We start from the raw sequence: 144,179 nt of genomic DNA on the forward strand, positions 1-144,179 counted from the left end.
GATTATACCATGCAATTTTCAAATAATCGACCTCTCCCGACTTTAGGATCATTTTGTTGTAGCGGGTCACATATTTGATTTTCTGTCACATCGTGTGGCAAGTAAGGACAATCCTGTTTTGATGAGTTATATGCCATTGTGAAGTGTAGAATCCCATTGTTCAAATTTGACTTATTGAAATCTCATGTGACAAATTTTTGTTGGATTTGTGATGCAAAGTCACATTGAGCTATTTGTATTAAAGTTTCTCTCAACTACTGCATGTAATGTATATTCAAACACAGTTAGTATACCATGTACATGTTCAGTGCATTCATGATTAGTGTTTCCAATTACATTGCTATGCAGAACTTCGTAGAAGACTGGCAAATTTAATGACTTTATTAGTATGAAAGTCAATTTTCTTTACATTACCTTACCCCCACCAAGGAACATTTGCCAACAATGCTTTGTTCATTTCTCCTGTACCAACCTATGGAATAATCTTTGTTTTTAACAGTGAGTTTGCACTATCCAGCAGTCGAACACCAACACCTCCCTCATCTAGACCATCCTCAAATAGCAGCAGCCGGAGAACAAGTGCTGATGTCATCAATGGCCGCAAGCTGCCAAAGTTTTGCCACGAGTGTGGCACCAAGTATCCAGTGAGCAATGCCAAATTCTGCTGTGAGTGTGGGACCAGACGGGCCTACCTGGACTGAAACCAGATTTGAGTACTATGTCTCTTTCTCTCTATCAACAGTACGAGCACAGCGAGTCTGTGCCTTGCAATAAATGATGCATTTTGCTGTATCAGTGTGATTGTAACTCTTCTGTCTTAAACACAATATACTATCAAAACAAACTCATACACATACAACACAGAATGATATGCTGACACAAGCTTACACATTCATGCTTTTGTTCTCTTTATACAAATGCATAAATACTGTACTCATGAATTTTGATAGACAGGCTGGCATTGTTGATACCGATTGTTGTTGATAAAAATTTCTCTGTGCAGAATCAAAACATGCAGAAAATTAGGAACATAATTTGCTTTTGATAAGGCAGTAATTTGTATTTAAACTGGCTGTGTGTTGAATTATTGGCACCATTTTATTCACAATTTCAAATTATTGTTTTGATTACTGAAATTATTGTTTTAATTACTGATTGGCAAATTGGTCATCCAAGAACTACACTAAAGGCTATTGTGAACAATATTAATATTGTCTTTATAAGGAGAACAGTTTTTATAAGTACTTGTCAAATGACACAAGTCATTTGTATTTGAATTTTTTTATTTTTTATTTTTTATTTTTTACTCTGTAACAGATTTTTTCCCCTATCACTTCCTGAATGCCATACATTTAGGAAAAGCATAAAAGAAAAGAAAAGAAAAGAACAGAAAAGAAAATGACAACAATCATGCAATCTCCATTGTGAGGTAAGAAACTTACGCTTTTAATAACAAAGACATCATCTATGAATCTGAGTTTGTAGTCAGATGTAGTGCAATATTACTATGTAGAAAGCCGTGATAGAAAAGTACATGCATGTGTGCAAGAGGTGTAGACAATGGTGTGATATCAGTAATCAATACAATATTCTGGGATTCTGGTTGAAAGTATGCTATTGACAAAGTGTCTTTATTCTTACACTTCACATCCAGCAATATCATGGAGTAATTTCATCTTCTTTCCAGCCAGTGACATGAATGAATAACTGAATAGATATAAACTGAATATACATTTTAGTTTAACTGACACCTGTTATTCAATGCACATGATTTCAGTACACTTCTTTTTACATAATTTGCATATCAACTTTCAACGATCACATTCTGGTCACGGTGTTTGCACTCTGTCTGATGCTTGGTCCTATTGACAGTTTCACTCACAATGTATCATCCTTCACAACAACTAAAGTAACATATCTTATTACTGATTGCATTTTTCCTCTCACTTCTATTCTGCCAGACTAGCAATGAAAATACCTGTCATAAAGGTACAATCCTGGCTGCATAAAGCTTCTTGTAAATTTATTCAGTATGTCAAGTTGCATCAGTAGCTCTCTACTGGTGACATGAAAAAAAAAAAAAAATCGTAAAACACATGCTTTGCGATAACCATTAGGTATTTGCATAGAATCTTAAGAATCAGAAAGAATATTAGTTTGATGTGATGGGAAATGAATGTGCTAAATACAATAATTCCTAGAAAACTATGGTAGACCCTGGTTTGTTGAAAACTTGTATTACGTTGTATTGTAATTCACAGAAGCGCTAGGACCGCAAGTTAGAATGTTCATTGATTGTTACTTGGCTTTGCCATGTGCATAGTAACTGCAATTGTTACAGCAATGATACACAATTTATTTGTCACAATGTTTCATATATACCATGCTGTTCTCAAACCTCTGCGTAAATGCCCAAAATAGGGCTAAGAAACGTATGCCAATAAGCCTTAGGATAATCTCAATAAAAATTGGCTTTCTCAATCGGGTATGGGAACTGAGAGCACCAAGTATTATCACTGTGAGGAATTACAACAGCTTGAATGCGATGGGTTAAATGATCTATGGGTCATTGAGACAATATGCATGAAACTTGTCTTAAGAACAAAAACAAGTACTTTACATACATACATTACATACCTAAGTATGTGATCTGTGCATGCATTGTTTTGTCAAGGCAGACTCCATATTGTCATATTATCTGTATATTTATTAGTGAAATACTGTATATTTCATTGTGGCACTTTTTAAAAATACCAACTAAATCAGCAGCAGTGTATGTTGATTTACTGGTCGTGAACATTGTGTAAAGAGCATCTCACTCTGTTATATATGTAAGAGGTCACATATACGTACATGTATGTCATTAGGCATGTATGCAGAGATTGTGATTATGCACCTCCATAAGGCACAGAACCATGACATCGTGAGCATCAAATCAGTAAAGGGGCTACCAGTGATTAACTTGGAACAGGTGCTTGAGTATATCAGCTCTCTTCTGCCATTGCTGGACATACCAGAATTTTTCATTATGACTTGTTACAAGCATGTTTAATTGTCCCCTTGTATAATGCATCATTAAAATGGAACTATTGTTGCAACTTCACTATACAAAGTGTCCAGGTATATTGCACTCTTGCAATGAGATCCCCTGCATGCAAACTATTCTCTTACAATTTTTAGCATCATTTGCTCAAGCAAAATTGGGCAAATAGCTGGGAACTGTGCTTGACAATATGCATCTTTGTTCAGCAGTTACTTTGTATCAGATTATACATTGATTTCCAAAATAATAATAATAATAATAATAATAATAATAATAATAATAATAATAATAATAATAATAATAATAATAATAATAATAATAATAATAATAATAATAATAATAATTAATAATAATAATAATAATAATCTTTAGGGATAGGCGGTGTCTCATCAATGCTCAAACACTTTCTGTTGTTAAACTGAATGTAAACTCTTCGCTGTTTGTTATGATCAGTAGCATTATTTCTATCATTAATGATTCTATCATTATTTTAGTGATTATGGCTTCATCTTGTCTGACGAAATACCAGTTCATTAGATTGGAAATGAAGTGAAAGAGCAAGATATAGACCAATTCGTGTTTTTGGTACTGTTTTTATGGTTATTTGTAACTGGGGGCTTCAAGTACATATGCCTAACAAAAGGTAATTTATGCACTGACATACATGTAGCGATGCACTTGGCTCTTCGCATAACCCATTGAAAGTGTTTTTAGTCTTCTTTGGAACAACCCTGTAATGGCCGCCATAAGTTACAGTCACGATTCATCTATATATCCTGAATGACAATTTTTTTGAATTTGAACACCTTGATACATAAAGTTCCAGTACATGTCATTACACTGAGTACAATAGTAATACATTCGCTCCATTTATTTCCTCTCTTCAAATATAATTGGGACAATTCACTAGTACTGGGTATTCATAATGAATATGTGTGTGCTTATAAACACCTTGAAATGCATGCATAATGAGCATTTTCAGTGATGCATTAGTCACTTAATCAATATAGTTGTTAGCAATGTTTTTGAAAATAACTCTGAAAATGTATTTGTGAGCATGAAGTTTTCGTCTTTGAGTTCACTGTTTGAGAATTCCTTCATGAAACTGTCCATTGCAATTCAAACTGCTCATAATCTGTTCCATTTTGAAAGATACTGATGCATTATACAGAATGTATCTCTTGTATCTGGTGTACCTTTATTTGCAAAATATGAGTATGTTTACATAGTTGAATCTGATAAAATGTGTACATATATATTAATTGTAAATAATGGAATTACATGATATTAAAGCTATGCTGCTAATTGAGATGACACATGTCTTTGTGCAAATTCTTCATCAATTTTGTCCTGGCACTAAAAACAAACAACCATACAGTAATCCTTACATAAGTTGACAGCTCATTAATCGGCACATGTAAAAATTCCTGATTTTTCTTTGTGAAATCGACATTGAAATTTTGACACATCGCCTAAAGTAGACATGGTTTCTTGGTCCCAACATGGAATACCCTGTTTTTGCTGCCTCATATCAGTTTGGATGAAATACTGAATGCTGATGAGAGAGTTTGCCAAGTGAAGCTTTTAACTCTTTACATTTGTATGTGCCACATTCGCACACCTGACTCAGTCCATGGCGTGCCAGGTTTACCTGCCCAAACCAATTGATAATTTGCAAAATGCCACAGTACAGTGAAAGCTTCACTTGTGATTCCACTTCCCACAGATACTTGCATTGTGTGATGATTGAATGGTGGTGTTCCACTGAGGTTGTTGCGAGAAAATTTAAATTGTGTCGCGGTTATGCACGTGTGTCCAAAAGTCATGCCTCTCAGACCTGGCCAATAATGAAGCTACTAGCCATTTGCAAGAAAAATGTAATCACAGCCATATCATAAGATTTACATAACAGCAAAGCTTAGAATTTTCTCTACAACTGTGCTCACCTCATGAGCATAAACGTTTCTATGAAAAGTCACAAGGCTTTGAAAGACAGAATGTTTTCCTACAGTGATTCCAGATGACAAATATCAAGCTGAGAGGATTTTGTATGCAACAGAAAAGAAACTGGCAAGAAATTCAAAACATGCAAAGGCCGAGGAGAAGCAATAAAGGAAGTAACTTTGCCCAGAAGCTATCTGAGAATGAAATGAAGCTACTGCAAAACATGATATATTCATGGCATGAAATTTTCACAAATTGGAGCCGACGACCTTTTTCGTGGCATAAAATTTTCGCGAATTGCCACTGATGTTCAATGCATATAGTGTAGACAAGAACTTTTGCGTGCATTTTAATTTCGCGAATCTTGGCGCTGGCGAAATTTGGGAAATTAAAATGCATGCGAACATTCCTCATTTTACAGTATACACAGGTCCTATATATTACATATCTTGTCATGCCATCGTTAGACCAGAGAAGAAATGTGCACCAATCAGAATTTTATTCAAATCCTAAGCAACCTGTTAAGGACAGTCATTGAATGACTAACGGATGAAGGGACCACACCTGCTCAACAACCTGTTTGGGGTTCTGACATCTAAACAAAAATGTACCACAGAGAAATGATACCCAGGTGGATCAACAGGTTCATAGTTTCCTGTAGAGAAAAAAGCAAGATCAGAAACCACATGTGTCTGTAAGGGGGTGGTAGCCTTTGGGATTCTCATACAAAGTAAAACTATAGGATGATGCAGCCCACATTAACAAATTAACAATGGGAAGTACATGTATCCTGAATCAAGTTTCTTGCATATTTGACCCAACTGGACTTGCAGCTGCCTTCATCATACAAGCCAATATTGGACTGCAAAAACTTTGGGAAGAAAGTGTAGACTGGGAAGCTGAAATATCAGATGAAAGCCATGGGTCTGATTTCCTTCACAAACCAAAATCAGTGGCCAGAAGTAGCCAAAGTAAATGAAACTTTCTGATGTGGAAAAGGAAAGATGGTAAGAGCAGTTAGCCTTAACTGTGACAGACTCGGGAGATGTCATTGACTGTCAAAGGTTTTCCAGATGCAGAAAATTAGTACAGTAAGAGTGACATCTTCTATGCCAAAGTTTGTGAGGAAGTGGATTTCATAACGTCTGTTGAGAATGAGAAGGGCGTTAAGTGGTCTTGAACACTATGGGTTTTGTGGCAACTTTATGCCCTTATCATTCTCAACCGACGATAAGTGTAAAGGAGAAAATCATGAAAGTGACACAGACAATACAAATTGCACTTTGACACCAGATCGCTTTGTGTGGATTACAGCCAGCTCAACGATCGGACTGTGTTGATATGAGATACATATGTAGAGTCTGAAACAAGACTAGAGACTGCCAAAATGGCTAACTGTTAAATAAAGCCATCAAAGTGAGCTGCAAGATTATTTCCTCAGCATACCTTCACGAGTCCAGCATGAACATTAATATACTATAACACGGACCTGTTGCACAGATATTTTCACATGAAGATGGATGCTGGCTCCATGGAGAAGATAGCATTCAGGGTACCCTCAGGACTGTTTGAGTTTACATGGATGCCTCAGAGTTTGATCAACAGCCCAAGTATATTCCAGTGAATCAAGGAGTTTATCCTGGGGGATCTCAATCTCTCTCAGATCATCCTCTACTTTGACAATATTTTGGTGTTTTAATCCACCTTCGAGGAGGACCTTGAAAGGCTTGACCGCAGCCTTCAAAGCCTGGGAGAGCATGGCTTGAAGGTTAAGGAAAAGAAGTGCCAGTTCTTCAAGGACAGGGTTCCCTATCTCGGACATGTTTCTGCAGAGGGTGTGGCAGTGGATGAGGAGAAAGTGGAGATAATCAAAGTGTGGCCAACACCACAGACATTGAGGGAGGTGTCCTCTTTTCTTGGCCTTGCATCATATTACCGACGCTTCATGCCGCAGTTCTCACATATTGCAGCACTGCTGCATAAGGTCACTGGAGGTAAAACGAGTGCAGCTGGGAAGAAATTTCAGTGGGGTCCAGAGCAACTAGAGGCTTTTGCTGCATTGAAAACTACTCTCGCTCAGATGCTTGTTCTGGCCTACCCTCAGTTTGATCGCCCCTTTGTTATAGAGGTGGATGCCTCCTGTGGTGATCTAGCGGCATGCCTTTTCCAAGCTGATGATGATAGGAAGTGCACCATATTTCATATCTGATCAGCAGTTCAGATAACTCAAAATAGGAGAGTCCTGTACTTGGAAGTCAAAGATACCATCTCCAGGAAAGAGGGCCATCTGTTGGTCCCATTGCAGTTGCAGAAGATAATGCTCGAGGAGGCACATGACGAATGGGGTCATCAAGGTGTAGGAAGGACAACCAGCATTATTCAAAAATGATGTTTCTGGCCAGGTATGCACCATCAGGTAAAGGAGCATGTGATGGGGTGTTTTGCACTGTGTGACATCAAAAACACATATGCCAACTGTTTGGCCCCCTTTGAGACACCTCCTCACATTTCCGCCGTTGGAGGTCCTTGCAATCGATTTCCTGAAATCGATCCCAGAAAGGGGGGCTATGAGAGTCTCCTCATCCTTACTGATGTGTACAGTAAGTTCTCAATTGCAGTGCCATGCAGGGACCAGACAGCGTAGGTGGTGGCTGCTGCCTTTCAAGAGCATTGGTTTGCTAGCTACAGACTCCCACCCAGGATCCACTAGGATCAAGGGAGGAATTCTGAGAGTGCGTTGGTCAAAGAGATCTGTCGGCTGCATGGAGCCAAGAAATCCAGAACGACATCCCACATCCCATCATCTTTCCAGGAATGGTCAGGTGGAATGCTTCAATCAGAAGCTCCCTATGCTCCCTATTAAGATCTCTAGACCCAAGGGAGAGAAGGCGGTGGTCCAAAATGGTAACACATTTTGCCTTCATGTACAACAAAACACCTCCTCAAGTAACATCGAGTCACTCCGTAGCTGCTGATATTTGGAAGGGAGCCAGTCCTTCCCATGGACCGACTGATCTCGAACACTGACAGAGATTGGAGTAAGTAAGAAATGTGATTGATAGTACAAAAGTAATGTTTCAAGCCGAGTTGCTAAGGAGGGCACACGCAGTAGTGTTGAACCAACTAAGGAAGGTAGTTCTACCATTTGCCGTTTGTAGTCATGGGCAAGAACGAGGAGGAGGATGTGTATGAAATACGGCCTGCGCGCGGGGCAGACGCCAACTGGGTGAGCCGGTGATTATTGACAGTAGATCCCTGTGAAAACACCGAAGCATGACAAAGAATGCGATGAGGCCCAGGACCAGGTGGAGTCTGGGGGTAAACTAAGTGACTCCGAGGTCAACAAACTTTGCATTTTCCAGCATCTGCCAGATATGGGTGATGCACCACCTGCAACGACAAAGTACTAAAGAGGTCTGCAAGGAGCATCACAGGGGTGCATTCAAATCCAGCTAGATTGTCATGATCAGTGATAACAGACCTCCCAAGTTAACTAATACGCAGGTGTTCATGCTTAAGAATCACTTATCAGGAGTTGTTTCCGTGGTGTAAACCACAATGTCAGGAAATGGAAAACTGACAAGATGAAAGATTTTTGTAAGTTATTATGGCTGATTAAGATTTCCCGAATTTAACATTTTCCTAAGGTGCATGTACAAAATTCAAAAGGGATTTTTGTAGTGTTGATTCATAGACATTTGTCTTTTTGTCTACAAAAACCAGAGAAAAGCTTTAATCAGGGATTATTTCATAGAAAAAATGCTTGACTTGTGATGACATCACATGGTCATTTGCGGGCAAGCAAATAACTCTTCTGGAGAAAATTACAGAACAAAAATATCTGGTATAATATTTTCAGATTAAGTAGTTTCTTGTATTGTGATTTAGGAGAAGTAGAATTATTTTAATTTCACCTTGAGGAAGAGTAAGTGACTTTAGAGTAGGAATAATATTGAGAAAAATAAGAGTGACTGGGTTGAAAAGCAAGACTTGCAGCTGAACAAAGTGAAACAGAGAATCTTGCAAAATGACTGGGTAGATATCTGGAAAGATATGGGCATCACACCATTCTATTCCATAAGACAGAAGAAGTATATCATTGAGGACATTTGAAACAAACTGAAATGCATTGTGATGACACCAAGCACTTTGCAATGAAAAGTCATCCATACTGCCCACAAAATGGGACACCTCGGCATTATTACGACATAACAGGTCCTGAGAGAGAAATAATGGTTCCCTGAAAAGAACAAGCTGACAGAGATACTGGTTGACCAATGCTACAAGTGTCAAGCCACAATGAAACAGCACACAGAGCAGGCAATCAAAATGACACCAACACCACATAAACCCTGGGATGCTGTCTCCATAGACTTAAGCGGACCATACCCAGATGGGCACTACAACCTTGTTGTCATAGATACAATAAAAGGACAGGTTGCCCTTAAGTCAAGATAAAAATATTCATTGCTCCTAAGACCATGAAAAGCAAATTGAAGAAGACATTTGCTCCTCATGAAATACAAATCATAGTGGAGAGTATCTATGGACCACCTGTCTATTCCAATGAGTTTGAAAACTTTGCCAGAGAGGAAGGATTTATTTATCAGTAGATCACATCAGACAATCCAAAAGACAATGCTAAAGCAGAAAGTTTGCAAAAGGACTAACAAGACTGAACACTTGCAAATCGCACTTTTACAAAAACCAAGAGAAAGAGATGGCCATGCAGGAGTTGCTCATAGTATATACAGATCAACATCCCATCCAGCTACAAAAACACTACTATGAAGCACCAGTGGGATGAATAGCACTATGGATGATACAGTCATTCTACTCACGTAGAATTGAATTGTGATACCGGCATGCCTCCGAGAACGTGTTGTCAAAATTGCTCACGAAGGTCATCAGGGCATCGTTCACACAAAGAAGCTAATTCGCGAAAAAGTCTGGTTCCCTGGCATACACAAGTACGTTGAACAGCGAGTAAAGCGATGTACCGCATGTCAGTCCATCACAGCACATACTCATCGTGAGCCATTGATCATGTCATAGCTTCCTGCCAAACCGTGGCATGAAGTTAGCATCACTTTTTGCGACATTCCATCTGGTGGCTATCTCTTAGTGGTCATCGACAACTACAGGTTTCCAGTAGTCGAAATAGTCACTTCCACCTCTAGCCAAGCAGTGATTCCAGTGCTCGATCGGATCTTTTCCCTCTTCCATGTGCCTGAAAAAGTTAGCGCCGACAGTGGTCCACCCTTCAATAGCGAAAGTCGTTAGACACTGATTGTGTACTCAAAGCTACCATACATGTACATACTACCACTTGATTGTATACAGTGTGATTGAAGGACACCATACAACATGATACTCAAACGATGCCACCAAACCCATAAACAGTTCCCGAGTCTGATCATGTATTTCTAGCGTATTTGTACCACACAAATATCAGTCTTCACTAAACTTGTTAAAGCATCCCTTTGCCTATGGGTAGCTCATGGCAATACTGAAGTACAGTGTTCCCTGTCTGAAAATGAGAACTGTCACTAAAGGCATGACTCTGCTTTCAGGCGAGTCAATCAATGCACTGGGGACATCTAAAGACATCAGAGTCATTGGACATGGCCAAGCCCATGTTATGATAATCAGTGCAGACATGATGCAGGCCCTAATATCAGCTTACAGTGCAGACAACATCTGAACAGAAGAAGAAGAAGAAGAAAGAAGGAGAAAATTAAAGATAAATTCTGAAAGGAAAAGATGCTAAAGAACAGGAGGAAGCAATCCAGTCTCTGGAAAGGAAAAAAAACAAGACCTGGAGAACTGAGAAAGAGCTGTCAGCAGACACCAAGAGGAGCTGGAAGTGGCTAAAAGGTTGGACAGTGTAGTGAACAGAAGGCTACAGAAAGTTACGACTGATATAGACATAACCCTTCCACAGACAAATTCTTATCGTTCTCTGGTTTCTTTCTCTCATCAAGATCTTCTGATATGCCGACAGCCACTTTCTATTCCCACTTCCTTTCCGCTCCCCCTGTCATTTGTCTTCACCTCATCTCACGATATCAGCGATGTAAACGTAAACAACACCGGAAAGTCACCGGGACATGTTTTGTACACATGATGTACAGTGATGTATCAAATGTAAATGTGTTGGAATAATATACTGGAGAACAGTGAATAAAGAACACTTGCATTCTGACTCCAGAGCCAAGCAGTCATGCCTCCATTATTCTCCTGATTCCATAAGCATCCAACTAACCCCACAAAACACAAAAGAAATGCCAACCAGATGGAATTGCAGGATATGCTGATAGATTACAGATAACATCTTTATCCAGCTACAAAACACTATTTTATGAAGCACTGATGTGAAGACCGGTGAAGATGAAACTAGACCACATGACACCACAACAAAATGCCAGACAAACATGAAAACTTCAAACAGAGAGACGAGGATTTCAAGAGGCAAAAGACTAAAAAAACAAGCACAAAAAAGCACAATTTTGTAGTTGGAGATTTTGCCTCCCTCAAACAAGGCGAACAAAAAAGAAAGAAAAGGACAACAGCATATGAACCAGCTTTCTATGTGATCCGCAGGATGGATGGATCCTCCATAGCTGCCTAACTGATAGTAGACCAATCTACTGAAATGCAAGCCATTTCAAGCTCACAAATGCAGTAATCCAGAACATTGACAACCATGGTGGCAACCAAACAAACACCCTTGGGTTGTATGACTGGAGAGAGATGCTATTCCATGAAACTGCCCAGGATGGATAGCACAATACAAATATAGCATAACATCGAGGACAACAGCAATGGTTCAACTTGTGAAAATACAGCTGTATTCAACCAGTTATTGACCAAATTTGGCTCTTGACAGACAAGTGGAAGCTCTATCAAGCCCAAGATATCCCAGAGAGCTGGTACCCTAAGACTGATTCAGAAGAATATGTACACATTGACCACTATGGGGAAGAGGTTCTTGAGCAGAAGAACTGTGTAGGATCATCTCAGTACACAGTCTTGACCAGACTCGCGAAAGCATCCCTAGGCCTAGCTCATGGCAAAATGCTGAAAACAAGAGCTGTCACTAAAGACAGGACTTTGCTTTCAGGTGAGTCAATCAATGCACCGAGGACAACTAAAGACGTCACAGTCACTGGACATGGCCAAGCCCATGTTATGATAATCAGTGCAGGCTTCATGCAGGCCCCAATATCAGCTTACAGTGCAGACAACATCTGAACAGAAGGAGAAAAAAAGAAGAGAAAATTAAAGATAAATTTTGAAAGGAAAAGAAGCTAAAGAACAGGAGGAAGCCACCCAGTCTCTGGAAAGGAAAAAACAACAGCTGTAGAACTGAGAAAGAGCTGTCAGTAGATACCAAGAGGAGCTGAAAGTTGCTGAAAAGTTGAACAGTGTAGTGAACAGAAGGCTACAGAAAGATACACGTATAACCGATATAGACATGACAAAGGTTAGTGTTTCTCAAGGCTTGTTTGAAATGCCAACCAAGAAAAATGAAGTATGCTTGAAGCAACATGGAAATACAATGTAGTTCACAAAGCAAAGCTAGAATTTTATGGAAAACACAGGAAGATGATGGATGCATGTTCAACAAAATTAAGATTTTTTTTTTCTTATTTGTTTCAACTGCATTGCAATAAAGTTTTTCATTTTGATGTTGGTTCATTTATCAATTTTTGAAATAAATGTGTTTCTCATGCTTTCCAACCCCATTTCAGTGCCATGCTGGTTTGATGAGGAGAAATAAAGTGGAAACACAGCAAAAACTGCTGAAAGTGTGACATATTTTCAGGTCTCAACTTTCTCAGGTCTTTGTTGTGATGATCCCTTTCCCCTTAACATTAGAAATGCAGTGTGGCTATGTCAATGCCAATGCATATCATGCATCCTTAATCGATGATTGCTTGTTTCTCTGGTTTTCACAAAGGACAAATTTGCATTGGTTCAACACATCTATCAAAACCATGTTATTCAGAAAGGATGTTTACGTAGCTGATTATATGTTTCAGCCTGTCAGAATATCAATTAGCATACAAAATGAGACTTGGCTTGACTTGACTTTTAACTAATTTAAAACTTCTTTGTCATTATAGAGAACAGGGAAGGAAGTAAAAAGATCATAAAACTAAAAGAGTTACAATTTCAGCAAAGTCAATGTCATATATTCATAGAGCTGATTCTGTGTTAATGAACAAAAAGAGGTGACTTGTAAGGTAAATCTTGTCAGTTAGAATTTTCATAGTATTTTGCCTCACATATTCTGCCTTCACATCTTCAAAGACACCCCCCCCCCCCCCCCCCCCCCCGACCTGCTCCCTAAAGATATCTCCTCGGACATTTATTGGCTCATACTGCAACCAGTCATTTGGTTATGGTCAAAAGAACCAATCAACTTTCTTTCTCCAGTAGAAGTCTCTTTAACTACTCTTTGATCATTCACACATAACTCTTCACAATGAATTGCTCTCAATAGTACCATGAATACCTAGATCATTGATTGTATAGTTATTTCTCTTGTATAAAAAGTGCATATGTTAGTACACAGGGCAGAGCCACATATATGCTTTAAGTACATTAAATAAATAACAGATATTAATTTTCCATGACAAACAATAAATAGCAACTGATTGTAACAAGTAATATGCTGCTGAGGTATAACAATTGTCCATTAAAATACAACAAACAAAAAAAGTCTTTCAGATCCATAACAGACATATTCTGCATCCTGGCAAGCAAATCTCTTAACACTTGTGTCCTTTTTCCTTTCTCTCTACATGACAAAATTTCACATCAACATTGCCTTTTATCATCACTTTTCAACTTCATGTCAAATCATTGCACATCTTCTTACTACACTAGATAATGCAAACTTATAATGATTTTTTTTTATTTTTTTACACTGATAAAAGCATATCGTCGCTGGGGTGACAAAACCTCGTATCTCAAAATTGTCAAATGTTCAGGAGAGCGAAAAAACATGGCGGCCAAAGCACTGTAGTGAATGGGAAAGCCTTCTCTTTGACATGTCATAGTGGCTTCATTTTTGGAGTAAGACAGTTAGGATTTGGCCAAGACATCACTTGACCCATTATTTGACCATTAAGCTAAAAATTTTTTTTTTGACATTTTTGAGATACGAGGTCTTGTCACCCCAGCGACGATATTTATGTCCATATAATTACATCTCTCTGGCAATATAAAACATCTTGTAAAAAAAGAAATCACTTCATTACATTTGTGATCTCGCAAAACCATGTATCTTGTTTCTGCTGATTTTGAAATATTTTATCTTTAAAGTTAAAATGCTTGCAGTTTATTATATATTTATTTTCACAATTTGAAGTGTTACTTTTCATATGATCAAAACAAATTCATCATCATCATCTATTGAAAGATATTTTGCAGTTTATGCAAGGATATATAGTGCTGCCAGAAAAATTATGGATACTCAACAAGATAATGACCTGTCAAAACTTTTAAACTTTGAAATATGCAGTTTCGCCAGATTACTGTTATTAAAAGTCTTTATCCATCACCATGATTGCATTAAACATAATCTTTTGAATAACATTACCCCCCCCCCCCCAAAAAAAAAAAAAAAAAAAAAGAATAAAAAAAAAATCAGAATTTGATATATGCAGTTCAACCAGAGTATGGCCAATTACTACTTAGACTTCCACTGCTCACAAAGGCATCATTCTACCTAGGACAAGAAGTAAGTGTGTTCTGTAGAGGTACATGTAATTCAAAACAGTTACTGTGCAAACTTGTCACTGAAGGCAGATATACATTCCAGCACTTTTTTTAAACTTCATCTCAGTAATGCATGTTGATATCTATCAATTCATATAAACACAAATGACAATATGAGGAGATTGCCAATCAAACATCCTTACCATCTGTGACCAACTCCACCTACAACTCCCATTCTTCCTGTATTAGGGACAGCAATATCACCTGAGAGCTATAAAATCACACCAATCACAAACATCTACCACCTGTAGATATCAAGCATAAATTGGGAGAATGTGAATATCTATGTGTTGCCAGTAAGCCTTCTATTCACGCTGACAGCTATCATCAATGGGCAAGAAGTTCTTGTCCCTCCTTGAAGATGGCAGTGACGTACTGTGAGAAGAGTTTACTCATGTATGTCTTGCCTCCATGGGGTAGGAAGCCTTCCATGAATCCAACATGGCCACCCCGTGCTGTCACAACGATGGCAACATTTTTGGACTGCTTGGCCTCCTCGAGGGGGATTGCTGTAGAGTGATAATCAGTGTAAATTTAATGCACAGGAACATTCCTTCAGAGCAAACCTCAAAGGTATCCACACATTTTAGAATAAAGGATGTGGGATGTGTTATGTAGAGGAATTAGTATACAGTTTCCTCTAGTATGTGTCAAATTTTGACTTTTCCAGATTAAGCAAACTCTATATCATGGATGAATCAAATCTTCTGGTTAAATGTAAAGTCTTCTCTTTCTAGTCATGCCTTTATGAAGATTGTCCTATTCTTCAGATTGAGCTGCGATTTCAGCTAGTTGCTCTTGGATATGTAAGTACATTTAATCATGATCTTCATGACATTTAGAAATATCAGGATAGAAAATATAATGGGCTCAAATGTATATCTGCATACCTATGGCAGGATTGAAGAGATATAGAGGATACCCACACATCCCAATCCTGATAACATGAGTTCTGTCCATCTCTGGACTGATGTCTGATGCCATGTCTGATGCATTCTGAGATTAGGTCAAGGTAATCAGTGCAGTAAGCCATGTCCCGACTCTTCATGACTCATGCCCAGATTGATGCTGTGGTGTGTTCTGCAGTGACCTTTCTGTTTTGTTCTATTTCTACTCATCTTCTTTATCCATCCATTCATCTATCTATCTGCAATGTATCTACAGTGTATCTATCTATCTATCTATCTATCTATCTATCTATCTATCTATCTATCTATCAATCTTATTAATCCATATTTGTATAATATATAATACTTGTATAATATAATCTATATTTGTACCTTTAAGCCTTCTTATCTAACTTTTGATCACTATGTCCTTCTATCTACCTGTCTACTTTCTGTCTGTTGTACATCCTCCTGCATATACACATATTGGCTTAACCCTAAAAAGACTGGGCTATTTTGATGCCTCGTAGGACTGGGGGGGGCTCATTGGGCCCCCCAAGATCTTGGCCGTTGACCGCGTGATCGCAAGGAAAATTGGCACGCGCGTCACCCACAAGGTAATCTACAAACTGAATAGGTAATTATTTCACAAATATTCAAAATTATTTTTAATAAATTAATCATGCTAATTCATGCATGATTAAAAAAACAAGGAAAAGTAGAAATTACGCCATGCGTAATATATGTCCCCGCCGGAAGTAGCATTTAGTAGCAAAATGTACAATATAGGTAAAAAGATGAAGGTCAAAGGTCAAAGAAGTCAAAGGTCAAAATTCTATGTAGAAGTTTTGAAGCCCTCACCTAGTGCCATCACATAAAGCAAACGGAATCGAAATCGTTTTAGAAATGGCGAAGGAGTAGCATTTTGTAGCCAATGTACAATATAGGTAAAAAAAATCAAGGTCAAAGGTCAAAGAAGTCAAAGGTCAAAATTCTGTGTAGAAGTTTTGAAGCCCTCACCTAGTGCCATCACATAAAGCAAACGGAATCGAAATCGGGTTAGAAATGGTGAAGGAGTAGCATTTGGTAGGAAAATGTACAATACAGGTCAAAAATCAAGGTCAAACGTCAAAGAAGTCAAAGGTCAAAATTCTGTGTAGAAGTTTTGAAGCCCTCACCTAGTGCCATCACTTAAAGCAAGCGGAATTGTAATCGGGTTACAAATGGCGAAGGAGTAGCATTTTGTAGGCAATGTACAATATAGGTCAAAAATCAAGGTCAAAGGTCAAAGAAGTCAAAGGTCAAAATTCTGTGTAGAAATTTTGAAGCCCTCACCTAGTGCCATCATATAAAGCAAACGGAATCAAAATCGGGTTAGAAATGGCGAAGGAGTAGCATTTTGAAGCAAAATGTACAATATAGGTCAAAGGTCAAGGTCAAAGGTCACAACTGAAATTCTGTATAGAAGTTTCAAAGCTCCCATGTAGTGCTATCATTTAAAGCAAACAGAATCAAAATCGGGTTAGAAATGGCGAAGGAGTAGCATTTTGAACATTTTGATCACACACGGACACACGGACGGACGGACGGACGGACGGACGGACGGACACACGGACACACACACGTACGGAGCCCGTTTCATAGTCCCCTGCTCGAACTCGTTCGGCAGGGACAAAAATGACTGTAAATCTTTAATTTAAGGTCCAAAAGTGCTAATTTTTGGTTTAGGTGGTACTCTGTGTAGGATTCTTATTGAATGTACATTAAAAAACGGCAGTATCAAAATGTTTTTTCTTATGTATTTCATTGTTTTTTAGAATTGCTTATGAATGCATTTCATTGTTTTTGACTTTTTGTTTTTTATTGTTTTTTTCGATGGAAATCATCGGCGACACTATTTCGATCATAAAGAACATGAAATTAATTCCTTTTATCAGTTAAAGTAAAAATAATGATACATTTATGAATTTTGGTCAGAAACAGAATTTGCATTGGATTTGTATATGAAATCACGTTTTTGAGCAATTTCGGGTCTGACATGCACTTACAAAATATTGCCTAACTTCAGAACCGCAAACCCGGGCGTTGCGAATTTGGTCTCAAAAGTTGCGCAAGACTTAAAAGAAAAGAGTCATAAAACGTCGCGGCGCAAGATCTTTACGTTCCAGATTTATCGCGAAAAATGTAGAGGGGGGGCCCAAAAAGCCACCCACCCCCCAGTCTTTTTAGGGTTAAATATAACAGCTCACTGCCTATGCAATGATCACAACACCAGCTAAAATCAGTATAAAGATGCAGTTGCAATATGTTTGGATATCAGCTTAATGCTTAATTCTACACTGTGGCTTACTGTAGAGTGGTGAGAAAGCATCATCAGCTGCATTGAGGCACAGTGTAGGCACCAGAATCTTGCCCAGTTTGCCCTTTGGACTGGAGCTGGTGTAATAGTGTTGGACATCTCGATAACCAAACAGTTTCACGGTCAGCTGGGAGTCAAATTCTCGCAAGGTTCGAGACTGGAAACAACAAAGCAAAGGATCACGGGGAGGCATTCATGTACACCCTTGGAATATACATTTGTGACTTTTTGTATCAATATTCCGGCAATGAATTATACATTCTCCCCAAAAGGAGAAAGGGAAAGAACTTTGTTTTCTGTAAATTTTCTTTCCTTTACATGCTCTCTTTCCTAAATATAACATGTGTAAATTCTTATTGGATTATGCTTGAAGGACAAGTTTACCTTAATATAAATGTGGATTGAGAGAAGCAGCAATATTAGCAGAACACATCAATGAGAGTTTGAGGAAAATTGGACAAGCCATTCAACTGTTAAAATACTACAGTTTGTGATGTTACATGCATAGAATGATATCAAGGAAATAAATAGAATATGCAGCACATTTTAACTTTTCTCTCATAACAAAAGAGCACTTGACTTGCCTCTCTCAGAAGGCAGGGAGAATATAATTACCCTTAACATACGTCAGTAGCAAGACAAGGGAATGTGTGCATTGAGAGAGAAAAAAAAAGAATATTTGTGGAATTCTCTAATATTACCCTTTTGTCAATCAACACATGTAACATCATTAACTGTAGTAGTCTACTCATCCACCAGTGACTGCGCAGGAACTTTAAAAATTCATTACTTCTGAATGGATTGTCATTCACAATCCACATGTACATTTAAAGGTGAACTTGTCCTTCAACAGGAAGAAACAATGTGCATGTCAAAGATTAATGTTAGATTGCATGTAGAGGGTTGGGTCCATTTCTGGGCAAACATATGCGCTGAAAATACATCATCTGCCATTGTGCAACAGTGATTTTGAAAGTATGATTACAAGCCTGGCAGTAGCTTGAAGAGAGCTTATAATGCAGAATCTGTACATGCCATTTTACACTGCTTCCACAGTAACCCAGATCACTAAGTCTTGCCAACATCACAGATAAGAAGTGTGTATGGCAAATATGAATCTCTTGTCTTTGAGTCTTACCTTGGACACAGAGTTGATGTCATAGTGTTCTCTGAAGGCAACTCCTTTCCTAAAATAAATCAAATGAACACTTAACATTATTAAAACAATGATTTGCTTTGGCATACAAGGTAATCATTCTCATTGATATCTGTGGCAGACTCCTGGTCTTAAGATGAGAGACGTGAGATTGTGTAAGACAGGTTGATGTCAATGACATCCTACAGTGCACTCCCATTATACGTTATAACGGAATTCTGGCTACAACGAAGCAAAAATTCAGGCTGCAACATTATCCGATCTGTTTTTCATATTGTCTATTTGTTGAGTTATAACAAAATTTCAATATAACGAAAGAATACTGCCGGTCATGAGGACTTCGTTATATCCGGAGTCCACTGTACACTTTAAAGATGAGCGTGAAGAGTAACATGCAATGTGGACATAATGAACAAAAATGAGGAATATCTACGAAACAATTCACTTTAACACTGCCAATCACCTATAATGGTACAGTCCCACAAAGCAACAGGTTAATTTGATATATCAACCCATTCCCTACGGAAGAATCTGAGAATAATCAAGGCCTCCAAATAAGATTCTTTTTACCCGTCAACACAGAATGGACAGGTTGGCAATACATCTGTTCGAAAGCAGTCAAGCATTTATCCCCTTTTCGCAATCAACTGCATGTGCCATCGAACAATGGGAAATATTGATCTGACTGGAGATTATGAATAAACCGTGCATGGATGGGCTTGCAGACACTATTGTTATACACTTTAAGAGCACCTGATTTCCACGTACATCTTCATACAAATTTTAGAGCAAATCAGCTGCACTTCTATGTTAGAAAAAGTAACTTGGCCAAAAATAAATACAGTTTTGATATAGAACAAATGTGACCGGTGACAACGGTTTCAGGCAAAAGTCAGGAATTTTGAAAATTAGTTTTTTTCATTGAATCAGATTGCCCATTTCCTAAGCTTTGCATTGATATAAAACACTGGTATTCTCCATCACCATAAGTGGGCATATAAGGCGAAATACAATGCACTTTTTAATTTGTTAGCCTGACAAAATTGCGAGAAAAATGGGCTTTGAAGATTCACCTCTTTCTCAAAGACATTAATACCTGAACGGCGATGCGAGGTGAGAATCACCCATCCGTACAATGGTGCCAATCAAGATTAAGCTCACTGAGAGAGTCAAATTTCCCGGGCATTGTTCGGAATTCAGCACATGGGGCCGAAATACACAATGCCTTTCGCTCAGGTTTGTTTACCAGTACATCTTTCAAGATGGCGGATATGATAACTGCACTACACTGGTGTACGTGTGTATGGTGCACGCATTTACCTTATACCCTATAGCATCCACACGCCATGCTCGTGTGTACACCTACGTAACAGGAACGGGTGGCGCATTCATATCCACATCTTTACACATTGCGTTTTTCTTGTGTTTGATTTGTTAGTTTGTTTTTTCATAACTGAGGACCCTTTTGTAGGCAAAAAAAAAAAAAAAATTTAAAGCATTTGTTGCATTGTGCTGTGGCGTTTTAAAATTATCATATAAAAAAAAGATAAAAACAAACACGGCTATTGTTTATTGGTGCAGTCCTGACGTTTGGTATTTGAATATCGGTCATCAAATGACCGTTCCTTGCCTGTCCTTTGAGTCAACTTAGTCATATATTTACTAAGTTTTCTTTGACACGATTATGTCATTTTGCCGCATTTGACATCAGGTTAGTTTCCTATCGCATGTTGCACGATTTGTCATTGTGTGGCGATTTGCGACTCTGATGCGTTCAAACCATGTTCCCCATGTGTATGTTTTCACGTTGGAAGTTACCGCTGCTGTTCACTTTTTGTTTTATCACTTCCTGTTGTTGAACATTGTGCTCTATAAGCTCGCGTGGATAGAAAGCCAAACGAAGAGCACATAATACACAGCGAGCGTATTGCAGCAACAACAATGGAGCATGCACGCGTGGACGAAACATTCCCAAAACGCTGTGAGATGTCTTTCCGAATGCCGAACTATATAAATGTGTGAGACGCACTAGCCAATCGCATGCGAGACGCCGTGCCGTAGCAACACTGGGCACATTGGCGCAGCGTTCAAAAGAAGATTGAAACTAATGAGTGCAATGCAACATAGGGTGTTTAAAATTCCATTTTTGATAGGAAAACCTTAGTCTTATGCCATGAAAATTAGTGTAGATGTAGAAAAGATAATAAAGATTCTATTTCTGCAAAAAACTAAAATCGACAAAAATATCGGTCAAAATCTTTGTATCTGGCCTAGGAGGAAATTTGCTCGTGCGACTTTTGCCTGAAACCGCTGTCGCGGGTCACAAATGTTGATAAAAGAAACTCAAATACATGTATTTTGATTTATGCCATTTTTCTGGTCAGCATAACACAAATAAACATGAATTTCGGCCACAAAAACGTAGACACTTGTGTCCACATTACTTTCTGTAAAGAAAATGGGTTAGGAGCTTCCTGATCTCCAACAGACCTGGATATTGATTGTACAAGCTGGAGTAGCAGCTGCAGTAGAATTCTAAATTTGTGTTGTAATGAGTACATGATGAATCTTTGTGTGTCAATATGCTTCTTCTAGCATAACATAATCTTTTTTTATGTGGGTAATCACTTTTTCTCTGACCTACATGTGCCCTCTGGAGAGTTGATATACTGTAGATGCCATATATTTAGCAAGTCTAATTGTTTGCGAATCAGGACTTCCTGACAATTTCAAGGGTGTTTAAATTTGTGATCATGGAGTACAGTACCGAACAGAGATATGTGCATGTGTGCTCATCCATTTACATGTATGTCGGAATTGGAGTGAATATTGTTGTGTCATTTTAGATTTGCAAATAACACTTGACTTGCAAAATTCACGAGGATAAAAGCCTTGCAAAATGTTTGGCGAACACAGTACACGTTTTTCATCACTTACGTCTTAACGAGACGGATAAGCATGCTGGTGAGTGTTCTGTTGTAGAGGAAGCTATTGACTGGCTGCTCAAGGGACTTGCAGGACTCCACAAGGTCCCAGGCCACTGAGACCATCATGGCTCCAGACAAGGGCACACAGTCACTACCATATTCAGCCAGGTAGTTCAGCAACATGATCCTGTGTAGGAATGGTGATGGTAGTGTTACTGTAGAACTTATCCCTCTTCTTCCTACTACTAAAATGTATTATCACTAATACTACTATTACTACCACAACTACTACTACTACTACTACTACTACTACTACTACCACCACCACCACTACCACTACTTCTACTACTATTTCTACTATTAGTACCATCACTACTACTACTACTACTACTACTACCACCACCATTACCACTACTTCTACTACTATTTCTACTATTAGTACCATCACTACTACTACTATTACTACTACTACTACTACTACTACTACTACTACTACTACTACTACTACTTTTACTACTACTTCTACTATTAGTACCATCACTACTACTACTATTACTACTACTACTACTACTACTACTACTACTACTACTACTACTACTACTACTACTACTACTACTACTTTTACTACTTGTACTAATTGTGATCAGTCTAAATGAAAATTACAATAAAACAAAATTACTAATAGCATTTTTGATTTTCATTCCAGCATCAGTATGATCACTATCATTGAAACCATACTCACTTCACCACACTCAATACTTGGTTGATGAACCAAGATAATTATATACAGGAGCTAATTTGATCTGTTAGTTGCTTTGCAAATCCTCCCAGTTTTCATTATTTGAAGTTTGCTTGCAGGTGGCATTCTGGCTTTGGGTAACATGCACATCACACAAGGGGCTACATGCATTTCATCTTGATAATCCTAATATTTGAAATGACCTCATTAATCTACTGTCATTGTATTTCCAAGCACTCTGGCTGGTCTCTGCAACAGCAAATCACTGCTGCCCTACAATTGTACAAGCTGAAAATAATATGGTTAACATACAAGTATAAGCATATCACCAACATGTCAATGTGATTATGCAACACATTGCAAATTCTTTTCTTGTAACCAGAATAGCATCCTCTGAGAAGGAGCTTGTTAACAAGACAAGGCAGGTACCAGAACTCACCCTCCAATGGAAGCACCAGCAGCCAGCAGTTTAGCTTCCGGGTAGGACTGGTGTATATGACTCAGGACAAAATGGATATCATCCGTTCTCCCTGCACAGAATGTCCTTGGTGTCTTGACAAGCAAATTGAGAAGACACTATTTTACTACATAGAGAAGCTGGAAACTTTGCATATGTACCTTTGAACCCTAAGGTTCTTGACAGAGATATGAAGACTATGATGAGATGTTGACAGATACACAGACACTCCCTGACACAGAAATGTATCACACTCTCAGTGATGCCTGTATTAGCATGACCGATGAAGGTGGCATTAAAAATGGCTTTATACCACACACTTTTAGTTCAGGGTTTGACAGACTCTGTTGCTTACAAGGTCCATATGTCCATCAGCCAGATCTCAATACTCTTACAGTATACATTTTGACTTCCTTTAAACCATGCTTGATGCTGTGTATCTAAGAGCAACTTAAAAGCATAAAAGGATCCCTTCTATCAGGTTGAATAGACTCCTGTCTTTTCCAAGGTGGGGGTGGTCGATGTACTTTACCTATCCACAATTACCTAGCCTAGCAGACAGACCGAAAATACAGGAGAGCAACTAAAGAGGGCAAACGGACTGGAAACTATACAGGAACCTAAACACCTCACTCCAGTAAAGGACCAGAACTGGTAACAGAATGGCGCATCCAGCAAGGTTGGTAAAACAAACTGCTCTATCACCAATCCTAGTTAGTCACAGAGGCACACATGCACTTGTCAATATTGTGTTCTTGTTTCTGTTTTTTGTTTTCTTTTTGGAGTGATCAACATGGCTCACTTATTCACAGCAATGTCTTTTTTTTCTCTGTTTTGTTATAAATTCTGACCTTGAGCTCTGCACCACCGAAGCCCCTCTGGTTGAAAACAACAGGTCGAAATCCCACTTTCATGATGTCATCCACCATGTGCTTCACATAGATGCTGTGGCTGTCACCTGTAATCAGGAAAAATATAGTCTTTTATGATACTGTTTGGCATTACTCAATGAAGCATGTCACAAAGATGAAAAGTTCTAAGAATTACAACGTAGAACCAGCACTGGCTGTTGGGGGGGGGGGGGGGGGGGGAGCTCAGTGGTCTAGTGATAAGACGGCTGTTCAGTGATCAGGAGGTTGTAAATTTGAATCCTGCGCAAGTATGCATGTCCATGATTTTTTCATCATGGCTACTACTAAACACTAATTAATTTGATGCCTATTTACATCCATGTAGGGTAGTTTGTCAATCAGTTGCAATGTTCCAAAGACATTGACCAATCTACTAGATGATGCATTTCTGTATGTCATAGAGGAAAAGCAGGAATTGAATAAAATTAGGCTGTCAGCTGCATAGTTAATATTGTGGTAGACGTGAATCTAATTCCTTGTAACAACACATATGATACATTACACTGTCATTATAATGAAGTACAACAGATAAAAGTTGATTAAGTGCCAGAGGAGTCTATAGGCGTTTTCACATCAGCCTGATAAAAATCCAAGCTCGAGACATTTTTCACGATTGCGAATTAGCGCACTATTTAATTTCCTATTCACATCAGCCTGAACATTATCAAATAGCGCGCTAGTTCACATTAATTATCCTACTATTTCGGAAATTTCCCGAGTTGGAATCGAGAAATTTTCTCGATCAATTAGCGCGCTAATTTGTATTCACATTATCAAATAGCGCCCTATTTTGTGATCGGGTTAATTTCCCAAGTCAGAAAATAGCACGCTATTTCGAAACATCAGGCTGATGTGAAAATGCCTTATTAGTAAAACCATCACAGTCCCTGATCTTCATGATAATCACACACACAAAGATACCACTGACTCGATGAAAAACAAGGCAAGTGCCAAGATGTGTCTCGCCCATTTGCGTGGAAGAAATTAATGTTTTTCTAACTCCTGGAAGTTCATTGACCCCGCCTACGACCTTTGACCTTGTGGTGACCTTCAACTCCCCAAGGTACATTTACCAGCCAAGTTTGGACACAAACAGACATATGGATCTAAAGTTAGGAGCCATAATCGAAACGCGCCGTAAAAACTTAACATTGGGCCCTAAAAGTTCATTGACCCCTGTCTGTGACCTTTGACCTTGTGGTGTACTTCAACTCCCCAGGGGACACCTACCATCCAAGTTTGGTCACAAACAGAGATACCAATCAAAAGTTATGAGGCATAATCGAAACGCGCCGTAAAAACTTAAAGGGACATTCCAGGCGATTTTCATAATTTCACATCATGTAGTACATAAATCAACAGCTTCATGCATAGATTTGTGGAATTTATTTTGGTTCTTGAGCAGAAAAACAATACTTTGAAAAACCTTAAACAAATTACACTGAACAAGGATGATGACATAGGAGGTTCACATATTCCAGAAATGTAGCAGTGTAATTCCATAACAATACGGCTTGCTTGCGAGTTCACCTGTGTATAATCTATGCATGCCTTCTTCTTTTGTTCTGCTTCCTTGAGCCCCAATTCGTGCATTCTAATGTCATCATCCTTGTTCACTGCAATTTGTTATAAATTTCGAAAATATTCTTATTTTTCATCCAAATTATCCTAAATTCTGAAACTCTGTCCTCAGTATAACTAATTTATAGTGGTTCAAATGTAAAAATCTGAAAATCATCCGGTCTCCTTTAACATTGGGCCCTAAAGCTCATTGACCCCTGCCTGTGACCTTTGACCTTGAGGTGACCTCCATGTTTGGTAAAATGTGTAACTTTGTATAACCACTCTTCCCTCCAAGTCTGATTGAAATTGAAGTCCTCAGTAGAGAGATATTATACGTTGTAGCATCACGGACGGACGACGGACGGACGGACGCCGCAGGCGATTCCTTAGTCTCCCCCCATCTCCGGTGGGCTCAACAATAATAAGAATGAATCACTTCCTAAAATTTGCACATGTACAGGCTGAAGTGTCAATTTTAACACAAAAATAACCATCTGATTGTTTATATTACCTGACTGACAAAACACTAAATAGATATCATTATTATACAACCGCACAGAGTGCCCTCTGGAAAATGTATTACCGGGTCTTTCATCAAGATGATAAACAGTAACAAATTACATAATACCATTGCATGTTTAATCAACAGTAGCCATTGCTACTGATGTCTTGCTTATTTCATTGGAAACCCTCAGTATAGGCAAACACAGCAAGCTGGCAACATACCTAGAGTCTGTTATGAGGGAATGTGTACCAAGTAAAAATGGGCACTAACCAGTGAGTCCAGGGAGGATGATGACGATGGGTGTGGTTCTACGATCTCTGGCCCCACTGTCCTCCCAGTGGAGCATGATTTCACCCCCGTCAGGTGTGCTCAGCTTTTCACTGCATTAAATGAATGACAGGTACATCAGCATAGAGATACATACTTGACACACAGTTCAAAGTCGCATACATTTCAAATCCTGCTGGTTATGGAAAATTATTCTCTATGTACACGTATCAAAACATCTCACAGGTATATGATGCATCGATAGTAGCATCCAGGATTGGCAATCAGAGGCCTGAATGACTGACCTACACAAAGTTTGATGCAGAGGTATGAAAGTTGCAATGTCAGAATGTCGGAGTAAAGGTTGACTCGACTTCTAATCTTCTCGTATTTTTCTTTTTTTTTTTACTTTTCTTTTATTAAATACAAATGCAGGAGAACGTAAAGCAGGCAAGTGCCGAAAACCAGGAAGTGGCAGTAGATCAACTGTTAAAAAATATGTTTCCTAACTTCCAAACATATTGGAAAACAGGGATAAAAAGCAGTAAGATTTATTTCCACATGTAAAATTTGCTAAAAAATTAATGTATTCATGTGGTGCAAGCTACTATTTAAAGCATATACTTCAGATATGTAATATAATACACTGTCAAAGAATTGTATTCAGTACATTACAAAGGCTGACAAAACTCATTGCTTCTTCCCAAATCATACAAACCTTCGATAATTGTGCTTCGGTGTAAAATACTGAAATAAGCTGTGGACGACTGTCTGCAAGTGGGTGTCAAAAGCCCAGAAAGTTGGCCAGTAGCTATGTGAGAGAAGTGGAATGTGTGTCGTCAAGAAGCTTTTCAATTTGGGGTTTCCACACGCAAGCACTGGTTTCTGCAGAAAAACATCAAAAGACAATGAGGATGAAAATGTACACTATCTATGTAGATGTACATCGTATATGTACATCGTACATCGTACATGTATATGTTAGCCATCTGTCCTTTAAAATATCAAAAGTCAAGTCAAGTCTGTTAAATCATTACTGCCCACTACTGTCATTGCAGAGTCAAAAGAATAAAACATTCACTCATCTCTGGTAAAACCATTGGCATGGGGTGGTGGCAGGCTAACAAATAGCAAAGCAAGCACATTTGTATTGAAATTCATTCAACAACCATTTTAAAGTTAGTTGCCTTTGAAGAGGATAAGAATTTTCTTTTTGATCCAGGTAATAGCTTATCACCACTATTACATTTAATATATGATCGATAAAACCCTATCTGTCACACTTTTTCAGTTGAAATCTTATCATTCATAAATATCCTTACAGGTAATCACAGAACTGGGTAATCACACACACACACACAAAGTTAGCACTAGAAGCTGGGTAAATGCATCTGTTAAATAACCAAAACCGTACATTGTCTCATTTCTGCTGTCTTTTGATTGTAGATCAATGTCCACTGCAGTTTTTCACTGCCTTCATCAGAATGTGTGCAGAGTTGTCATGGAGAATTAATAATAACATGTAACACAATATCTAGACCAATTACTTTGCATATTCTTATCTTCATAGATATTTTGAGTCATTACATTATGTTCAATGTACATAACAATATTGGCATCATTGTTAAACCTGGCAAGACATGGTTATGTCAGTTTATTACCCTCATGATACAGGATAATATTCAGGTATGATACTACGTACAGTGTATGCGTAACAAATAATCTGAATCCCCTGTTCACACACACACACACACACACACGCATGCACGCACACACACAGATGCACACACAAAAACACATACGCATACTAACACACACAAAAGGCACTTTGCTTTCATGTGATCAATATATACAATATGTGTCAATATAATCATACATGTAGATCAGCAGGCTTTCTAGTCAAGAAGAAACTACATACGAATATATTCCCTCACTGCTGTACACTGAACCAATGTATTGCACCATTGAAATTCAATTAGAGTAAACCTTGAATAGGTTGACGTACGCTGGACTGGAGAAACTCTGTTGACTTATGTGAATGTTGATTGACATGTCACATGCGCTTACATAGAGTAAATTGTGATATCTTTAGTTCAGTCACCTTTAGTTGCTAATGAACACAGTAGAGTTATATGAAAATATACTACGGACTGCTGATGTTAAATCTTGGTATTTAATGATCATTCAAATTCTTTCCCTTTGCTCTGTAACATATATTTGTAACACACAGAATGACAAGTTCAGCCTCAATTCAAGTCTTGTAAGCAGATTAATGTATTGACCAGCTGAGACATATAATTAGCCATATTGACATCCTTTCCTAATAAAATATTTTGGTCACATCAATGTTCTGAACAGATGCATTTCCATTTCAATGTGAAAATCTTCGAAAACAGGCCAACAACTATGATGACTGTTTATAGTAAAATAAAGTGTAAAGTAGCAGAGCTGATGATTAATAAAAGAATCCATGAAAAAAAAATCCATGCTATTAAATGCACTCATAAACACATTATCATATTACTTGTACGTCACAAAACTCACACGAGTATGTATGTATACGTATACACTACATTATATGTATAACGTATGTACAATGTATTCCCTTTCATCTCTCAAACAATAAGATCATCCATCACCAACATATTACACATATCCTCCCATTCATGCCTTTTCACAAAAAGAAGCCATATATACATGTAATATTACCTGCACAACATATCTGAGGTAATATGCAGTGTAAATTGCTCCCAGTCCCACACAGACAGTGGATGCCAGCCAATTAGATCCAGCCTCTGTATCCCTGGAATCCATGTTCCTTTCCATTTCAGTCAAAAGAAACAATGTCTATAAAAAGAGAGAAGAACAAAGGAAGAACAAAAGCAATCAAATGATGCAAAAGAGAATATGCAATTGCTTTGAAAACATCCTGCACACAAAGATTAATCTCTGGACTTGCACTTGTACCACAATACCTGTTATGAATGTCACAACAAAGTCATGGACATGTTTGCTTTGAGCTGTTATCAAAGGACAGAAAGAACTACAAAAAGAGCTGTCAGCCATATGATCCCAGCCACTGTTGCAATATTTGCTTTGAACTTTATACACACTGATTCCCTCTGTGCAAACACACTTATCTTTCCATGAGTTCTTTCCCACACACATTCAGAACTTAAAATGGTTCACATAAAAAAAAAAAAAAATGTGAAGAAAAAGAGTTATGGTAGGTGTTGCTTATACTCCACCCATATATTGTTTCACATCTCTGACTTTCTTTCTTTTAAATCACTCTCAAACTTTTCAACAGTCATGCAATGATGAGGTGTACTTGAAAAACAAAATAAAAAAACAAAACAAAAACAGATGCTTGTTGAAAGAGATCACTATCAAATTCAGATTCTTTCCCAAGTAGCTTATAATATAATTGTTGAGTAAACATATAAGGTCAACACACACAATGATACAGAGGAATTTGGCCTATCTTTTTAAATGCTAATTCATCATTATTCACCTGAAGGAACTGCAGGTCAACTCATGAAATTTATTGGCTCAAGAAGATCCTATGTTAAATCTACAACTTATGAAGATAGAGAATTTGAAAAAGAGGCATCAGATATGTTGAATTGTCTTATGTCTTCATAAATGCTTTCACTGTTTTGAAAGTGTTGTTTTGTTTTAAGATTCACTGAACATTCATATTGTTATCTAAAGGATAGTTTTGCTTCCAATAATACCTTTTTCAATCTTTCAAATGGATGCTATGGAAGATTAGCGATGTCCTAAAAGTGAGCTTTCTTGCCACAGTGTTTATATATATATATGGAAATTAATATATTGATAAATGAATATCCATTAAAAAAATGCACATTTCTACCTAGCAACTGAGCAACCAGTTTTTCTCAGGCTCTGGACATCAACTGCATTTACTAAAGTGAAAGGGCAGCACATGCTAAAGTTGACAAATCATATTTTGTGAAATCTAGTTAATAGACAAGATGGAATGGAAGTTTCCATAGAATTATTTTAAACATGAACTAAGAAAGCAATGGAATTTGACGTCTAACATAATTTCAAGAAAAAAGTTATATCAGCTGCACAGCAGATAAATGCAAAATTAGTATGGTGATGTCACCTTGCAACTCTCCTCAACTCATTGTGTCATGACAAATTATAAAAATCATGTTTTGGTCAATATGATTTAAATAGCAACTGAAAGTCTACCCATTCATAATCATCTTTGCAAAGTTATTTATGCTTAAGAGGTGTGATGCAAAAGAATATTCTTCTCTATTTACTTTAAAAAATAAATTTGATTAATGTTTTGTGTACACATTGTAGGTCATATGTAGGGTGATAACATCTGCCTTTATTCTAGAAACATCATTAAAAAAAAAAAAACATGTGAAGCTCTGTAATTTGTAATGTGAAGCTCTATAGCTTTCTCATCTCATGTAAATTTACTGAAACCTCTATTATTCTTTCTTTGTTCACTATTTGTCAACATGAAGTGGTTTCCATTGTAAAAGCACCTTACTGGAAAAAAACAAAAAGAGCAGGTTCATCCCTGTTCCCATTCACGATCATGCTACCAGGGGGGCATTTCATGAAGGAACTTGTCGGATAAAATGTCCGACAAGTCAATTGTATCCGACAAGTTCAGAGAAATCAGCCAATCAGACTAAAGAATTTCTCAAAACTTGTCGGATATAATTGACTTGTCAGATATTTTATCCGACAAGTTCCTTCATGAAATGCCCTCCAGGACTCTAAATTCCTTATTCACTCTCTCATGGCCATCAACCGGTGATGAAAGCAACCTCTTCATATGGCATAAGGTCAAACAAAGCAATGCTTTTGCACTCTGTAAAAACCCTTGGATCCCTGGATTACTTTGATAACTTGGCAGAGACTACTCCTCTGAAGTATCCATTTGAATAATGAAGGGTAAAAACAAACAAATAACCTTTCTCATGTATAGGTTACCAAATGATCTAGAGACAAAGAAAAACTGGAGAAATAGATTCCTAGTTATGAAATCTCCCCCCCCCCCCCCCCGCCCCGAAATTAATTTGCTGCAAATACATTGCAGTAGTAGCAAATAAACAAAGAGATAAATCTAACTGAATTTCAATGATTTCACAAGACATCAGAATAACAATGACGTGTTGTTGACAAGTAGATACTGTGAATGTGATAGGTACAGGTCTCTCCAAAAAAAAATTAAACACACCATTATAATAAGAATGGTCTCTATAAGTTAAGTTTGGCTAGTAACCCTAGTTAGACTAGAAGTACAAGGTAGTATGACTTTATTGTGCAACTCAGATATAACAGAATTAATTCATCTACAACCACAAGTACAAGTCATGAAGTGTTGATTTCTAGTGCTGTGTTGAGATCGGTTTCTTTATAGAGGCGCGGGGCACACTCAATGAATGATTTGCCACACACATTTGAGTTAATTCTTATTTTTGGAGAGCAGTTCATTCGAGAGGTGTTTGGGAGTGATCTCCTCTCTCTTCAAGCTTCAGATTGCAAGTCTTTTCCAAATCGTACAATTCTCTTAATACATTGAATTTTTCACAATGGTTGTCATACTTTGAATGGGTGAATGGGGGTGAAGTCTTCTCAGTGAAAGGTTTTTCAGTTCAGTTGGCCAAAACTTTGGTTGTCAAAGAAATACAGGCGTGACTAGTTTTAGAAAGGAGGTAATAGTATTCTTGGATTTGGATTCAACAATAATTCTAAGTAATCAATGGGGTAAGGGCAGGATGTTTGGGTTGGACTCAAACTTGGTCGTACAGTATAAACTTGAATGGAGCTACAACAACCTTCAACATCCTGTTGCAGTGTTGCTGTTGGTATACTCGAGGGATGATGAAGGTCGATGACTAACTGGAGGCGGAGAGTATTGCTTATTGGTAGGGGTCATTGACTGGCTGGAGGTGAAGTGACATAATATCATCTGGTCATCATAGTGGAATGGGAGGGAGTAGTGACATCATGTATCATACAGAATAATGTCGTACAATCAACAATGCAGTTCACCGGACAAGATCCGGGTGGTGTGGCATGCGCCTGTAAGTCAGCGACTTTGGAGGCAAGAGCGGGGATATGGCTCAGTCTGTAGCACGTCTAACTTCACATCCAAGAGTAAAATTACTGGGTTCGAGTTCCGAGTCTCACTGAGCAATGTTGTGTGTAAGCATTCCATCCCCTCTAGTAAGAGGCAAAATCACTCTGCCCCTCAGATAGGACATTAAATGGAGGTCCTGTGTCTATGTGTTTAATAGCCACATCACATGCACGCTCAAAAACCCACTTCATTCATTCATTGCAAAAAGAGCAGGGTGCTAACAACCCTGCAAAGTGGTCCCTATTCCAACCCTCACAAGAAAACGGGCGAATGATGCCGACCTCTCATGGTTTGCCCCCGGTGACTAGCAATAGTCAGCAATAGTCAGCAAACGGTATCAAACGTATGATACTGTATCATACGTTTGAATGAATGAATGACAGGACAAGATCACACTTAAAATTTAAACCACAACATGACTATGGCTGAGGTCAGTGAGGATAGGATCGATAGACCGGGGTTGAACTTTTATAAGTTTTAAATCAACAGTCAGGCCGAGAAAACAACCTGCATGTATTGCTGCTGTGTTTACTTAAAATAACCAGTACAGCAATTAACACAGAACAGATGTGTCCTAGGGGGAGCCTCCTTTGACTAGACTAGATTCTAAGTGTTAACAGAGTCATTACTGACATTAGTCTATCCGGCCCGCGTGTTTTTTTTTAGACGGCACAGATTGGGGAAACTAAAAATCTATCGGGGACCCTATCCCTAAACCTAACCCTAATCCTAATCCTAAGCCTAACCATCATTGGCATCAAACCCTAACCCCAACCCTAACCATAACCATAACCATAACCAAAAACCCTAACCCAACGTTTTTCCCATAGGTTTAACACGCGCCATGCCCCAATCTGTGCCGTCTTAAAAAAAAAAACGCCGCACGGACCATTTATGGCGAGTGAGAAAGCGATGCGACGGTAGCCAACACAATTTCTTACGTGTGGGACCGGAAAATCCATACCATTCACGATAAATTTGCAATTCCTCTCAGCAGTAGCAGCAGAAAGCATCCGTAAGGAATCACGGAGGGTAATTGTATCACCATGGTTTAATACTAAGTAAACAATCGAACTTGGCGTGGAACTTACCTAATTTCGATATGCGTACAGGGGCTACATACAGCTAGCTGCACAGCAAGTAGATTCTAATACATGTCAGATGTGCACCAAAGAGTATTTTACTACCCGGTCGGTACCCAGGGCCGAAAAGCGTACGATTAAAGAGGGTCTACTCGCGCGATTCTGCACGCAAACAGGTGTAGTACGCCAAGGAGCCCAACGGCGGCCATTTTAGGAAGCAAACCGCTGGATTATCGCGAGCGTCAGTACGTGACCTACAGGAGTGAATTCTGCCTCCCTCCCCTTCAAACAGCGGTATAGCTTTGTTTAAGACCTCAAATTCCCATTTAGAAGCAGCATCATTTGTACCTAAAGATAAAAAAAATGAAGAAATGTCCATTATTTTCGAATCTGTAGTCCCTCAAAGTTCGAGCTACTGAAACGCCTCCCTCTCCATCTCTCCCTTTCTCTTTCCCTCTCTTTCGCCCCTGCCCTTTTGGCCTTATAAAACATCTGGGGGGGGGGGGGGGAGAGACGTGTCCCCTGGATTTTTTTTTTTTTCTGAGGATCATCCCCCTTGTATTTTCAAACTGAGTATTCTTATTATTTTTTTTTAGCACTCTTGATAGACCTTGTCACGATGATCTGCAATGCGAACATGTTGAAGATTGCAAAAAATGATTGAAAATTCTCAAATATTCCACCAAAGGTGTGCATCACATGGTTGAATTTTAATCTTGAAAATGCATACATGTGTAGGCTCATAGTCCACCTCTTACACAACGAAGACGCGCATATTATATCGATCTTGGATGAAGAGGTTGTATAGCGAATAATAACGAATTTAGCCACCCGCAATCCGTACATTTCCTCTCTTTTTTTTTATTTAAAAATTGCAAATATTCCGTCAAAATGTGCAACAAATCATCTGAGAATACAAAAGCTCCTTCGTTTATCCGAAAATGAAATAGGGTTTGTTATTCCGAAGGTTCGTTGATCCGAAAATGAAATAGGGTCCGTAACGAACCTTCGGAATAACGAGCTTTGTTTCATTTTCGGATTAACGAACCTTCGGAATAACGAACCTTATAGTTCATTTTCGGATTAATGAACATTCGGATTAACAACCCTATCACATTTTCGGATTAACGAACCTTCGGATTAACGAACCTTCGGAATAACGAACCTTCGGAATAACGAACTGTAACCCCCCCCTCACACACACACACACACACACACACACACACACACACACACACACACACACACACACACACACACACATACATCACTATAAACACATGGCCACTTTACCCAGGAATATTTTTCTATTAGGGCATGAATAATCGACATTTTTCTTACAATAACAAGACACGTTGTTTTTAGGGCTCAGTAATGTGAAAATGTATAAGGTGATGGCGACAAAGATCACAATTCTGATAAATAAGATAATTTATACTAAAAAGAAGAGTGCCATGGTTGATAAGAATAAATTTTTATTAATTTTTCATAATTTTATTTATACTCCAGGGCAGGACAGCACATGATTCTTCCAAAAGGGCTTTTCCTCATGTCCGTGCATCATAACAATAAAATGATGATAATAATAATAATACCATGCACCGAATTCCAATTCAAATTTAGATTCAGATTTTATTTTCACTTTTCAACAAAATGTACGAAGAAATAATATGTGAAATTCGACATGCGTGTCGTTGAAAACACAGCGACCCGGTCATACGCAGGGATACATTCAGTGGCGTATCTAGGGGGGGGGGGGGGGGCAAGGGGGGGACGTGCCCCGGGCGCCACTCCTTGGGGGCGCAAAAAAACGGAAAAAAAACGAAGAAGAAGAAGAAAAAAAAAACGAAGAAGAAGAAAAAAAAAAAGAAAAGAAGAAGAAGAACGAAAAAAAAAAGAAAAAAGAAAAAAAGAACTCGCCCGGAAGGGGGAGGGAGATTGGTGGGGGCGGGGGGGGGGGGGAGGCAGAAAACCAAATCAAACAAGATAAAAACAAAACATGAAGATGACGCGGACAAAATGACAATGTTTATTGTGTTCACACAAAAATTCCATGTTCTGTTGGCTGAAATACAAATATTTTCGGCTCGCTCGCTGCGCTCGCTCGCCAAAATGTACATATTTAAACAGGAAGGTAAGAACAAAACGTGATAATGACAAAATGACAGTGTCTATTGTGTTCGCACATGTCATTTTATATTTGGCAGGCAAACTGTTTCACGGAGCAGCGGCTGCAATTTCATTCGTTCTGAAGCGATCGCCAATTGGATCAAAAGAAGGCGCCAACAGTTTCGAACATACGGGGGTGGGGGGGGGGGGGGGGGTGTGCGCAAAACCCCCGAATCAAACAAGATAATAACAAAACGCAATGATGACGCGGAAATATACAAATTTCGGCTCACTCGCTCGTACTAATTTAGAGTATTTTTTCAAGTCCTCAGTTTGTTGGTATAAATCGTTATCTATAAGGCCGTCACTATATCTTGATTAGAATTGTAAGATTTAATAAGTAAAAAATGACAAGAGTTTCATGATTTGTAAGCTGAAATACTAAAATTTTCGGCTCGCTCGCTGCGCTCGCTCGCCAAAATTTGTATAAGAAAAAGAGAAGAAGATAAGAACAAAACGTGACGATGACGCGGACAAAATGATAATGTCTATTGTGCTCACTCATGTCATTTTATATTTAGCGGGAAAAATGTTACACGGAGCAGCGACTGCAATTTCATTCGTTCTGAAGCGATCGCCGATTGGATCAAAAGAGGACGCCAACAGTTTCGAACATACGGGGGAGGGGGCGCAAAAAAAAATAAAAAGATAAGAAAAAAACGTAATGATGACGCAGAAATATACAAATTTCGGCTCACTTGCTCGTACTAATTTAGAGTATTTTTAAGTCCTCAGTTTGTTGGTATAAATCGATATCTATAAGGTCGTCACTATAATTGTGAGATTTAATAAGCAAAAAATGACAAGAATTCCATGTTTTGTAAGCTGAAATACAAAAATTTTCGGCTCGCTCGCTGCGCTAGCTCGCTCGCCAAAATTTATATAACAAAAGATAAGAACAGTACGTGATGATGACAAGGACATATACAAATTTCAGCTCACTCGCGCGCACTAATCTAGAGTATTTTTTAAGTCCTCAATTTTTTGGTATAAATCGTTATCTATAAGGCCGTCACTATAATGTATCTTGATTAGAATTGTAAGATTTGGTAAGCAAAAAATGACAAGAATTCCATGTTTTGTAAGCTGAAATACAAAAATTTTCGGCTCGCTCGCTGCGCTCGCTCACCAAAATCTATCAAAATTCATTACATTTAAATCACCCTCAAAAGATCCCTTTTAAGTGCTTGAAAAAGCATCATGTGGACTTTGTTTAAAGTCCCTACCGGGATGGGGTTGGGGTTGAACACTTTTTCAGAAATTTTTATAGGAGCACAATTTTCGTGCTTGCCCCGGGCGCCGTTTTCCCTAGATACGCCACTGGATCCGGCAATATTTGAAATCAGCGCCTCAAAATACCCCTATATGCAAAATTTCATTCTTTCCGCCGGATGTGAGCATCTTTTTCACAGTATCTGCCCCACTCTTTGCATTAGTTTGCGTCAATTAGTAGGACCGATCATCAAGGTGTATACAGTAGGCTGTCGAGCTAACTGAGCAGTCGCGCTAGTCATGCTGTGCACTTGCTAGAGCAAATTTGTAAGAATAGGGCCTACTTGCACAATGATATCTCATTGTTGTAAAATCATGTGGCTGTTATGTAGGAATTCATCTATTTATTATTTTGTTTATGAGATTACCAAATAGGGCCTATGTGGTAAAAATTACTACAAGGTATATCCGTCAATGATGTGAAAATCACCTTGATGGTGGACTCAAGTTGGTGGTGGTAAGTGTGTGCCATCGGTCTCTTCGTTTGTTTGTGTGTGTGTGTGTGTAGTATAGCGACACTTTTTTTCTCTGATGGCCCGTTGGGGCCACTAAAATCTTTGAATACGAAATTTTGGTGGCCCGAAATAAAAGGAAATATACAGATTCATTTTGGATTTTAGTTGCAAGATTGGGCCACCAAAAGAAAAATTTTGTGGTCCGACATCAATTTCTAGTGACGACTATCCGGGCCGGGCCACTTTGGATTCCCAAACCTGTACCATTCTGTTTCTCACATGGCGTGGACTATCATACGGCACTGCTTTGCTGTCGGAACTAGCGCCCTCTGTTAGTCGCATGTTGTTGCAGACGAACAAAAAGAACCCACTTCTGGAACTATTAACATGTGGCACAACTTAGCAAAGCTCTCACTAAATTTGTTCCACCCTCTCCCTCTCTCTCTCTCTCTTTCTCTTCTTTCCTCTCATTGCATTCTAACATTCACTTTAAATTTGTTTTGAAAAAATCACACATTGCGGTGCATGACAGACAGACATACAAACGAACAAAAACATATATGATAATAAAAGTAATTCCAAAGCGGAATGTTACTTATGTCATCATGGAAAGTCCTTACAAAGCATGAATTTTAATCTTAGACTCTAACGTACATTTAAAAAATACATGATACAACAAAGAAACAAACACTATACACAATGGTAGGACTGACTGCATAGATATACTATTGAGCTAGCTCCCTAAATGGATATACTGCAAAAACGAACAAGATTTAAAAGAACAGAAACACTATTATACATTACCACCAAGTGCATTATGAAAAAAAAAAAATGGCGAAAAAAAAACCAGTGCGTTTTTAATTCACACACAGCTTATAACCAGAAGTCGCCAACTAGACATACGAAATACTCTGATTTTTTTTTTGTTACTTGCTCTCTAAAGTAAAAAAAAAGTAGCCGTTAATACTCAATAGTTCAAGCAACCTTTCTACACACGTGGAACTAGAATTTCGTTTTTACTTTCTCTTAAAAGGCAAAAAAACAACTACAATAACCACTGATTATTAAAATTTCACGCAACCGTTCTACATACACAAAACCAGACTTAAATAACATCAATCTCTTTCCCGCAGACATGAATTCACCAAATCTATCCAGGCTGATTTTTGTCTTCGGACCGCTCTACCGATGACAGTGGGAAAGGGTTCATTTAGCCCTAAATCGCATGCTTTCATTAGCTTTATTAGGAGTTCTCTTATCTCAGTATATCAAAAATTAATGATGTGATTATTATTGAGTGAAATCTGAAAGGCTGTGATTTCTTTTGTTGTGTCATAGAAATTGATAGACAGTGAATTTCAATGGTTCGTAAACCAATTCGACAATCTAGTCTTGCTAAGGTTGTGTAGAAAGCATGGAAAGTGTTGAATCATTTCACTTGTTTCTTGCGGAAACAGGATATGATAATGAGGGTATCACTGTTTCTTAGAAGAAACGAGCAAACTCGTTTCATATGGAAAAAAGAAATCATGTGAGAGGTAAATGAGCTCGATTATGCTGATCACCACATGAGAAAGCTTTTTTTTTTTTTTTTTTTTTTTAAGTGTTGAAACTTTTGTCACTTCCTTTCAGATGAAAACCCAGAGACGATGCTACCCCGCACTGGATGCCACCTATAGGCCCAGGTCACTGGTCAGCTGGTAATCCAACGTTGATCACTCTGTCATTTTTTGTTGCATGAGTTGGCGAAGGAGCTCTACTGCTCGACTGATCAACTCTTTCTTCGCGGCAGCTTCCCCGTCCCAATTCTGGGGTTTATAGCCACCATGTTTGCCTGTTACGGAAGAATGGGGAAGAATAATCATATTATTCATAGTTGAATACTTCACTATGCAAAAACAATAAATAAAATGAAATGAAAATGACATTAGGCTATAAATCGGTTGTTTTAACTAAAATTACACTGTGTGTGTGTTTTTTCCTTTCTGCATGACTTGCCACCGTCCTTTATAATCATAATTTATGATGTCCCGTATCTGTAAGTGTATGCGATGAAATTTTCTTCAAACTGTCGAAGATTTTCACCTCTTAAGTACTACTGAAATTTGATGGATAGGAAACATTGATTAAAATTCTTGTCGATCAGGAGGGAAATGCACTCCTATCATCCGAGAGGATCGCTTCGGCGTCCACAGAAAACTAAACGTTACGTTATAAATGATTTTTTTTTTTTTTGGGGGGGGGGTGGGGAGCGATAATTCAGGCCTTTGACAAACTTTCCAGATGAAACAGTTAGAAGCTGATTTGCTCAGGAGTCCAGAGTAAAAAAAAAAAAATAGTAAAAAAAAAATCCGATGCAATTCACAGATTGTTTCTAGTTAGACACTAAAAAAAAAAAAAGAAACAAACTCGGCAGAGTTTTACTATCTAAAAGCTAACGCGACGTATCACTGACCAACGTCATCCAAACTGCACTTGATGCCCATGTAATAGGACGAGTCGCAGCCCCCGACGTCAGCAGCGGGGATAATTCTGCAGTCAGAGAGCATCTGCTCGCCGTTGTCGCACCCCAAGACGAACAGAGTCGGCTGCTCACTGGTTACCTTCTCTGCGTCTGTGAGGGGAACAGTCGATGCCTCAGAGTACCACGGATCAAGTTCGTTGCAGACAACGTCGGCGATGTTTTGACTGGACCCACGCGGGCTTTTGCACACCGGTCCCCATTTTCCATTGAAGTAGGCGTCGAGGCGTCCTTGTTGGCCATTGGCCTCGCCGTTGGCACCAACCAGGCGGACCCCTGACCGAGACGTTGGGTGAGGAAGACGTAATAGACAGGTTTAAGAGGCTGAAGGCCATATAACATCTTTTTTTTTTAAACCGGCAATACGCAGGAGGACTTATGGCCAAAGATCTTAAGTATAATTAACCCCATAAGCTATGCGTGCTGCAAATGAAAAGCTACGCACAAACCTTACGAACAAAGCAGCCAAGTGACTTCCCTTCTCTTTTTCACTGATGATTGGGTCCGTCGTTCTCCTAAGACTCAAATGCCTCCTACCGCCTGCTCCTATCAATGCTTATTATCATTTGAATATCAAAGCCAAGACATGGTAACACAATCAGGTCAGTAATTTCATACCAGTGACGTTTTCGACACCTAAGACATTAGATACATGATAAAACACAATGATTGTTTAGACACTAGAGTAAAACTACCAACCCGCAATAAAAATGAAAATCAACTCGCACACTATATCATCGTCAATAAGTTTCAATTTTGAAGCCAGCGGAATACGTGGACGAGAAAGGATAAGTCAAAAATTGATATGTGGATTCGTAGGATCATGAAAGCAACATGACAAAAACCCAACAGCAACATATAGAATGATCGTTCTCCGAAAACAGAGGTGGGAGTACAGAGAAAAAGAAAGAAAGAAGAAGAAGAAAAAAAAAAGCCAACACGACAGCACATTAGTAGAGACAAGGTGTTATAAATATCTGGGGGTGGATATACGATCAGATTTGTCTGGGAAAGCGTACGTTAAGAGAACATGTGCTAAAGCCAACAGAACCATCGGATTTCTACGGCGAAACCTTCATGATTGTAACAACAGAATTAAAAATATGGCATGATTATTACAAGACGCTTTGTAAGACCATTACTCGATTACTGTTCAACAGTTTGGAACCCCATATTCGGACTTTGATGGACAGGTTGGAAGCTGTGCAAAACAGAGCAGCGCGATTTGTTAGAGGTGACTACTCTAGACACAGTAGTGTAACAAACAAGAAGCGTGAGCTGGTCTGGGAACTGCTGAAACACCGACGCAGAGTATAGGACGCATCACCACATTCCGTGAAGCACTTGTCGGTCGCCTATCCATCCCAGTTCGAAAAGCCCTGCGTCCGGTCCGAAGGGTTCTCCGGAAGTCATCATCTCCAAGTTATATCCCAATCGCCACAAAAAAAAAAGCTGTTATAAGTGCTCATTCGTCCCAAGAACTATCATAGATTGGAACGCACCCCACCGACAGTTACCGGCATCACAAACAAAGACTCTTTTAAAGCAGCAATCCTTCATTACATCCAAGAGCACAGCAACTAGTTTCTAAACTTCTCTCTCCGCGCAAAACACAAGTGCACCCCCTGTCCGGTTTAGGGGTGTTGGACAGTAACATAGAAGAAGAAGAAGAAGAAGAAGAAGAAGAAGAAGAAGAAGAAGAAGAAGAAGAAGAGAGGGGATAGCGACAGAAATGAAGTTACCAGAGCAGATCACGGCGGCAATGTTATTGCCGCAGTTGATGTTGGCAGTGAATCTCCCAACGCTGCATTCATTAAGATTCGTCTCGGACCCCATGCAGTACAAATCGTTAAGGGCAGCGTCCTGGTATAGGGTGGTTTGACCAAACTCTGCTGGACTGGCTTGGTTGTAGGCGTTTATGAAGCCGAGCTGTCTGCACACGACATTGGCGATGTCTATGTTCCAGTTCTGAGCACAGAGAACAGCCCAGTTTTGGCCGTCCTCCGACACCTCGACACGGCCAGAGCTCACCTCCGTTTTGTCCTCCAGACCGTTGCCTTGGTTGAGTCTCACATCTACGGTACGTGTGAGCCAAAACAAACGACAAACTTTGATTTGATATGATAACAATAACGATACTCGTAACAGATATTATGATAGTGTTTACCGATGAAAAATGCTTATAACGACGACAACATAAGGACTTAAAAACACGGTAGAAGGTCAATCTCTAATAAAATCTACAGACTTTATTACAGGGGTTTATTCCCGCTTGATATTTGACAGAGAGGCTACAAAATTGTTACACATCTAATACGATTACAACGATCTTCGTATAACCCATGAGAAGTTCATTAATATTGCTCCCATATCGGTCCCATATTTATGCATCGCCGACAATGGCATCGGTAATTGCGACAAAATAAAATGCTCCGTTAACAAAATTAGCGCTCCGATACATTCGCTCCGCCGACATTTGCTACGCCGATTGCTCTGCCAACAATGTGCATGTGAAAAGCGTCCACACTATAGTATGTTTCCCATGTACTTGTTTTGCATTTTCAATGTGTTTTTTTTTTTCTCTCTCGTTTCTCTTCAGCCCTTTCTCGTTCATCTTTTGGCAAAATTTCTCTCATTTAATATCACTTAATCATTTCGCCAGCCTTCTCCCTTTCCTGACTGCACTTACCTCATCCCCGTATATACCCAAACAACCCATTGGTAATGTTCGCTATTTCGACGATTTGTTAATCCGAAAAAGAAATAAGGTTCGTTATTTGGAGACAATTACTTCCTGGAACTATTTCTTTTCATTTTAACTGTCATATCACAAGAGGTGCACCCATGAAATTTAAGCTGAATTATGTATTTATTTTGGAGCAAGCGCCATGAGCGCCTGACTTGGCGGATACCGGCGCTATACAAGACTTCATCATCATCATTTTCGAGGGTTCAGTATTCCCAAACATACAAATTTCCCATACCTACATGTTCGTTAATCCGAAAATGAAATTGGATTCGTTAATCCGAACATTAAATGGTGTCATTCTGAAGGTTCGTTCGTCCGAAAATTAAATAAGTTTCGTTATTTCGAACGTTCGTTACTAATCCGAAAATGGAGCAAAGGTGAATACAGAGGAACCTTCGGAATTACGCAGATTAATGAACCTGCGAAACAACGAACTTTTTTTTTTCATTTTTGGATAAACGAACCCTCGGAATAACGACAGGGTCATGCATTCCAATGCCATCGACACATTTAATACAATATTTCAGTAAAATCACCGTAAATTCTTTCATCTTGAATACCTCAAAAGTCAACATGCTCTTTTCATTCCCTTATCATACTATTGTATAATACAATAATTTTAGCTTAATTTAGTTATGTTTGAATGTTCCGGTTATGTGTCTCCTTTTTGAAAAAAAAAAAATGAAAACGACTGTCCCCAAGCAGCAACTACTGTTAACATCACTGCGTGTGAACGTCACCGGCGCGATATGCATGTCTTGGGAACAAAATTGATAACGCATCGTCGGCCTAATAGCAGATATCTGTGGAGCAATTAAATCTGGCTGAGGATTTGTCGTGGAGCATTATCGCAATTTTAGCGGAGCGTCGTGCCCGTTGTCAGGTTGTCGTGCCACCCTCTGTTTTTTTCCGGAATGCCGTGCCATTACTCAAGCATCGACATTAGAGGTGGCTGAGTGGCCCGGGACCACCAGTAATTGGGCCACCATTGCTTAAGAAATGATACTCATATATATATGTTTTGGTGGAAAGCTATAAAATTTGTGGGTGTGTAGGCCCGCTATTGTTTTGTAGGTTTTCTCATCCAGAAAAGGGAAACATAACTCCGGGCTCAGGGTTTGCTAAACTTAAAGGCTAACTGCTCACATTTCAGTGGCTGCCGTGACTGGCCAAGGAGGCCATATCAGCGCCTGTTTTCACGGCCAAACTCAGTCTATTTGACGGACAAAGTCGGCAAACTATTTTTATTTTTTCCTCACGTCCAAATCTTATGTATCCAAAAATAGAAAGACCTTGCATTAAATATAACCATTTCATGAACATATAGTAGGGCCTATGCGGCGTCGTTGGGAAAGCATGCATACGCCTCAATTCAATATTAGATATGTTAGACTAATTGAACTTTGATAACATTTATTAGGTGTACGTGGAATTTGAAGTCCGTACCTGCATTTTTTTTTCTGTTCGGCACACCGACATGACAAAATCAGTTCAATTTAGTTAATTTCATATACTTCTCATATCAGGATTGTATATATACATATTTCTGTGTTTATATTATCTTCTCTTTTTTTTTGTCCTGATGACTATTAACCTTGGGAAGTACATCTTGCATACTTTTTGTTAGAATCTTGAATGAAATCTTGTAGACAACCTTTTGCAAAGTACAATGTACGGTGATATCAGGCCACACACACACACACACACACACACACACACACACACACACACACACACTTGTTCGTTTTTGTCAAACTTTGATTTTTCTTTGTATTTCATGTAAACAATAATTATACAAATTAGTTAATAACAAAATAATACAAATTTCATTATGACAACACATCAAACAAAAGGAAACAAGACAGCCCCACCCAACACCATGTCCGGTGAACCCGCTCACTTTCTCACTCACTCAAATACTTAAATCACAAAGTTACAGTGCATGCTGATATTGCCAGGGAAGCATTAGTTATGGGTGTGTAGGAAGGTTAAAAAAAACACATACAACAACAAAAACCCAAGCAATTACTTCCTACAGTCTGTCGAACACAATGATAAAAAAATAAGCTCAATAAAAATCACAATACTTCCCTTACGTTCCATAAATATTTAACTCTTCCCATTTCAATAAATGTAACCCTATTTTACTAGTTTTAGTGGTTAATTCCTTTCATGATCTTTATAATCTATAATCATCACTAAAACTTTATTGGTTGAAGGAAGCACTCTTTTTGATCTTGAAAATTTTATATTTTTTATAATGAAAATAATGGAATTAGACATTTTGATTCTATATGAGTTTCCTTGAATCCCCATAAAAATAAAATTCTAGTCACTGATATCTACTCGTACTTCCCTCAAATCTAATCTATTATTTATTGTCAAGTTCTTTGAACTTGTTCACATATCAGAAATAAATTCTCTTTGATGTGGATACGTCTCCTTTTTTTACAAAAAGAACATAATTTATCAGATACAAATCCAAATCTATAAAGGTGTTCTTTAGTGTATAAGGCACCATATAGTGACTTGTATTGAAATTCCCTGTTACGACAAATTACTGTACGTCTTGTTCTCAAAAATATTTCCATTATTTCTTCCTTACCAAACTTATATTGATTGCACCCATCTCGTACTTGTAAATCATAATCCTCCTGAAATTGTCTAATAAATCTAATAATCATCATTTTCTTAGAACTCAGATTAGACAATGTGCCTATTTGACCCCCAATTCTTAATCTGATACAAAAATTATGAACATCAACCTGCATATGGTTTCTCATTTTCAAGTCATTTGGAATAATTTTAAACATATCACACACACACACACACACACACACGCTCACACACACGTACCTATGGTTGCAGTAACTCCTCCAATGCAGACCAGGAAAGCGCACAAAATTAGAGTGATTTTCATTTTGACGGTGATGATGAAGCCGTCTCCCGATGAAGATCGTTGTCAAGAGTTTAATGCTACCGTCAGATGCTCGTTCTATTTATAGCTCTATAAACGGTGGAGGATTGACCCTAGCCAGACAAGACTGCTGGAGTGGAACTGTAGCCCATTGGTGCAGTTTACTTCGACTAGACTTGTGAAGATTGGTGAAGTACCTTGGGATTTTCTGTTCAGTAGTTTCACTCAAAACGATTGGTATAGCTTTTGTGTATGGCTGTATGCGCGTGTGTCCCTTTTTATCGGGGTGGGGGGGGGGGGGGGGGGGGTGGGGGTGGGGTGGATGATCGGCGATTGTCATCGCATACTCGTGTATACGCGCGTGATGTGTACGTGTACATGAAATGAAATGGAATAAATGAAATGGCAATATGGATATTTATTGTTGTATCTAGTACGTTCCTACCGGATTTCTGACTTTTTTTAATTAAGTCAATTAAAACAATCATATCCACAGAGGCGTCGATCCGTTTGATAATGGGAGGGGGGTGGGGGAATTGGAAGATAATATGTGCAAGGAAGAGGCAGACCCGTAACTGGGGAGGGGATGTTCAGGGGGTTCCGCGACTTCTTGAACAGCGACAGGGCTGTGTATCATAGTTACCTCAGAAATAACATGGTAAAAAGGTATTCCATCTACCTGTAAAAACTCTAAGCAGTTCAAGTTCAAGTTCAAGTTGATTTATTTCATTTCCAACAAACAAAATAATTGGAAGTACAATGAAACAGTCGTATACACACTAAAATGTCAGAAAATCAGTACCACAATGCGATGAACAGAAATAACATTGCAAAGATACAGGTAAATTATCAACAGAGATACAAAAAAAAAAAACCCTGTTATGTCACTGTGGTAAATGCATAAACAATATTGCTGGAAATGGAGGGGACTGCTAAAAAGCAGAGCTTGTAGAATGCAGCCCCCTCATACAGAAAAAAAAAACATAAAGGAGCAAAAACAACAACAATTTCCCTAAGCGGTAGTAAAAAAAAAGAAAGAAAAAAGACAGAGTAATACACACATACATGCACACATACCAACGCACATTGACAAACACAAGGCGGCTCTCTGTGCTTAAGCTTTTAAACGTCATTTGTTATTTGTACAACAACGTCTAAGTTACTAGGCTTGAAATGAAAATGTCTGATTCTTGCTTTACTTTTATAGGATCGCTGCCCAAGTAAAGCAAAATGGATTATACAGTCATTGATACATATCGCTCAATCTTTGTATCATACTTTTGATTAAATGGAAGTAGGTCTAAATGTGTAATCAGTTCAGTCCAATTCAGTGAAGTTCCAGTGTCTACTTATCGGCAGCAATCGGTACGAGGGTAGCAAACTCAAAGAATGACTATTATTGCAATTTGCGACAAACATACTATATAATACGATTATATACATATAGATTTGTATTTAATGGCTGTCTGAAATATCTGTGTGTAAGCGTTTTATTTTCTCAAGGACATTTTCTATATAGTACTTTTTGTTGGCACTCTCCTAGGCACGTCAGCAATGCTCCGTATCAGGTCAAACTGTGGAGATGAAAGGGACGGATGAAAAAAAAAAAAGAAGAAAAGAAAGGATATTCTTTTGTTGCAGAATACCCCTTTCTTCTCTACATTAGGCCTATATACGCTCACCGATCCTCACTCAGGGCCGTAACAAGAATTTTCACTGGGGGGGGGGGTGGTGGTGAATGGTTCAAATTGGAAATAGTGAACCTTTTAAGGGAGTGAAGCGACCGAAACAGGGGCGCCATGCCCGTACGCAGGATTCATCTTTTTCATTCATCTAAATCACTTTTTTAAGTGGGGCAAGGATATTATGTATAATCCCATGGGAGGAAGCTTTTACACATTTAGTTTTGAGATTTTAGGATAGTTTACAATAAAAGAAAATAGACAAAATCTTTCATTGTATATTCATTTAAGTCGTCAAAAGTAAATAAAAGTCTCAAACCGAAAAGATCCCAACAACGTCAAACTAAATCGAAAACTGTTGCAATAGTTATTGCCCCGCCTCCGCTGCTTACGACTACGGAGAAGGGTAAAGCGTAAAGGTATTTTTTGTCCTAGCGGTGGGCAGCAAAATAAGATCGATTCAATGTTATTGAAGAGCCATACTGTCTGACGACCGACTCCCGTTAAGATCCCATAATATCACTCTACTTACCAAGATTCTACCTACCAAGTTCGGTGAAAATCGGTCAAGGTGTTTTCAATAAGAAGCTGAAAATGTAAACATTTAGCCCCATTTTGGTCACCCCTCCCTCCCCCCCCCTCCCGGGGATGGGGGGGGGGGGGGGGGGGCGAGTTATAAACATTGGGCCTCAAGTTGGCTTCCGTGAAGGGCGGGGGTCATCCCGGATCCGCCGTGTCCCTTACCATGATTTAACACCCTGAACTACAGTAACCGATTGTATGAAACTATGTTCACTTCTTTACAGAAATGTTTCCTTGAGTTCAAAGTGTGACAATCGTGCAGTCAAATCAGAGATCCTACAGTCAATAAGGAAAATAGAGTCAACTTTGCACCATTACCAGTGTTAAACTTGGAGCATTTTTAAAGGTGCAACTTTGCACCTTTCTGGTCTGAAAGGTGCACACAACTTGTAGATTAACCTATTTTTCTTTGATTGTGAAGTTGCTTATTTTGTTCTAATTTATTTGTTAATCATATTCCTATACACAAAGACATGTCTTCATAATGATTTATTTTGATCTTATTTGACTAGCAGCTTTCTTGATATTAGATCATGATTTTCTCTGATGAGTGCAAGCTTTCGACTCACGGTTGTCCTATCAAAACAACGTACAACCTTTAAGTTATTCTTAGCACTAATCTTTGCAGTAATCTCCTTGGTAACCATTTGCACATCCATCAGATAGCAACATGTGATAACTAACTGAGGATAATTACATGTAGGCTAACAAGCCACCGATCACACTAGTAGTATAATCTGCTCTGTACATGGCTACTGAAGGTAGGTACGACTGCTGCTATCAATGTGCGCGTGCGTCAATGCGCTATTACATGGAAGAATTTACATCTAAACAAGATATTGATTTTATTTCACGATGAACAGTTTAATTTTCCTAATTACAATCCATGGTCGAGCAGTGAAGAAATTAGCTACCTTATTCTTCCTCATGCCTCTTCTCCCACCCCACCCTCTCTCTCTCTCTCTCTCTCTCTCTCTCTCTCTTTCGCCTTTGTGGCCCAAATTGATGCAAAGTGACGATGTTTTAATCAATGAGTTAACAACAGCGCGATGATTACCGCCGGCCCACGTATAGGAAGCATTTCGTGGTATTGCAGAGGTTGACGTGTTGTGCTTAAAACATGACAATATCATAATGAACACTCGATCCTCGAAGTGGACATCAATTGAAGGATTTATCAGTAATCGCATCGAGTCCATCGGGTGGTGGGAGGTCGTGTGCCACAAGTTCGGATGGAAAAGCAGTAACATCAAGCTGATGCACTATAAAATAACGGTCGTCGCTGTGATGATCCGGTTTGATTTAACGTGGAATTGTCTTGAGAGCAACGACAACTCTACGAGTTGATCACATCTACAGAGGTGAGATAGAATATGTTAAGATTTGCGTATAGTCTCTTTTAGCATCCTAAATCTTCCGTCGTTCTCACAGTCCAGTAACACCGATTTTTAGAAGGAACCCAAGTATCGGATAAAAACAATTGATTGTCAATGCCGCACTTCAAGTTCAGACATCAGTGGTAAGACTATAGATTGACATTCGTCCCCACGGATATCCCCGCAGCCGTTCGTGGAGATTCTGTTTGATCCGTGGCAATGGGTTAAGTGAATTAATTCTTACTGCTGGCACATATAAAAAAAAAATGGTATAACATTTTAGTGTTCAGTCACTCCTCCAATCTTTGGTTAAATGTTAAAATTACCCCTCAAAATGTTACATTTGATACTCGAAATATTGAACTACCATTTCAGACTATTAATAAATCAAACATTTTGAGTGTTAATGTAGCATTTACAAAAAGGTTGGAGGAGTGACAACATTTACCAATTGACTTTCTTTTTGTTTTAGAGTGCAGAGCACAAATTTCACTCCTCTATCGACTTTCTGCGGGGTTTTTTTAACACAGAATTTTCGGATGATGAACCATCATGCATTCCAAACACCGAAACTGATAGTTTTGGCAATAGAGTAAAGTTGGTCAATTAGTTTACCATTTATTCCTTTGAATTCGAAGGTACATTATATAAGTGTTGTTTTAGTGTAATGTCATTCGCGTTATGTGAAGAGTTTACACCAAAATATGACCTGCTGTATACACAATATATCGATAGTTGAAACAAGACACCAAGTGGCAATTCCGTGACATTACCCATAACACGTGTGTTCCTAACCGTGTTATTTTGAAAGTCTTCACACTGGATGAGATTCATGACTAGACTACTACAAATAACAGTTGAAGTGTTTATCTTATCTCAGAATCTCAGCGTGTAACAAAATTGTCTCCAAGTTCATATATAAATATAAACAACATATTTCCACTATGTATTAGTAAACATGAGTTTCTGCATTTCCCTTTTAAAACTAATTTAGATTTAGGCTTTGCAGGTAAAGCAAACATTTTCGGATGTCAAGCAGCATCTAGAACAAAAGTTTAGCAAATGTTATTAGAAAAGTTTTAAAGTGAGCACCTGTCAATAAATGAAATCTATTTAAAGGACAAGTTCACCCTCGTAAACATAAGGATTGAGAGAATGTAGCAATATTAGTAGAACACATCATTGAAAGTTTGAGGAAAATCGGACAATCGGTTCAAAAGTTATGAATTTTTGAAGTTTTTGTGCAGTAACCGCTGGATGAGAAGACTAGTGCAAACTTAGATGTCACATGCGTACAACAATGTAAGGAAAATATAAAGAGAATTTAACAAAATTTAATCTTTTGAAAAAAGTGCACATTCCCCTGACTCGTTACCGACAAATGTTATGGGTAATATTATTCCCCCTGCCTTTAGAAAGAGGCAGGTCAAGTGCTCTTTTATTATGCGAAAAAAGTGAAAATATGTTGAATTTTCTTTACATTTTCTTTAAACTGTTGTACGCATATGACTCACAAGCTGTAGTAGTCTCCTCATCCAGCGGTTCCAACACAAAAATTTTAAAAATGCATAACTTTTGCATCGATTGTCCAATTTTCCTCAAACTTTCACTGATGTGTTCTACTAATATTGTTGCATTCTTTCAATCCTTATGTTTATGAAGGTGAACTTGTCCTTTAATAATTCATTATAAATATTGCATGATAAAACACACAAGCAAATAAACGAGCGCTTCAAGTACAAGAACCTTCTTAGAGTCGGCTAATTTTATAGCCCTTAATGTCGTGCAACTATAAAGTTTCAAGACATGCAACATGATAACTTACGTCGTTAATATAAATGAAGCACTTTCAAATTTGAAAGAAAAATATGATTCGATTGGTTATGCAATTAGTCAAGAGTCAGTGCATAAATCAACTGTTATATTACGCATACTGAAGCCGCCATGCAGTTACGACTGAAACATTAAAAACATTTCTGGCTTTTTAAAAAGGGGAAAGTAGCAAAAACAATAAAAAGAAAAATTACAAGACCCGTGACTCTCCGAGAGTTCCGCCAGCAATCTTCTCATCAAAGCCTTCTTGACTTTTTATGAAATGTCTTCATAAAATCAAATTACACACTTTGCATAAGATTATACGGTTTCGTGCAACAGATAGACAAACAAGACAACAGAAACATTACCTCCATGGCAGACATAGAAAAAAAAAATAATGTCGTGCTTAAACGCACCTGTGACACTGTAAGAGAAACAGCTGTGACCACGTCCCCTGCCTTATCATCCCCGTTGGAGTTGGAGTTGATTTCATCTCACCACGGGTCACTCACTTCAGCCAATGCTTGTTCTTCTGTGATTGTGACTGTTATAATAATCTCAAATAATTCCGTTGTTTCGTACCGTGCAAGTGGACATGGTAATCTGAGTACTTCAAGTTTATTATTTCATGTATCGCGACACATAATGGCATATATCGTCATCGATCAGAGCTGTAAATATTGATAGAATTTGATTCGATTTATTTCGTCTCAGATCTCAGCAGGGTCTGTGCTGTCTATTCCCCATCTCATCATATTCTGAGAACTATGCAAGGAATACAGCAAACGTTCTGAGTTTGTGCATATTCAATTTAGTATTCCACCCATCACAGTTATTGAGTAATAACTCAAAAGGATGGAAGGATTTAGGAACATTTCAAACTCCTCAAGAAATACAGCAAATCTTGAGTTTCAAGTCCCATACATCCTGAAATATCTAAAAATTCAAGCATGAAAATAAGCTGACGGTTTCCAAGGATACTCTGTAGGACCACTGGGTCAGTTAACCGAATATAATAGTGACACGCATAGGTACATGGACACCCAACAGTGCAAACAAAAACAGCCATTGCTTTGGAAAAAAAAAACAATCCCTTTATGTCTTTAACAAGGACATAGCTCTGAATTTAGATGGTGAAGTACAGTCTTGTCTGAACAGGTCTATGTGTATAAGGCGTCGTTATCATTCGTGACTTTTTTTTTTTTGAAAATCGACGAGTAAATAATTATTTTACATGAACGCGACTTGCTGCAAAAGAAACTTGCCGCAAACTCCCAGCAGCAAGCTCATGTGGATTAACACGTATGCACATACACAAAATAAAAGTCGTCATTGATTAATGGTGATATACAAATTCCTTTGATTTAATGATCGATAGGATTTCAGTGTGTGTCAGTTAATTGTTGGTGAATAATCTGTTTTTGTTTATATTTTTCACTTTACCTCTGATAGGTAATCCGTCACGTTCCCCACATTTTACCGAAGAAATCCGTGTGGTCGCAGTAAGCAGGCAGAAAGTTAAAGGGACTCTTTCACAAGGTATTTCGGCGGGAAGAGGAAAAGTGTCAAGTGAAGCCTCGATATCTACAGTGACTAATGATCAACATTTAATGACGAACAAGGTGATTGCAAATAAGCCTACATCGATTAAAAGGAAATGGATAAACGCCACGCCCAACGTCCGTATGCCGACACCTACAAACCACTAGAAGCGAATAGTCACCAACAGGTCTCACGGAATGCATTGGTTCGTATCGGGAGCAATGCATACAGAGTGTCACACCACAAACTGATGCAGCGCCCCCTCTCAACAACCGTGAGATTGCCGCCCATCGACGACTCGCGCGTTTCGGAGTACGTCTACGGCTCGACGGTGAGCAAGGCAGCACTGACAAAACTATCAAGGGGACAGCCTTCCGTCGCCATGACGGTCGACTTCAGCGATCAGCTCCCATCAAGTCGTATAAGGAACATCGCTAAACGAGGGAAGAACCACGTCCTCTTCCGATGGGATCTTGCGAGCAAGGGGCCCAAACCCACGTGGCATTACATGACGAGAAACGCGGTTGTCCGTTCTTCCAACAAACCTCTGCCATCCATCAACGAGTCTATCACTCGAGTCAGTTTTCATAATAAGCAAGACAGAATCGGCCGAAGTCTTGCGACTTTCTCCGGCACGCTGACAGCAGAAAACCTAATCGAGTACAAGCGCTGGCACGAAAAACTGTCCAAGCTTCGCGAAACAAAAACTCCGCCAAATTCCCTCCGATCGTCCAAGTCTGCGGGGAAAAAACCTTCGAATGCATCGGACAACGATGTCCCCCTGGCATGGCAACAAGTGAGAGTATCTGCAACCAGCGGAACGTCTGTGTACCCCGACGAGAATCCTGATGATTTGATTAGTGATTGCAAAGCAGAGGAAGTTTATTCACTTTTCTCGTTGGAAGAAGTAAATGATTCACAAATACTACGGCCTAAGCAGACAGTTAAGTTGATAGACATTCACGTACCCGAGAAATTACCTCCTGATCATGATGATGAAGAGTTGCTTAGCAAAAAGATGACGATGGTTGAGAGATGGTTAGAAGACAACGCAAAACATTTCGCGCAGTCTGTATCCCCTCCAAGTGAGGCTTCTGAGGAAGATGACTTTGATTCTATCAGTCGTCACTAATAGCGTGTTTTATCGACTGGACATTCCACTTACACTTTCTCCGAATAATTATTTAGCTATTCTTTCGATGTACATGACCTAGTATTTATTTCGAAAAACTTTTCGTCTTAATCTTGGTTGACTGCTTTAAATCCTTATTAGTACATTCAGCTGTATTAGTTTCAACTTATATATATATATATATATATATATATATATATATATATGTATTATATATATATATATATATATATATATATATATATATTTATATACAATATATAAAACCTTGAAATAATGTGTGTTTTGAATTCATACTTGGCAGTACAGAATCTTTTAGGATAATTATGATTAACGTTATTCCTTCTTAAAGGTAAATTACGGCTCAGTTGAAAGTCTGTCCGATAGAGATGAGTAAATTTGTATAAGCAAAACAGTACCACCCACATTAGAAAAAGGGCGAATGATGCCAACCCCTCGTGGTTCGCCCTAAGTGACTAAAACAATAGCAAACGGTATCAACCAGGCACACTGTACCATTCGCTTGAATGAAGTTAAAATTTGATCACAATCGAGTAAGAAATGAAGGAATTTATGAATTTTTCACAAAACGCTTCTTGAACATTATAATGCAAATAAGTAAATTGATGTCATCCTCTCAACTTGCCACAGTGTATGGTAGTTTGTCCACAAAATATTGATACAGTACATTGTAATTACCAGGTGTTTTTTTTTTTCCAAAAGCAATTATGACCCAGTTTTCAAATCCTATCTGACTGATGACTGCATGTATTTTGAACTTAATCAGTCAGGAATAACAACATGCATGGATATTACTCTTAAATTGAGTATTGAATTGTCGTAAGTTTTTGTTTTTATTGTACAAGATCAATGGAAAATTGTGAGGTAATGACATGAGGGCACTCAATTGAATATTCATCAACGGTTCGATGACTGTTTTGCAACAATCGACGAAACTTTACAATCTCAAAATCTTCCAAGATTTTCAACAGATTGTGATCGTATTTTCACTGTTGTAATTAGAAAAATTGTACTCCTTTATTCTTTCCAGACTAACCTTTGACTGGTCCGGAATTCCTCATCTGTAATCCTCCACCCGCCTTCTCCTCCATTTAATCTCCGGATTAAAATATAACTTAAATCTGAGCAGAATAATCAAGGTCAGCATGGGAAACCGAGGCCGCAATATTATAATTATTTAGTTATCCTACAGTAGATATTCGTTGAAGAAATATCTTGTCATACCTGCCTATGATTATCTCAAATAAACTTCAACCAATAGATAGGAACTCTACGTCATTTAGAACGTTATTTTGATTACATGAATTTGATATTAACACCATTATGATACACCACATTGTACTATGAGTGTAAATAATTCTGCCGTGTTAGCAGTGATTCTTTTTATTAATTTGAGTTCGAAATCGAGAAAAATATTCATACCGTCGTGGCTTTGAATTCTCTTCAGAGTAACCAGGTCCTGCGACCTCATCTTAAACATGGCACTCACTATAGTTCTCACATTGAATTTTATCACGCATTTCAAATTATCTGTTAGGACTGTCTGACAAGCTTTTGTATCGCTTTGCTCAAAACATTTTCTCTAGTATGAAGACAGTATGAGCCTAAGCATCATTCAAGGCATTCATTAATTTTTTCCCCTCCAAATATACATAAAGCAAATTAATATTTCCAAGTATTTCCGGCGAAACAAAATGTTCAAATTGACGATATAGGATAGAGACGTCACATTAACGGGCAAAGTATTGTCGATTTTTCCATACAACATGATGGCATCTAGTGACCCCCCTCCCCCCCCCCCCCAAAAAAAAGAGAAGAAAGTAAGTTGTATCCAACATTTCGAACAGGAGCCTGCATGTGTCTTACAGCTGCCACATGAAAACATTCAATAGATGTGAATCATTAAATGCTGTGCTGTGGAATGTGCATCGGCGAGTGGAATAATCGCAATTATACATTCTTTAAACCATTTTATGATTGTGACCGTGCATCTAACAAAATAAAGAAAAAGTCACACCCCTTGCATTGCCTTGATTCTACGTGAGGACTACAAAAAGGTAAAATGTGTCAGCCAAGTCAATCTTAAGTTTTTCATATAATCTGAAAGAGCTATTCTTTACGTTATTCCTAAGTTTGGGGTCATAATATGAAAAGGAAAGTGTGTTTTCAACAGTTTTTGTACCACCCTTTTTTGTAGACTAGTGAGATCAGGTAGTGGTCCCTTATAATTTCTTAAAAATCCTTTGCATACCCTTCACTTTCAACTCTAATAACTTTTGAAAGGATAGTGCTACCTCCTTGGAAGTTTGTATTGATTATGAACTGAGCGTGCTCAATTTCTGCGTAATCTGATAATTCCTTCATTGTTGTATTGCTGTTACGGTGGTTTACATCCTATTTTTGTCCCATTCATAGCACAACCAGCACGGTTTGGTGAAGATTAAACACTTGAATAATGACGTACTTCAAAGCCTCTTTTCTCACTTCACACTTTTCAAGAGTGCGCGCTTTCTTTCCAATATTTAAATAGGTTAGGAGAGTCCATATGAATTGAGTTGGACGTCATTTTAAAGTTTAGAGTGCGCTCTTTCAGAATCTGCCCTTAACTCAAAATTCATGTCTGGCGACTTTTTGTTGGTTTTGTGATGTAGGGTCACATTTAATAATAAGCGCACTCACTGTACAAATTAATGAATACATGCGTATGTACATGCGTAGATGAAGATATGCGCGTTTTGATTTTATGTGGCTGCTATATTACATGTCATGAAGAAGTTTATCATTCTGACTGAAGATGAACGGAATCTATGGACTTGAGTAAAATTAAAACAAAATTGAAATTATCATAATGATATTTATAGTTCTTTTTCTGCGTATGAAAAATAGCTTTAGTCCGATACTCGTGTGGGCCAACAATGGCCAATATTGATTAACAAGCATCACTTCTGAAAAACCCTTGTGTTTAACGGACTGTGCCCGTATGTTTGACTTCCATGTACAGGGGCGGATACAGGATTTGGGAGGCGCCTTTGTAAAATTAAATGGCGCACTGATGTAAATAAGTCCGTCAAAACAACACGGCAATTATAATGAGAACTTTACTAAACTGATTCTACCGTAACAAGAATCAACGAGTGCATTTTCTATACTTTATCTGTCGATCAAATGGCAGTCTTCCTAAGCTTTCGTTAGTGACGACTGCCTATATTCATCATGGTGTATAAACGAGTTATATTGTAAGTTATCATCAGCCAAGAATAAAATCAATCTTAAACGAGAGCATATAAACGCACGGTAAAAAATAAAATCGCACATTACATTTGGGTATAATAAAGAGTTGTTACTAGTAATTTTCCTTATTTTCATATAGGCCTATGTATTGGCAGCATATATGCATGAGACTTTCATTGGCGGTATTATTGGTACGCTCAGCGCTGCACAGCGACCGCCTCAGGCCAATTCGGCTAACTTTTCACAGATTAAAGTGGGCTCACTGACGTCAAACGAAGAACCTTGAAATCCCTTTTCGCTGTTAACGATGATACATGTACAAGTAATTTTTGTGATAGTCATGAACATACCCCTTGGCAGTCTGACAACATTTGCATTATCAGGTAAAATCCACAGCATCAAACTAAATCCGTATCATTTTAGGGAAAAGTTCATCCGATGACTTTTGGGGCTTTACTAGCTGTTTGTAGTTCAGTTTAGCTCTTTTTCTACTTGGCGACGTGGAGAGTAGTTAATACATTTCCAATTAGTGATGATAATAACCATGCTCTCACTGCCATGCAACACTATCCTGCTTGGTTTATAACCTTGAAAGATCACTACGCATGAAGCGATGATGGCAAATTCTATATTATAGACTCGTGTACATTACGTGGAAGCGCGTTATTAAATGTATAGGGCTGTGTTTGCACTTTTCCATGGATTATTCAACAAAGGCCGTGGAAGGGGTGGGGGATGTTACCGCCCCCCCCCCCCACACACACACAATGTACAATGTACTTTTAGCTTTTATAAACAACTGAAAAAAAAAATCACAACAAAATTCTTCCCGTCGGCATGGGGTGGGGTATCATGACCCAACCACATGCAGGAGCGCGGGATCCAGTATCCCGTAAAGGGGAGGCGCTTTTACAAAATTAGAGGGGTCGCACGCGCCTTCTCCCCCATTTTTTTTTTCTTCTTATTTCTTTTGTTAAAAAAAAAAATAAAGACGGGGCGCACGCCCGGTGCGCCCCTCTGGATCCACCATTGCTGAACCAGGAACACTACCCTCGACGCCCCCTTCTGTAAACATATTCCGTGGCAACTTCTGAAAAGTGCTAAATTAGGGCGTTGTGAAAAACGAAAGGGGTTGCGTTATTATTATGACGCAAAATACAAACAAAGGAACCATGAATAAACAGTGGAACACTTAAGAAAAAAAAAATATGATGCTTCTCCATTTGCTTGAGGCAGTGGGCGGCATGTGAGTGAGATTGGTCTGTGTTGTCAGAGAATGACGGTGTATGACGTGACCGTGTGCGTTTGTGTGCTAAAATGCAGGTGTCGCCAAAACACCGGTAAACAACCTTTCTGATGTACAAAGTGTATCAAATCCGTAGGGATGGGGCTATCATTTCACATTTCAGAGCCAATACAGTTATAAAGTGAAATGCTTAAACAATATCCTAGTGTGGAGCCCAAATACAAAATACATCACACACACACACGCATACACACAGTCACTGCGCGGTGAATGTTTCTGAACATAATTATACAGACTGTAGCAACTTTTAGGATTTGTCAGGGATCGTGAACAGCTGCAATCAAGTTTATAAACAGTAAGAGTAGTACACTGTATATGTATTACATGTATCCAATTAGAAGACATCTTATTGGCTATACTGAAAATACATGTACATGTAATTACAAAGGTGTTGAATATACATGTAGAGTATGTAGATGTAGATTGCGATACAGTGTACACTGTACAATAATAATTGTACTAAGTATATTGTATTATGTTTCCATCAGAATTGTGGAAAAGACTTGAGGTAGACAAATTGTGGCAGACCTTTCCAAATGTTTTATTTGATTATGTTTGAATTTCTCTCTAATTTAAGTAAGTACATGTAAATGAAAAGTTTAATGTCATCTTTGTTGTTTGAAATATGATAAAATGTTACACTCTGCAAAACGGGAAAGAGACATGGATAGCGTAAATTTGGTTTTCAATGTTCCGTTTGCCCCGTGTTTGAAAGCGGCAAGTCAAGAAATGGAACCTCTCGAAAAAGAAAATGGAATGATTATGATTATGTTATGTGTTTTAGAAGAAACATGGAAGGAACGGTCCTCGGTTATTCGTCACTGATAATGGGCGGTAAAGAAGGATAACGGCGGCACTGAAACGTGTTTGTTTCCGAGTCTTCCCGCTTCAGATAGTACATGTAGAGATTGAGACGGGACGGGCACTTCTACACAGACTATGCAAAACGGGGATAGCGTGAATTCGCTTTTCAATGTTTCGTTCGTCGCGTGTTTGAAAGCGGCAGGTCAAGAAATGGAACCTCGTTGTATCCCAACAAACTGCTTATGTTTTTCTTTATCATGATGCACCGAAAAATTAATGTCCTCGTTATAAGCGGAATCTCGTTATAACCGAACCCGTTATAACGGGGTTTCACTGTAATTGAAAGAAAAAACAAGTTTATAAACAGTCACAATTAAATTAAAAAACAAGGTTTGTTTGTTGTTGTTTTTTTTTTGCAAAGAAACTTTGAACATGTTCAAAACATAAAATTTGCTACATTTGCAAACATTCACAAACATTTGCTGCTCACTGAGATATCCCTTAAAGAATAAGATGAAAAACCTAAAAAAAATTCCAAGAAAAAACATTGATTTTTCAAGGGTTCCACGATGAGATTCTTCCCATGGGCCCTTGACCAACCCACAAGCACTACAGAATAATGATAAAAATAATTATGTACTCCAACAGTGCCCCAAGCCCCATCACACACAAAAACACAACAAAAAACAAACAAACAAGCAAACTTCTGTTCTCATCACAAACATGCGAATGACACCAGGGTACAAGGCTAATTCACCCTCTGGAGGAAGACTCTGTATGCATAATACATTGTACAATAGTCATCTTTATTCACATGATTGTATGGTTTTATATGGAGTCCTCTTTGATAGACTTGCTAATTGACTGATCACATGCTGGCATTATACCTGCCAACCCTAAAATTGAGGAAGTATGAATAAGTGGGGAAAAACAATGCAAAGCTAGAATACTTATCCACCTCCCATACATCACTATGTTATAGGAGGTGTTGACTGTAATAGGAACGCACAACTGAATTAAGTTTCAGCCGTCCCAAGAAATAGAAATGGGAACTGAGAACTACAATGTACCGGTTCCGAATACAGTTAACCGACACGGTAGAAAAGTCCCGATTTTTGCCTTTGTTATTCCTTGAAAATTTCCTCGTACATGTATTAGTCGACATTTATAAGTCGACAACTCGGGTAAGTCGACATGATTTTCAGTGCCAACTGAGCTGAAATACGTGTTAATTCCCTCGTCTAAGTCGACATAATTTTTCGCTATAATTCTTATCGCAGTTCTCTGAAAAAGAATTGTTTTCCCGCTCCGATTCGCAGCATTTCTTCTCGCTAATTCGCTGGTGTACGGCGCGGTAGCGTTCGCGCCATGCATCCATTGTCTCATACGCCTGAATAGAAAGGGTATAAACACTCATTTACACAGGAGTACTACAATGTACACGTAGTACCGGTGTTTGTGTCTGTGTGTATCGTTTGGTGCAGGTCAGCGTGATGCAACTTTACATATGGTGCAAACGTCAAAATCAAATGCAGATGTATCAAATCACACGCAACTTTGCATTTAAACGCAAGTGCGTTGCTGAAAAGACCTGCGTTTGATAATCATAGGAAACTAGAAAATTGTAGGAAACTATAAAACTCATTTTCGTTTAAACGCATCTCTAAAAATCAAATGCAAGTCCATCAAATCACGCGCAACGCTGTATTTAAACGCAAGAGCGTTGCAGAAAAGATTTGCGGTTTTCGCACAAAACTAGAAACTGCGTTTAAACGCATCTCTAAAAACCTACTAAGTGCGTTAGTGTTGGAAAGACTTGCATTATTTTTTCATTTCGTGCGCAAAATTAAAAAAATTAAACGCAACTCTTAAAATCAAATTCAAATCCACCAAATCACACGGAACGCTGAAAAGACTTGCGTTTGATAATCATACGAAACTAGAAAATTGAAGGAAACTAAAACTTAATTGCGTTCAAACGTAACTCTAAAAATCAAATGCAAGTCCATCAAATCACATGACGCAACGCTGTATTTAAACGCAAGAGCGTTACAGAAAAGACTTGCGGTTTTTGTACGAAACTATAGAAACTGCGTTTAAACGCATCTCTAAAAATCTACGGAAGTGCGTTAGTGTTGAAAAGACTTGCATTACGGAACTTTCGCCGTGACTCGCAGGGGAAAGACATTGTTGTTGTTGTTGTTGTTCATTTTCCATCTGTGAAGATGGCTGGATAGCCCATATTCAGCTACAATAAGCTGGTCTTCCATGGGGTCCAGTTGGATGTGGGGTGGGACCACTTCACCGGGTTAGACACCCTGCTCTTTGCGATGAATGAATGAAGCGGGATCTTTTACGTGCATGAGCTGTGACTCTCTCATACACGGGACCTCCATTTTATGTCCTATCCGAGGGACAGAGTGTTTTGCCTTTTGCTAGAGGGGACAGTATGTTTACACACAACATTGCTCAGTCCAGACTCGGGTTCGAACCCGGGCCGCGTGATCGTGAGGCAGACGCGCTACCGACTGAGCCAACACATCGCAACATTTACATGTTTCAAACTACCGAAACGCATGCTGCTTCACGAAATGTCAATGAAAAAATGGTAACAAATTATTGTTACAGTTCCCTATGCCGAAGGTTTAAATCTTAGTCCAAGGTTAAATTAGTGCGACAATGGAAAGAGGTTTGTTTTTACGAAGGTTAGTTAATCCGAAAATAAGATGTCGTTTTCGGATTAACAAACTTTTCTTCTTTCTTTTTTTTTCTTTTTTTTTTTCAGACGGGCCCGCGGCGTACACAGCAGTAATGTTGCGAATCGGAGCGCGAGAACAATTCATTTTCAGAGTATCGCAATAGAAATTTAAGTAAAGCAAATAATTATGGCGACTTAAGGAAAATCGTAGATACATGTACATATGTATTTCAACTCAGTCAGCACTGATAAATCATGTCGAAAGAATCATACGAATTCACACGCATATCTTTGCAGCAACGCACTTGAATTTCAATCGCAAAGTTGCGTGCAATTAAATTTAGGGAATTTGCGTTTGATTTTTCAAATCAAGTTTAAAACGTAAAGCAACTAAAGACGGACCCAGGATTCTCGCTGTCTCAAAATCTCTGTAGAGGTTTGGGAATTGTGCGTTGTCCTTCCTAATCCGCGCGAGATTTATGCATGAACTAAAAAATTATTGTTGCTAATGTTAGTAGGCATGTTTTGGCGGCAAAAGGAGTAAGATTTAGATACCGATCCGCATCGTGATCCAAATCTTACTCTGTACAGGGGAAATTAGTTTTCATTTATAAGTCGACAAAATGTCGACTTACGCGTAAGTCGACTTTCGCGTAAGTCGACGTGTTTTGCTCAGTCCCGATTATGTCGACTTACGCGAGGTTGACTATTACTGTCACTTCTAGAATGTAGGTCCTGTGCAAAGTTTACAACAGTGCCCATAAGAGCTTAAAACTAAACCAACAAACATGGAATACTTCAGAATTCAATCTTTGAATGACACTTGACCCCTTGCAAAATGTAATGTTATCAAAGACTGCTCAATGGTGACCGACCCACAATATAAAGGTACAGTGTATTTTTCTTTTTCTCTCTCAATTTACACTGTGAAGACTGCACAAACAACATTCCGGTAGTCTTACACTTTTGAATTTCAGTGGAAATTTCTGATGTATATTTTTATGTATATAAATTGTGGAGCCATGGAGCTTTTTCCCAACCCACTTATTCCAGTCATCATATTGCATTATCAAACCAAAGACAGTCAATATCTCACTTTGCATAAAGTGTTTCTTTAACACAATGCATTTTGCATATATTACCATGGACTTGGTATAAAGAAGTCTCCTATGCAGTATGCATTGCTGTTACCCTATATACATTTCTCTCTCTCTCTCTTCTTTCGATCTTTAAAATAACAACAACTATGTACTGTAATTATGTTTCTAGATGCATGCATCTTTGATGTTGGCTGGTGTAATTTTGAATGCCTTTTAATAAGATTTAGCAACTGATAATTCATATTAACACATATGTGAACATAAATTGGATCAAAGCCCTTTGCAATGTCTGAATCATGCTGATTCATTGTCATTCAATTCTTCTTCTTCTTCTTCTTTTTTTTTTTCCACCTGCATAAACATGCTACAGTAAAACTGTGTTTTTAACACTGACTCTATTTTCACGGACATCAGTCACAATTTAGTCTCTGGACTCCTGACAGTTACATTGTACAGTCACTCAATCGTCACTTCTGAAGTACATGTACTGTAGTTGAACCCTCAGTGAAAATCTTCACTGAACCACAAACATTATGATGAAAATAGAAAATCTTCACAACCGATGTGTTGGCTCAGTGAGTAGAGCGGCTGCCCTCACATTCGGGAGGTTGTGGGTTCAAACCCCGGCCGCGTCATACCAAAAGACGTTAAAAGATGGGAGTTGCTGCTACCTTGTTTGCCATTCAACAGTGGAAAAGGTTAGAGCAACGTCGATCTGGCGCTGCTCAGTGGCTGCCGGGCCCACGATCAATTGGGCAAAATGAATTTCCAGTCTTGGACAATAAAATTTGGAGTTTATATCCAAAACAATTATTATTATTATTTCCATCACAGCTTTAGTCTGAACATGACCAGCATATCCACTGCCTAGGCTGACAGGAAGGACTGGAGAAGCAAAATCACAATCCTCCATGCACTGATGGGCAGATTTCAAGACTGCATCTCGTCCCAGCAAAGTGAGCACCTGAGCTTATCTGAGTCCAACATAGTTACTAAACATAAAGAGTTCTGCTCAACACGGATAGTTGGGAGATATCACTCATTCCAGCGATGTCCACACTGAGGGTTGCAGCACTTGTAGAATGTTGTCATAGGTTCATCTGCTGACCGAGTCTGCATTTGCATGAAGTATGCCCTTGGGTGTTCACATTTGGGACATTTTTCTGTTGGGCACAAGAGACATTCATGAAAGATTTTGTTGACACAAAAAGTAAAAAGAACTTGCAATTAAACACATATTTTGAGGCTAAGCTCAATGGCTCACACATTCTCCCCTCAAAGTGGAGTGAAATCCCAAATATTTACATGCATGAGTGCTGTAATACCAAGTATGCTGTACTACACAATGTAGAGGTGACTCCCATTATGATGAAGTCCCCATGATGAGCAGTTTTCTTTAGGTAAAGAAGTCGAAATTCTGTTATAGTCATACGATTCTGTATAAAGATCAGTATAGACAATAATTTGGGACTTGAAGTTTTACTTCATTGTAACAAGAGTTTCGTTTTAAATAAGTGTTCATAATAACAGGAGTGCATGAATGTGCCCCCGAAAGATTTTGCCATCACAAAGAGCACAGCCTTTACTGGCTTTCACCACAGGAAAGCAATTTTGCAATTTCATTGCACTTGATTATACTTGAACATTTGTGAACACTGGATACTGGTATGACAGAATATTCCTCAGAAGTACAAAATTTTTCCCCAACACATATTGATACAATGTATGTGTACACTGTAGGACCTACAGTTCCAACAAGCGATTGATTAAAGATTTCATTGCCGTAATTGGGCAGTGAGTGGTGACCTGGAACTGTGAAGATCGTCAAATGCATTCATAGAGTGCATTATATACATGTAGGTGTGTATTTCTTCCAGAATGAAAAAAAAAAAAAAAATCACATTTGCAATGCAATGATGTACTGTAAAAGTAGATATTTTTGCGCTACTAATTTTTCGCGCTTGGCAGGGTACGAAGAGTTTCGCGTGTTTTTAATTCCGTGGAATCAAGACGTAATGCAATACTTGCATGCTTTTATTTTCACGCTAGATTCTGGTTGCGCAAAATGCACGAAAATTTCAGCACCACAATAATTTCCACTTTTACAGTAAACAAAATGATGCAATCATCATTACCTGCTGTTGAGTCTACATTTTCCCATGCAGCAGCTCCACCAAGGACATCATCAACTTCTTTCAGACGAGGATACTTTCTGTTTGAAATCTGAAATGACAATTAACAGTTACACTTGTCACTGACAAAGTGTCTCAACATGATTCAAAAAATCAATATCTCATCCAGATATTCAAACTTGATCCTGTTACATCAATCATAATGCAACACAACGAACTTTACACAATGAAGTTTACTACAGTAATGTTAATTAGTTGTAGCATTTTCCTACTGTATTTTATAGTTATACACGGTAGTCAATTGTAGTATACAAATGTAGGCCCTAGTAGACTCTAGCTCTACGTTGGGGGGGGGGGGGGGCGGGGCGGGGGGGGGGGGGGAGAGTTACAAGTCTATTACTGCTAACCTTGTACACATAAAATAAACCTACAACATGGTTGTAAGGACTATCACATACAATGTACAAGTTTACTACATGTATTGCACATTGACCCAATTTTTTACTGAAATTCCACACTAAATACAGCCCAAGTAGATGTCACTAACGAAATTTTCAATCTGTGGGACTAAAAACTGCACCATCGGCATCAGTGACAATGCCCACCATTCTCTACGAGTTTTAAACTTACTTCTTCTTCTTCTTGTTTGTTCTTCCTCCGGTATTCGGAGATCAGCGGTTATCCGCGTTGAGCTGTGATATAAGGTTCAGGCGTGCAAGGTGAATTTTGAGAATGTATCGGAGGCAGTGGGTCGTAATATCAGCAGAGAGAGAGGTAGGTAATGAGAGATAGGGAAACAGAGTGCTAGTGGTGAAGATGAAGATGTCATTTGCTGTGAAATCCTGGATGACTTGGTCTGGAGGGTTGAGTGCACTGATGTGCTGAATCAAAGCAGCTCTATGGGTCTGAAGGGTTGGGCAGGAAGCAACAAAGTGGGGTGTGTTCTCCTCCTCCTCTCCACAGAGTCTGCAGATGGGGGTGGAGGACTTGCCTATGGACATCAGGCGGTACTGTGTTGGGTAGGTGCCAGTTGTGAGCTGGGAGCGGAGTCTTGAGGCATTGCGGAGGTGTGGAGGCAGGGAAGCTGGAAACAGACTAGTAGGGGTTGGCAGGGTTCTGCACTGTTTCCATAGAACAAGGGAGTGCCTAGTATCAACGGCAAGGCGAATCTGTGCAATGTGGTAATTGTGGACAGCTTGACGACACAGCCTTCTCCAGCTTTGGTAGTCGATGTTGGGGGTGTCTGAGAGGAGAGGGGGTAAATTCAGCTTGGTAAGAAGCTGCTTCCAGTAGGGGATGGAGGGGGTGTTGCTTGCAAGTGCATGGAGAAGGATCCTGTGCTCGAACCTGTCTGAAGGCAGTGTGACTAGTTGTCCGAGGGAGAGGATAGTGAAGAGATCAGCATGAAGGGAGAGAGGAAGGATGCCTGTCAGAAGGAACACAGCTTCATTAGCAGCACTCTTGGGGAGGCCAAGGAGTTTCTTGAAGAGGAGAGCCTGTGCGGAGTCAAGCTTCTCCCGAGAACGTTTGTTGAGCCTCACAACGGCAATCCCATACAACATCCTGGGGATACAGTAAGCGGACCAGAGCTTTGCAATGATGGGTGGCCAGAAGTTGTTCCGCGAGGCTGATCCTCCAATGAGGGAGAACAGTGTATTATATCCCTTGGTGATGATGTTGGGAATTGGGTCTACAGGTTGTGTTGATTTGGTGATGCCTAGGTGGGGGTGTTGGTTGACTTCCTGGATTTGCTCGTTGTTCAGATGCCAGGTGTGAGTATTGTTGCATTTGTGGCTGAAGACTAAGATGGCACTCTTCGTAGGGTTAATCTTGTATTTCCAGGTGTTGGCATAGGTTTGGGTAGTGTTGAGCATCCTTTGCAGCTCTTCTGCTGACGAGGCAATCAGAGCAACGTCATCTGCCAAGACAACTACCCCAGCGTACAAATTATGGAAGTGGCAGCCCAGGTCTTCAGCTCTCAGCACCTTTATGAGCCCATCTATGAAGACGTTGTATAGAAGGGGGGAGAGGATTCCTCCTTGTCGAACTCCTTTCTGGAGTGGGAAAGTGGAGCTGACCTCACCTTTCCACAGGACCCGACTAGCTGCTCCTTTGTACATTTCGGCAAGAGTGCGTTGGACTTCAGATGGGATTGGTGTGGTGGAGAGCTTCTGGAATAAGCCAGAATGCCATACACAGTCAAAAGCTTTGGCTGCATCTAGGAGGGCTAGGTATGTTGGGTTTTTTTGGACAGAGTTGAGTTCTAGGATCAGCTGAAGGGTGATTGATGTAAGCACACAGGATCTGGTCGCTTGGAATCCAAACTGGAGTTCGTCTGGGATACTGACTCCTGTTAAGGAGTCTTCTATCTTCGGCTTCAGAGTTGTTTCCAGAAGCTTAGACAGTGTTGGGGTCAGCGAGATTCCTCTGTAGCTGGATGGGTCATTAACCGGTTTGTTTCCTCCTTTGTGTAGTGGGATGATGAGAGCCTCTTTCAGAGGTACAGGAATATGTCCTAGTCTGATGGAGTTCTGGAGCAAAAGGAGAAGCAGCCTACGGAGGATAGGACCTGAGTGGACCAGGTGCTCAGTGGTGATGTTGTCGAGGCCAGGAGCTTTGCCTGTCTTGAGCTTCAAGATGGCATCATCGATATGGTGTGAGGTGAGAGTGAGAGTGTTGTCCCCTGTGCCTTGCATGTTGTTATTGTGAAGTGTTGCATTGAGGAGCTGAGAAGAGGATGGTGGTTGAGTATCTGTGCCCTCTTGGTGGCATGTAGGTGGAGGGTGTGGATCATCTCTCTCGGCATCGGCTGAGAGGTCTTGGAAATAGGCATGCCAGCCCTCCATGACCCTCTTACCATGGAAGGTGATGTCCTTGTAAGTCAGGAGGGGGAGGTCCTGTGTTAGGGAGTTACCACCCCTATTTAGCTTTATCAGCTTATAGAATAGGGTGTCATTCCTTACATTGGCAAGCTCTAACTTCCCTTGTGTAGCTAGCCTTTTGGATGCTTCTGCTTGCCTGAGGGATCTTCTGAAGGAACGCTTGGCCTCCAAATATGACGTCCACAGAGGGTGCCCATCTTTTGGTTTGCCTGCATGTTTCCATTTTTTCCAGCTTGATAGGGAGTGTGAGTAGGCACTCTTCACCTCCTGGGTCCACTGTGGTTTACCTTGCTTCCTGTCTTTGTGAACTCTGTGGGGGAGTTTAAGTGACTGTTTCATCATGTGCTCCTGAAGACGTGCTGACAGACATTCTACGCCATCCGGATCAAGAGTCAGAGAGTGTAGGTCTCGGAATAGAGAGGTCGCTATGGATTCCAGTGGGTCAGTGTAGAGTTCTGCAATGTTGTTGGGGTCTGAGGGCCATAGGACTGTGTATCTCTGGGCTGGGTTGACTGGATTTGGCTTTGGCTTCAGCACTGCATGAGATTCACATCCCCGAATTGTAGCAGGGTCATCTGACGAGAGGTGTGCAGTAACTAGCACTGGGCGGTGGTCTGAAGTGTTTAGTGGGTGTTCCAGGATGATTTTGAGGTCATGGAATAGCCCTGCATCTCGTCTTGGGATGATGAAACCATCAATGTTGGACTTCCTGGAGCCATCATCGGACATGAAGGTGTAGTGAGATGAGGAGCATCTCAGAGCTGTCAAACTACAAAGGTCTTCTGACATGATGGTGCTCTTGAGAATCTCTGCTGTGCACTTTCTCAGTGGAGTGCGGGAGATATCTGCATTAAAATCGCCTGCAACGATTTTCAGACTAAACTTTGTGTCGGTGGTGTTAAGGAGTGACAAGATGGTAGACAAGCAGAAGTGGTACTCGTTGACTTCATCAAGTGAGGTGCCACTGGGGAGGTAGCAGTTAATGATGAGAATCTTCTTAGATGTGGAGACATGTCGAGTTGAGATGGCAAGAACTCGAGTAGTGTTACACCTGAGTTCTTTTGTGTCCATGAATTTTGCTTTGCGAAGGAATGTGGCGAGACCTCCCTTGCCTCTGCCAATCTTGGGAATGCCTGGGTAAGAATCTTCGGCGTGTGCTTTGGCGAACGTGAGGAATTGGGTGTCCATGTTTGAAAGGGACTGGAGCCCGTGTTGATTTGACCAGTGTTCTTGAATACATGTGACATCTGAGGTGCGTAGAAGGTGCTGTATGAAAAGGGAGCTACTGGTGGTGCCTCGTGAGTTGAATGTGCTTAATTTAACTGTGTCAGGGGTGGCAGAAGACTTAGGCTGCTTCGAGCCAGGTGAGATATTTGCTGGTGAAGGTGGTGCAGGTTGGACAGGATCATCTGATCCGTGGGAAAGGCTGGATGCATGAGGAGGTGGATGGTCCATGCTGCGGTCTGCTGGAGTGATTCCAAGAGTGATATGTGTGTTAATGCCGAGGCTCTGCCCTGGTGAAAACCCGAGGGGATTGGAGTGAAGTGATATGGATAGCTAGCTGCAGTGGGGGGATTTCCATGATGGGAGTACGGCTGTTGAGGCTGTGTAAGCCCCTGACTGTGATGAGCTCGTGTATCAGTGTGTCCTGCTGAGTACTGGGTGGGAGGAGCTTGTGAAGTATTCTGCAGGGTGATCGGATTAGGATTTGGTAGCCTTGGGGTGTTGGTCCTGCTCACAGGATGTAAGGTATGCAGGGAGGCCTGGTATGGGATATTGCTGGGTCGATGTAGTTTGCTTCGAGTAGTTTCCTGTCCTGACGAGTTTCTTGCAGGCTTGGTTTGGAGATCCGGCTGAGTGACTGAGGGTCTCTGTCCGGATATCATGGGGTCTGAGTGTCTAGTTTGCTGATGACTGTTGGTTTTGCCAGTAGGGTTTACTTGTCTTTGGATCTGTCCTGCTGAGAAGAGAGTTCTGTTCTCATTTATTTTGGCGGTCTTTCCCGAGGTATGAGGGTTTGCAGATCCACCTGCTGGAAGTGTTGCTTGCATAGATGTGGGAGCTTTGTTGGGGTGACCAGTTACTTTGTTTGGTGACCTATGTCCACAGGGATCTGGTGATATGGGTCTCTTTGAGGGCTCTCTCATGGGTCGAGGCAGAACATCTGCAGTCCTGTTGCTTTTCTCACGGTAACTGTCATTGGAGATGCGATCAAGTTGAGTAGTTCCAAGGTGTCTACGCACATCATGTTTGACGGTTTGGTGGTAGTGCGTCCTCTTACCGTTTGCAGCCTCATTACGACAGCTCGTGTCCGCTGCCTGACTCAATTTCTTGGAGGATAGGCATGGGTCGCTCTGGCTTCTGTGTAGATGCTTCCCACCAGTGTTGCTGCGACCTCCTCCTGCTTGAGTGTGTTCACGGCGAGTGCTTTGCCTTCTGGGGTTTAGGGCATCATCCTTTGTGTCCTTGGAAGCGTACTGGTTATCAGTCACGTGGTCCCTTAGGACACTAAAACGGTTAGAGATGGTGAGGGAGTGTTTGTAGGATCCTCTGTGTGTAGTCAGAGAGCTTAAGTGTCCAGAATGATCAGGGGGGATATGATGTTCCTTTGACGCCTTGGGTTGCTTCTCTGGGTAACTTTCCTCTGGAGGAGTGGGGAGTTCATTTTCATCGATGTCATGGTTCAGACAGATAGCAACAAGGTGGTCATTGGCAGATAGGAGTGAGACAATTTCTTTCTCTTTAGCCTCTAGTTTTGACCTGAGGTCTGCAACAATTTTTTGAGCTTCCCTCTTGTGGTTGGATTCAGAAGTGCGTAGCCTTTTGAGGGTCTCAATTTCATATCTTGCCTGCTGTAGGTTGGATGTCACTTGTTCGTGTTGCACTAAGAGTACATCTTTTGAGAGATTGCTCGCGGCAAGTTGGTCTTTTGTTTCCTTGAGTTTTTTGGAGAGGCTGTCACACTTACATGCAGATGGAATTGGTACATGTTCCTCAGGGGGATCACATGCAGCATCTTGTTTAGGCTGGCTTGGTTGACAGGCTTGACAGTGCGAAGGCTGCTCTGAGGTTTGTGAAGCCTTAGAGATTTTAGGCTGATCTAGGGGGATTGTAATAAGCTTTGTTTGGGAGGGCTTCGACAGTACGGCTCGATGCACTCTGCTTGGACTTGTCTGAGTGGCGTGTGATATACATGTGTGTACTGAGGGCCATGATAGTGTGGTTTGCGTCCCGACTGAGGTGGATGTAGGAGTGTTCATGTCCAAGGACCAGCATGTCGGACATGTGTCAAGCACATCCCTTTGAGTGTTGAGCGATGGAGGGAGGCAGGTTATGTGGTACCATGTTTCACACAGGTTGCATTCCATAGAATCAGTATCTGCCAATTGGTTACAAAAAGGGCAGATACATAGCAACTCAAGAGGCTCTGGAGGGCTGGGAAGTGACTTCTGAGTTTGATCTTGGCAGGGTGAGCAGGTGAAGATGTACTCTGGATTAGGGAGTTCCTTGATCTCTTCATTTGGTAACCCAGTACAAGTGTAATGGAGCCAGCTTTTGCAGTCAGAGCACTGTACTGCGTTGACACATGCATGGGTGCCGCATGAGGTACAGGTGATTTCCTTATCAGCCGTGGAGCACTTGCATGAGCCAGATGTATTGTGTTTTGATGATGGTTGTGATTTGATGTGATTGCTGATATCCTTGAGAAGAGTAGGGAGCTCCTCAGTGTGGAAGAGCTTGGGGTGTGCTTCCTTCAGTTGGTTACATATCCATGGAAAGATAGGGTCAGCAAGGTAGGTAAAGTATCTCCCTTTAAATTGGATCTCGCCAGATGCACACAGGAGAATTATCTCGAATTGTCTTTGCCTTCCTGCTCTCCCTGTCTTGGTTGACTTATTGAGAAAAGCGATCTCGAGTTGTTCATTTGGGGATGCTCCTGTCGTGCTTAAGCTGGAGGTTAGATTTGAGTTGTACAGCCTACTGTGATCTCTCAGGAGAGAAAGTAATATGCCCTTGAGAGCATTAAAGACTCTGAGAGGGAACATGGCTACAATCTTTTTGTCACCTTTCTTTGAGGAGACATCTTTGAGGGCAAAGTTTGAAAATGTCTTACCATCTAGGCTGTTACGTTTTCTTTGTGAACCATTACCTACAGCAGAAGTCATGGTGCTTTAAATTACAGGCAATTGCTATAAAATTGAGACAGTAAAGCTATAAAGGTACACACTGTAAATTAGATGGCCAGGGAAAAGAGCAGGCTTATGAATTCTGTATTTCCCAGGCGGGTATTTATAAGGTGTATGGTAGCGTGGAGCTGACAAAGCAGGTCATAAATACAGCATGCAAGGAACAGTCACAAGTCAATGGATGAGGCAGTAATAAAGAAGACTGCAGATACAGACGGCACTGGGTGAGGCATGCGACGTACGGTTAAGGAATACAGACAGTATAACTTACTTTTCTTGTCACATTGTGTACATATGGACATGTATTGCACGCAAATCGTAGGCAATTCGGTCCTTCTTCGACAACTAGGACATTCGCACACGTTGGACAAAACAACATCCTGATGAAATGTAACACAAAACGTCCTTTCCTTCAATTTTGCTGCTGTTCACAACCTGAACTTAGCGGTCTTTTTTTTTTTGGTGTGGATACTGTAGAAGGCCCGTGTGTGAAATGAACTCGATAACTGTATGGTACTTGTCATACGCACATTTAAATGCAACGTATACTTGAAAAGAAAAAAGAGTGCATGAGAAAGATAAAGGAAGAGAGGGGTAAAAAGAAAGCAAAGGATAGTAAATCAAAGATAGGGAGAAAGAGGGTGGTAAAGAAGGGAGAGTGCACGTGCATACAGAAAGGAGAAAATTCCTACAATGGCCCTTAGCTTTTCATTTTATAGTAGAGGGTACCGTAGAAAGAGCGAGTCGATACGAATTCAGGCACATTCATTTCATCTCATACTGGGAGTGTATGTAGTACTTGTAGTAGTGTGTAGAGATCTCTGCTGCATGCATGCATTGCATGCACTTGATTGATCAGCGATATAGCCTTCATCAGACTGAGTCAGCGCTGCTGGCTAATGTTTCCGAAACACCGGTACTTTTTGCCACATACCTAACCTTGTACTACATCCATTACAAATGGAATAACAGCGATCCGGATTATGACTGTCTACAATACTGCTCAGTACAGTGAGTAAATAAAATCACGTCTTGCTTCTTTGACAAAATGATAATTGATAGCCACCGACTTTCTAATTTGCGCTCTTGTCTAGATTTCTACACTAACGTTAGTAATGCTTTACAAGTCACTGCCGTATTGAAACACTACTGAACTGTCTTGCTGAATACTGGTCAAGCACAGCACAGTAGCAACAGCAATCACAATCATCTGTGAGTGTGTCTGTAGGGTCGTGAATCATGTCGATGGCGATGAAGTGGTTTGGTGACACTGACAGTGTTCTAATACTGAGATAAATCAATCTGCGAATCAGATCAGGACGCCTACTGGGGCTGACTGACACTGTGTCTGTACACTGCTACAGCTGTAAATTTAATGTTATAGAATAGTCTAAAACCTTTACTATAGAATCTAGTTGATTAAAGACCTTACTGCGACCAGCCCCAGAGGTCTAGTTCTATACGCATAGTGTAATAAAGATCCAATGGCAATTTTTTGGCACTGTTTTGGTTATTATTTTTGCACAGATTTGACCATTGTTTGCTTGGAAGACTAGAGGTGAACAGCAATTATTTTGTCTGCAACAGCGCTTGAGAGACTACTAAATATAATGACAAGCAAACTTCCTGTGCCTTGAAAAAAAAAATCTTGATAACCTTTTTTTTTTTTTTTTTAAAAACTGACATTGTTTTTATTTCAAGGTACAAACTGTACGCATAGCTGGAATTTCTTCTCTGCCTAGTTTGTGCCCCTCTCCCCAAAGAAAGAGAGGGAGAGAGAGAGAGAAAAGAACGAGCCCTTAGCCTCGGGACCTCAAACTGAAATGGGATACTAGTACCCAGAGAACTTGACCTAAAAGAAACCCTTCCATTCAGTTGCACCCACTTGTTTTAAGTTCATTTTGGATGAAACAGAATGAAAATGCTAAGCACTGTATAATTTATTAGACAACAATCTCATGACTTTTAAAAAGAAATGAAAAAGAAGCAGCACCAGAGTGTATGTCCATAGTTTTTACAGTGTCACACACAAGCTTACAGGTAAAAATACCAAAAGGATGTCTTTGTCCCTCTTTACACATTACTTACTGTAAAGATGTTCTTTTATATTCCTTTACCAATAGGTAATCAGATGAACCAGCAATCAGATTAATTCTACATGTAGCACCAATCCCCATCACCATGAGCATTGCTGATTACACCCAGTCTCCTGAGGACCACCAGGCCATTCTGGTCACCATCAAGCCTGTAGGGGCTGTCAAGATTCGGGCGTATGCCCGCATCATTGACCGCATCAACAGTGTGACATATGTGAACCTCCCAGACAACAAGCGCAGCATCTGGCTTCGCTACAAGCGGGTGGTCCATCTTGAGAACAATGAATGGGGCGAATTTCAGGTGCACCGCCGAGTGGCTGGACTCATTTGTTTGGGCAAAGCCTCCTCAGAGATTGAGCTGGCCACTGTCTACGCAAATTTTGACTCAATGAAGGAGACCTATAGGAATACATTGTTTGACTCCCGCTGCTTTGTGTTTGGCATGTCCAAGGACAGTTTACAGGACAGTGCTTCAGGAATCAGACCGGATGCTGTCTACTATAACAGCATTGAAGACTGTGAACAACTGGAGGATGATGTGAAAGACTTTGCTGCAGCCCTGTTTTGGGTGCTAGAGTCTAAACGATTGGACAAGATGAATAGCAACCGAAATGACAAGCTACCCCTTCTCATGGCCCCCTTTGAGCGGAAAGATATTGTAGGAATAGATACTGAAACAAGGTATTGACTTTCTGTGTGTACTGTTTTAATTAGTCTGTGCTTAGTTGGACAATCAGAGTATTGTTCTGTAAAAAAAATAAATAAATAAATAACTTTGATCACAGCTGCTATTAGAGCAAATTTCAATATTGTTACTGTAGGTGAATTAAAAGGCAATGCAAAGTTCTTTGTGTATTAAAATAAATGAAAGTTCTTTGTGTATTGTTTGGTGCAAGTTTGTGAAATTTTCCAAGCAATTTTATAAAGATATTTTTATCAAATTGTAATTGGTCAAAATCTAACTTATGTAAATTACTTTTGATGATCATTTGACTATTATTCACATGTAGATCTACAGTGTCCTGGGCCCCGTTTCATAAACTTGTCATCAGTGACAACTGCCACATTTCTATGACAAAATTGCTCTCAGCCAGTCAGATGCAAGGATTTCAGTAGCTTGTCACATCTATGACAACTTGTCACTGATGACAAGTTTTATGAAACGGGGCCCAGCAATGCACTTTAAATGCTAACATATACTCTCCTAAGGGGGGGGGGGGGGAAACAATCCTCCTGGAAATAATGCAAAACCTATCAAAGTGAAGTGCACCAAAAAAATCAGTCCATACATTGTATGATAGAAAATCTTTGATTAGAGATACATTGTAGAGAACCATAATTACAAGGTTGAATTAACGAGCTTGGAAAAATGTTAGTTTTTGGAAATTAAGGCAAAGAAAGGAACTTGCTGAATATCCTCTTTCAATAGTCAATATATTTGGTTTCTCGTTCAAATTCTCAGGACGTTCAGACGACGTGTTCAAGGCAGGATGCGGAAACATGTTGGAGACCTGAGTCTGATGGCGGGCATGACCCAGGAGGCCTTTGTCCACTACCAAACGGCCTATGAGATCCTCAAGGGCGCCAATGACTGGCTGTGGATGGCAGGTAAACAAATCTCAGTAATACGATGAGGACGGACAGATTTTGCTACAACACGTATTTCCCATAGACACCTGCCCGAGTATACTAGTACTTGGGACTCATCCTCAGTGGGTTAACCATCTGGCTGCTGTGCTGAGATAATATATCCCTTTCATTGTCTGTAAATGATAAGTCCCCATGGCACGTTACTTGTTGCAGTACACATGAAATAATTGGGTTGTGTAGCCCTTGTATTCTGTGTGATTTTTTTTTTTTTCTTTTCCTGTAGTAAGCTATCATGAAGAGTCCTATAGATTTTTGCATGAAATCAGTGATTTAGTAAGTGTTGAAAGACTATTCATATTCATGCTTCTTACATGCTTGAAGCAAAGTTTTCTGTATTTGGCAGGATTTGCTTTGGTATCGATTAAGTCTCTCATGTCTAGTTTTATTGGGTTGCATTCTCAGGACTGGAGTTTATTCTTGTCCCAAATAGAAATACTTTGCCAGTACCATGTATGTACTACAAGCATTTAGTGCTTATAATTAAGTATGCATTGGGTGATTTCTATATCAAAATTTGTAATTCATTTATTTCAGATTTCTTAATATTTTCCAAGTTTTGTGTAATCATTTTGGGCTCAGCACGGGGTGACGAAGGCACTAAAGTAGTCAGGCATAAGAAGAATAAATTTAGGGTATGTCCTTAGAGGCACAGAAGAATTCTACCACCTCAACTGGTCATGTTAAACAGTATTAAGTGGTCATGTTCATTTCAACAGTATTGGCAAATGAATACGGGTATCCTCACTGCATACATGTACACACAAAACATGCATTTGGTTCAACAGCTGATAACTACAAGGGCAGGATAGCATTGTGAATGATGAGAAGGCCAAATTCACTAGCAGCTTTGTGTACATTTATGGAAAGCTCCATGGATTTCTGTGCCCACAGGCATTAAAAATAGTGATTCTTTGTTGTGTACATACAATGTATGTATGAAAGTGCTGTATGTTTGTGTACTTATTTGCCTCTTTCAGCCTGTCTAGAGGGGATGTGTGCAGCATCCGTCATCCAGCTGTACCCCACGGAGCCAAAGGCCAAAGGACTTCCTCGCAATGCCTCCTTCAGTGGGGAATCCCTTTTACGACCACCAGAGGAGAAGCTGCACAGATCAGGTTTGGCCATCCTTACGGGTTATACTGTACATGTACTTGTAGTCTCAGAAAAATGTGTTTTATGCCAGTCATAGATTCGAGATGATCTTGTGCCAGATGTTAATCTTAGAGGAAGAGCCCAAGAATGCCCATTCTTTGATTAAGTGATGACATACACTACATGTTTGCCATTAACAAAACAAACAAACAAACAGACAATCAAACAAACCTCAATCCTTTGTTTCCATGTGCTAGTCTGATCTGATTTATGAAATGTCACTCCTTATTCAAAGTTTTGTTAATACAACTTGAAGTACAAAATGCACACTCTTCAGCTTCCCATGTCATCTACTGATCGATGTTGTGGCTTGTGCAGTGAAAGTCTGTGACTGTTAGATTTGTTCCTACAAAATACTGTTTAGTTCTTTACTACACATACAATTACAAATGTATGTCTTTCACAGATCCAACTTACTCGGTAGCTCTCCATACTTGTTACCATTTGCCTACTTATTTCTGTATAGGCCTGTCTACTTTGTGATGTGTACTGAAAGATGCATTATCAATAAACAAAAATGATTTGGTTCATTTTGTGAATGTCTTATCATGAATTGTTTGTGCCTCTCCAGTAAGCAAAAATATATAAAAAACAACAAAATCTGGTGGTCATTGAGCTAAAAAGTTATAGTAAACTTAGAATATCATAAAACATTCTGAAAGAAAATGATGTGATGGCTAAAGAGTCTCCTGTAGTGATTCTTCCACATGTTTAAGGACAGAGACTGTACCGCTCATCCTGTTATATTTTGTCTGAGCAGGAAGCTACGAGGCTATGAATGGTGTTACTGATGAGGATTACGATGAAGATCTACCCAAGAACTGTCTGCCACCAGATGAAATCATTGAGAGATATAGAGATGCCATTGTGCACTATGCCAAGGTAAGTGTACCAGCATAATTGCCTGCTGGCCTTCTTGTCACTTTCACACTATGACAACACACTTTCTGATGTTCATATTGAACATTATTACAATAGATGATTAGTTTGTATGAGTCCATTACCTTCCTCACTTTTTGTTTTGTTTTGATGGTCAGCGTTCATATACATGTAGTATATAGCTGTTCTCAAAGTTACAAATGACTTAAGAACAACTGGTGATCAGCTCTTGTGCTGAATTATTGAAATTCTGATAAGTATAGCACATCAGAACTGATCACCAGGTCGTTCATAAGTTGTTTGTAACTTTAAAGGGATCGTATAGTTTTGGTTGAGACCTAATTTCGGTTTCTAACATTTTGTGGTGAGATAATGAAAAACCTGTTATGACATATGAAAGAGCATGCAATTCTATGGGGATTTCAACATTTATTTGATGAAAATTGGTTTTGAAATGGCTGAGATATCCAAAAAAGAGTGATTTTTTAATAAAGTGTGGGACCCACACCTTATCACGATCCCTTTGTTTTACTCTGTTTTTGGATGTTTCAGTCAATCCAAACCCGATTTCCATCAAGTAAACTTTGAATTCCTCTTAAAATGGTATGCTCTGTACTATATCATGAGTGTTTTCTTATTATCTCACAAAAAGTTAAAAGCCCAATTCACATCTCCACCAATACTGTACAATCCCTTTAAGAACAGCTTTATGAAACACCCCCCCCCCCAGTAGTGTACAGAGTATGTGTACAGTTAAATTATGCCTGTGGAAATCATTTTACCAATGTGCCTCAGAATTATTCAATACAATAATGTGTATGCCATTGATGCTGTTGTGTGAGACTGAAAAACAGGGATACCCTTTCTTGGTTATCCTGTGATGTTGCTTCTTTGTACAAACTATTTGCACTTGGTGTAATGTTTTCTGAACCTTTACAATCTTTCAGTCTTCATAAAGCCCCCTTTTAAACCCCTTGCCAACTCTGCCAATCCAAGAGCCCGTCAATCCTGTTTCACTTTCTCTGAACCGTTGGAGTAATTATTCCTTTATCGGAGCCCTTTAAACTCTTCATTGTTTTAGAACCTCCTTTTTAGTGCTCGGTTTCCTAGTACCTTCTGTTAAACCTTCCATCATTAGTCTAGATCCTGTAACACTCTCCAATTTCTCATAACGTCTTTGTTAAGCCTTCTAAATCTACAATGTAAGAACTTTTTCAACCCTTCAGTTGTTAGAGTCTCTTTATTTAACCTGTCCATTCTTAGAATAACACAATTGGACAAACTTAATACAATAAACTAAAACTCATTGAACATCAATCTTTGACAAAATACTTTGTACATTAGAGCCACCTTATTTGCAGGTATGATTGGTAGTGTGCTTTTTTTAGGTCAGCTAAATTTTTATTTGCCGGGTAGATAAATTTTACGATGTGGCAAGGTGGCTTAACTAGCACACCAATGAGTGATTTTACAGAAATTCATATGGTCCTGAGTTACCATTAATTTTCTTATTTCCATTTTCCCTAACCCCACTGCTTTACTTTCTTTGTTTTTCATCAAATAGCTTCATGTAAATTGAATTATGAATTGAATGAATTCCTGAAAGAGTAAATAAAGAGTACAATGTAAATAAAGCATCATGAAGGTTGAATTCAAAGTTGCTGGATGAAGCATAGCAAATAATGTGCTACTGCCTATCAAGATATGAGTGTTTGTTAGAAGCAATAGAAATGTGAAAAAGTGTTCCAATGGATTTCTTTGCTGCAGTATACCAATGCTGCCATTATTGAAATGGAGGCTTGTATCAAGGCTACAGAGGTGCTCATCAAACAGAGGGTAAGTCTCTATGTAATACTTCCCCGTACCCCACAGTGAGAGCCGTAGCATTCAGTTCAAACATTCCCCCCTTTTTGTGATCATACATCAAGCTCAAATACCCATCAAATATGTTTTTGTTAACATCAAATCCTATTTGTGTTATTTTAACAAGTCTTTTTCACCTTAGCCCACCCCTAAAAAAACCCCCACAAATGTTATAACGTCAGTGGGGGTAACTGGTAGTTTGGTGTGTCATTTGTTAACCAGCTGATGCAGAGTGTGAGTGTTTAAACCATGTACTAGAAAACAAACACCAAGCATACCTTGGTATCAAACTCATTGAGCTTGAACTAGTCTCCTGACGAAGTCATGGTGATTACAGAAGTTTACTCTTCAGGCACGATTTATTGGATGTTCCAAAATCATTTATCTAGCGTCATATTATTTCTTGATTCATCATTTCTTTAAAAAGTGTGGCATGTATGGATTCTCGGTTGATACAACATAGCATATGATTCTACAGAGCTCTTTTACTGGCCAAGTATTTTGCTTAGAATGTTTAATGCACAACATTGTAAGTGTAATTGCCTCACTGGCAATGGATGACTTTAAACAGCAGAAAATCCCTATACAATGTGTAGCTTTCCTTCTTTCTATTTTTCCACTTGTTTCATTTTAAACTCAATATATTTCAGTCACTCAGCCAAATATATTTATCTAGTACATTTCAATAGGCTTTAATTTCATATTATTATGTAATTTTGTATATTTTGTAGATTACAGAACCTTGATACCATTTATGAGTTGCAGTAAAAAGAGATAGGGGTTCTGTGCACCTTTTGTATACTAGTACATGCAGAGCTGCCAAATCTCCCTTATTCTGCAGGGTGCTTCCTGAAATCAATTACACTGTATATTGCTTTTCATGTCCACATAAAGAGAATGTAGAAATCTGCCTGCTTTGGGAATTACCATTGCCCATCAAGATGCTCATATCAGACATGTACATGTATGTCCCTGTGTTCTTTTTTGGAACTTCCCTGATTGTGCTGTGAATGTTGGCAGTCCTGTACATGTTACATGCTTGCCATAATATGTGTAGTACACATATCTCTTTGAATAAGACATGTGAATGAGACAAAATCAGTTACACTGCATTTGAAAGTGACAAGTGAATCTACCCAACATTCTCTGATTGTGCACAGTGGTAATACTATGCAGACTTTAATGTGGAGAGGTCAACCATTTCACCCCTTCCTGATCACTTCACATTCATCTAGACACACCATCTGGCAATAACTGTGGCATACAGTTCATTGTGTTCTGTTGCTGTTAAACGTGAATGATCAAATACTAACTGTTTGATGTACAGTGGCCCTTCTTGTGGCTGCTGTAATTGTAGATTCATTGTGCTGTAGACTTGCTGACTAAAGACATATAAATACCCGGGTATATGTTTTAAGTTTGTTACTTTATGTTCAAATGCAGGACATCAGACACTTGTAATGTCATCTGTATACATGTAGAATCATTGTGAAAGGTGTATCAGCAAGACAGGATTGTGATATAGTATAGAACAGTTATCTAGGAAGATTTCATGGTCAGGTACAGTGTTTTTTTTTTTGTTTTGTTTTTTTTCCCCTCATCTTCTACTACGCAGTATCATCTTTTCTACCCAACTATGCCATGTACCTTCAAGAAAATAAGTAGTCTTTTGTATTAAAGTAATTGGTGTCAGTTGCAAACAAACAAGAAAAGAAAAGAACAAAGAACAAAATGTGTAAACTTCAGAGCAAAAGAGTGCATAGCTAGAGTTGAATATTGCCACAGCATGATGCAAACCGAGATGATGTAAAGCTCACATGAGAAATCCATAGTTCTTCATCTCAGAGCTACTGGAAGTTATAAACACTGCTTAAAAGAATTGAAGAAGGATTGGAGATAATCTCTCTGTAATGGTCGCTCTACACTTCTATTTGCAGTGTGGTTTTAGAATTCATGTTTGTAATTTGCATTTTATGTGACTCAATAACTCACAAAGCCAAAGAGATATTAAATGCTACATGAACCAGCCAGCATTGGAAAAGGTCGAGTGTAAAAAATGGTTGACTGTTTGAAAATCATAATTTTTTTTTTAAAGAGTAGAAACAGCCAAAATAATGAAAACTAGATACGGACTATGTTTGAGATGGTGACCTCAAAATAGAAATATGGATGACACACATTTTTATGCCATAATGTAGTGCTGAAATTTGCAAGAGAATCAGCTTCTAGTCATATGACACATGTTTTCCCTTTCCTGAAACCCTGTTGTCATTCAGGATACTTAAACACTTCTAACAATTATTATGAAGTCACATGAAGTTTTGATTTAAAAAAAAAATTGCTTATCATTATTACTTTACTTTCTTCACAGTGGTTTAAAAATTGCAATTTTGCTCTTCAGTCAAAGCACAGACAGAAACAGTCCTCGGTGATGTGTAAATTTCATCTGGATTATGTTTTTTTTTTTTTCTCTCTTTTTTTTTATACTGTAGCAATAGTGATAGAATAATGTAATAGAAGTCTGTTTTTTACTGTTACTGCCTGCAAATACTGTATGATTTTGTGCTTGATATGTATTAATTTGAACACTAAGTGAAATAGAAGAAACTAAGAGTGGGATTTGAACTTGTGTCACCTTGTACATGAATGCTTACTTGGCAGTGGCGCTACCACTGAGCTAAAGCCAGTTCATGGCAGTCACAGTCATGCTGGAATGATATTGTGCCCTTGATATTTGATATTGAAGTGAAGATTATGCAGTGATAGTGTGAGTTACAGTGATTGACATCATTGCAGGAACAAGGAGATGCCCTGAGTAATAAGGTACACTGTTTATCAGCCTGACTTTGGCATGCCTCATCAGTACATCTCTGCACGAATTGGGCCTGCATTCTCTAAGGGGATTTATTGAAACTATGGACCATAGTTTAAGTCAGACCACAAAATGTGCTCTGTTCCTGGCAACATGAGTAGAGGGTGGATAGTCAGATAGCATACGTACAATGTATGGAAATATGTTTTAGTTCCACATTCATGTGTATAACCATTCATCAGACAATTGCCTTTGTAATGCCTACAATGTATGGTCTCCCAGCATTACATGCATCAGTTGGCCTTATGTTTGCAGGTTTTTCTCACCTGATAGATTTACATAGTGTCACTTGGGGAAGTGTGATGCAGTCAAAATAATTCTTCAAAATGACTGTGGCACAGAGTATGAGGGTCTGAAATGTAGCAATACAAGTCAGTTGTAACTAATTCTTGCAATGTGATGAAAGCGAAATATCTGCTGCAAAATCTAGACTTCAATTCCTACAAACAAAAACATAACATAAACAGCCACAGAAGTGTTTGGCTAGACCATCTTAGCTAGACCAAGGATATGAATTCACTTTAGAGATCATTAGTCTACTACTACATCGGGTATACAGTGTACACTTTAGTTAGAGGCACTGCGGAACTTATGAACTGATGGTGTAGTCCATAGTTGTAATAAACCATCTTCCAGAATCCAGGCCCTTGAGTCTGTGGCATGTTCGTTTGACAAGTATACCAACATGTTGTCTGGGTGTTTGTTCATATCTAATAGTGGAGATGATGTATTTTTGTCTTATTTACCAAGAAAGCCATCCATGAAATAGCATGTAGCATTCTTGGTTTGTTTGAAACCTTTCATCTCTTTGGTGATATATTGCAATTACTGTACAACAGTAGTTTTTACTAGTTGATTTCTTTCAAGCTAAAAGAGAGTGATTAGAGAATCTCCTTATTTGCAATGTTCTTTTGGATTGTATTGCAAGGTATTCATTTTAATAAATTCATTCAGCTCAGTGATTTGTTACATTTCATGATATCATGTGGTGTTGATTGTACATTGTAGATGTGAGATCATGCTTATTTTTCATAGAGCAAAGCACTTGCTTGTTCCAGTCATTTAATTTGTGATCTAGATTTATGTTGTAGTTGTCATCACGCATGTATATAAATGTGTTGTACTGTTAAAATGTTAGAAATTATCTGTGCTTTTCTATGTAAGAAAGTAGTTTATGCTTATATGTGTTTAACCATTATGCCCAAGGCTTTTTGTTTTCATCCTTCCATGTAGGAAATTATGATTTTATTTCTGATGGTTTTCAGCCATGCTGTCACTGTTGGGTTGTATGAGAAATTTGTTTCGTTTCTTCTGTTTATTTTTTTTTTATGTATTAGATGACTTACATCAGTTCATCTTATGTGTATTAGCACATTTTTACCAGACTTCATTTTCAATGGAAGGACGCATTTTCTTAGTCTGTCAGTGTACTTATAAATGAAAGTTGCAGTTGTAACCGTTTGATTGATTATCAGCCTGCAATAATAATGAAACATAGTGACTGTTTCCAGAAGTATAGTTTTTGTATGTTGATAGATAAGATGCGACAGAAATATTCTTCGTTAAGCCTGACCACCAAGTACAACAGGAATATTTTAAGAAATGACACCAATTGATAAGATAATCTCAAAAATGGCTGGCAAGGATGCACTTCTGAAATCATGCATTGTTGATCATATGATGATAATATTACATTACACAAGCACCTGTATAATGTCATGTGGGAGTCAGTGCTTTTTGGCAGCTGATACCTTTTAGGCTTACGCTTGCATCACCTATGTAATAGTGGACACCCATCATTATAGCTAGTGTTGCAAAAATAGGAAATATGACTTCACAAGCACAATTGATGTAAGTTAGCTAGCCTGATGCTTTAAGTTAGTTGCTCGAATGAAACATGCACAGTGATTTGCAGCTCTGTACTCTGGTCATGGAGATAGTTAACAGAATGTTGTGTACAATAAATGTTGTATTCGAAGTGTGCTTTATTTTATGTTACACATACTCACCAATCTTTTCATCCTAAACTCTCTATCACAGAAAACCATGGATGCAGCAGATTTCCTCCAGAATGTCATCTACATCAACCTCAACCTTCCGGAGCATGAAAAGGTGCAGCGATACAGCGCCCTCTCTAGACTGTTTGCCAAGATTGGGTTCCACCGGAAAGCGGCGTTCTTCAAACGAGTGGCTGCAATGCAGTGTGTTAGTCCCACCAATCCAAACTCCAGTTGGGCTATGGTAAATTAACTAAAATTTGATTATTGTCCAGTATCATATAGATCATGTAGATCATGCTGTTTTGGTTCAGACATAACTCTTGCAGATACAGCTATGTTTACAAGATCATATGCCATAACTTATAGTAAACAACATCCATAAGCGTCTGTTTGTTTGTTTGTTTTGTTTTTAATGTCAACTTACATCAAAGTTTGAACTTTTTTAATAACAAATGTTTGTCAGACAAGATTTTCTTCTTTCGTACAAATGTATGTCATATCATCCTCTGATTTCCTGCTCAAATTTCTCTATGTACTTACTCTCTCATCTACATTGTACTTTGCAGGTAGTAGACCTACCAGGTATCTGTTTTGTTTTTCTTTGTTTGTTGCTGGTTAGCTCATCCTTATTGACCTAGTTGTTAATTTTGCCATTTTTTTTTTAATGCAATCAATGCTTGTTTTCCAGTGCCACTCACTACTCCTTGAGGCTTTGGATGGTTTCAAGGTCACACTAAATGTCAAGGAGCGAAATCTAGGTAAGGGCAAATCAGTGTTCATTGGTGAGTGGAAGCAAAGATCTAGTCATTGCTGTTATGTGCTACATATCACTTTTGAACCCTTGTTGTGCTCATTGACTTTTTGGGCAGGGCTAGTGTGGTAATCCGCTAGTGTTGGATTTATGTCTAGTCTTCATACCTTCTCGGAGTTGACTTTGATAAAGAGAGTAAAATCGTACAAGCAGAGTAGTAGTTTTATCCAAGTCTGACATTAAAGAATAAAGGTATGGCGGTTTAACATTCATATGTTTTCAAAGATAGACTTGCTAGATGCAACTGCACTAACAAATTCGAAGAGGGTTTGATCTATCACCTCAGAGTTCTCCTCTTAATCTGTACTTGAAAATATTATTGAAAACATGTTCTTATAGTGAATGATTTAGTAGCTTCAATCCTTTCACCACAAAGGTCATTATTACTAGGTTATTACAAGACTACAGTCATTTGAATGGAGAATACAACCTTATCATTTCATGTCAAAAACAAAGGGGGAACTTAGTTAAAGATCTGTGTACATGTCAATGGCAGACTTTTTATGTAATTTGATTTTATTGTAATGCTCCAGTTCTCCTTTCAATTTTGTGATTACTGTGCTTTCTTCGTCAATTTTATTTCCATGTGCAATGAAATTTAATAAATATTGCAATGCAAGATTACATAGTCACAAAGGCAGTTGATATTATGTGGTTCAGGTATTTGTTAATAAATTATGATGTATATTTCAAATGTCTTATCCAACTTGCTGCTTTTGATGTGAATTGATTAGCTTGATGCACAAGTTCTGATCATAAATACACAGTAAAAATGCAACATATCCTTTGTACATTTCGTTTGAAATTTATGTATACATTGTCATTGAGTTACCATAGATTCAAATTATCTAATGTAAAATAACATACTATATGCTTGTATGTGAAATTTTAATTGTCATTCTACAATTTTTTTTTTGGACAATTTTTCTCATTATGCAGTAGATCATCCTAATGGTTGGCCAGTTCTTCAGATCAAGTTGCTGACCGAACTAATCCTCACAGCTCGGCGGATGGGGGACCACAGACTGGCTGTCAGGTAAACATAGCTACTGCAAACAGTGCTACTTGCACACTGTTGTAGATAGTACATGTCGCCAGGTTATTTGCAGTCATTGATTTTTTTTTTTTCAGTCATTATATAATCTCTTCATTCAGTATTATGCCAGTATGCAGTATCTGAATTGAAATATTCTCTTGAATTCTTGTGATTAAATGATATGTTAGTAGAATTTTCTTCTGAATTTTAACTGACATCATATAGAGTACTGCTTGTACGGAGTTGCAGTAACATAGTACTACTTTCAGAGATTGAAAAGAATTTGTGTTGTTTGGTTGTAGTAGTATCAATTTACAGTGGATCATTCTAACTGATTTATGAACAATATTACAAAGAAAAAAGCCTTTACAAAAATGAAAGATATTACAGAAAATACCTACAAAAACTTAAAATACAGTGAAACCCCGTTATAACGAGTTCAGTTATAACGAGGAACCGCTTATAACGAGGTGATCGCGTCGGTCCCGTTTTCCTTTGCGTGTAAACCTATGGCAGAACGAATCAGTTATAACAAGTTCGGTTATAATGAGATTCCGGTTATAACGAGCACAATTTTGGTGCATCATGACAAAGAAAAACATAAGCAATTTGATCGGATATAACGAGGTTCCATTTCTTGACTAAATTGCCGCTTTCAAACACGCGACAAACGAAACATTGAAAACTGAATTCACGCAATCCACGTCTTTTTCCCGTTTTGCAGAGAACCGTTCCCTCCATGTTTTCTTCTAAACCTTGCGATAAGACACAGGAATGCCTTCCGATGTTCCTACTAAATTATTAACATAATCATTCGCTTTTCTTTTTCGCGAGATACGCGTGCGTAATATCAGGTCAGATCACAGCGCGTCGAGAAAAAAAAAAAAGATAACGCATCCAAAAACTTTCCATGTAGCAACACTTTGGGCCAAAAGTGGACAATTGGAATGCGTGTGCAACTCAGCATTATATCCTTTCCATTTGTAGTTCCGACTTCCAGTTCTTTTGCTAGTTAGCAAATATGAGTGTGGATGATTAAAGCCGAAATAGTTAAAGGAGACCTCCGGATGATTTTCAAATTTTTACATTTGAACATATATAAATTAGTTATACTGGGTACAGAGTTTCAGGATTTATAATGATTGGGATGAAAAATAAGAATGTTTTCGAAGTTTATAACAAATTGCAATGAACAAGGATGATGACATGGCAGCCTCACCATAAGAATGCATAAGATGTGGCTCAAGGAAGCAGCACAAAAGAAGAAGGCATGCATAGATTACACACAGGTGAGCTTGCAAGCATGCGGTATTGTAATGGAATGACACTGCTACATTTTCTGAGATATGTGAGGCTCCTATGTCATCATCTTTGTTCAGTGTAATTTGTTTAAGGTTTTTGAAAGTACTGTTTCTCTGCTCAAGAACCACAATAAATTCTACAAATCTATACATGAAGCTGTTGATTTATGTACTACATGATGTGAAATTATGAAAATCGTCCGGAATGCCCCTTTAATGAAATCATCGCGATCCCGCCGGCTGACAGTAGCGAAAAATAGTTGAATAATGCATGATGTTAACGTAATTAATCGGTGTTCAGAAAAAGAAACAAACGCATTTATTACTTTGAGTAGATCTGGATTTGTTCATTATAATTTAACAAATGATAATTTAAATATGAGTGTGTGTGATTAAAGCCAAAATAATTCATGAAATCATTGTAATCTCGCCGGGTGACAGTAGCGTAAAAATACTTGAATAACGCATGTTAACCTATACTTAATCGGTGTTCAGAAAAAGAAACAAACTTATCTATTAATCTGGATTTGTTCATTATCATTTAACAAATGATAATTTAAATATGAGTGTGTATGATTTTAATGAAATCATCGTGATCTCGCCGGGTGACAGTAGCGTAAAGATAGATGAATAATGCATGTTAACCTGCTTAATCGGTGTTCGGAAAGAGAAACAAACGCATTTAACAGTTCAAGAACGGATGTACAAAACGCGAAGAGATTTTCGGAAGAAAATAAAGAACGCATTTTAATCCCTTCGGGCGCAACGATAATACATTGTATAAAATTACAGCCGAATTGATTCATGAAATTATCGAATTCCCGCTGGGCACCAACAGCGTAAAATACCTCGCAAGTTAACGGTAAACAACGCATGTTACTCTGAAATCATCGCGATCTCGCCAGGTGACAGTAGCGTAAAAATAGTTGAATGATGCATGTTAACCTAAATCAGAAAAAGAATCAAATACATCTATTAATTTGAATAAATCTAGGTTTGTTCATTATCACAATTTTAACACTGCATTTCATAATGAAGATTTTTCTTGCTTTCAGAATGGTCTGCCAGGTACAGATTTGCGTAAAAAGGATCCCAACCTTCCACATTCAATCTTGTCGCATATTTTTCATGAACGGATGAACAAAACGCGAAGACATTTTCGGAAGAAAATAAAGAACGCATTTTTAATCCCTTCGGGCGCAACGATCACACAACGTACAAGATTACAGCCGAAATGATTCATGAAATCATCGCATTCCCTCTGTGCACCAACAGCGTAAAAATACCTCGCAAGTTACGGTAAACAACGCCTGTATGTTACTCTATTTGCGCTGGTGCTAATAGAAAAATTTAACAAACAAGAATTACAATAAAGAAATAACTCATTTCAACCCCTACGTTTTCTTCTAATTCACAAATAATTTCCCTTTATTCTCTCAATAATAATGATCCATAATAGTGTAATAACAACGCAAAGGATGTTCTTAAGTTTCATTGATGGGTATATGATGTCGTGCTTATGTTTTTCTTTATTTTTGATGCGTACGGTTATAACGAGGTACCGGTTATAACGAGGTAATATCGCCGGTCCCACGGACCTCGTTATAACGGGGTTTCACTGTACTAGTTTTAGTCTTCTAAATATTGATATGCTGATGAAGACTATTGTTGTTTTATACGGAAAGTTTCATACAGAATGTGCCCAGACAGTCTTAATCTATCTTGTTTTTAGTGGGTTCTTTAATGAGTTCAGATGAATGCCAAATTTTGTAATTTTGTGTCCTGTTCCCAGGTACCTGTCTCTCATGCTGCATTCATTCCATGACAAGATGACATCAAATGAGAAGAGAGAGACTGCAGCTCAGCTGGAAACATTGACCAGCAAGACGCCTGGAATCCCTCTCCCCCTCTCCATCGATAACGGTCTCATTGTTCCAGCTGTTCCTTTCACTTCATTTCCCATTGTCAAGTGAGTCTTTCAGCTCCGCCAGTCTCTTGCTCCTTTGCATGGCAGATGGGCATGTTGGAAAAGTCTGTTTTATAAGTCTGCAAATTACATTAGAAAGGAGGAAACTGAAAACCACACTTTTTGCTATGACTACTTGTGACAAATTAGAAAATACCCCTTGTGTAATACTAAAAAAAAAAAACAAGCAAACCAGATTTATTGCCATGTCATGACATTTAATGAATGATAATCAACAATTAACACTAGATTTCCATCTATCCCATTTGTATCAAAATATGCTGCCAAACACTTAGATGGGCTACATATGAAGAAAAAATTTAGCTGTCAGTATAACACCTATTATATAATCTTTAATGATGCTCTGCCTGGACAGGTCATTTCAACTCATCCGACTATCAAGCCAGCTACTGCCACATAGAATCCCACAAAGACTGACCATTAAAGATGGACGAGACTCAGTCACCTCTAGTCCCTTCATCTACACACCTATGAACTCCAGAAACAACACACTTCAGAGGGATCGCTCCAAAGTCGGTGAGGATCTGCTATTTCTTGGCAGCCGCTGGACTGAATGCCTGTTAGCTTTCATGTAGAACAGCCATAATCATGTGGGTCCACTAAATATGTTTATAAAATGGGTTCAAGAATGTAGCCAATTGGAAGCGCTGAAATGAGTCACATGAGCGTGCATTAATTTCTTAGTAAATGCACTAAGAAGAGTCTCTCTTCCACCTCCCTGGCCTGACGTACGTCACAATGTTTACACTAGCAGTGCGCACTCAATCAGTTGTTACAAGTGCGTCACGCGCTACTATACGCGCTGTCAATCCTGTAAACAACTTCTAGCTCGGGCCGCGGGCTGCCACAACAGCCGGCGGCCTTTCTTGTGCATAACACGTGGCGTACGTAAACTCTTATACGTACGTACAGTACTTATGTGCGGGATTTCCGAGTGCGACGTGCGTAAATGTTTGGGACGAACATCTTCGGACATCTTGACTTTTGAGCGAGTGCTACATGTAGCTGACTGGTATTGACCCACAAAGGTACGTGAATAATGCTGTTAGTTTTCGACCCATTTTATAAAACAAATGATGCACAGGATTATTTCGTGGCGTTAGTGAAGGTGCGGCGCACTCTCGAGTATTGACAACGGTTGCAAACATGCACTCGGCTGCGCCTCGTGCATGTCACACCATTGTCAATACTCTCGAGCGCGCCGCACCTTCACTAACACACTCTATCCTGTGCATCATTTGTATAAGAACGTGGCTTCATGAACCATCAACCTGTTGAGAACAGTTTGACTTTGCTACAACACGCATTTCCCATAGACGGCTTGCCCGAGTACGTGTATACTCGTGACTCGTCCTCAACGGGTTAGAGAAAAAATATCTTTGCACTGTAGACTGCTTCAGAGATAGCTGTTTATCATGTCAAAATGTATTTGAATCCATGAGATTTATGAGTCTATGCTGTGTGTAGATGGTCCAGGATGTGAGTGCAATTATTCTGTTAACACCCTGAGGACGGGTTGATTTTGCTATAACTCACATTTTCCATAGACACCTGCCCAAGTATAATTTGGACTAGTCTTCAATGGGTTAAGATTGTAGAGAGCTTTCTCTCTGTTGTAAAATGTTTGACCTTTGAGATGAAGGGTGAGGGATGAACAAAAGAAGTTATAAAGACTCAAACAGAATTCACATTTGAAAGCTTTGATGGGTTGTGACTGAAATTTACATGTATGTTTATTTGTGGTGTGTTCTTGTGAATCCAGACTTCAAGTGGGTGGAGAATGAGGCATGTGAAGTGTGTCTGCAGGTCTACAATCCTCTCCCATTTGAGCTGCGAGTGGCAAATCTGGTGAGTATGAAAGACTGGAAGTTTGGGAGGAGGAGGCATGGGAAGATTGCTGTAGCAATACTTCTGAGGGGTCAAGTGGAGGGGCAGTTACAGTGTGTTTCCGCAAAGTAACCATGCTTCTTATTTTATTGATATTTGCTTCATGTTCAAATCTTTCAAAATGAACTTATTACTGTTAAAGTTGAATTTTTGTGTGAGAATTTTTCTTTTCTTTTCAATCAGCTGGGTAAAATGGATTTCATGTTTTTAATTATTTGGAATCACAGAGACGAAATGTTATTACAAATGAGAAGCAAACATATTTACATACCTTTTTGTACTAGTTCCATGTCATGCAAAATGTGCAAAAATCTCCACTTTTACAGTTATAAGATTCTTCACAATTTAAGGGCTATATAGCCCTGTTTTCCAATGTAGTAATTACACAGACTTACAAATGTACAAAAAACAGAGGGTGAACAGTGGAGCTGCAGTGTAGTTTTAGCTAGATATGCTTAATCCATTTAATAAAAGCAATTATATACTTATTACAGCTTACGGTTTTAAAGTACCATGTACTGCACTTAGTGTATTGTGGTATCTATGTTGAGCATGGAATGCTCTAACAAATGTTTCATTAAGTAGTGCTAGAGTATCAAGTGTCAGAACAAGCATTATCATAAGTCGTGACAAATAGTGATAGGATCTGAGTCCACAGCAATAATATCCATATGTACATCCTCTATTTCTCATAGGTGATCCTCTTAGTAAATGATCTATCTCACTCTCCACACTGACATCATCTGTTTTGCAGGGCTTCCTGGTAGAGGGGCTAAAGTTTGAGCCCATCCCTGCCACTATCACCCTCCCACCGGAGTCTGGTCCCCACGTGGTATCACTGATGGGTAAGCCCAAGGGTGCGGGACTGCTCACCATCACAGGGTACACCACCAATGTGCTGGGTGTGGAGAGCCACTGCCGGCTAGCCCATGTACCGGGCGTGTCCGAGCCCTTCTACCAGGTGAAGGTAGCACCAGCCCTCCCACTGCTCAAAATCTCCACCTCCCTTCCTAAGGCAGCTAGCAGGCTGACCCTTGACCCTTCAGACAAGCAGGCAAGCATGAGCGCTGCAGTGAGTCTGCTGGCAGGCGAAAGGTGAACCTCTCTTTGTTCTCGTACATAAACTGTAAGTTTGTAATGCAGTGTAATAAACCCAGTTCTTTTTTTAGGTCAGCAATGTATGTTTTCCTGAAATTATTGTCTACCATATATTCTGAATGTCAAAGAGATTTTCTGATAATATAATAATTATAAGAGTTGCTTTGCTTGCTGCTCTTTCGTAAGTTCTCCATTTGTAAAGTCCCCTCAGAAATATGTCTTCATGTCATGAATTATTTTCTGTTTGTGGTCAACTTGATATGTAAAATATTACGATATGTCATGTATCTTTTTATCATAATGACATTTCATTTTCTGATTGTACTTCCCAGCGGTTAACATATTTTAAACGCAATATATGTTCATTGTTGTTGCTTTATACAGCTGTGAGTGCGAGGTGCGATTAACAAACTGCAGTAAGGATGTTCCTGTGGAGATGTTGGATATCTGTCTTGATTGTAACTTAGGTATGTCTGCTTTATTCAAGTATTTCTTTAGACTCCATGTTGTATCTGTATGTGTGTGTGTGTTGAAGAGGATATACAATAATTCTCCATATCGCATATAGCCGATATCAAGTGATATCATACGATACCTCCGATATCAAATCTCTCAGGCTGGGACAGTAACTTCCGGTTTCATGCGTGCGAGCTAGCTCGATGAGCTACCAGCGAACATTTTTTCCTTACATGGAAATGCTATGGGACATTATTCATCATGCATTGTGATTGTCAGCCAAGGCAGCTGGCGCTGCGGCATGGCGAGCATGGTTCGAAGAAAATGCAGTGAGAGCAGGTACACGCGCAGCTCGCGTGAAATGTACAACTTTACAAGCTGCAACCTTTACCACTATTCGTACATGCATAAATAGCCAAATAAGAGCTATTCCGAAATCTTTTGCGCGCCTTTTTGTCGATCAGGAACTAGTATTCGTAAATACATCGCTACCACAGTAGGCGTACTTCGTACTTGGCTATGAAGCGGACATGTATTCACGATCGACTTCTCAGTGTTGCCAGTGACTTGAGCATCGCAAGTGCACTTTCAAAATACAACGATAAGATCATTACCAATCCACATGTAAACTAATAATAGTAAATCGAACTTCAGTAGAGTCTAGTTCTGCGTTTTCAAACTGATTAGTCAATTAGACGTACATGATATGTGAGCGTGATTGTATCCAATGTACAGAGTTCTATGTGTGTGCAATGTGATGTGTGTTGTAGAGCTATCGCAAGAGACAGTTCAGTTTCCTGCAGTTACTAGTTAGTTGTTCACTGATCAGACGAACCTCGTGAGTGCAGTGACATGTTTACGCACGAACGTTTGTACATGCACAACACACACACACACATACGCACGTACTAGTAGCTAGCTTGCTGCATCGGGCATGCGCTGCATGCACACGCGATCCACACAATAATAATAATACGTATAGTAATGAATACGTTTCATGTGTACACAGAGAGTAGGCCCATAGCGTTTCCATGTACGGAAAAAAATATTCACGGCCTGTGCATGTGGTGCACCTCTACTGCTTGGAGCACGGATATTTGTCCAGTTTTTTCCTTTTAGCATCATCAGAAGAACACTCTGCTACCTCACAGAAAAACCCCATGGTGTAATGGATAGTTATATTTGGGAAATAAACAAACTAAAGTCGAAACAAATATATTTCTTTGGATCCAAAACAAAGCTCGTAAGTTTGCCTATAGAAAAGCACACACACAAATCAATAACCGGAAGTTACTGTCCCAGCCTGAGAGGTTCGATATCGGAGGTATTGAACGATATCACTTGATATCGCCTTGATATCACCTATTGTCGGTGGCCCGAATTGGTACAATACTACATGTGTACATGTATTTACATTAATTACACTGTTAAATTATTGTCAGGTTAAGCTGTGAGAATGTTTAACCCATAGCCTCCCAGGTATTGTAAATTTCCAAATGGTGAATGCACAGCACATCAAGGTCCTGCAAGTAATTGGTTAAATATTTCATTACTTTTCAGAATGATTAAAGTGTCTCTTTATACTTTTGTGAGAAATTAGTTGGTTTTATGAAGGCAGCTCATATATCATGAAGAGCACATATTGGGTGTTGAGATATGTTTACTTCGAGAGTCTCTGCTTTAGGCTGTACATGGTCTATTTTATTTGAGAGCCGTGGTAGTCTCTATTCTTTCTTTTTTTTAAACTATTATTCAAACAAGGTCTGCTACCTCTGAATGTAATGTGCATTTCTTGTCTTCACATGTGTGGATCAAATACTTACGGTTTATGAGTAAATAAGCTTCAAACATTTGTCTTGCCCTGGTTTTACTCCTCAATCGTTTGTGGGTTCCTCTTCTTGTTTGTGTTTGTTTGCTCTGACTGCCTATGTGTTTTTCCCTAGATGACATCTTTACATGGAGTGAGGAGAATGTGAAGACTCAGCTTCCCCTCCAGCCATCCAGTCAACTCACTCTTACCCTTTACATCAAGGCCAGAGGAGAGTTCTGTGTCAAGTCAGGCAACACAAAGCCATGTGAGTGACATTCCTATCACTTCATTTCCATTAATTGTCACTAATGAAAATGTGAATCGGGTGATTAAGAATGAAACACACTAGAATATTAGGTATCAAACAATCATTTTCTCTCCTACTGTGATATTATCCCATGATTTCTTCATCTCACATTGTGTAATTTTTGTCATCTTCTTCTTCTTCTTCTCTTCCTTCTTCTCATTCTTCTTCTTCTTTTTTCTTCGTCTTCACTTTATATCCATCTTTCATCTTTTTGTTCATCACAAGTAGCAGGGACATTTAACTCGTTCCTTGCGCAATTATCTGAGTGCCTTTAATGCCCCCAAACAAGATTCTTTTTGCCCGTCGACAGAGAGGCAGACAGGTTGGTAATCCACCTGTGTGAAGGCAGTCAAGCGTACATTGTATCCCCCTTTACACGGTCAACTATATGTGCCAATGAACAATGGAAATATCGATCAGGTGTGAGGTATGAATAGAGCGTGCGCTGATGAGCTCACAGAATCTTTTGTTCTACACAAAACCAGGTACCTGAATGAGGTGACTGGGGTCAGCAAACCCAGATATCTAACTGATCTCAGCCTTGATCGCTATGTACGTGTTCGTACGAGTTTACAGCAGAACAAGCAAAAAACTAAATCAGGAAAAAGGTACATAATACTGTGAAATACACATTTTTTAAACAGAAGGAGAACAAATGCTGATAGAATAAACTCTGATTTTTTATTTTATCAAACCCACTTTTCTGGGCATTTAAACACAAAGAAACCTGAATTTAGGCCACGAAAGCAGGCACTCTTGTCTTCATCTTGGGAACCTGGTAAACCAGGTTCCCGTATATCAGTTGCTCCCACGGGAATCTGGTATACCAGGTTCCCGTAAGGAACGGGTTAATAATCATTAATCTTCTTCTGAGAGCTCTGAAGTAGTATTATATTAGTATCAGTTGATGCAACTACATTGATTTGTTTTTTATTTTCACTGTTATTTTTGTGAACACAGCAAATGTTCCACCTACCCCCACAGTGAACAGACTGGATCAGTTACCAGGTCTCTCTCACCCAACACGTTCACCCTCATCTTCTATGATAGAGCAGCAGACATTAGCTCCTCATGAGCTGGACATAAGCCGACTACAACAGGTTTGTGTGTTGTTAGAGTGTTAGTCATTGTCACAGAAGAAGTGATAGTTCTCATCTGACATTTGATTGACTGACATTATGACTTGTGCATTAAAATATTAGTTTACTCTATTTGAGGTGTGATTTGCCAGGAGTGTTAATCTGTAATGCTATGATGTACATGTCCGAGAATCAAACTTTTTGCTCTCCATTTTATGCAACATCTTTTGACAGTTGATTGAATTCCTGTTAGCCCTACTTTTGTCATCATATCATATCATATGCTCTTTAAAAAAATGTTGTATTTATTGTGTCACTGTCATATTAGCCATTCTCATTCTACACCAAATAACCACTTGATGCACTCTGTGTTAACAAAGTGAGATTCTGCTGACCAAAATTATTGAACAGTTTCCGTAGTATTTTACTTGTGGTTTGTTTTTGTACTAGTGTGTGTACATGTGTAAACATGTCTTTGCAGTATACTACAAAGAAAAAACTAATTTAGCTATCTTACTAGTTCACAGATATTGTGTATTTGATTTTGCCTTAACTTCTCTATCATTCCATATGTCACACTGAATTTCTTTTTGCTCTACTCTTGCATCTTTCTGGATCAATAAGACTGCCAATAGCATACTGATGTGATTTACATGGTGTTTTTCAATACAGACAATAGAGGGCAGCCTCAACATTCAGTACTCTGGTGGTGAGGGTGTGGATGAATATTACAGAAGGACATCGCTGGTTCTAAATGTGGAGGTCCAGCCATCAGTGGTCTTCACTAAGTGGACAACGATACCAGCCACAGAGTAAGCACTGAATATTAAAATAGACTTAATTAGAGTCTGTAATTGTCCTAGTGACCTGTATAAATTACAGACACACAAGTTGTGATACAAAGATAAATAAAGAAGTCCAGAAATTGCTCTGTGTAAGGCTAGAGGATTCTCTCTTTGGTGAATAGGAATCAAGTGATAATTAATATGCCATTGATGATTATGAAATGCATGTTATCCCTGTCATGGCAAGAGCAATTAGTGAAAGCAAAGTGCATCACAGCAGATTTTAAAGCAGAGTTAGTGTTGATGTGGTTTGCTTGTGACTGAGGTACAAATTAAGAGGAAGATAAGTTTGTTGCAGTATTACAGGGAGAGGATTTCTTTTTCCTCTCCATACCAGAAATAAGGGGATGTTATTGTATGAAAGCTCATTCATTGATATTAGAAAACTGGAAAGGCTAGATAATATTACAACATTATCAAATTAATCAGGGAAAAGTAGATATGTGTCCCTGAAAGCATGGATCGAAAGACTTAATGAATGAAAGATTGGGGTCTTCATTAATATGTTAACTAATATTTTAACAAATATCAATGGGTGGATACATGAATAAGTGTGAGTGAGTATAAAAGGGTTTTCATGGGTATGCACTCCAATTTGTTGGAGCTTATTTTTTCACGTACACATAGACACTTAGTGAGTCTGTATTTGTTGATATCCTGCAGCCCACGACAATTCCATCTAGTGCTTGATGCCATGAATGCCACCTCTCAGGACCTGATAGTGCAATATGGAGAGGAGCAGTGTGAGATGGCCCTGGAGAGTCAGAGGACAAAGAGGTGAGGTTTATTACTGGATACAAACACCTGGCTGGTCCTATACAAACTCTCTGGAGACATGAGAAGCATGCCTGAAGTGGGTTAAGTGTCTTTCCACTTCATATTCAGCTGATTTTGATTGATGTACTTTTACCAAACAGGTGGAATGGTAGAAGTTCTACCAAAATCATCTTGAAAAAATAATAGAAATAATGATAAAAAAAAGAAAGTTATAGAACTTGAAAGTTTCATGTGTTTCACACCAGGCTTTTAGGGAATGATAAAATCCTGGATGATACTGATTTAGACATTTTAGTATGTATGATGATGCAGTTTTGGACATTCTGGGATGTGAAGATACAAAATTTTGACATTTTGGAATGTATGGTGATACAGATTTAGATATTCTGGCATGGGGATGATGATGATGTACTCTGATGTTGAATGACTTACTGTTCTCAGGATGGCTGTCAGAGTAGACCGCTTCGAGGTGGAGGAGGAAGAGGAGGAGGAGCCTGTCATGTATAGCCCACCAAACACTAGCCAGGAGTTAGCCCCTCACTCCAGGCTCTTCTCGCAGCAGCTGGCTACCATGGTGGACATCAGGTGGCACTGTATATCCTTTGAAACTAAATCCAGGGGATTCCCCAAAGAGCAGGTTAACTTCCAGAGGAACTAGTAGATTGTAGCAGATTGAAAGGGAGTTACAAATTGGTCTCTTTGAAAGTTCCTTTGTGTTCGTGATTGGATTTTGTTCCCTGTACTTAGCCCTAATCAGGCCTGGCTTTTTTGGCTATGCTAAAACCAGAGGGGGGCATCGTGGCCGTCATTGGTGCGATCACAACGAAATTTGGCATGCGTGACACCCACGTCGTAATCTACAATATTATGTCATAAGATTTTTTGAAACAATCAGTTTCTAATTTTAATTAATTAATTATGCAAATTAAGCCCAAGATCATATTTCGGCCTAATTAAAAGCATTGAGAGTCTACTTTTTGGTATGTGTATCTGTTTTAACGTATTCAACAATTGTACATCACAAAAACTTCCAAAAGTAATTCAATTTCTTATATATTTGATTGTTTTCGGAATTTCTTATGTATTTCTCTGTTTTTCGACTTTTGTTTTTTCTTTGTTTTTTTTATTGGAAATTGTTACTAACCACTTTTCTACCATAATTAGCCTAAAATTAATCAATGTAAGTGATTAATTGCAAGAATAATCAGGTTTTTATGACTTTCATGACAGAGCACTGTTTTCCATAGGAAATGTACACAAAATCACAAAATTGTGCCCATTTTGGGGTGACATGCCGTTGCAAAAATGGGCGTGGCTTCAAAAAAGTATGCGCGGACGTTGCAAATTTGGTCTCAAAAGTTGTGCGAGACTTCAACAAAGAAAGTCAAGAAGCCTTGCGACGAGGCCTTCTCGCGTTACAGAATCATAGCGCGAAACGTCGAGGGGGGTCGAATTCTGCCCGGCCCTTTTAGGGTTAGTGCATCCTTTAATATGGCCACACAGTCACATTCTAATAATGCTATCAGAATTTCAGTGGACTCCATGTTGTATTCTAAAGCTCTGTTTTGTGATTCTGTTTGTTGTAGCTCCTTCATGAATAAACACATGAATCCATTCATTTAAGAATAATCTAGATAGTTAGCACTATCAGAGTCTTTTGTGCAAGGCAAATGGAAAACAGTAACTTATAGATGAGAAAATGTTGTGAATTTTACAAAATTATCAAGTTTCCTGTTCTATGTATAGCACTGGCTTGTCCATTCCTTCTCATTTCATGATCACTATACGTAGAGACATTTCTTTTTCTTAGATTGATTGGTGATTTTGTTATTGTTATTGTTATTATCATTATCATAATTGCGATTATTGATATTGTTATTACATGTACTTTTACAACTACTGTTACTATTAACTTCTGTCACCATTATGGTTGTCATTTTCCTTGTTTGCAAAAAAAAAGAAAAGAAAAAAGTTTTGAGTAGATGAGAATGATTTGGCATTTCTGTACATTTTCCTTGACTGACTTGGCCCTACCCCACCAATAATAAGTTTGGAGGTGCATCAGTGGAGCAGCTAACCCTCTCACCCGATGACCTGGATAATATTGTACCCTTCCCAGTGTGGTGGGAGGTGTGTTTGAATGGGGAGCCCCACACGGTGGGGGAACCAGTTCGTATCAGCCGTGGGGAACCCTTGACAGCATCTGTGTGTGTGACAAGTAAACTAGGTGAGCGTCTGGTGATTATGTAATATATCTCTCATATGATTGATGTTATGTGAAGTAATAGCATTTCCACATGCTGTGCAGCTCAAAAGTCATCATAATTAATCAAGTACAGCTTTGGTTTGTTCGTTTGTTATCAGCTGCTGTGCTGTTCTGCATCTAGCAAACTGCTCTGCTGTAGAATGATAATTTTGATGTTACGTTTTATTTACAAAAGCTTTAAATTCTTTCATGATTCGAATTTACAATTGTTGTGTCCCATAAAATGTAAACATATGATATAATGCCATGAGGCAGATTTGATAATTGTGAACATGCAATTTGAGATTTGTACCATTTGTTCAAATTTCTTGTTCTACCATTCTATTTTTTTTCTCCTTCATCAGGTGGTTACATTCCTTAGAACAAGTAATATATTTTTAGTTTTAGTAATTGAAAACATACTAGTATTTTGTATAATTCAAGTTTCCAGACGCTTTCACAAATTTACTATTATAGTCATTAACGTATTGCAGTCTTACTCTGATGTTATGGTTAAGATGTATTCAGTGCTCTGTCTTCATTTTCATGTCTCTTCTCCTTTTGTTTTGAAGACTCCTGTGTTGGTTCCATTGAGCTGAGCAGCGAGGTGTACATGGATCAGGAAAATGATCATCGAGAGCTGCAACCTACAGACAAAGTGGCCTGCCTAGGAACTACCTCAAAAGTCATTCATCAGGTGTGTCTCTACAAGCATTTAATTTCCACCATTCTGTATCAGAAATTAATATTATATTGTCAGATAAAATATAATATTAATATTGTTTGAATATTGGTCTATGACAATTATTATCATGCGGATTTATGTAGGTAGTAGGATTTGACATTTGGTCAAAATGATTTTTTTTTTTTAAAATATAGTAATTTTACCCTTTGCTAATTGGAACAAAACAAGTCCATTACAAAGCCTACTTGGGTGTCAATTCATAGGAAATTACTTAATCTGTTGCTGCTGGAATTAAGACAGACAGTAATGGAGTAGTGCCACCTTGCAACAACTTCTATGAGCTCATCCCCCTGCAGGGTTCCAAAAAAAGCTATTATGATTACTTGCTACACTGTCTGTGCAACATTTGCTGAGAAGAGTCAAGTGTGGCGAAATCCATTTAAATGAGCTCCCAGGATGATGAAAGGATTTCAGAAGACAGGTATTGGTGCTTGCGCTAGGAAGCAGAACAAGTTCAACTCTGAGGAAACCAAATATCAATTTTGTTTTTGTTTTTGTTTGTTTGTTTTTTAATTTAGTTTTCATTGAAAAGTAGTCATAGCTGTTGATAGTGATCAAAGGTCAGATATAGAATGAGATAAGATGAAGAAACTGCTATTAACTCTTAATGTGCCATGTTCGCACGTCCCACTCTGTCGACGGCGTGCCAACTTCGCATATTCCGCTCAAACGCACTAATCCGCTTAAACCGATCGATAAATCGCCTAATCCTGTGGTACGATGAAAGCTTTTCTCACGCTTTTGTTCCTTTTACATACAGTTTGCATTCTATGTGGTGATCGACTATCAAGCGGTGTTCCCAACTAGATTTGCGTGTAAATTCTAAGTTTCTCTTACGGTTTCAGGAGCAAAAGTCATGCCTTTACAGTAATGTAGCAACTGGTCATTAATAAAATAAATAGAAATAGATTTGTCATACAATTTATATCAAAGCAAAGCTTGGCATTCCTCTTCAACTTTGCTCACTATTATGTCCAGCTTAACAGAAATTTGGAGAAGTCATATAGATTGGAAAAACAGAATTCTTTCTCAAAGCATGACTACCTTTGTGTCTCAGAATAATGTGGCACACAGGGGGTTTCCACCATGGCAAATAAAGAGTTAAATACCCACCAAAAACCATAAGTCTGTCATCTGCAAGATTCTTTGACTGTCCTTGATTTAAAATAATAATAATAATTGAGAAGATCTGGTTGTATAGTGAACATTAATGTGTCAAGAAGAACCCCCTCATGGCAACATATATTACCAATCAAGAAATGAGACCGCCATTTTATATTTTAGAAGTCACTTATTTTGTGTTAAGTTCTGATATGATGCTGAAACTTATTTCACTTTCTTGTATTCCCCCAGTTTGACAAGGACCAGACAGCAAGCCATGAGTGTAGCTATGTGTTTCTCTACGAGGGTATTTACAAGCTGGGCATCATCTTCAAGGAGTTGGTACACCAGTCTACCCCCATCTCACCCAGCAGCTCCCTGTCCATTACACTAGAACGGGAAGAGCGTGTGTGGAAGTACAGGCCACCAGTCGAAGTTCATGTAATGTGAGAGGCTCCTGAATCTCGATCCCTTTCAGGATTACTGTATGTATCCCAAACCAATATTTTAGCCGCATTAACTTATTTGTAGTTATTCCTTACTTTTTGCTGCGTAGAACAGGATGTCATCTTGCATGCATCCAGGCTACTCATAACAGAGTGATGTGGGAAGGAGGATGTCAGGAAAGCAAGTTGTTGGACAGACTCCAGTAGTGCTTGAAACCTGACCTTGGATTTGTGATCTGTGTGAGTGCAAATTCCTGTAGGTGTTTCAGCGCCGACTGCCATGTAGTATATTTACAAAGTAATACTAACTACAACTTGGATGCGCAACTCAGCAGAGGAAGGAGTAGAAAGAGAGAGACAGAGAGAGACAGAGAGATAGAGAAAATAGAAAGAGAGACAGGGAGAGGAAACGAGGAAAGTGAGAGAGGGTGACATGTTTTAACATTGTAAAATCAACTTGTCGGATTGTTCCTTTTTCTCAGGCACTAAATTGTAATAAGTATTACAGCATTATACTCTGATATTAATCAGGGTCACTGTCATGATTTAATGGCAGAGAGTTGAAACCATCATAGCAGTAAAAGGTTTTTGTGGGTGTGATTGTTATTTTATTAATGATTTTTGTGATAGGATAGTAAAATCTGTGGTCATCAATACAATGGAAAGCATAACCTTAACAGTTGTTCGGTCAAATGTGTTTTCTCTCTGTGTGAACCCATGTTAAGCATTTTTCTTGCTCTTGGTATTACTGAATCGCCTTTTAACTTGCCATCGGATTACCTGGTATTGTTGATGTCAGTCTATGGACAGTGTGAATGTTAGGCAGCCAATTACCATTTGAAGGCAAAATTCACCTCTGGTAGTCATCATATAGTTATTTTTTTTCGTGCACGAACTATCCAATTGGAGGGGGAAACAACCCCATATGTTTGCAAATCATGGATGGAAAATTGATATTGAATGCTATTCACTTAGTGTGAAATGTTTTAGAATTTGGCAGGATAATTTCTCAGGGCTACAAATAGCTGACACAAAGCCATAAGAATGACTGTGATCTGAATTCTGAGGTTACTGGCTCATGAATAGTTCCCTGCTCTTTAAAGTTATGAGGGCGAGTTGACGAAGGAGCACACACATATTGCCTGCAAGGATCTGTTGATTTGATTGGTCCTGCATGTGGAAGATCAATTCATCCTGGGTCCTGTTTTATGAAGAGTTAAAATTGATTATATAATTGATTTCACCTGTAAGTCTATGGCAGCCTGTTTGGTATTCCAAGGAAATTTAAAATAGATTTTATCTTGATAAAATGGGGCCCTGGTATCAAGAGGACAGTTGATCTGATAATACATTTTAAATTTTCATCTTGAAGATATGTTTATTTGATCATGCTGATTAGAAGTGGATTACACTGATATACCAAGCCAGGATCTCATTAATAAAAACAGCATAAGGCTGAATCTATTTCTATTTTTAGTGTGTATGAAAGTGTGTGAAAGAGAAAGAATGAGAGGAGGACGATGATAGGAGGAAACATGAAGAGAAAGTGGTGTATGGTAGGAGGTGGTAGGACAGGATGATGGGAAAATATCATAGGTACTTGACAAACAGGCCATTTTTGGAGGGAATTTCTCTTCACTAAAATTTTTATCAAAACATTTGAATGGACGCAAAAATATGTGACAGCTTGTGAAATGTTTAATTTCCTGCCAATACAATACAAGATGAATTTTCTCTCAAAGATTACATTTAAATTGTAGATATAACTAAAGAAAATCTTGGTAGGGTATATTTCAACAGCATGATTGCATGTGGTGATGTTCGGAAGTTAATAAAACACAACTTTGCATGTTTGACTGATAATGCATAGATGTATTTGTGCTGAATGTAGTACAAACTATGTTAAATGGTGTGAAGATGCCATCACAGACACAAAACAACATTAGTTGTTAGATAATACTTGGTGCTGTTTTACTCTTTTCAAGAATTTGTTATGATTTTTGTTTTTTAATCTGCTGTATTTGTATTTTCTGTTTTGAAGCTGAAATATATTCTTCCATTGTATTTATATGTCTATATCTGTATGGCATTCCTCTGTATTTCTTGTGATGAAAACATCTTTCCAATACAAAAGTTGGATATAGATGTCCTGAACTGTACAATATGCTAGTTAAAATGTTTTCCAAGCAACCATTTTGCAGTAATAATCCCCCGGATCAAAATTTTAAAGCTTTTGTGTAGCCTGTATCAAAACAAAGAAACTCCCATAATTATTTTTATTGATTAGACATTTCAGAAATCAAGATTACCTCAAAAACAATGTCATTGAAGGAATAAAATGGTTATGTGGTAATGTTATCACTTTAGACTGGCCAGCACCCTGATTTGTCAGTAGTTATTTCCAGTCTTTTGTCGAATGTATCCCAAACACACACAAAAAAGGAGAAAATTGAGTTGAGCATAGGAAATCGTAGGAGAATTAGTCAGTTTGTCCCTGTTTCAAATTGATAAGTACAGTACATTGTGTATAGTTTGTTCAGAGTTCTTTACTGTCGCCACAAAGTCTCTTCTTGAAAGTAATCTGATTTTTGTACTTCCATCAGAGTGGTGTGAAAGGGTTGAATAACATCTAATATTGCCATCTTGCTAGTACATTGTATCCTAAGTCAGGACTATTTTTATGCTTCCACCCTCAAGGGTGGCTTAGGCACTACTTTACTTATACAGTAATTGTAATAGAATGATACAATGGCTGCAAAAAGGGGGGGGGGGGCTACTGGGGCCCACATTTATTGCTCCTCCAAAAAATGAAATTAGAGAAGAGAAAATCTTCAAGAAAAATCAGGGGGGGGGGAAGAAAACTTGTGACTTTCCAAGGAATTTGCCCCCTTATTCTTTCCTGTACATGCCTATAAAAGCATACTGTAAAAGTGTCAATTTTCGTGATGTGGAAATTTTGTGCATTAAGCGCAGCGTTAAACTTGCACAAAAATAAACGCACACAAATTTGATACTTCTTATACTGTATGTAATACTATTTTATACTTGAATTCGAGAAATTAGAAACACACAAATTCATCTTTCCTGGTGGGGTGCAAAAAACTTACTCACATGACAATTCATTTGCACTTTTACAGTGATCTTTTGGGAAACAAAGATTCCAGGGAATTTGGAATTTCAAATTTAAAGAACCAGAAAATCGATGTTGGGCTCTTTATCAGGCCGTCATGGTGATAAATAATTTATTTAATATATGATGTACCCAACTCATATTGTGGAACATGGTAAGATATTGTAGTTGAGCTCATAAGTTTGCTTCCAGGAGATAGCAAGGAAATAACATTGTAATCAACACTTGTGTATTAATGCTTGTGTTTAGTGTTATGGGAATTTTGTACACTGCCCTAAGCACTAATATAAAGAGTTTTACAATGTCACAAAGTCAACTCTAGTAAAGTTTGCCACTGTTAAGGATGCTGTTAAGTACAAAACAAACAAGCAAACAAACAATCAGTGTCATTTTCCCCCTCATCTTTGTCAGGATGAGATGCCCCTGGGTTTCTCTATACGTGGCCTTTATATGAGACTAAATGCATCATCTTGACTGTCATGAGAGCATTAAAGCTTCACTACATGTGTATAGAGAGAAAGGAATGTAATGTACATTTGATTGTGAGTGATAATAGTGGTATTGTGACAATTTTCATTTTCCTTACAATACAACTGACAATACATTTTGCATCCAAATGAAATAGAGGACTTTTGTAGGTGTAGTCCGTTTTTTTTATTTCCAGAGAGCGATAAACTACTCATGATTTTATTTTTTCATCCTTGCCTCTAAAGTATTTCTTCTTTTCTTGCTGGCTTCCATTTCAGTATGCTTTTCTAAAGCATAGGAAACTTTGTGTGTGTGTGTGTGTGCACTACTGTGATTACTAGTCATCTTCACAAATATTCATCATGAGGGCATCACATTATGGGAGTGTCTTAAACGTCAGTATTCAGTTCGTATAAAAGTTATTTCAAAATGGTCAAATAACTTGGACTGAATCTACAAGTTTATCTAGTCCATCCATTCATTTTTCTCCATTTATTTATTTATTTTTTTCACACACATCTATTACTTATTGTGTTCACCTGAGATTTTGCAATAACAAATGTGTGATGGCGTGTGTAAATCAAAAAGATTCTTCTTTCCATTTTGAAGTATTGAATGAAAGATAAATGCTGAACAAATTGATCATCGCCATTGAGAGTACATTTTGGGATCATGTTGCTGTGTGATTAACATTTAAAACTGAACAAGGAATCATGTCACATTTATGACAAAAGATGTTCTGTGTGCAATGCTCATACAATTATGTCTGTAGGTTTTACTTTATGTTATGAATATTTGCTGATTTGATGTGCAATTACTTTTGTAAGAAAGATAAGGTGTGTCAAAAATTGTCATTCTTTCTTCTTTTTTGGTCTCCTGCTGTGCAGGTTTGTGTAAGATGGCTCAACTTGTTCCTTGAGAAATTGTTTTAACCAGAATGCTTGTAAGTGTTGAATGTTGCATCCTTACAATTCTGTTACAAACAATTCTCTTCTGTTGTACATCATCAAAATTTGTTGGTTTTAATTGTTGGCAGGGTACATGTTCAGTCTCTGTTGCTGGATTGGGCAAGCCATACACACATGTTAGAGTGTCATGGATGACCATCTGGTTATTTGTAAAAACTGGATACCTTATGAAAGAAATTTTGAGTGCATGAAAACCTGAAAACGAAGCAACTAAGATGTGTTTAATTTTGACCCTTACCACCCCCCCCCCCCATGTACAAGTAGACCCTTCTTTTTTCTATGGTTATTGCCCAGCATGGCTTTAAATGAAAATAACTAAACTGTCTCCAGAACCATCTGTGCTGGAAAATTGACATAAAATCAGACAAACATGAGCTTTGGTATCAACCCAAGAAAATCACTCATGCAGAAAGTTCATAGCTTTTTCTCAAATGCATTTTCTCATTTCCTTGTTTACCTGGTGTTTTCCATGTATCCACATGTTAGAGCATGTGTATGTCTTATACTGTGTGGTGAAATGAATATTGATTTCTTAATTGACAATGCACAGATCGCAAAAAAACAAAACAAAAACAAAACAAAACAACAACAAATGTTCTTGGCTCCCATGACCCTACTACCATGCATGGTTTTTATTTATGTATTTTTTTTTTCTGCAGTCAAGAAAGAATGTCTTAAAGTGTGAATCAGTCTCATTAGTTTATGTGTATTAGAAATGTGAATGTGTTGCTGAGATTGAAATGAGTGTTTTGTTCTTCCTTGTCTACATCTCAAAAGTATTATTGCTGTGCTATGAAACCACATATATGTAAAACTACATGTATGTATATATTATATATTTGTTTATGTGTATAAGTACACTGGTTCTGTCTATAATGATATCGTACATGCTGATCTGATGTAGGCAAAAGTGTTTTAATTTTTATTGCACAACTCACTATGAACCCTATAATGTAACATTGAATTGGATATAATATACTCACCTGTAGTAAAACGACATGACAGCCATACATATTATGATGTAGATATTGTATGTAATGTCATGAGAAGGGCTTTAACTCAATTGGCCATTAAAAATGAATATTGTAAATAAAATGCATATAACAAAATATGGTACGACACGTTTGTGTAAAATTGTCTTGCATTCAGTACTCTTTTATTGTCCCCGCCGAACGAGTTCGAGCAGGGGACTATGAAACGGGCTCAGTACATGTGTGTGTCCGTGTGTCCGTGTGTGCGTCCTTGTGTGATCAAAATGTTCAATTTGCTACTTCTGTGTCATTTGTGATTCTGTTTGCTTTATATGATAACACTACATGGGAGCTTTGAAACTTCTACACAGAATTTCAGTTGTGACCTTTGACCTTGACCTTTGACCTACAACGTATATTGTACATTTTGCTACAAAATGCTACTCCTTCGCCATTTCTAACCCAGTTTTGATTCCGTTTGCTTTATGTGATGGCACTAGGTGAGGGCTTCAAAACTTCTAAACAGAATTTTGACCTTGATTTTTGACCTATATTGTACATTTTGCTACAATTCAATTCAATTCAATTCAAAGGTTTTATTTTCACTTCTTTCAACAGAATGTACAAAAAATATAGATTCGATATGCGTTTGATAAGGAATGATACATAGCAAAGAATAACATTTGTCAATAATCATTACAAAGTTAGGTATCTTTCATACAGACATACATTCTGCGAAAAAAAGTGGAGGTACCCACTCAAAAGACTATGCTTGTACAACGTGGGCACCTCACAGGAGGGAAAAAAAAGTGAAAACTTAACTACATATGTGCGGGATGAAAACAAAAGTGGAAAAGGGGAAAGGGAAGAAGCAGAAATACAAATAAAGAGACGAGACAACTAAAAACAAAAAGCCTAGATCAATCGATACATTCAAGATCAAACCAACAGAGACTATTAGCCATATTAAAAGTGTAGAGCGTTGAAAGCGACGAGAAAATGATATATACAATTGTATGGAATTGCTGATAGCAGAACATATCATCTGCTCTGTGAAGGCACGTGTAATAATGTACAAGTTTGGAGTAAGAAAAAACAGGGGATGCGATGTGGAATTCCGCGAAAGACGCGACCTATAACAAGCCTATGAAAAATCAATAGCATCCTGGTGCTTACAAAACCTACTTACTGAAAAAGATAAACAAACAAAATTAATTTCTTTCTGTTACATTATAAGACTTAAGGAGGAATGATTTCAATCTTTTTTTGAATGAAAACAAAGAAGGAGCATTTTTTATGTCTGGACTAAGGGAGTTCCAGAATCTTGGGCCTGTATAAATGAATGTCTGCTGAGCTAACGCAGTTCTAAGCAGGGGCAAGTGAAATTCATTAGACTGTCTTGTTGGGTAACTATGGTATGTCAGGTTACGAAGAAACATAGAATCAAATATAAACGGAAGACAGTTGTTATTATAACTAAACATAAATTGTCCTAAATGAAATAAAAACAAATCTTTAATTTTCAGAATCTTATTTTCAGAAAACAAAGAAGCTGTATGAGAGCAAGGAGCGGCATTACAAATGATTCGAAGTGCCTTCTTTTGTAACAATAAAACCCTATCTAATAATGTTTGATGCGTGTTTCCCCATGCCAAAATTCCGTAATTTAAATAAAGTAATATCAAAGACGAATACAGTATAAATAAAGAATGTTGGGGAAGAAACAATTTGAACCTGTTAATGACGCCTATATTACGTGAAATAATTTTACAAACATAATCTATATGAAATTTCCAAGAAAGTTTATTATCTATTGTGATTCCAAGAAATTTTGTATATGAAACACTTTCTAAGACAGTATCATCAAAATAAATATCCATATTCAAATTATCTAAAGTGTTACTAAAAAACATATACTTGGTTTTATTGATATTCAGGGACAGCTTATTAGCTCGTATCCAATCTCGTAAATTTTGTAACTCCGAATTTACTGTATGCACAAGAGTATTTGGATCTTCATGTGAATAAAACACATTTGAGTCATCGGCGAAAAGTATGAATGATAACACTTGGGAGGAAGCACATAAATCATTAATATAAACAATAAACAACAACGGCCCCAATATACTACCTTGTGGCACGCCACAAGTTAGTTCTCTCATATCAGAGTTATAATTGTTTATTGAAACATATTGTTTACGATCAGTTAGATAACTCCTGAACCACTCCAAGGCCTTCCCACGTATACCATAGTGGGACAACTTATAAAGCAATATATTATGATTAATAGTGTCGAAGACCTTGGAGAAGTCCAGGAAGATACCGATCATATGAGAGTGATTATCTAAAGCATGTGCTACTTTATCAATGAAATTCAAAAATGCATGAGAGGTGCTGTGCTTTTCTCGAAAACCAAACTGGGAGTTAGTTAGAACACAATGCGTCTTCAAAAAATTCATTGTTCTTTTATATATAATTTTCTCTAAGATTTTTGATATACAAGATAATAAAGAAATAGGTCTATAATTACTAATATCTAAGTTATCACCATTCTTAAATATAGGAATAACTTTTGCTATTTTCATTTGTTCCGGAAACTGACCATTTGACATTGACAAATTGAAAATATACACCAAAGGATCCACAATGGAATATATTGCTCCTTTTAAAATCATATTGCTTATATCATCATAACCTGCACTTTTTTTATTTTTCAAACCAGAAACAATATCAATAACCTCATACCTAGTGGTAGGAGTAAAAAATATAGAATGTGTATTATACTGATTCAAAAAATCAGTAAAATGTTTATCAGTATTGGGAATTTCTTGAGCAATATCTTCTCCAATAGTTGTAAAATATTTATTGAAAATATTTACAATATCTTGAGAATTATCAATAACCTTGTCATCAAATCGAATTTTTGATATACCAGAGATTTCGGTTGATATATTCATAGCTTGTTTTAATACATTCCACGTACTTTTTATGTCATATCTATATCTCTGCAATTGCTTATGATAATATTTTTTTCTTTTCTATACGTAATATTTTTGGGAGGGTATTTTTATACGAAGTGTATTTCAAACGTGCTTGCTCTGTTCTTTTCATCTTAAATGAGTAAAACAATTTATTTTTTCTATTAATAGATCGTAAAATGGACTTTGTAATCCAAGGAAGCCTTGGTGTTGTTTTATAATTCCCCCGTTTGTATTTTCTTTTGGGAATACATATATCCAAATGAATATTCAAAACATCAAAAAAATTATTCAAAGACAAATTAATGTCATCTGTATCAAACACACATTCCCAATTAGCATTATCTAAAGAAGCACAAAAAGAAAACAAATTTTCTTGAGTTACTCTACGCCTTTCCTGGCAATGAAATGGATTAACATTATTATGATTATACTTAAAATGCGTCATAACAGGAAAATGATCAGTCATATCAGACAAAATTATAGAAGAATCTGGGAGAGTTAAGACATTACAAAAAATATTGTCAATCAAAGTAGCCGAATGACTAGAAACACGTGTTGGTTTGGAAATAAGAGGTAAAAAAGAAAAGGATAAGAATGTATCAAGGAATTCACCCGGTATATTGTCTGTTGTATGTTTTAACAAATCAATATTAAAATCACCGAGTATAAAGGACTCTGAGTTAGCAAATAAAGGATCTGTGAGCAGCTCGGTGAGATATGATAAAAAATCTTTGTTATTAGAATTTGGGGGTCTATAAATAATACCTATCACAATATTTTTCCTACCAGGAACGTTAATTTGAACAAAAAGGGACTCCACAATATCATTCGTTTTGCTCAACTTTTCACAAACAATACATTCAAAACTGCTTAATACATATAAGGCAACCCCACCGCCAGAACGATCGGGTCTGTTATTCACAAAAACATTATATCCTTCAAGCGAGAAAGATCGTTTGGGGCATGAAGATAACCACGTTTCAGTTAATCCTATCACTGTAAATAAAGGGTTTTGGGGGTTATCCAACAATAACTGTAATTCATCAAAATGCTTACTTAAACTTCTTATATTCAAATGTATCAACGAAAATGTGTCTTTACATAAACCCTTACGAATTTCTTTAAACTGATTCATAGTTACATAACTACATAATGGGGCTTGGGTTATATCATCAAAATCATACTGCATTTCTTCAGCTGTTGAGTTCATATTATCGGCAACTAACTTATCATAAAAAGATGTATGCGAATGAGAAACTACATCATCTAGGAAATCATATTCTGGTGTAGTAGGTCTAAATAGATCAAAAAACTCATCATCCAATACGGAATGAAAAGGCACATTTATCCCTTCAGCCATTTTGAATGAGAAATTCTCGGACAGTTGAGCGCGCAATTGATGCTAACAGGGAGAAACCAGCAAAGGCATAACAGCAAAGTCGACGCGGCAGATACCGCACCGGATTCTGCGCAAAGTGAAATGGTAGGCTGGCGCCACGTGTGACAATGAAAGGTACGTGCCTCTCACAGGCATACAAACAAAATGTTCGGGCTAGTTGGCTGTCAGCAAAACCAGGGGTACAGATAGAGTAGTTAGAGGCAAGGAAATAAGAGGAGCATTGAACAGTCAAGAAAATATAAAACATGGCTAATGTCTCTGTAGGCTTACACTTCGTTATAAAACACAACATACTTAGAAAAGAAAAGAACAAAATGTTGAAAATACACATGATGGACATTGATCTAACACGATACACTACAGTACAGGTAAATTTCTCGTATGAAACGAGGGTGTAATCCCAGTTGCGGGTAGAGCTCCCGCCAATAAGTGCTAAAAAAACATCAACAGCTGATTTATATCGAGATACATGGAATGAGGTAGGCCGTTGTGAAGAGGAGAAAACAGAAAGTGGGATAATTGATTAAGAGGCTGAATAGTGAGAGTACATTGTCAGAGCACCTTGTATTTTGAAAAGAAATAAGTGCGGCGGGGAGAGTCTCGTCTCAGTGGACTTGGAATATGCAGAATGACACCGAATAAACCCAAGGGCTTCGAAAGGGTAGAGATTTGGGGGACTTTGACACGTATTCAATAAAAACAGAAGATCAGAAGAACTCTGTACAGGTTAAGAAAAATGTGCATATATCATGAAATAAGACATGTACATCTGAGCAGTTTATCGACGTGTTGACATCAATCATCATTTTTTTTTTCAATGTGCAGCTGTTCGAAAACTTGCTCAACATCAGGGTCAAGGACTTACGTAAGACAAAATATGAAGAAAGAAAAATAAGAAAGAGAGAGAGAGAAAAGAATGTTTAAAGGGAAGGTGTCAGCAAGTAAAACGTATAGAACCGCATACTTCTGAACTGGGTGTGGGCAAAACAGCACCAATTGAACCCGGTAATCTGCTACATCGACAAAGACTAAACAAGGATAATGAATTGAGGGAATTGACCTATTCCCAACTTGTAACAAGACAAACAAAAATCGTGGAAAAGTTCCTGTAACAGGGAACAAAACGTTTGTACTTGGACATTGGATCTATTAAAGGGAATGTGTATCGATTCAAAAACTTGCTAAGCATTAGCGTTTAGTCAGGGGACTTGCGTAAGACCAGAAACTTGCATATCAAAACGAGTGGGAAGTATAGAATGAATGCTAGACTAACAACAGCAAGAAAGAGAAAAAATGTACGATTATCATGTGATAATGCACGTAAAGCTGAATATTCTGTCGATGTGTTGACATAAATCAACGATTTTTCTATCAATGTGCAGCTGTTCAAGAACTTACTTAACTTCAGGGTCAAGGACTTACGTAAGACAAGAATATAAAGAAAAACAAAACAAAAGAGAGTGAGAAAAAAAATGTTAGAAGGAAAGGTGTCAACAAGTAGGATACGGTGGTATGAATAGCAAGAAAAGAATAACCAGTTTAAAATTGCAAAACCACATACTTCCGAACTACTCCAAGTGAACCTGGTAATCTACGACATCGCCAAACAAAAGACTTAACAAATCTGGGACAGGGAACAAACAAGATTGAACTTGGGAATTGGGTCGATTAAAAAGAATGCGTATCAGTCTTGTCAGTTCAAAGACTTGCAAAGCATTTGTTGGAGGACTTACGTAAGACAAGAAACATGCATGACAAGAAACATTTTTGGACATTGCATGTCCAAAAACATGTAGGAAGCATACATGAGAATGAAAGCTGGAGTAACAACAGCAAGGTTGGAATTCTGAAATTGCATATACGTTGAAATGTGGGTAGGAAGTGAAATCAAATTAAGTCGAAAAAGTACTGCTTGCCGACATGTTTACAAAGGGCAGTGACTTAAAAAAGAATTGACACGTTTTCTGGTGTGTAGCAGAAGGCTCGCTCAAAAGAGAACTGCATTCGTGAATAAATAACGCGTGTGCTAAAAAGCATTAAGGACATGTACAGAGAGGCAATAACAAATATGTGAAGCAGTTCATGATGGAGTAACAGAAATTTTTTTCTGAGCTATAGTATGCGTAAAACAGCAAGAAATTACAAAAGGAAAACACACAGATACACACCAAAATTTGTACATTTACGCGACCAAAACCAAAATCCAAAAATAAGACTTCAGTATCGTAACATGAAGGCCTATGACATGGAAATAATGATTACGTGTCTTTTCGATAATCAAAGAAAAATTCAGCGTATGTTTTCAGTTATCAAACGCGTTTCATTGACCTTACGTTGTCATTATGAAGAACATTTAAAATAAAGAGGGCACAGCGTAAATGAGTATGAATAGCCCAGAGAAAAAAGAAACTCCACTCATTACAGGAGTGCACATTACATTACGTTTGAGTTACTTCATGAGGTAAATGGATTAAGATGAAAAAGTACCTGAACAACTGTAATACAATAAACTAACAGACCAGACCATTCAGTACTCTGTGACTTTTCGAGTGTTGAATTCTCCTGCGTGTCGTTCCACCGTGAAACGTGGTGATGTACAGTGCCAGTGGCAGACCGAGGCCCGGAGCAGACAAAGCACCTGAGGGGTACCATGTGCGCCTCTCCAACGCCCCGCCAGCCCCAAACCCCGGTCCGCCACCGGCGCGTAATTGGTTACTCTATTTTCGACATTTATAAAATAACAAGGATTATATATTGGGGAGAATGAGAAGTATTTGCAAATCATGATATACTGGCAGGCAAAAAAGTCTTCCTATTAATGCACTAATTTGCAACGATGTATCTAACAACCATTTCATATTATCTTGGTATTGCAAACATACCGACATAAGAGTAATTTACAAAATTGTTTTATAATAGATACATGCAATTTAGATGGTGGATATGTCTTGCTAGCTCCTTCGCCATTTCTAACCCGATTTCGATTCCGTTTGCTTTATGTGATGGCACTAGGTAAGGGCTTCAAAACTTCTACACAGAATTTTGACCTTTGACTTCTTTGACCTTTGACCTTGATTTTTGACCTATATTGTACATTGGCTACAAAATGCTAATCCTTCGCCATTTCTAACCCGATTTCGATTCCGTTTGCTTTATGTGATGGTACTAGGTGAGGGCTTCAAAACTTCTACACAGAATTTTGACCTTTGACTTCTTTGACCTTTGACCTTGATTTTTGACCTGTATTGTACATTTTGCTACAAAATGCTACTCCTTCGCCATTTCTAACCCGATTTCGATTCCGTTTGCTTTATGTGATGGCACTAGGTGAGGGCTTCAAAACTTCTAAACAGAATTTTGACCTTTGACTTCTTTGACCGTTGACCTTGATTTTTGACCTACATTTTATTGTACATTGGCTACAAAATGCTACTCCTTCGCCATTTCTAACCCGATTTCGATTCCGTTTGCTTTATGTGATGGCACTAGGTGAGGGCTTCAAAACTACTACACAGAATTTTAACCTTTCACTTCTTTGACCTTTGACCTTGATTTTTGACCTATATTGTACATTTTGCTACAAAATGCTATTTCCGGCGGGGACATATATTACGCACCGCGTAATTTCTACTTTTCCTTGTTTGCTTTAAAAAACAGAATGGATTATCTCATCTATTATACAAAGTAAAGAGTCAGCTATGCCTCTTTCACGTATCGGCATTTTAGACGTCAGATAATAATGGTTCGGCAATGCGCCGTGCTCTCCGAGAATTAACCGTATTCTATACCAGATCATCCTTCTGGCAAACACAATGATTTTCAAGGACCGGAGGATACAACCACCAGAACTAAGCACGTTCCCCTGTTCCACTATGCCGACCGTTCTCGCCACGATTTAAATTTTCTCAAATCGGGAGGGATCGGGTAAAACAGGAGCCAATCTGGACAAAGTACGATGTTAGAACGCGCTAAGAACGCTGTATTTACGACCAGCGCGTGCTTGATACGCTCATGCTACAATGATCGGGAATGAGACATTAAAGGCGGTGTCACACCTGTCCGGGCAAGCTACGCGGGCTTGTGGCGAGGAGGTAGTTTAAAGCACGTAGAAGATTTTCCGCGGGCGGACAAGAATGTTTGCAATTTTCGCACTTGTTTCTTACTAGACGCGTGCTACTTAGCTTCTACTTGCGTGCGTTCCGTGTGACTCGCGTGAGAGCTTTGAAACCGATCCATTTTCTGTTACGAGCGACTTACGGGGATTGCGAAGTACCTGCTTGGGAGTTGCCTGTGAGGTGCTACCGGTAAGGGTTTCCTACTTGTGTTCTGCGCGTACCTCTACGGGCAACTCTCGTGACTCTTCCGGAACAAGTTTTGAGCATGCTCAAGGCCTTGTCATACCGTATCTGGGAAGTTTTGCGGCTTGACTTGCGGGGAAACAAATTTGCTACCCGTAGCTCTCCGCAGTTGGCCCGAACTTGACAGTACCTAGCACTTATCTCGTCCTTAGTTGCCCGAAGGTGCGCACGCTAGTCCAATTTTCCCGCAGCAAAGTTTTGAGCATGACCAAAACTATTTCCGGATGAGTCGCGAGGATTGCCCGATGAGTTCCACGCAGAACACCCGTAGGAGGGCCGTAGCCGCCGCAATTCACAGGCATTTGACCCACTTGAAGTAGGTAAGTTGCCCGCTGATCTATGCCTATGTGAAGGGAGTGCGTGCCATTTGTGGGCTCATTCTCTTCTTTGTCCTCTGTCCTCTGTGGCGTCGAGGACTACCTGGTCCCTTTCGGACAGGACTTCATCCGCCGAATGGACTTCAGCAGCAATTTGATGCATTTGCTGTTAATCTTCCGGGCTTTGTGGCTGTCCATCCACTGGACGTTCTCTGCCCTTGTGCACTTTCCGTCTACGGGGCATCTTCACTTCTTGAAAGCTAGTTGACAACTGATTGTTTGCCCATCCACTCGAACCAGCCTATTGTTCAGGCTAACACTCACCTCGCAGGCGACTAGTACGCAGATAACACGCAGTTGTGGCGCAGGTAGTACGCAGATAACACGCAGTTGTGGCGCAGGTACTTCGCAGAGCCCGTATGTCGCCCGTAACTGACATAAAAGAAGCTATCACGAAGCTATCACGTGACACCCACGCGCCTAACATGCAGTTCAACGGAATACACGCACGAAGGACTTAGGTATCACGCGTTTATCATGTAATACCCACGCCAAACTCGCCCTAAACCTTGTCCGGCCGCAGAAATTATTCTGCGTGCTGAAAAATCCCCATACGCAATAAGCCCGCTTAGCTGGTGTGACAGGGCCTTTTTTGGCAGCGGGTAAATAGAGCCAGCGTGCGCACCTCCGGGTAACTACTTTTGAGATGCATGCTAGGTACTGTCATGTGCGGGTCATCTGCGGGGACCTCCGGATAGCAAAAATGTTCTTCGGAAGTCGCGCACGCAAGGGTGGTGTGACACGGCCTTAAGGCCCGGTCACACCGCCCGAACTTTGTTGGAGCGTTCCTTGAACGGTAGGGAGAGGGGGCCGAATTTCGACAACGCTCGTCACCGCGCACAAAATGGGGTAAAAAATCGAAAACACGGGCGTTGCATTAGCGGTGCACCGCTGAAGCCAGCGTTGCTTTAGCGTTGGTTTAGCGGTGACATGAGCGTTGATAAAGCGGCGTTCTGCGCACGCGGGCGTTGGCTCGGCGGGGGTTTAACGATGGTTTAGCGGCATACCGCTTTTGACTACGGAGCTGAACGGATCGCTTTGATAGAAGTTCTGATAGATTTCTGATAGAAGTCGATAACTGAAGTTCATCATGCCACGTGGACAAAAGAAGAGGAAGGCTGGAGAAGGAAAGGCAGCAGCCTTCAAGAAGATCATTACTGAGCAGGCAGCTGAACCAATGGAGTAGGTAAATATACGTGGCCCACTGGTTGAGTCAAGAAATATTTAACAACTTACTGTGAAAAAATACTGTTATGTATTTTACTTCAACATTTGAGCAAATTCGATACAAATGAGGTTTGCACTCAACGGCAGCTCAATTCCAAATGGGCTCCTGGTCAATTTCTCCATGTATTTATTGCCAAATTCTGGTCCCGCTCCGACACCTCCATACCAACGCCAAACCAAAGTACATCACCGCAATGGATCGCTGCTTCAACGCCCGACACCGTTCCAGCAATCCCGTGTCCGTTCGTCAAACGCTAACAACCGCTCTACCAAAGTTTGTGCTACGTTTAATCACCGCCCGGGCAAAGCTGGCGAAGCAGCGGTGGTCCAGCGTTCAAGATTTTTGCGTTGGCCTAGCGGACCCAAGCGTCCACGAACTTGCGTCTAGCGGTGCCAAACTTTGACTGGGCGTTGCTAGAGTGGTGGTGAACTTTGCCGGAGCGGAAAATTGCCCGCTCCTCACCGTTCGCAATATTTTGTGCAGCTTATAACTTTCGGAGCGGTAGGAGGGACCATCAGCGGTGGCCGAGCGTATACGGCGTTGCCTTAACGGGGACCAACTTCTGTTAAACGGTAGTGAACGGTTAAGAGCGGTGATGTTTTTTTTTTTTTTTTTTTTTTTTTTCACCGCTCCAGGAACGCTCCAGCAAAGTTCTGGCGGTGTGACCGGGCCTTTACAATCTTTGACTGTTGCACTTACGCTTTTTTTTAAAGTTTTGTACGCAGTTTTGCCTCTCGATATCTTTGATCTTCTTCTGGCAAACATAATGGCTGCGAATTTTCCAGCGTTTCGGCTGCGTCCCTTTTAGAGCGGTGAGAGCGGAAGACGTGCGCAAATAGCAAAAGCGTAGAAACAGCGTAGCGAAAGCGGAAACGCAGCTGAGAGCGCTATATAAACAAGCCTTACTTTATTTTTATGCCTCCGCCACGAGGAAATGTTGAAATTCGGCTTTGTTCGTATACTATTTCTGTCATTCGCAAGGGCATCGTAAACCATCTTTTGATCGCCGATGGAGTTTCTCATACTTCAGCAGCAACTTCGTAAGCGGCGGCAAAATCTTTGGTTTGGCAAGCAAAAACAAACGAAATAACAGCAATAACCCGCAGATCTTGCGAGACTCTGGTTATTTTTAAAATAAAGATTCACACCTTTGTGTAGCCTTCTAGTGTGGTTTGGGTATCATCGTCTGACCTCCTGTAAGGCATCGTATTTCTTCGGCTCTTGATTGGTTCAGGACTAACTTTGTGGGAAGTTGGAAATGCCATATTCATAATTGCCTTCTTGAGTCAATATTTAGGGACAGTGTGACGCCACCCCTATGCACGCGTCTTGTCCTGACACTGAGCAAAGATGGACACACGAAAAGGAAATGTTCAAATTTAGATCTCATCGTGTAAACATCGGGACATTCGTGAGGGAAGACGTCATATGACATTTTTTTTTTAAAGGTATCGTGATTACATCGGCTGTCGACCAAGTTCAGGCCCAACTTCATACGAAATTGAAAATTTTCTATTCGTATGGCCATCTTGTGTCACTTTCGCGACACTGTTCTGCCACCCTAGCTATGTGCCAGTCATATTTTTCTCCCGGACTGTTTTTGGGATTCCCTGTTGCTAGGTAATGAAGAGTGATTACCACATCGAGTGTGACTTCAAAGAGAATTACATCGGGAGAAGCATTTCTTTGCCTTACATTTGGTAACTCCTGAGAAGTGCAATGATCTACCCTTGTGACGATTCCAAAGATTTATGCACATTTTTATTACTGTGCACTCATATTTGGTGTTCATGTGCAGTCAATAGAGGGGTTTTCGTTCTGGCCGAAATGCATGCATTTTTCACTAATTTATTACTTCACCTTGCAGCCGCAGCAAGTGTAATTCACACTTCTCTTTTTCTTCCACCTACTGAGTCGTAGTCCTTGTACTTCTTCAAGTGACTTTTAAACTACAGTACAGCGTGGGTCTTCCGTTACTGTAACAACGAACATAGTCATAACGAAATTTTGATACAGTAATTGAAAATTCAGTTCCAAAATATTACATTTGTCCAAAATTCCGTTCGGTTATAACGAAATTAAAAAAGAAAGAAAGAAAATTTCCAGTCGCGGTGACTTCGTTGTAAAGGGAGTGGCCTAGTACCTGCATACGGCAAATATACTTGCATCGTGCCATGTAGCATGACTGTTCCGGGGTAGAATATTTACATTTTCCTCATGTACTCTTGGTTCAGAGACAAAGTGTTCAATGCGAAGAGATATAGAGAACACAAACCTGTTCAGTAGTTTTCTCTCCAGACAGTAATGACATGGCAGTCAGCGACAAAATACATGTAAATGTATTTTAGTCTACGTCGGAGTTGACTCCGCCGCTTTGGAGAGGTTTCGTGGCTTTCCGCAGAATTCGAGTTACTGCCGTGTTATCCGTGTTGGTGTTATTCGGTGTTGGCGCCGTCTTCACGGCGCGTTGAGAGCGGAGTCACACCGCGTCGCTTGGACACAGTTCACGGCCGGTGAGAAGCGTTACAAACCGCCGTGAACCTCAGTCTGAAACCGCCGATGAGTGAAAGGGCTTTAGGTCACATTAGGTCACATAACTGAAGCTTTACAATTATACAGGCGTATGATATGTTCCGTTTTCACGGAGTGCTCGGGATCGGCAATTTTCTTTCGTTATACAGTAGTTGTTTCGAAATTTCGATCTAGCATAACAAATTAAGTATATATAAAGATAATATGTAGATAATGAATTTGGGATTTTTACTTTGTTGTAACGAGATTTTGGTTTAACGTATTCGTTACAACGAGAGCGCATCGTATAAATAGTGCACCATGACCAATAATCTTCTTGTCCATGACACACACGCGCGAACGTTAATGATAATTGTGCCTAGATGCGTGGACTGGATTGTAGGCGTACTCTTTTCTGTTTCGGTCAGTTTTCAAATTTTGTGTATTGACTAGTTGTTAATGTATATGAGACGCTGTGAGTCACAGGTCGGTCAGAACAAATCTGTTGCAGATAGCCTCGTAGATTGGACCCTGAAAATGGGTTTTTGCGCGATGTTAATGGGCATCTGTTAGTGATCGTGCTTATTATTATGTCCGCATGAAGGCTGCAGTTTATAGTCATAAAAGCGTGTCAGCATGTCAAAGACAACTATGATAGGGGCATATCTCGTGGAGACACATGAATAATTGGGCAGGGTATCCCAATAAATAAATACTGCACTTCGGAAGACATCAAGTGAGCGTGCAGTGTTATTAAACAATGTCATACTTGATTGCACGGAACATACTATATACCGGTCAGTGTAATTGCTGGATATCAATATGCGATAAATCTGGCTATCTGACTCCTTTTTTCTCCATCTCGTATTCCTTGTTTCTGTCTTCCTTATTGGTGGTACTGCTAAAAGTCGATATCACAGCAAATATTGACAAAATAGAAAAAGGATGATTGCATTTAGGATTATTAGGCCTAGACTCCCCTTGTCGTGGCTACTTTAAAAGTCAGAAAGGAATCAAGAGCTGCTACCCGAGAGAACTGATGCATAAAAAGATGCCAAGCAAACAGAAGTCAGAAAGTCGAACGTAAGTCTAGTACCGTGTACATCAGCCAATCAGAGTCGAATATTCAGAGACTTATTTTTGATAATCTGACCTATGTTTGATCTCAACCTTTACGCATCAGAGCCCACGCAGCTTATCATCTACCCACTATTGCGGGTTAATGCAATGCAGTCAAACGTACTATTCTTCTTGTTTTCATGAAGTTATACATGTATATTGATAGAGTAAGGAGACGCCAGTTCCTATGTAATTGTACACTCTCTGACGTGCTCCTTGCCTGCAAAGAGCCGCAACGTTTTAATGCTCTCGACAAACACATTGAGCCACCCGGGCCGCAACAGATTAACGGACAGCTTAATGGACTCTGGCGTTCGTTTGCAATTATGATGCTCTCACATCGTCTCATGCCGAAAGTGTGTCCACCAAGAGCGGTGGAAGCGGTGCAAGTCAGTGTCACTGGCCAATATCTGGGGCAAAACTGATAATTTCTATTAGCGTTAGTAACGGTATGACGTTGTCCTGTTACGGAGACCCACTTCGATTTGTGACAATGCTCTCCTCCCCCTACACACACGCACATACACACCGCACGCAAACAAACAGACAAAGACAACATGGACAGACAGAATGTGAAGTTAACTAGATGAACAATATTGTCACTCAGAAAAAAAAATGCACACATAGATAATAGTTAAATGATAGCCCCCCCCCCTCTAAAAAAAAAAAAAATGAAGAAAAGGAAACCCTGTCTATATGAGGTGAAAAGGTCCTTTTCTTTGGATGCATTTTTCTGTTTCCATCCTCTCTGTCGATATTCGTTGTATAATTTTGTAATGTATACCACGATATGTAAAACTTTGTATACACACCTCTTTGTGCGATCGGATGTATAAAAATACAAAGAAAAACAAGCAAAATTGATGTACAGTTTAAAACATTACATTCATGACAAGGCAGAAGTCTGCACATTAAACCTGCTGTCAATCACAAGGTACCATCATGCAGCTATCTCAATTCTTGATATCTGGACAGTGCACCTGAGTCCAAATATTGATAGTTTTCGCTACGTCACAAACGACGATGGCACGCAGAGTCTTACTTTGCCGTGATTGTTCGCTGCATACAAAATACATGTAAAAGACAGTAGCCATGTGATATCAAGCGCACATGGCAAATAGTTTGCATTTACAGAATTGACTTGGTGCACTTAATTTCTTATAAGTTAGATCAGCATATTTCAATGCAGGGTTCGGTACTCAAACAAAGGCCCATTATCTCGACAGGAAGTCAATTTGCGTAAGGATATCTCCTTCCACACCATTACATCATTAGCCATTAATTTGAAGGGAAAAAATGCCTTCAATAAGATTCAATTTTGTCCAGGGAGGTCAATCCTAATCTGTCATACAGGTTTTTATGCATCAAATATTTATGATAGCCATCATACACTCTTTATCAGAGCACCAGATGTTTACCGCCAAATCAATTTTACAGCTGTTATCGGTTTTTTTTTTCCTCCAAGTAGCATTCAATAAACCTTACTGCCGTAAACCTCATCAGAACTCACCAGGATATCACATAGAGTTGCAGAAAGCAGGTCCTGCCTACGCTGGACAAGTAACCATGCTATTTCATAAGAGGAGTTAACAAGAAGGCTATCTACATCCAGATCGTCAAGCTTATCCTCAACAAAGATGGGACGACACAAACACGCTTCAACATCAGTTAATATAGATTATGAGACCTATGATAAATTCATTATATCTGAAGCATCTATGAACAGTCTTACGTACACGAGCAGACTTATTAGATAACATTAATAAACCTGTTTTGCATGATGGGTCATTGTAAGTACTAATTAGAAAAAGGAAGAAACAAACAGAAAACAAAACAAAATCAGAAGAATGAGTGTACAAGTGTCTGTAGTGTAGAAGAGACAGAGTAGGGAGAGAGTAATCGGGTTGCCGTGGTTTCTCCAAGGGAGATTAGGGCCATCAGTGGTAGAAATCTCTACTAGCAAGCTTGTACATGTTGTATGACGACTTGATAAGGAATATTATTGATAGATGTCTTGTGGTACATAGTTTGCAAACATTACAACCAAAATGAGCAATCATCTGAAAATCAAGTGATGCAATGATTGGTTGTATGTAGAAAGCCGAAAATAAACATTTAAGATCTGATCACTGCAATTATGAACAAACATTGCAGAACATACAGATCAGTTTCAGATTTTCTCGGTCAGGTGACAAGGAAGAGGAAGGAAAGTGATAATCAAGAGTCCTGGTAAATCATGGCGACAGAAAAGGACAAAAAATGTCGATTAAACTGACATTCAGGAGTCACAGTAATGGAAAGAGATTTGGACGCAATTACGGAGTACCACCATGGTACCATCGTCAACCAGATTTGACTGGCTTCCGCAAAGTTATGTGTAAGTGCTTGGTACTAGCTGCAAAATCGGAAAATAGCATTCAACGCAGACATACTAAAACTTTTCGACATGCACTCATCAGAGTAAAATCGCATGAATGAACAGAAAGCCAGAAACGAAACAATAATGGAAGCGCAGGATTCAATTTTGTTTTATATTGTTTTGTTTATGGCTTTCTGTTCATTCATGCGATTTTACTCTGATGAGTGCATGTCGAAAAGCTTTAGTATGTCTGTGTTGAAAGTTATGTGTGTACACCATCGTCCTATACTACTCTCCCTCTGTATTCAGACAAATTAGTGCAAATTGACAGCTACATAACTAGTATGGTAGGTTCGCCAACTTGATAGAGGTTCATGACAATGTAGATATTTTTCATGCGCCCACCCTTCCTAAAAACAGTATCGTACCCGAGGGTAAAATTGCGATACCGACATACGTTATCGCAAGTCATGCGATTTGCATGTGTGCGCATGTGCGAGCGTGTAAGTGTACGTGTAATGGTGGTGATTTAGTTAACCCTTTGTGTACTTTGAGTGCTGATTGGCACCGGAAAAGCCCATAGCGCTGTACATTGCACCATAAAAGTCCCTGGAACAGAAAAGGAAAAGAGCGTGGCCAGACAGCCCTCCCGCATTCCCAGGCCGAGAGCCCCGAGTATATCTCTGCGTACAGCACAAAGCATGCATCCACCTGTCAATATTCACACACACTTGACACGATTCAAGGAAAGTGATTGGTGGTGTGACGAAACAGCTCTCCTATTGCAAGCTCGTCATCACACTGAAACACAACACCATCAGATGTCGGAACCATCGACCGGCAAAAGTGAATACGACTTTTGACGAGCAAGGCTGGCAGTGACATTGATAATTGTCTGCACAAAAAGGATGTCAAGCAACCTCGTCAAGGGAAATTTAAGGGAAAGCTTTGTTCCTAAACTTCACGTAAGTCTCTCTACCAAACATGCCGTTAGAGGGAAATGCATTTTGTTTCTCCCCTCTTGTCTTCCAGGAGTAACGCGTACCTTTTATAAATGAACCAGGAAACCGACGTGAATGAAACATGTATGTGTTGAGCTTCAAAACAAAACGCAATTCATTTTGTCTTGCCTGTAAACCTTGAATAATATTTGTCAGTAGAGCATAATTTGTCAGGTAAATATTGAATAGACCTAGATCTATGTGGTTTACTTTGAGACTAGACACATAAGTTTAATTTTCATTTCATAAACTTCAATGTTATAGTGATTACGCATATTGGTATTCGATCTGATACAAAGATGTGCGAGGTAAGTGATTTGTGATAATCATGTATAGGCCTATATAATGATCGTCATTGCGATTTTTGTAATCATGGTCGACAGCAAGTGTTGTTTCGTGTGATTGCGCAAAAATGATCTGTGCATATCTTCTTGCGAGCTGGCATCCATTAACAAGGTGAAAGTTAGTCAGCACCTGTAGTGCTGTTTCTTTTTCCATGTTTTTTTTTTTTTTTTTTTTTTTTTTTTGGTCTGTAGCAGATGGTCTCATACAAACACAGTCAACACACAGGGAATACAGTAACCTTTGTACATTGATGCCAATATCAAATACCACGTATCTAACCCTAGCCCACCTCCTCACACTCATAATTGAGGTTTTGTTTTTGCTGTTAAGTTCGTGAGAACGCTGTAAAACAAACATTTATATAGGGATCGATACAATATATCTGATGAAAAAAATGGTACCGTTGTATCGTGTGGAAGAAAGTTAAAATGGAAATACTAACGACATAATCTCCGACATCTGTGACAAAATATTCTCAGAGTCAACCGCAACGACGTCGATACGTGTCATCGGAAAGAGATGAGGAAGAGATAGAAACCAAAAGTGGTCATCCTGAAGTTCAGGAATTATGATGCATATGGTCGGATCTACGGAGCAAGTAAATTATTTTGTGATTTGCAGGAGCCTCTCACCTCAATGAAAGCGTCATAAAGCAGCGCATCGATCGCTTTGGCAAAGTGAAGACGGTATGTAAAACACTGAAAACTGTGTGAACCCAAGATGGCCCCACCAAAGCCGTCATCACATAAGGGCAACTGTAGAAGGTCCCTCTTTCACGGGCCGGAGACTTTGGTGAGCGCGACAGGCTAATGACACCATACCCATGTAATTGCCACTTATCACCGCAAACATTATTAGAGCTTCTTTCTTCTTTCTTTTATTCTATTTTATTTATTTTTTTTTTGTTAGGCAGGCGTTTTGTCATCAGGGTCTTTGTAGAAGATGAAGATGTCGTTGTTATGACACCTGCGATTGTGGGTTACTTCCAGACCACTCTTCTTCATGTCTGATCCTCACTCTGTGATCGCAATGTTGTCTATATTTTACTTTGGTGGTCAAGATTCGAAGGGTTCGTCATTCCGAAGAAGAAATAAGATTCTTTATTCCGAATGTTCGTTAATCCGAAAATGAAAGAAGGTTCGTGTATTCTGAAAGTTTGTTATTCGAAAGGTTCGTAATTCCGAAATTAAATACATTCGTTATTCCGAAGATTCGTTAATCCTAATATAAAAAATAAGATCCGTTCTTCCGGGGGTTCGTTAGATTGAAAAAAAAAAAAGAGGGGGAATCGTTATTTTCAAGGTTTGTCAGTACGCACCTTCTTTTCGTCTTCGGATGAACGAATTCAACCTTCGGAATCACAAACTTTATTTCCTTTTTCAGATTAACGAACTTGTAATAACGAACACCGTCGGGAGATATCAACCAAGTCACATAAAAGTGTATATTGTTTTGTTTTGTTTTGTTTTGTTTTGTTGTATTTTTTGCTAATCGCGCTGGGGGTTGATTGTTCCAATCCTTGTGGGATTCATTTAAGAGTACATTATATATCTATTGTTGTGTGAAAATTGTTTAATTCAGAATGGTCTCATATTCAAGTAATGTGCAGTTTATTGTTTCCAGGTTAGCATGATTGTACAGTGACGGGGCGATTGTTAACAATCGTGAACAATCGCCCCGTCACTGCACAGGCATACTCTATACATGTATATGTTACTTATGTAAACAAGAAAAGGAGTGGTACGAGTTCATAGGTGGGTAATGATAATTTTGCATTCTTTGAAGTATTTTTTTCTCTTTTCCATCATATAACCATGTTTTAGGTCATATAGATCACGATTCGAGAAATATCGACAACGCAGGATTTCAAGACATAACCAGAATGTCGAGTTGAGGTTTTGCTAATTTGTCGTGTGCAGTAATATATTCATGATTCTGACCCTGAGATATTGTTAAACGTGAACGAATAATTTCTTGGCCGAAGGATATTTGCGTCCTTCTGAGAAAAGTAATGTTGTGCTACAAATGCATTAACATCATTGCCTTTGAAGAAGTTTCAAACATATCAGGGGTATATGGTCGCTTTATTATAGCTGTAGATTAGTGTTAAATATTCTATGGCCCAAAGAGACTTATCGTTGTAAGTAAACTTTTCAGTGAATGTTTACACTGAGTAGTTGATTTTACCATTGTAAATTACATCAAATTTCGAACATGATAATGATAAGTCTGTACTAAAGGGTCAACGAGAGCAGCTGAAATAATTGTAGTTTTCAAATGGGTTGCGAAGTGTTCAATTTTTTCAATTCATAAACAATACTGATGTCTCTGTATTTCCTCATTGCATGGCCCTCTTGCGTAGCCATTGTTACACAGTTTGTATATGCGACCAGTAATTACAGTATTTAGATTAGTTTTGTTTTTGTTTTTTACTGATCGAAATGTTACAGATATTCTTCGCAGAAAGTTTAAGTATCAGAGGTAAACTCTGACGGTTGATACAAATTTAAAAGAGTAAGTAAGGCCTACATGCTCTGAAAAGATAGATAGTGCAATTGCATCTATAGCTACTGATTGGAGTTACTGTGCTTCATATCATTATACCGTACATCGACTTATTAATGTAAATGGCGAAATCAAGGCCGTGCCTATTCCGGTCTTTTCGACGAAGAATCAATTAGAAACGGCAATCTCGCCGCACGCCGAGTGGCCCAGCTTAGTTTCATTAAATGCTAGGGGTATATGGATATTATTACTCTGCGGAATCAACCCTATCCTATCAAAAGACTGTGTAATAAGCTATTGTTAAACTAGCAGGGCACTCAGTATCACTAATTTATGTGATATTTCGGACACAACAATGCCATTATGATCACGAAGGCACGAGCATTCAACGAAGCACAATTATTGTTGCCGGTGATTTCTTGCTATGTCACTACACTCACATAATGCAATATTATTTCCAGTTTAAAAATAATTCATAGGGAACCAATGAGGCCTTTCTCAGGCGAACGTAACAAAACAACGAAACTTACACAATATTTTTTACACTGCACTACCAAAATGTTTGAGTACTAACAGGAAGCCAAATCTTTGAATCCAGTTGTGTACAAGATGTTCTTCATAGCTTTAATTGGTCCACGATGGCTGGATACGCTAATTTACTCATCTTCAATTCAGTTTCAATCTATTCTTATTTTACTTCCACAAAACATAAAACAAGAGCATTAACAAATGATCTTGAGTATACAGCAGGACAATGGTTAACAGTATAATAAGAACTAGAGGTAATTAAGGAATTGAAAACATGCTTTCAAACAAACTTTATCAATTTTCAGGGGGAAAGATGAGGAGTCAATTATAAAGCATCGCTTAAAAACAGTGGACAACTCATACAATCAACGCAAAAACTTTGAGTTTATCATATCCTACAACTCCTTTTTCATCCTCGGTAATTTGTGTTATGAATTTGACTGCCTTATTGATACGTATTCCAGTTATAGAGCAGGCAACAAAGAGAGATGGTATTACATTCAGAAATGCACCACTGTTTTTTGAAGTGCCTTATTACATGTTTTCTCTGTATAATTTAGTTACAAATATCGTAGCAAAAAGGTTACTAGTGATATAACACGTTTTCCCTGTGAAAATTTAGTTTCAAAACTCGGAGCAAAAAAGTATGGGGTATCACGAAGGGGCTTATACAAATATGTTTGGAATTGTTACACTCTGGTAAAATGCTTTGGGGATAACATTCCTATATTAATTAGGTCCACAAATTAAGTGTTTGAGCCAACTTTAAACTTTATTATTGGTTGCCAGTCTTTAATTGGCTCGAGCAAGCGCTCTCATACAAAATTGATCATTCTATTCTCATATTGATATCAAACCTGATTCGATATCCGACATTTCCATGAGCTGGAGTTGCCTCAACTCTCGATACTATCTTCTTTTTTTGTCTTCTTCTTGTTTTTAATGTATGAAGTAATGGATGATTTCATGCCTGGTGGCTGGTTCCCTTTCATTACTTTTCCCCCATGGTGCTAAACAAAAGATGTCAGAGATAAAAAGTCAGTGAAAATCCCATTTAGATAAGAGCCCCGTCATTGCATTTTTAAAATGTCACTATTTTTAATTCATACATATTCCGTCAACACTGTGGAGTGATTTCGCCCAACTTTACCCACCCCTAAGTTACTTGCGGTACTTTTACCGCGAATACCTTTACCTCTGGCAATTCAAGAGATTCGTGATTTTCATTAAATTTACCAGGTTCCATCACTTATCTGAATAACGGTGTGGGCACCAATACCCGATTGTAATTTACTTTGATGCAGCTCCTTCTTGTTTTATTTATGTGCGTCAGTCTCCGTTGTATCCATAAGCGACCATTGTTAAAGGGATTGTATAGTATTGGTGGAGATTAAAATTGGGCTTTTAACTTTTTTGAGATACGAGGAAACAACTTACGAAATAGTACAGAGCATACCATTTTAAGATGAATTCAAAGTTTATAAGATGAAAATCGGTTTTGGAATCGCTGAGGCATCCAAAAACAAAGTAAAACAAAGCGATCCTAATAAAAGGTGGGTCCCGCTTTTTATTAGGAATGTTCTTTTTTTAATGTCTCAGCCATTCTAAAACCGATTTTCATCAAATAAACGTTGAATCCCTCTTGGAATTACATGCTATTTTTCATGGGAGGTTTCTCATTATCTCACTAAAAATATTAGAAACCTGAAGTTAGGTCTTACCAAAACTATACGCTCCCTTTAAGGGGTGCACGTACACCAACGACATTTAACTAAGGCTTATTACAACAATCTTTAACATTATGGTATGTCCTGGCTGCGTCGACTAAACTACGTTGCGAGCTTCCTAAAATAAAATTAATACGTAGTTTGAAATCGAAATACTTACTGATATAAGAGATTGTGTCTCAATCAAGCGTAAAAAAAAATGGCATGTAGTAATTATCTCCTCCCATAGGTAATGCCTCTATCATGATGCAATATTACAGCAGAATTTTGTCACCCCCCCCCCCCCCACACACACACACACACCTATTGATACATTGTTAACTCTGAAATAGGTCCCTACAGGCCTCACGCTCCTTTTCTGGGCTCCCATTTTAGAAACCTGTGTTAAATGCAGCATATTCCATAAATCATAAAAAATCAATCGAATCATAGAATTTTTTTTAAATTGAAGCAGATGAAGGAAAATTTTCTCTGCTTTCAAGCAAACAACGTAATTTGGGATGTTTTCCTGCTCTAAAAAAAGTTAAGAGCCTCCATACGAGACTAGTCATCCAGTCACTCTCAAAAACGATAAAAATAGCCAAGTACCTCGTGTATATATCAATAAAAATTCATTAAAAATACAAAAGCCCTGATTCATTCAACTTCTTCATAGCCTGCAGAAGCTCCTGTCCTCAAGCAATGTCAAACACTACAAAAGGTGGCAATTTTCCACTTGATTGATTTTTAATGATATTTTTTTTTTGTAAAAAAATAACATTACCTCATCTTTGTACTGCCTTACCTGTAGGCAATGCGCGAGTTGAATTAGGAGCGTGAGGCCTACACATCCTCGTGTCGAGTAACCCCTCCTTCTCCCCTCTGTTTCTCTCGTCTGTCTGTCTCTCTCAATGTTTTTCGTCCTCTTTTTTTCCTCAGTGTTTCCATTCTTGCTTCTCTCACTATGTGATTTCTTTGCTTCCTAGCATTAGATTGTGCAGGATGAAAGCAAACACACATACATAGTACATACCTCGATACGTCAGAATTCATGACAGCGTTACTCTTTGGGTCACTCCTTTTTCTCTCATTCATGTGATTTTCTTTTTGTCGTAATTGTTGCTAATATCACTGATCCTATACCATCATCGCTGTTGTTGTTGTTGTTGTTGTTGTTGTATTGATTTTGCAGTAGCTCGTATCAGCAGTATTGGTATCGCCGGCCATGTCGTCATCACGGAGGAAGGCACCACAAGACAGTACATTGAACAACAACTAATCAAACTTTTACGCGACACCTATAATTCTACTGAGATGGATTTTGTATCGAGATTTGTTTGCATTTGAAGTTTGTAGTAGGCCACTCTGGATTCGCGTTGGCCCAGTTTGATTGGAAACTATCCACACTGGCAATGCAAACACCTCAGTATCTTGACCGGAGGAAATTACTACCGCTATAGTTGTAATGAAATCAGTGAGCACTCGATTGTAAATCATGGAGGCTTCGTATTATATCAATTCTGAGGCTCATCAAATAGACTGATCCATTTGCATGTCAAATTCGCCCGGGAATAAATAGATGATAATTGTATAAGCTAATAATTCATGTATTTTCGTCTGACTTACAGATGATAATAACATCCTAGCTCTTTTCAACACTGAAGGGAAAGGGGGGGGGGGGGTCAACAAGGGAAAGACGTATTACATATTTGACGTCATTACGATGTACTATTAACAAATATCTCGTGCAAGTATGTGCCATCGTTTGCTTCTCTTTTCACTCCCTCCCCTCATTTAATTCCCGAACCATCAATAATCGGATTTGGTGGCATTACCGTAAGAACAGAGATGATTTCTTCTTTCTATTTAATCTTCCCAAACATCTCTCAAACTGCTTAATCAAGCATGTGAATCAATACTTAGAATGTTTTTATGTTTTTCTACATATAACATATTGCATAAATTCAGATATATTGCAGCTATGTTTAACTGCTCATATGAAATGCACTACATCAATATCGACATTTCTAAATCGCATTCACGGACGGCTGGTGGGGGGACGGAGGTCCTGGCTGGTGGTCAAATATGGGGGGGGGGGTAAAGCTACATCGAATGTCTGCAAGTTAATTTGTACGCTAATTGTCTGGGATTTACAACCTATAGATTTCATCCTACGATAGCTTTAGATTAATTACATAACTTTATCAACTAAAAGCAAACTGAAACTTCACAGGGAGATGAGTCCCATCTCTGATCTTCACAACCTTCGTCAACAAAGATGCCAAGAGGAACACATTTTTGTTTTCTGTTTTACAGATATATAGTGTTCTATGAAAAGGCCGAATCAATGATAACAATAAATAAATAATAATGAATATAATACTAATCTGGGAGATCTTATTAAATAAACCCACCCAATTAAGAGCTGACAACGTGGAGACCAGGCAACGAATCATTGATTTGGTTTGAGATGTGAAACATTAAAGGGGTGTGAACAGACAATACAAGCAGAACATGACTATGAATATTGAACGTCGAAAAGTGTAGAGTCAAGTCATGTTTCTTTTTTTTTCCGCACAACTAATTGTCAGACGTTGATGCCACATCATCTGAATTGTAGGCAAAATTTGGCTGTAACTCATCACTGCTCCATGAAAACATCGAACTGTAACATTCATAACTTTACATGTTCAATTTTGAGGAAACATCATGGGGCGTATTCAATCTATCAAAACGGATAAACTGTAACATTCATAACTTTACCATATCATGTCCAATTTTGAGGAAACATCATAGGGCATATTCAATCTATCAAAACGGATAAACTGTAACATTCATAATGTTACCATATGTCCAATTTGGAGGAAACGTCTAGGGCATATTCAATCGTCAAAACAAATTTGAACATTGACTGGTAAAAATTCAGTCGCCATTTCTGATTCACGAGAAGTTTTTGTTCCGCAGGGTCAAGGTTTGTTTGTTTTTTTTTTTTTTTTTTTACAGGTAAGGCTGTTTTGCATACAGAGAAGTCGTAAATAAATATATTGTTAGAACAACAAAAGCAACAAAATAATATAATGAGAAAATAGATAAAATCAAATTAACGACAAAACTATGCAATCCGTTGATTTGTTTTTAAAGTTTCGGTACAGCCATCGCTGGATGAGAGGACAACTGTATGCAGTTCATGACGTCACGCATGTATCAAGGATATAATGAAAATACAAAGAGAATTAAAACCTGTCTTTTTTTGGTGAAATGTATACATTCCTTTGAGTTGTTACTAATATACATTATGTTAAGCATAATCATACTCCCCTAAGAAAAGAGGTACAGCGGTAAGTCAATATTAGTGTTCTTTCTTTATGCTATAAAAGTGAAAATATGACTTTTCATCATATGTCTTTAAATCGTCACAATAGTGTTGAAGTTTTCTAATCCAGCAATTGCTGTAATAAAACTTTAAAAACTCACGACTTTTCAACTGATTGTCTGATTTTTCTAGAGCTTCGCTGATGTGATCTTACTGTTGCTGCATTCTCTCTATTCACATTCTTATTTGGGATTCGTTTCCATTATCCAATGAGTGAAATATGTGACGCTGCAACAGCTATGTAGCCTATCATGCATCATGGTTAATAGCGTCACTGGCGTCATCGTCTTTTCGGGTACTATCCCAGTGACATAACCTGGCAGTTTTCAGCTTGCTGTTTGATAATTATAAACATATTTATCCAAGCAAGTAAGAGTGCTTTTCTTGAAGTCACTTTATTCCATCTATACCTAAAATTTCACCAGTATGCTATTGGCAGCCTATCGGCCAAACAACCTCCCAACTAAAAAGCAATGATCTGGCATCTTCCTGTCATTCTTGACAAATCCGTCAATCCGTCAAAACGTTTCAAAAGTCCTTAAACTGCTTTTAACCCGCGACTATTTCGGTCAATAGTTGCATTCATCATGCTCCACATCTCGTAAAGCCTTTTCAAACGAAAGTACCCTTGATAGATAGCATCCCTCTTTGGCGTCCAAATGGAGCATCCATTTAAAAGCCATCACTCCACCGTTGTCGCTGACGGAAAAGAATATAAAACAAATCGCCGATGCTACCACAATACACTATTTTCCTGACAAGCTGATCGCCTATTGAATGAAATGATACTGCGGAAGCTACGCAGTATTATATATACATTTATCATTTTATATGTATAAGCAAGATTATTCCAAATCGACCTGTCAAGTGACCGTTAATAGCATGGTTACGCAAAATGATAGGAGGTTATCTCTGGCCGAGATGAAGAGATGACTCTCTTACTGTCAAATCTCTGGAATTTTTTTGCTGAAGTTACTGACAATCAAGGCATTATCGTGTGTACGAACTTCTCTCTTTTATTTACATCACAATGTCATGCGTAATTGTCTAGGCCAGGCGAACCACTATTGCTGAATCATGATCAAGCTATCAAAAATGGCACACCAACGGAGTCAACATACATTAATGAGTGCCATCCTACTTCACTATCAAGATAACTTTGATACAATAAAGACCAAGAAGAAGAAGAAGATAAGACACAGAACGGGACAAAAAAAAAAAACAGTAGTCACTGAATTCAAAATTTCACATGTTTCCCTTGAATAGTGACATTGATCGCAATATAGAACGTAAATGCATATGCGACCTTTTATGGTAATGGTTTGTCATGGACTAACAATTCTCTCATTGGTCTATACATGCAATAATAATCGTAAAATGTGTCTAGTCAACAGTAGCGACAAAAGCCCTTATAGCCCTCTGCCACCCCTCCGTAACTACTGATATGTATCATTACAACCCACTACCACACACATTACACAAGCACACATGCACACACAAACACACACACACACACACACACACAATGTACAAATAGATGATGAAGAGAATTATTTTTTTTGAGATGTATTTTTTTTTTTGAATAGTGGAGATAATGTGTGTAGGTCGATATGACACCTGCGAAAACATGACGTCATCACTCCATAGATACCTAGTCGGTGGCAACAATTTTTCAAACATGCGTATATGATGCTTGAGTGTTTCTTCATCCATTTAAACATCATTAGTAAGCTTAGTCAGCAAATTTTATCAAGTCTTCGAATTGATCCACCATGTCGCTAAAGAGTAAAAAGTAAATATAACGACGTGGTATCTTCGGTTATGAGCACGTACGTTATGAGTTTACTTTGTATCGCTTGCTTTGAATATTCTCCATTCCCTCTCACTCCGATACTGGACAGTCATGGACTGGTATAGACTGGTAGACTGAGCGTTATGCATAATGTGATGGAAAACGTTATACTACCAGTATAGGTTTCTTGTTGTGAATAGATAGGAGCGGGTACTATCCTTGGGTGTGCCCATAAAGATGCATACGATTCACGAATTCGTATACCATTTATACTCGATGTGACTGAATTTGAAAACAAAAAGGACAACTCTCAAACGACAAGTTTGACAGGTCTGTGTATAGCGTATCATGAATCACAGTGAACTTATCACCATTGTTGAAAATTAATTGTCACCACATACGTTCTTGTATATACAAAATTGAATTGGTATCCCAAGGTCTTATTAAAGCAAATAATTACTTCGTTTAATTCTTTTTTTCCAGATAACCTGAAGACTTCTGGATCACCAGCTCCGCTCCCTTCAACAAATTTTCTTTAACGACAGAACCACATCTAAAGACAGTTCCTGATCAAGGATCCACAAGAAATGCTGTCAAACTAGCAGGAACTTGTTCAGAACCTCTGCCTTCTTTGGCTGACAAGCTTGATCAAACATGAGTGCGTTCAGTATCCTGTGCTCCCTGGGTTCCTTCCTCTCTGCTGTATGCTTGGCCGCCACCATTCTGACCTACGTAACCTTCAGAGTTCTGCGCAATCTGCCAGGTATCTGTTTACTGAACACTTCAATTGGACTGTTTTTAGCTGCCGTCACGGACGTATCGAACACGTGGGCGACGCGCAATAATGTCATCTGCGGCATATCTGGCGTCATCAAGTACTGCGCGTGGCTTGGTGCTTTTACCTGGATGGCACTGCACGCACAGCACATGCTGCGTGTCTTTGCCTGCTCACGGTGGCAGTCGTCAGCGTCGAAAGTAGACATAAATTCACGACGGAAGACTCTCTTTTGGCACGCCCTTGTCGGCTGGGGAATACCCTTCACCTACACCGCACTCCTCCTCGCTTTTCAGTTCAGCAAACCTCTTCAGGTAGAGCTTTCTTTTGGCGTGGGTGCGAAGTTGAACATATCATCGTGCTGGATCAACGGGGGAAATGTCGTCTTTCATCTGAGTCAAGACCCCTTCTTCATTCTCCTCGGCTTCAACCTGATCGCCATTGTGGTAACCATGGCTGCAATCATTCGGACAAGGTTCGCCACCAGGAGAGCCTCCAAGACGGATGTCAAAACAGAATTAGCCGCAAATCTCATCATTCTTCTTAAGGTAACAGTCTCACATTACGTTTAAAGGATATACCACACACTGCGATTCCGTGTTTACCTTCCTAAAGAGATTGCTTTAAAAAATATATATATATATATTGCACCCCGACACACACACACTTACTCACAATTTTGTCTTACCAAAAGAAATGAAGAAAACGAAAATATACACAGACCTCCCCCCCCCCATTTTTTTTTTTACTCTGGAGAAAAAAAAACAAACATGGGATTGTATACCCAACCCGTTGTGTCCAGGCAACAGACGGCACAACTTGCCAGGCTTTCTAACCAGGATTCAGTAATCGATCCACCCAAATCTGACGTATAGAAACTGTTGTAGATTAGCAAGTCCTATAGGTGTAGCAATGTAGGGCCTACCTCAGTCCCGGTAAGGTCACGGTGACACGGTAGATCTCTATTCATTGACAATAGCTTAGTTTACCTATCACTTTGAGCCATCGGCGAATAAAGCACAGGATCAATTTCAGGGGTCTCAAAATGGCCGGGATCATGGGTCCCGCGTCCACATGGTACCCGGCGCCTACCGTTGCCCTAGCCTCATCAGGAGAAGGAAGACAAGTCCCTGGAACTCTCTGGTGTCATTGAGCTCCCTATGCTAAACGTCTTCATCATGACATAATAGTATAATGATAGGCCCTATACTATCATTATATTATTATTACATTAATCATTATTATCATCATCATTATTATATTTTATATTATCACTCTTTTACACTAATTCTCTCTCTCTCTTCACAGCTGGGTGTCGCCATGGGTGCAACCTGGTTACCTGTCGTGTTCTACCGCCTGACAGGGGAGCAAGTGCTTTTGGGAGTCCATTACTTCCTCAACAGCTACCTTGGCGTGTTCTTATTCATCGCCTTCAACTTTACCAGACGCGTCCGCCAGCTGTGGCGTGAAAAGTTGGCCTACATGGGTTGCCCGACTTCTCCTGGTGGAAGACGGCTCATGAAATCTCCTAACGCATCCGGAACGGACAGCTCGCAAGCAACGATGGGCAGTTCGCTGACGCAGTTGAACGCAGATCGAAAGAGCGTTTATAGTGTATCGTAAAAAGTCACTGAGCTTATTCGTTGATTTCCAGGAGATATACAATGTACGTTGTATTTTCCTCAATAATTTCTGTAACTACGTTGCAAAAAAAAAAAAAAAACCACCACAATGGACTTATGACGTGAAATAATTGGCAAGAGCAACAAACTTAGGTGTGTCGATCCATTTTTATGACAGCTGTTACGCCGTCGAATAACGACGTTCTTACGGAATACGAGAAGTTTTCCACAAAAAAAAAGGCAAAAAAAAAAAATAGCTTGCAGTATTTCGATCCTGCTCTGTTCATCAAAATCTGCCCCATTTGGCACTGGTTCGACTCATTCAGACACAATTTTGTACCTGCCCACTTAGTATGGTAAGGATTATTCTCAGTATGGTAAGGATTATGTTGGACTAGAGCCTGTCCCAAAGAAAGCATTCATTATCATTGTAGAAAACAATCTTGCAGCTTTTCTTACTCGTGGCGACTATGAATATTTGTAAATTGTGTTTCTTTTTCACTCGATTATAGTTTGTTCATGACTTATTGTGATTAATGTTCGCTTTGAATTCGATGTGTGTTAATTACTGATGAAAATTCACATACATAATAAACTACCATATACTAGTAGCACTTGTATAATGCATTCTTGTAAAAGAAGATGTAGCTGAAAGATAAAGAAGCAAGTGAAATCTTTACAAGGGGCCCGTGCATATACCTATTTTCCTATTTATTGCTTTTCTATGTTAAATCAGCTCTTTTAAAGATTTATATTTGTGGATGTACAGTATCAGCAAAACGCAGTGACAAGTCAGTTGTGTGTATCACTTACATCAATGTTAACATTAATGCAAACGCTCCTTGATGTACACAGTTACAGCATATGTATTTGTCTACAGAATCCTAAGTAAGCTTCGTTGGTATTTTGCTATAAGTGTTTCACGTATTACAGGAAACTGCTAAAACAACCCAAACGAAAACATTGTGGATGCTTGGCCCTTTCCTTCAAAGCATTGTGCGTTTTGTTCTTGCATCTCTTTAATTTTTCTTTGCTGATTTCTTGAAGTAGATTTGAAGTTGAAATCCATTTGGAGGAATAAACACGCAGTAGGACATTAACACAGGTATTGATCGGATTTGTTCTAATATTATTATCATTTTTCATTTCATAGCAAAATACGATTTTATTTACTGTTTTGCATCTTTCACAAGCATCGCATTTACGTCCTCCGCAAAAGTTATTGTCATGGACTGACATAATTTGGGCCATATTTATCAGATTGTACTGGTAGAAAAAAATTATAGAAAAATTATTTCATTCGATGTCATAAATAAGATATATTTGAAATGTCAGTTTCCACACCGTGGTTGTGTTATACATGAATACAACTCAGACAATAATCCACGGTTTTGTAAATAACGAAAACTAAGACTATACTCAGTGCTGGCTGCCTTTATTCGCTCATAGATTTTGGCTCAAATCCTGACAATGAGTCAAAATAGATACTCTTTTCTTTTCTAATATTAACGACCGTAAGTGTGCAAATATAATAAATGTATTTAGAGAGCTTTGTTTTGACATTAGTTTCGACCACCGCTTTCTCTCTACCAGATTTTTTTTTCTCTGTTCCTCGAATTGTCTTGTGCAGCTGAGTTGAATCTGTAATCCGGTTGGTGTTGTTATTTAAAATCACTCTGATATTGGTAAATATTCCATTCATTAATCAAAACAAACACACTCATCATTTGTACGTTAAATCGATATTAGGATGAGGAGAAACGAGATTACACCTGCGATTTTTAATCATCGTTGGTACAAAAAAAAAAATGAAAATGCGTTCATCTCTTTCACTCTCTCTGAATCTTAGTTGTGTAAGAATTCATTGGCAACGTCAGCATTCCTCATGAGAAGAAAACGATATACATTCGAGCATCAATGCTATCAACTTCGTGTCACATCGAGGTAAATAGCATATGGGTTACCGAAATAAATTATTCCATGTCATCATTACAAAACATGATTGTATTTACGTGAAAGTAGTATCATTCACGTTCAAATTAATAAACTGCATCCATCAACAACAAATGGAGATATGAAACTCATGCGTTTAAAACTAGATTTACCGCGACAATGTCCGGGTGCGGCCCGGGTGATCCCTTTCCCCTTGCCTGTTAAAACTGTCTCTGCAAAATGTTGCTCAGACGTTGTCGCGGTAACTTTTGCCAAATTCTACCCATGTCTGCTATAAGGGTAATTACCGCGACTTTTCCCTGACAGTACCACGACATTACCCCGACAATCATTCTTTCAGAACGCAACCGCGGTAACATGCCCAGTACACTCAACACGCATGTGCAACATTGCAGACAGAGAATGACAGACTCGCCGCGCTCCGATCACGTGCACGGATTATCCACTGATCTCTTTGAAATCTATTGGAACCACGTTTTGTAAAACGATTGCCTACGATTGCCCATTCCCTTGAGAACGGCGAGAACATGCTTGCCGAAACGTCTGGACTGGGTAGGCCCTTTCCAGGGCCAAACACATACCCTAGAAAGAATACGTGTGGTGCACCGTTAAGCCATCATAGCCTTCTACCACCCAACGTTCTATCGCCTTCAAAGATTTCATCGATTGCCTACCTAGATATGCACAGTGTTTCCCCGGGTATCGAGAAAAGGGGGAAACATCTTGAATGCTCCCAGCTATCTACAAGCCACCGTGCGTAACACAAATTCATTTTTTTAGAAATAACTGGTGCACTCCCGTTATAACGGACACGGTTATAACGAAATTCCAGTTACAGCAAAGTAAAATTCAGGCCGCAAAATTATCCACTCTGTTTTTCATTGTTTATTTCTTCTTCTTTTTTCGGTTATCACGAAATATCGATGTAAGTAAAGAGAACTGCCGGTCCCGAGAAATTCGTTATAACGGGAGTCCACTGTATTGTATTGACCTAAATCAACCGCGGCACTCATGTACCAGTGATGGAAATTATATGCGTTATTATACCTCCCAAATCCAACTGCCAGTTCACCATTTGGTATATTATTTTTCATTATGTACTCTCTGTAAAGGTGGGTATTTTCGTGCGACTTATATTTCGCGCTCGGCTGGGTAAGAAGAGTTTCGCAAGTTTTTAATTACGCGGAATCAAGTCATCAACTGCTGGAACATAATATGGCAACCCAAAATATTCGCGTGCTTTTATTTTCGCGCTGGTTCCGGGTTGCGCGAAATGCGCGAAAATTTCAACACCGCGAAAATTTCCACTTTTACAGTAGTAATCGAAGTATGAGAGAAACAATATCAAATTGGACGCTTACCCCGTTCTGCACGTAAGTTCAGCTGCACTAGCGTTCCATCAAAGGTATGGCGCTGTTGTGGTTCTACTGTCACATCTACTGCCTCTGGTTCGACGAAGCGTCATCCTGCTGCTCACTCGACTACCACAGAAACATCCATGAGTAGAATGAAAGCTCGGCTGCTCCCAAGGGCAGAATAGTACAGAACCCTCTAAACACGCTTTATCTCCAATCTAAAGGAGGCATCCGGCAGGATGAGGCATGCAAATGCCTCCTCCACCAAATTACATTTTGTGAACTCGGGCATCTTTACCTAAACCTAAAGATGAATCCGACTTCAGAACACTGTAACTTACGGCGGCCATAACTGGGGTGCTTCCAAAGAAGATCAAAAACACTTTCAATGGGTTATGCAATGAGCCAGGTGTGTTGCTATGTCGGTAATTATCTTCTGTTAGGTACACTTGAAGCCCCAAAGTTGGAAATTATCATAAAAACCAGTACCCAAGCCGAATTTGTCCATACAACTACAAGTACTTTGCTGTGCATAACGAAAATGAAATGTCAATTTTGCCACACGCCTACACCTGGCCTGCAATAAATCAACTCAGTTCGCAGGCTGACCAAGTTGAGTTATATAAATATACACATGTCTACTTGTCACAGTATAACAAGAACGAACAAACAGTAATTATTATCATTGTAGGTGACAAAACAGGTGGAGCAATATATCATTCTGTAATTCATTAAAATTTGTGAATGTTACTTTTCCTACGGCTTAATGAAGTATTTCGTTCACCTGCTCCCTTCCAAGCTTGTGTTCAGTGTCTCTGGAACATTCCTTACAACTTCTTGGCTTTTGAGTAAGTTCTACAAGTAGCTGATTGTTTTTACCCATAAAGGTATATTAAAAGATACATTTAGTTCATAGAATTATTTTATAAACCAAATAATGCAAGGTTTAAGTTCGTGACGTTAGTGGAGATGCAGCTAACTCTTGGGTTTTTGCAATGCTGTACAACTTGCGCTCGGCTGCGCCTCGTGCATGTTACACCATTGTACAACCCTTGAGTGGGCTGCACCTCCAAAAAATGCACTTGAACCTGTGTATTATTCGAATACTAATCTATGGGAACGTCGATTTCTCATTTACATAGTGTACAAATTCAAACAAGATGTACACATTATGTGGATTTTAATACACAGAAAGATTAGTAAAATACTCAGTGAAAATTTGAGGAAACTTGGACAATCCATTCAATTATTTCATACCATTTGAAAGTTTTGTGAAATTCTGTCTGTCACACCCATGTACGATGTCACGGCAGTAAAATGATTTACAAGAAATATTAAAAAAACTTTGTAATTTTTGTTGCATTTTATGAAATGTTCACATTCAACTAACCTGTAGTTGAGATATATTAAAATATTATCTATGCTCTCTTCAGAACCTAGGTAAAGGTCTCTTTCCATCTACTACCTTATCTCTCTGTATGTATGTACATACATACCATATAATTTCATTTAGAATTATTTTTCTTTGCTTCTTATATGCCTAAAGTTGATGAATTCTCTATGAATTTCTCTGGAATAAATCACAGAACTACACAACTCCAAAAATGTCCATCTACACAGGCACACACATACACAGACATACGATATCACACACACACACACACACACACACTGCAAACATGTTGAATAGTAGTGTTGTCTAATTTCTCACTGTTTAATTAAGGATAATTTACAAAGTGATGATAGTGACCACTTTATAATAATCTCTTCCTTTCAGCCATAGACAGAAATGTTCACAAAATTCTTAAGTATGATTTATTCCTCAATTTGAAAATCAATGAAATGAAGGAACATTACATTAAAAAGAAAAAGATTCATGGCGTAAAATAACACATAATACACAGAAAGGTAGTACATAGTGTACTTCACAGATAAATGAGCAAAGCCCATTCAGATTTGATTTCTTTGTGATTTTTTTTTAAATAATGGTAATGGATTTTGACATATTGACAATTTTCCTTGAACATAGCAATGGGCAGATATATGCAACATACGTTTATATACATAACTATATTCTTAATTACAAAACCCATCCCATTAGCAGGACACAATTGCTTCTGGTCTTTCATTTTCAGCCTCTACATTTTTGATAAATGAATCAGAAAACTTACCCTGACCTCTATTATAATGTCTGCCACATTGAAAGATTGCTTAAAGTTCATTATTCCGAAGGTTCATTATCTCACAGGTTTGCCCATCTGAACAAGGCAAGTGCCATAATGTGTCTCGCCCATTCCCGTACAAGAAATTGTACGCGAATGGGATTAACAGATAAAAAAAAAGAGATATAACAGATAAAAAAAAAGAGATATAACAGATAAAGAGATATAAAAGGGTAAAAATTTATGGCAAAAAAGAAACGTGCCATAAAAACTTAACATTGGGCCCTAAAGTTTGTCAATACAAAAATGAAGTAACATTTAAACCTTAGAAGGTTCTTTAGTACTCACCTTATTTTATTTTCACATTACTAAACCATATTTCATTATCAGATCAACAAACCTTTGGAAT

At 38.8% G+C, this 144,179-nt stretch overlaps 5 protein-coding genes across 5 annotated transcripts in view; 3 read left to right on the forward strand and 2 right to left on the reverse strand.

Annotated features, from left to right (window-relative positions):
• The window catches only part of LOC140239949 (zinc finger C2HC domain-containing protein 1A-like), a 10,434-nt gene extending 9,229 nt beyond the window's left edge, over nt 1-1,205 (forward strand). Inside the window, exon 9 of the mRNA XM_072319765.1 lies at nt 500-1,205. Coding sequence (XP_072175866.1) covers nt 500-701 — 202 coding nt within the window. The 3' untranslated portion in view covers nt 702-1,205. The remainder of the gene's footprint in view (nt 1-499) is intronic.
• A 13,858-nt stretch (nt 1,206-15,063) lies between these two features.
• Nucleotides 15,064-29,373, reverse strand: LOC140240074 (protein ABHD1-like). The gene is made up of 9 exons (XM_072319883.1): nt 29,257-29,373; nt 27,266-27,432; nt 26,551-26,660; nt 24,153-24,259; nt 23,284-23,396; nt 22,116-22,292; nt 19,161-19,209; nt 18,014-18,179; nt 15,064-15,285 (listed from the first exon to the last, which is right to left on the reverse strand). Exons 1-9 carry the CDS (start codon nt 29,371-29,373, stop codon nt 15,104-15,106), a joined length of 1,188 nt encoding a protein of 395 aa, XP_072175984.1. The 3' UTR covers nt 15,064-15,103.
• A 10,006-nt stretch (nt 29,374-39,379) lies between these two features.
• LOC140239596 (scavenger receptor cysteine-rich domain superfamily protein-like) lies at nt 39,380-72,773 on the reverse strand. Its single transcript, XM_072319427.1, has 5 exons — nt 72,613-72,773; nt 65,276-65,363; nt 41,928-42,260; nt 40,120-40,461; nt 39,380-39,498 (listed from the first exon to the last, which is right to left on the reverse strand). The coding sequence occupies exons 1-5, from the start codon at nt 72,718-72,720 to the stop codon at nt 39,380-39,382; spliced, it is 990 nt and encodes a 329-aa protein (XP_072175528.1). The 5' UTR covers nt 72,721-72,773.
• A 1,749-nt stretch (nt 72,774-74,522) lies between these two features.
• On the forward strand, nt 74,523-102,788 carry LOC140239942 (trafficking protein particle complex subunit 9-like). The gene is made up of 22 exons (XM_072319760.1): nt 74,523-75,118; nt 75,900-76,045; nt 77,065-77,202; nt 78,000-78,121; nt 79,886-79,954; nt 82,778-82,804; nt 84,894-85,094; nt 85,542-85,611; nt 86,607-86,700; nt 89,794-89,970; nt 90,344-90,504; nt 91,751-91,836; nt 92,630-92,970; nt 93,358-93,440; nt 95,373-95,504; nt 96,507-96,646; nt 97,298-97,437; nt 98,134-98,247; nt 98,689-98,842; nt 100,282-100,474; nt 101,065-101,189; nt 102,591-102,788. The coding sequence occupies exons 1-22, from the start codon at nt 74,523-74,525 to the stop codon at nt 102,786-102,788; spliced, it is 3,507 nt and encodes a 1,168-aa protein (XP_072175861.1).
• Nucleotides 102,789-136,557: 33,769 nt separating this feature from the next.
• On the forward strand, nt 136,558-138,301 carry LOC140239597 (adhesion G-protein coupled receptor G6-like). Its single transcript, XM_072319428.1, has 2 exons — nt 136,558-137,226; nt 137,987-138,301. Exons 1-2 carry the CDS (start codon nt 136,558-136,560, stop codon nt 138,299-138,301), a joined length of 984 nt encoding a protein of 327 aa, XP_072175529.1.
• The last annotated feature ends 5,878 nt before the right edge of the window (nt 138,302-144,179 follow it).

This window comes from Diadema setosum, chromosome 16, assembly GCF_964275005.1.
Source record: "Diadema setosum chromosome 16, eeDiaSeto1, whole genome shotgun sequence".
In the NCBI taxonomy this organism is placed as follows: Eukaryota; Metazoa; Echinodermata; class Echinoidea; order Diadematoida; family Diadematidae; genus Diadema; species Diadema setosum.

Bases quoted from the DNA above. Each gene is read 5' to 3' on its own strand.
- LOC140239596 (XM_072319427.1), bottom strand. From the start codon at position 72,720: ATGTTGTTTTGTCCAACGTGTGCGAATGTCCTAGTTGTCGAAGAAGGA. The intron at 42,261-65,275 runs GTAATGATGATT...CACGTACCGTAG, and splicing joins AAATGTAGACTCAACAGCAG to ATGTGAGACTCAACCAAGGC. The intron at 39,499-40,119 runs GTCAGTGATACG...CTTCCGTAACAG, and splicing joins GTGCAGTTTGGATGACGTTG to GCAAACATGGTGGCTATAAA.
- LOC140240074 (XM_072319883.1), bottom strand. From the start codon at position 29,373: ATGGAAAGGAACATGGATTCCAGGGATACAGAGGCTGGATCTAATTGG. The intron at 27,433-29,256 runs GTAATATTACAT...GTTTTTCTGCAG, and splicing joins ACCTCAGATATGTTGTGCAG to AAACCAGTGCTTGCGTGTGG. The intron at 19,210-22,115 runs GTAAGTGATGAA...GATTTATTTTAG, and splicing joins CTTATCCGTCTCGTTAAGAC to GAAAGGAGTTGCCTTCAGAG.
- LOC140239942 (XM_072319760.1), top strand. From the start codon at position 74,523: ATGAGCATTGCTGATTACACCCAGTCTCCTGAGGACCACCAGGCCATT. The intron at 85,612-86,606 runs GTAAGGGCAAAT...ATTATGCAGTAG, and splicing joins TGTCAAGGAGCGAAATCTAG to ATCATCCTAATGGTTGGCCA. The intron at 98,843-100,281 runs ATATCCTTTGAA...ACTTGGCCCTAC, and splicing joins TGGACATCAGGTGGCACTGT to CCCACCAATAATAAGTTTGG.
- LOC140239597 (XM_072319428.1), top strand. From the start codon at position 136,558: ATGAGTGCGTTCAGTATCCTGTGCTCCCTGGGTTCCTTCCTCTCTGCT. The intron at 137,227-137,986 runs GTAACAGTCTCA...CTCTCTTCACAG, and splicing joins ATCTCATCATTCTTCTTAAG to CTGGGTGTCGCCATGGGTGC.